The 141,186-nt window shown below is 38.3% G+C and overlaps 4 protein-coding genes and 1 pseudogene across 4 annotated transcripts in view; 4 read left to right on the top strand and 1 right to left on the bottom strand.

Annotated features, from left to right (window-relative positions):
- Nucleotides 1–7,203: 7,203 nt before the first annotated feature.
- LOC127631036 (catechol O-methyltransferase B-like) lies at nt 7,204–16,818 on the top strand (annotated as a pseudogene).
- Nucleotides 16,819–18,792: 1,974 nt separating this feature from the next.
- LOC127631034 (activator of basal transcription 1-like) lies at nt 18,793–24,173 on the bottom strand. The gene is made up of 4 exons (XM_052108981.1): nt 24,032–24,173; nt 23,438–23,692; nt 21,950–22,115; nt 18,793–19,510 (listed from the first exon to the last, which is right to left on the bottom strand). The coding sequence occupies exons 2-4, from the start codon at nt 23,688–23,690 to the stop codon at nt 19,138–19,140; spliced, it is 792 nt and encodes a 263-aa protein (XP_051964941.1). The 5' UTR covers nt 23,691–23,692; nt 24,032–24,173; the 3' UTR covers nt 18,793–19,137.
- Nucleotides 24,174–32,320: 8,147 nt separating this feature from the next.
- Nucleotides 32,321–105,457, top strand: LOC127631026 (metabotropic glutamate receptor 6-like). The gene is made up of 12 exons (XM_052108968.1): nt 32,321–32,443; nt 42,389–42,994; nt 66,110–66,326; nt 66,830–66,965; nt 77,125–77,279; nt 77,395–77,535; nt 78,243–78,443; nt 81,234–81,373; nt 84,716–85,339; nt 90,913–91,224; nt 97,388–97,643; nt 103,964–105,457. Exons 2-11 carry the CDS (start codon nt 42,428–42,430, stop codon nt 97,628–97,630), a joined length of 2,736 nt encoding a protein of 911 aa, XP_051964928.1. The 5' UTR covers nt 32,321–32,443; nt 42,389–42,427; the 3' UTR covers nt 97,631–97,643; nt 103,964–105,457.
- A 4,979-nt stretch (nt 105,458–110,436) lies between these two features.
- LOC127631193 (ubiquitin carboxyl-terminal hydrolase 11-like) lies at nt 110,437–128,987 on the top strand. The gene is given in 22 exon segments (XM_052109228.1): nt 110,437–110,611; nt 111,571–111,680; nt 111,859–111,989; nt 113,583–113,700; nt 114,770–114,915; nt 116,185–116,246; nt 116,736–116,835; nt 117,546–117,719; nt 118,276–118,434; nt 118,720–118,944; nt 119,757–119,840; nt 119,964–120,058; nt 120,218–120,424; nt 122,433–122,446; nt 122,449–122,553; nt 122,634–123,101; nt 123,757–123,827; nt 125,349–125,461; nt 126,390–126,539; nt 126,667–126,782; nt 126,882–126,970; nt 127,747–128,987. Coding segments are annotated over 22 exon segments (3,015 nt in total). The 5' UTR covers nt 110,437–110,498; the 3' UTR covers nt 127,912–128,987.
- Nucleotides 128,988–139,100: 10,113 nt separating this feature from the next.
- elk1 (ETS transcription factor ELK1) overlaps nt 139,101–141,186 on the top strand; it is a 21,215-nt gene continuing 19,129 nt past the window's right edge. The window contains exon 1 of the mRNA XM_052109075.1: nt 139,101–139,121. The gene's annotated coding sequence lies outside the window, so the exon portion shown is untranslated. The remainder of the gene's footprint in view (nt 139,122–141,186) is intronic.

Here is a 141,186-nt window from a genome sequence, read left to right as displayed (position 1 = left end):
GAAGAAGAAGTACGTAGTTTATGAAAATTACATATTTTACAGGAAAACGATACAAAAATGATTTTCAAGAATACGATTTTCGCCCTAATATCAAAAGTCTGACTAGAAAAAAAAATATTGATAAAAAAAATAATATATGACCGTGCCTTGTAACGTGCATGTAAAATGGCTAGAAATAGCATTTTAGTTTAGCATAAAGCTGACAATTTACACAAGGTTTATTTCTATTTCTTCTGCTCCAAACTTACTTACCTGTCTGCTCGTATGAATGTAACACATCATAAGAAAGTGTTTCACCGCTGTTCAAATGCACTTTGGATCGCACCATTTCTATGTATAAATGTTTTCCATCTGAAAGCACTAAATATTAAATTAAACAAATGAAAATAAAATGCAAAGTAATCTCTTCAGTAATCAAAATACTTTTTGAATGTAACTTTATTATAATTACCAATTATTTAAATTGTAACTGTGGAATACAGTTACTTTTATTTTGTATTTTAAATATGTAATCCCGTTACATGTATTACGTTACTCCCCAACCCTGTAAATTATATATAAGTACTGTATATACTGTCTATTATTATCTTTATATTTTAGTAAATTATATATGTATATACAGTCTAATATTTTCTATATATCTGATTATAAATTAAATATAATTTTTTAAAAATAAGATTTATTATAAACATTATTCATTATAAATGTACATATACTGTGTTTGTATATGTATATACAGTGTGTATATATATATATATATATATATATATATATATATATATATATATATATATATATATATATATATATTAGGGCTGTCGATTTAACACGTTAATTCAGTGCGATTCATTTTATTAAAAATAACGCGTTAAAAAGGTAACGCAATTAATCGCAATGCCCCCGGACCTTAATAAGGAAGATTCCTGAGAAATGCAAGCTTGTAGTACCACCTGTTTACTCCAGAGGGCAGTAAGTGAAACTTCAGTTGTATGGCAATGTGCAGTTTATACAATGAAGAAAACAACCATCCAGCAGCAGCACAACACAAACATGCTATACGTTCTTGCATTCAAAACACTTGATGTAGCGCAAATCCGAACTAAGAGATCTCAAGATGTGTTCTAAGTATTAAACTATATTTAACTTGACACAGTGACCTAAAACATTTGTTTATGACCTAAAACATTTGTTTATGACACAACACACCCGAGACTCTACACAAGTATGTCTAATGCAGGTGTACATTGATGTGTCCTTTAAAAAGTCCTCATAATATTTCTCAAACTGATTGATAAATTCACTTGTGTAATGGATTGCCGTGAATTATGTTGGCTTATGGTCAATAAAATGGTAGTAAACAATACATTGTATTCTAAAGCCGCTTTTGTATTGTCTTATCAATTATTAACTCTTCTGCCACAAGAATATAATGCATTTTAATTATCTGAATATTTTTAATTTTATATATATATATAATTTTCTAATATTTAAAGATAACTATGTATAATATTTATATCATTATATATTGATATATTATTATATGAGGGCTATCAGTATATATATGTATATATAATGCTTTCTAATCATATTAATTAGATCGACACTATGTATAATTAATTTTATATAAATATTGTATAATTTGATTAATTTGATATAAACATATATATATATGTATATGATATATCTATATATATATATATATATATATATGTGTGTGTACAGTGTTTGTGTGTGTGTGTGTGTGTGTGTGTGTATATATATATATATATATATATATATATATATATATATATATATATATATATATATATATATATATAAACAATTGAAATACTATATTCCAAATAATACATCCCGGGATGGGTTAGGAGAGCTGGGGGAAACCTAACCTGGAGTGGCCTTGAAGAGACTGTGTGTGTGTGTGTGTGTGTGTGTGTGTGTGTGTGTGTGTGTGTGTGTGTGTGTGTGTGTGTGTGTGTGTGTGTGTGTGTGTGTGCTTAATGCAGCACAGAGGAGCCCCAGTGAGAAGTGAGTCACCACTCTGGCATGCATCAGACTTTAGTCTTGGAAACTCACTGTATGGGGGTTGCATCAATGTGCCTTGGGTGCAAATGAACATTTATTTTGTTCATTTTACACTTTACACCATTTCACCACACCAGTGAAGAAACTGCATGCGGAGGATTAAAGTGGGACAGTTTCATATTCTGTGAATATCCAGACTTGATCTCAAAATAAATGCATGTATGAATGTGTCCACAATCACTGGACCATGTCACCATCCCAGCAACTATCCTTATTAAATGAAATTTACAAGTATGTTTACACACAATACACCATTAATTAACACTTGATATTTATATGACAACATGTTCTTTGTTACCAGTATCCATGCAGTTTGAAAAAGCCTCAATTATAGCAGAACTAAAGTGTTTTGACTCATAGACATGCTCAAGTGCCCTTAATTATATGTAACACTAGCCACTGGCAATGCTAGACACTTATGCTTGACCTTGTGTTGATTACAGTAATAGAGGAGTTTTGAAAATGCCTCATTAGTCCACCAGCAGCCACTGTTCAGCCCGGTCATGTGACTTCAGGACTATGATAACTCACACTTGATTATAGCCATGTATGATTATGCATTATTTAGAAACAATTACATTATTAAGATCTTATTCTGGTGAACAATAATATTGTTATATACAAAAGGAGTTAAGTGGATGATGTAAACTCACTGATGCATACTGTTATGTGCTGTATTTATTAGTACAGTCAAGTACATAACATGTCAAGAGCAACATCATTATGCAGAAATAGAGTTTCACAGAACAACAGAATGCTGGAGCTCAGGCATACCTGTGTAAGTGGATGCAGCATATGCGCATCTGTGTGTTAGTGTGTGGAAGAATTAGATTAAGAATGACATGTACTGAGGAGAATACATTTGTTACCTATAACCTCCATTTCTCTCTCTCTCTCTCTCTCTCTCTCTCTCTCTCTCTCTCTCTCTCTCTCTGAGCACAAGGTAGAGTTTATGTCTGTGAATAGGGAGTGGTGGTGGTGTAGTGGTCTAAACCACATAACTGTAAACTGGTAATCAGAAGGTTGCTGGTTTGATCCCCACAGCCACCACCATTGTGTCCTTGAGCAAGGCACTTAACTCCAGGTTGCTCTGGGGGGATTGTCCCTGTAATAAGTGCTATGTAATTCGCTTTGGATAAAAGCGTCTGCCAAATGCATAAATGTAAATGAATTTCAGTACTTTACTCACAAAAATATCACATGCATTTATAACATGATTTTAATGGGGTTTTGTAAAATTACTTTACATTATCAAGGTAAACATTACTTTCAACACATATCAAGGCACTCCAGGAGAACGGGTTAGAAAGAACAAACACAAGAAGAAGGGGAAAGAGGTAGTGTGTGTGTGTGTGTGTGTGTGTGTGAGAGAGAGAGAGAGAGAGAGAGAGAGAGAGGCCAGCAAGCACTCTATGTATAACGAAAGATTTTAAAAGGCAGAATGGCATTGGAATAGAAGGGCAAGGGAATCTCATCTCTATGTTTGTGTGTATAAAGGCAGCTGCTAAAGGAAGTGAGATACAGTTATGGAAATTATGTTTGGTACGATATTGCTTATTCTTTGTTTGCCTTATGTAATTCCAGGAAATGCATGCTGTGGATATGTTTAAATATCTGCATGTGTCTTGTGCATTACGTGAGAGTACTTACTGCCATACCATGTTATGTTTATGTCACTTTATGCATGAACCAGCTATGCATCACAGCAGCCAATATTGTTCTCAAAATGTATTCCTAAGAAAACTTATGATATAAACCAGATATGACACAATCTGCACACAGTGGCTGAGCATATGATGCCTTGGATTTAACAGCACATTGCATTAACACTTTAGAGTAGTGAAGTCTAGCAGAAGTCTATAATGATCAGTTCCAGAGTTAAATATTAATGTGGCCTAGTAATCACTATTCAGTCCTGCTCAAAGTTCTCAGGTCATTGGCAGGCCATGCGATCGATAGCACCTACTATATTAGCACGTTGAGAAGTTAAAAAACAGGTTGCTTGAAGGGGCAAAAAATTCTGTCACTTACTCACTTTCATGTTGTTCCAAACCTGCAAGACTTTCATTTATCCATTGAAAACCATAGGAAAAGTGTAGCAGAATATCCAGCTGCTCTTTTCCATATAATGAAAGTGGATGGGGACTAGGGCTGTTAATCTCAAAAAGAACAAGCACCATAAAAGTAGTTCATATAACTTATGAACTATGTCTTATGAGATGTCTTATCAAGAACCATATTTAGCGCGAGTTCGAATCCAGGGTGTGTTAAGTGACTCCCAAGCAGGTCTCCTAAGCAACCAAATTGGCCCGGTTGCAAGGCAGGATAGAGTCCATGGGGTAACCTCTTCGTGGTCGCTATAATGTGGTTCTCGCTCTCGGTGGGGTGTGTGGTGAGTTGCGCGTGGATGCCGCGGAGAATAGCGTGAAGCCTCTACATGCGCAATGTCTCAGTGGAAGCGCGCTCAACAAGCTACATGATAAGATGAGTGGATTGACGGTCTCAGACATGGAGGCAACTTTGAGGCGAGTCACTACGCCACTACAAGGACTTAGAGCACATTGGGAATTGGCCATTCCAAATTGGGGAGAAAATGAGAGGAAAAAAAAGAAAGAAAAAAGAACCACATTTAGCTATGTGGTTCTTTGGAGATAAAAAAAAAAGTTATTGATGTCACTTTATAAGATCTATAGATATGCATATTGGTTTGTGGCTTCTTTACAGCACCAGGATACAGAAGGTTTTCTGAAGAACTACACAAGATAATACAAAGTTTTTGTCGAACTCAAAAAGGTTTTCCTATGACATCAGGAAACAAAGTCCATTTAAGGCAAGTCAAGTCACAGATTCGTAACGCCTCTTGGCAGATATTTTCTAGTCATAAAAGTACAAATGCAATCTATTTGAATGGGAAAAGATTGCGTGATATGAGCGCGAAGCGATCCTCTGTGTTCCATAACTGCTTTTGTGTCCTTAAATAACTTATAAAGTGCAAGTAAGGGCAGCCAGTGGACTTTCTGGTGCCCTCCAAGGGTATGATGGTGCCGCCCTAGGGAGTTGGTGCCCTACGCAGACTGTGTAGTCTGCTTATAGGCAGTGGCTGTACTGGTCCTATTCATCTTCTCAATAAGGGAACTGATTTTTAACAATAACTTATAAACCTTTAAAGACAGACTTACTGTGAGCTCAGAGGTTGTTTATTGATGGTATATGCTTCCTTTAAAGACAACAGTTCACATTATTTTTTACTTATAATAAAAAAAAAATCATGTTTAATAGTGGAATTCCTGGTAAAGAACTACACTACCCATGATCCTGATGGGGGAAATCCACCAACCAGAGAATCACAATGAACAAACTGCAGCAAAGGAGCCCTGCAGCGACCGACCACTTTCAAACTCCTAATATATTTGTCTATCTCTGGATATATTGCAATATACTAAATGTATTGATTCTAAATGTGTAATCAACAACTTTTAAATAATTAAAAGTTGTTGATTTTCCATTCAATTACATGGAATTGTAGTTCATTCCCTCATTAAAGACGTTAAGTACACTCTATTGAGTGTTGCGATGCCTCTATCAAAAAAGGCAGTTGTTTTTTTTAACTGTAAGGTGGAATTACAGCTGCATATTTAGCATTGCGATTCTCCCATTCATGTGTATACGAGTGGACCGTCTCATCCCCTTATAATGTCTCTAATCATGCTGTAAAACCCATTTGGTTCTAACTGGAATCTTTTATTTAGTGCATTATTGTTGAAAAGACAAGCATTATTCGTTTTGGGGGTTGGTTCCTGGTAGCTTAAATAGTAAGACTTCCTTGGTCCACCAGTTTCAGCAGAAAGACCATGCTGGTATGCTTTGTGTACAGCACGGCTAGCTGGTCCACCAACTAGATCAGCACCAAACCAGAAAAAATCTGTCTGAACCAGCTAGGGAATTAATTGTGGTTAAAGATCGATCCTTTCAGTGTAGGTATTTTGAACTAAATGAAATGTGAACAGCTACTCAAAACATCAGGTAGTCATTGCTTTACCCAATGATGTCTTCAAGGACTTCAAGGAAAGCTGATGTTCATACTATAGTGGGTGGAATTTGGATTACTGTCAAAAGAGTGTAAGGGTTAACCATAAATATAAAGCCATAAAATGTTGGCTTTGAAAATGCACATAATACATCTCACTCATCATTTTGAAAGCCATTACACTTTGTGGAAGTGGTAAATCAGTCAGGGATTAAGCTGTGTTAATTCATTTCCTTCCCTCAAGCATAAGGCTAAATCTTGCACAGTTGAGGAGAGAGAGTTTTCTTTTCACGTTTTTTTAAGGCCACTGATTATGTCATCATTTACTTATGTTACTTATGTTGTTACAAACCGATCCGACTTTCTTTCTTCTGTGGAACAAAAGTATTTGTTAGGCAGAATGTAAGTCTCAGTCACCACATACTTCCATTGCATCTTTTTCTGTACAATGAAGTGAATAGTCAACGAGGCTAATATTTTGTCTAACCTCTGCTATTGAGTCCTAAGGGTTTGGGACAACAAGAGGGTAGAGTGAATGGTGACAGAAATTGCATTTTTGGATGAACTATCCTTTTAATTTATTATTAAATATGGTTATGTTAAATACAGGACATCCAAATGATGCTATCTCACAACATTACATCACAACTAGAGCAGTGCGTATTAACACAGGTGAGGGTGAATGTCATAAGCACACACAAGTTAATCAATAATTAAGGTCTAAAGGTTATATTGCTTTGCATTTAGGGAAAGTTTGTATTGAAATGAATGTACGTTTTTGGGTGAATCTTACACAACCTGTCAAGAACACGTCTGGGTTTCATCCCAAATCCAAAGAAAAAAGATAAAACAATGCTGTATTTTGCATGAAGAAAATTAAGTCTATTAGAGGGAAATATGATTTCGTTTTTAACAGACTTTTACTCCTGCTTTTAAAAAACCTATCCCAAGTAATGTGCATGGATGTCATACCCATTTTTTGCATCAACCTTGAAGTCCTAACATTTGTGAATTGAGGTGTTTTACATGTCACAATTTTATGCTGAGCTTAATCATTTATTCTGTTTGTGGGCCTTTCTCGCTCTCTCAGGATGCTTTTGCGTGTGTTGGCAGTGACTGTGGCTTCAGCAGCTGTCCTGTATATTCTGTATCACTGGCTCATTCCTGCAGCTGTGCAGAGCAATGGTTGGCTGGCACTCATCTGGCACATTGTCATCGTTGAGCGGTTCCTGAACACCCTGATGGGATCCTGACGACCTCAGGTGAACCTTGCCGACATGCACACTATTACCTCTTTTGTTGTGAATTGTAAGTCCAACAGGATATTTGTATAAACACTTTAACCCTGTATATTGACAAATTTTTGAAACAAGTTTAAAACAAAATCAACTGATGTGTTAAAATTCAACAGCATTCCTAAATAAATATTACTTATATTACTATATTATAATACTATATTACTATGTTATATTACTTTTTTATTTGACAAACACCGATGAGATTGTTTACATGCACACTAATATGCTGATAACTACAGCTGATAAATTCCATGTTCAATAGTAAAAATGCTAATTCTTGCAATCAGCAATATAGAATTACTAGTGAATAAGCTATTTGTTTTTATCATTAATTAGGTTTGCGCTGGTAAAAGCGTTAATTCTTGATATAAAAGTGACGTCATACCAGAAATACCCACTCTTGATAATTTATTACTAGTTAAAATTCCAAATACAAATAATCAGCAATGTACTACTAGTAAAAATAATTTTTATATAAGCTATTACATTGTTACAAGTGCAAATCTCCATTCCTTATATTAGGAATGATTTAAAGTTAGTAAAAATGCTAATTGTTGATATCTGTAAATGTACTTTTTACTTGTTGCTATTTTACTAGTTACAATAACAAAGCAATACAAAAAATGATCTAAAAAATTCACATTAATATTACAAAATGTGGTGGTATATTAAGATTGGTGGTATATAAAGCCCATGTGACTTTAAATTAGTGAAAAACAATGAGCTATTGTTTTTTAAAATGATAAAACAGCAGCCTGTATTTTGTTGTGTTATTGATGGAGAGTTAGACATCTTTATATCTTTTGAATCCAAGTATTGTTCTCCAGTTTTGCTTTGTTATGAAACACTGTTGATCAAAGCTGATTTCCATGAACACCCGTTAATCAGAACGCCACCAAAGATGATACCCAGAATGTCATAGCAGCCATTGACTACTTCTGCAGACACAAAGAGTGGGCCATGAACGTGGGTGACTAGAAAGGTTAAAACCTCCTTCTCTGTTCCCTTTCTAATTTTTTCACTTTTTGCCTAATATTTTTCCTTCCACTGTCTCTTTTTCTCTCCTACGCTCTTGAGTGAATGGCCTTTGGGCTGCTCACAGCCGGATGTTCTGAATGAGAAGTGATGGAGCTCTACTGTCTGCTGGGTCAATGCGCTCTCCGCATGGCTGCACACATGCACACTAGTTGCATATGCACATGTGCAACCAATTCATGCAACACAATCAACAGTCGCAATTAGGAGTGGTGATACATTATGGGGCTGAGGATGGATTTATTTTATTGATTGAATGCTTACACAAATTTTAACTGACTGAGTCTCAGTTCGTTCAATATTCATTTCCGTACTTGCATTTTTACCTTTCACATTAAGTTGTTCATCATAACTTCAATGTATATATAGTGGCCCCAAAAAGTATTTAGACACTTTAGGAGCACTTAACAATATCTAAATGTCATTGCAATAGATAACAAAATATTTAACCAAGTGGCATTTCTTTTAAACTCAACATGAAACGTACCTTCGGAACCTATTATTATTTCATATTTAGTCATGTTTCAGGGTTAAACCGGATATTTCAATTAGGAATTAATGGTAGGATGGGACACAAAAAGTAGCAGTCCCATAGCAGAATGGAATTTTTTCGAAGGGTTTGAATCGAAGGTTTGGAAAATATCTTCTTTTTTTATAATGTGCAAAGATGAATCTGGATGATAAGAGCAGAACCATGTAATCGAAGCGCAGTGTAGTTCTAGCGGGAAGACTAGCACCTGTACATCATCACACCATTAGCTAGGTAATTCCTAGCCAATCGCATGTAAGCCATTGCTTTATAAGTCTGCTCACAATCTATCACATTGAGTTTCAGTGTGCTAACACGGCAACCTCCACCACCCCACCACCACCAGTTGAGCCCTGTCCCGCACGGGGGTAGGCTCCTCGCCCCTGCCTTGAACTGCTTTACACATTGTTTTTGTGCCAATCTGATGTTCAAATGTTCCCTTTACAAAAAGCTTCACTTTGATGCTGCGCTTTTGCTAAGCTCTACGGGGAACAACTCTAGCTGTGAACCGAGCTGAAATAGTGTGTGTAACACGTCAATGAACATTGACTGGAATTTATAGCCTCGGTTGATGTAATCATTAGATGCACCTGTGGCCAGGCTATAAATGGATACGTCACCAGGTGTCGTCAGAAACTCTTTTTTTCAGAGCGATTCTGTTTCTGTGTGTTTCACAAACCCTGTCAAAACTTTCTTTCCTCTGTTAGAAGTTAGAATCAGTTGGGCAGTGGGCAGTGAACATTGTTCTTTTGTTCTCTTTTTCTTCTCTCTTCTGTTTAGAAAATATTATATATATATATATATATATATATATATATATATATATATATATATATATATATATATATATATATATATATATATATATATATATATATTTCTAAAAAAAAGAAAGAAAAAGAGAGAATGACTGAAAGTCATAAACGGTGCGTGTTCCCTCTTCTTGCTCTATAGCTGAAGAGGACACACATCAGTTTTTGCTCTGTTTGTTTGGGGGTAAGAGCACGCTGCTCTGGCGTTACAGCAGGGCGGGTCGCGAGCACTGCGATTTGCTTTAACAGGCAGAGTGCTTCGTGCTCGCCTCAGCTTGCTTCCGGAGTCAGCACTCACGAAAAAAAAATATATATATAAAGATCGTTCGTGGGGCTCTTGCATGGATTTGGCTGGGGTTGATCCCTTTCTCTCACTCTCTCCCCAAACCCAGCTGGTCCTTCACATGATCTCGGCGCGTTCGGCGCTTCTTCAGATCATGAGGAGGATCGCGATTCTCTTCCGCCTCGAGCTTTCCGTCCGCGATAAAAAAATCTACGGAGGAATTGCTCGATGTTGTTACTCAAGCGGTTGCCAGATTGGACTGGCCACGCGAAAAAGAGACACCAAACCCTCCAAATTAGGGCATAGATTTTATCTTCCAGTCTAAGGAAGGGAACGCCTCATGAGTCCCTTCCCTTCTTTTATAACCTCCATGAAGAGCTTTTTCGCTCATGGAGGAACCCCTAAAAAAAAAAACATTTTTAAAAATAAATAAATAAATAAAAATATATATATATATCTCTCGCCGGGCTCGTCATCGTCACTTAAGAAGCCCTCTCTCCCCTCAAAGCCTTGTAGGACAACCTCCACTTTAGTGGGAAGGGCTTATCAAGCAGCAGGTCAGGCTGGTGCTGCTCTGCACACCATGCTGTTTTACAGGCGTACCAGAATGACCTCCTGGACGACCTGAGTGTGGGTTCTGCGCTTGACGAGCAAGCCTCAGACTCGCCTCCGTCCTGTCTGAATGGAGGCTCAAAAGCAAAGCGTGGCGAGTCGTCCTCCTCCTCCCAGGGATTGGGGACAGTCTCGCCTCCCTCGCCAGCCCCCGAAGCAAGACCTCAGGGCTATCATTTCTAGTAAGAGAAAACCCTGATGGTCTTGCGCCTAGATTAGGGGGTAGCTCCCCTCGGGACGGGGCACGTGCTTCACTTCACCCCTCCCGGTACCCCCTCGAAGCCCCTCCATTCCCGCCACCTCTTGGTGTTTCGGGTTGCAGAGGCTTCCATCAAAATTGGGTGTTTTAAGCTGTTCCTGCATTTTATTCAGGGCCGTGAAACACCCGACAACCCTCAACAGGAAGTGTTCAAATATAATACGCATCTCAGAGATCCTGGCAGCGTGGAAACTTCTGCCGGATATATTCTTTTCTGTGGGTCTTATAAGGGCGTCAGGATTTAATTCACTCGCCGCTTTTCCGTGTTTCAACGGCGTGTTCTCACTACCGTAAGCGGATTTCTTTTTTGTAAAAACAAAAAAACTCAATCTCCTGGTTAAAGGGGCCATGGTATGTGTTCCCCTTCCAGAGAGACAGTTAGGTTATTACACTAAATACTTTCCGTTTCCCATGGAGGGTGAGGGGTGGCGTCTGGCTTAGATCTTAAAGCTTGAACTACCCGTGGGTGTTCAAGTCCAAGATGAGGCCTGTCAAGACGGTCGTGTCTCAAGCCCTACAACTCGTTTGGCTGGTCACCATCAATCTTATGACGCACTTCTATACTTCATTTAGAAGTTCTGCCCCAACATGGAAAGTTCCTGAGGTTCACTTCCGGGGGCGAAGTCTTCCAGGGTCAGGTTCTTTCACTCAGCCTAGCCCTTTTTACCCACACATTCACAATGCATGATGTAGTGCTGGCTCCTTGCGACTCCGGGGCATCTGCATTCTGAATTATGTAGGCGACTGGCTGATCCTAGCGCAGTTCCAGGAACTGGCAGTTCAGCACAGGGACATCGTCTTAGCTCATCTGTTTCTCTGGGGTTGAGGCTCAACGCCAAGAAAAGCGTCCTCTCTCCCACTCAGAACACTGTCTATCGGGCATCAGTATGGAGTTCAATCACAATCGCGGGCACAATTGTCTCCCGCTAGTATTGAGTCCATTCAGATCACCCTGAGCAAAGTCAGGCTAGGTCAAGGTTGCACTGTTATCAGTATCAACGATTTCCAGGTCTCAGGGCTGAACGCGTCCACGGTGATCCCTCTGGACCTTCTGCTCATGAGACCGTTTTTGTTGTGGCCAAAAGCCAGGGGATTTCTTCCAAGGGCCAAAACCCCTAGGCTAAATAGGGTTACGCGCCTCAGGCTCGTTCCCTTTCTATGTGGTTCAGACCCGGTTTTCTGCCTTGGGTCCCACTCTAGGTGCGTCTTGTTGTCGCAGGCTGCTAACGACAGGCGCCTCCCTGATGGGCGGGGTAGCGGCCTTAAGTGGTCAGATCCAGCTTAAGGGGATAGGAGGGTTGTCAGCTCGGTTGTCACAGTCACTGTCTCGGGTTGATGGCTGTATTTCTGGCCCTGAAATACCTCCTCCTGAGGCTGCCATGTCTTGGTGGAAAATACAGCGGTAGCCTCTTACATAAATCATCAAGGAGACCCACGTTCTCGTCAGCTGTATTTCTGACACGTTGGGTTCTCCTTAGGGCCCAGGGCAAGCTCCTGTCACTCAGGTCAGTTATATCCCTGGATGCCCGTATATGGGAGCAGATTTACGGTCCAGACAGAAAATACTAACGGGGGAGTTAAGAACTCCACCCTAGTAGTTGCCCAGAGTTCGCCAGCAAGGGTTTTTGCCTCTTACTGATAGCACTGCGCTGGCCGAACAGGGCTTGGTTCTCGGAGCTAATCTCTTCCCTCGACGGCTCGCCTTGGGCGATTCCGAAGAGGAATGATCTTCTATCTCAGGCACAGGGCAATATTTCATCCCTGCCCCAAATTGTGGAATCTTTCATGTTTGGCCACTAAGGGTACCAACTGAAGGACACAGGGCTCTCTCCTGAGGTTATCGAGACCTTTTTAAATGCCGGGCTTTTTCCACTTGGAACAAGTTTGGGTGAGATCTTAGGGCAGAAGAGGACCTCTTCGCCTCTATGAATAGCGCAATGTCTCCTCTACTTCTCCCTGAAATCACCCAGCCCCCTTGGGTCTGGGCGTTAAGACACATACATGACCCAGAATGCGTCTGTATGCATTTCTTTCCCGGTTTCTCTGCTCCGGGAGTCTTGGCGATGTTCACCAGCAAGGGTCTTGCCTCCTATTAATGGCTGAGCTGGCCGAACAGGATATGTTTCTCTGAGCTAATTCCTCTCCTCGACGGCTCGCCTTGGGCGAAACCGAACAGGGAGGACCTTCTCATCCTTGGCCCGAATTGTGAAACCTTTCATGTCTGGCCCCTAAGGGTACCAAATGAGGTTCACAGGGTTTTCTCTTGAGATTATCGAGACCATTTCAAGTGCTAGGGCTCCCTCCACTTGGAACTGATCTGGGTAGATTTTACAGGGCAGAAGAGGACCTCTTCAGCCTCTGTTGATAGCGCAATGTCTCCTCTACTTCTCCCCGAGTGGCCCAGTCCCCCCTCCCCTCGGGAGGGGCTGAGCGTAATAGCGCATATGCGCCTGCATGCGTTTCCTTCTACTAAAGTTCTTATTACAGAACCAGCTAACTGCCAGTTTGCTTCAGTTCTGGATTTTCTGTAGAAAGAACTGTCAGCGGGCACTTGCCTCGCCACTGCCAGGTTCTATGTGGCCACTGCGGTTTGCCACGGCTTGGTGGGTGGGGTGCCCTCAAAGTGGCATCCTCATTATTGCCCGGGCCTCACGAGTAGCGCAGTCAAGCTTCGCCAGTAGGTTTCAGGGCGCACTCTACCAGAGGGCTCTCCTCCTCTAAAACCTTGGCTAGAGGTCTCCCTCTGCAGCAAGTTTGTGATCGCGGCAGGTTGTCCTTTCCGCACACATTCATTGGACTTTTTAGTTTGGATGTTCTGCACTCCGGGCTCTTATGCCCTTGAGTCGACATCTCAAGCTCATGTCTGGACAAGTTTGTGATGCAGCAGGCTGGTCCTCTCCGCTCACATTCATCAGTTTTTATGACAAGTTTGTGTTGCGATAGGGTTCTCTTAGCACACATTCATCGAACTTTATGGGCTAGATGCTTTGCTACTCCGGACTCTTATGTCCTTGAGTCGACATCTCAGCCCATGCCTAAACTAAGTTTGTGATGCGGCAGGTTGTCCTCTCCGCACACATTCGTTGGACTTTTTTAGTTTGGATGTTCTGCACTCCGGGCTCTTATGCCCTTGAGTCGACATCTCAAGCTCATGTCTGGACAAGTTTGTGATGCGGCAGGCTGGTCCTCTCCGCTCACATTCATCAGTTTTTATGACAAGTTTGTGTTGCGATAGGGTTCTCTTCGCACACATTCATCGAACTTTATGGGTTAGATGCTTTGCTACTCCGGGCTCTTTTGCCCTTGAGTCGACATCTCAGCCCATGCCTAAACAAGTTTGTGATGCGTCAGGCTGGTCCTCTCCGCTCACATTCATCAGTTTTTATGACAAGTTTGCGTTGCGATAGGGTTATCTTCGCACACATTCATCGAACTTTATGGGTTAGATGCTTTGCTACTCCGGGCTCTTATGCCCTTGAGTAGACATCTCAGCTCATGCCTGAACAAGTTTGTGATGCGGCAGGCTGGTCCTCCCCGCTCACATTCATCAGTTTTTATGACAAGTTTGTGTTGCGATCGGGTTCTCTTCGCACACATTCATCAAACTTTATGGGTTAGATGCTTTGCTACTCCGGGCTCTTATGCCCTTGCGTCGACATCTCAGCTCATGCCTGAACAAGTTTGTGATGCGGCAGGCTGGTCCTCTCCGCACACAATCATCAAAATTGAATGGTTTAGATGTTTATGCTACTCCGGGCTCTTATGCCCTTGAGTCGACATCAAGCTCATGTCTGAGACCTCTCGCATTTTTGTGAGTACACTGCACAACCTTAGGGGTCCGGACAGCCCCAAGTGCGGCGGCGTGGGTATTGCGTTCCCCGTAGCGCTTAGCAAAAGCGCAGCATCTCGTTCCGCTTTTTTCAGGGAACAAGGGTTACACATGTAACCCGAGATGTTTCTTCTTGTTGCTGTTCATTAGGCTATTTTAATTATATTTACTTGTAATTATCATTGGCAAGGCATTTTGATGAATTAGCTGGTATCATAGAACTCATGCTAAAACAAATGAATAAAGTAATCCATATAAAACTAAACTCTCTGAACAGATTTTCCTTTTCTAGAATGAGTTCTCCCATTTGCCATGCCAATGATAATACATACAATACAAGTCATTAAAATATAATTCAAATAATGAAGCACATCAAGAAGAAACATTTGTACATCAGATTGAGAATCATATTTATATCAATAAACGGTGCCGGTTCAACACACAGCATTAATACACACAGCACGTGTGTGTATTAATATTTCAGTTTAATATTTAAGAGAGGAGAGACACAGTGGAATGATGCTGAGCCTTATGTAGAAGAAGCTGTCTGTCAGATTGTTAAACCAATCAGGACAGAGAAAACTAGTTAAGGAAAACCTCATTTGATTGGTTACTAACGTAGGTAGACCCTCCTTCCCCCTCGCACATGCAAAACTATTTTGGATTATTTCTGGTAAATATGCCACAAACACAAGTAATTTACACATTTGTAGTTGCTTATTTGACACATACAGACTGATTCTATGCTGTGAATCAGTTTATCTGTTCATGACACCCTTTAGTTGCTTGCATATCACTGATTGTAGCTTTGCAATGTTTTTGGCCAAGTTTAGGCACAAAAACAGTGGCAACGTTCTCTGGGCACGCAAAAAACATTTAGCTTGCAATTTGATTTACGCTTGCACAAATCTCATTCTGCGCATGCAAATCATTTAGGGGCTATTTTACCTTAATAAATATCAAGGTAAATATCATTTGCGAGGAGAATATTTGAACTGGCAATCATTTACAATCAAGTTGTGATTTTTCTAAATGATTTACAAAGTGTGAAAATATTATTAAATTAGTTGTATTTAGGATACATAAAATGTAAGCAATGAAAAGTTGTTGGCCATTTAATTTCCAAAAAGTAAAAAAAAAATTTTTATTTCCACAACAGAATTCTAATAAACACAGTGTGAAAATTGTTTTACCGAGACTTTGTTTTCTAAAAGTCTGCAGTGCTAAAATTCCCAAAAGTTAAAGAAACACCCACGTTCAAAATGAAGACAAAAGGTTTTAGATCACTCTCTGGTTGTCAAACAATAGTGAAACATGCCCATAGTTAATGCACTGAACTACACCTTTGCATGGTTACTCTACAACATGATCACCAGGACAGTGAATTTGAGAGGAGCTGACTTCATACATCCACTAAAAGCAGTTTGGGAGCAGTTGTTTAATATAAAAAAACAGCTCAGAAAATGTTGTTTGCAGATGCCACTTGGTTTGATATTTTGTTATCTAATGCGGTGACATACATACATCTTTATTTTGGAGCCTACTGTGACAATATTTCTCTCATTAGCAGCTTAATTTTACATGTGAAGACAGGCACTGATTAATATATGATGGCACTGAGCTGTTAATGAGGCAGAAAGGCCTGTAACGATGTTTCGACTACACCATTATCCACCTCATTGATTAGCTGCCTCGACTGTCCTCTGGTTCTATCCGGAATTGATCTGTATGACTCTCTGAAGGGCCAATATTGGATTCAGTTGTGAGTAAGTTTAATCCCAGAACAGCTCTGGAGCTCGGCTCAAACTGTGGCTATTCTACCGTTTTAATCCCTCAGCTGTAGTCCCCTGGATCTAAACTCATTACCATTTAATTCCACCCGGCCTACGCTGCCATTGTCCCCCCAGATTATCGCCCACGCTGGCCTTCAAGGCAAGTGACACAATCAAATTAAAAATAATTTCTGAATTCTTCAGTTAAACACAATTTAAAAAGAAAAAAGAAACTGAAATAATGTGTGCTGTTGTACATACCATCGATTAACAACCGTGCGGGCATAGCGTCTGGGTGGGGTGGGGTGGGGTGGGGGGTTGTTGGGGGGGATGAGAGAGAGAGTGAAGAGAGAGTGAGGAGAGAGAAAAAACGAGGGCTGCTCTGCTCCCAGGTATGCCGCCATATGGTCCTCAGCCAGCTAGACGGTCTCTTCCAGTGACGATGGGTGGTGGCACTGAACCTATTCTATGTTTTTGTCCCTGAAATGTAATAGTGACTGTCACTATAGGGTAACTTTGAGTATCCCTGTGCACACACCTCACCTTCACCATCAGCCGCATGCCCAAAGCCTCATCTTGAACCAAACATTGGTGGATAGCGGTTTGATTACAACTGGTTTCCACCAAAGCTTAATATGTACTTCCCGATACTCACAGGTATGCGGTTTGTTCCAGATCGATCGGGGGCTCCTGTGGGGTGTCGGCAACCCGGACAAATACTCCCAATTCAATCACTGAGAATTGGTCACGGAAGTGCCCCGGCTCCCTGTATCTCCAGTATTCCATATTCAAAGTTACCCTATAGTGACAGTCACTATTAAATTTCTGGTAAAGAATCATAGTATCAAAGGCTGCGGTTAATTCACGGCTACCCCAAAAGCGCCATTGCGCCTCCTGCTATTAATCGAGGTCCCCTTCGAAAGAATTAGCATGGAACTCGTCGGGCCATTAGAACGGATGGCATGCAGACATTGTTTTGATTCAGTTCTGGTGAATTATGCAATGTGATATCCTGAAGCAGTGCCCCTGTGCAACATCTCAGCACATAGTTTTGTGGATCTATTCTTCAGAATTTTTAAGGAAATCCTCACTAATGAAGGCACTAATTTTATGTCATGTACACTATGTGAACTGTAAAAATGATTGGGTATTAAATTGATTCGCACCAGTGTTTATCACCCACAAACAGATGGGTTGGTGGAACGATTTAATAAAACCCTGAAAAATATGATTTGTAAGTTCGTTCATGTGGACGCTAGAAATTGGGATAAGTGGCTCAAACCCGTTATTCGCATTCCGAGAGGTCCCCCAAGTCTCTATAGGGGTTTCTCCATTCAAGCTGTTGTATGGGTGTCAGATAAAACCATGATGTATAAAACCACAGTGATTGCAGCCTGCCCAAGACCTAAGGCCAAAAGGAGGTAAGACAGTTCCTGGGGCTGGCTGGCTACCATCATAGGTTTGTACCTAATTATTCAGCTGTCACCAGCTCGCTGACTGATCTTATTAAAAAGGCAGGACCATATCCGGTCCAGTGGACGGAGCAATGTCAACAAGCATTTATGCAGGTGAAAGCTGTACTTTGTGGTGGGAAACTTTTACATACACCTGACTTGTCGCCGGACTCTTTTTGTAGTAATTCGGGAAGAGTAATAAGAGGAGCCCATGACAGAGCCCAAGGAGAGAGAGAGAGAGAGATGCACAGGAGTGCGACGCATTTGAGTATTGATCCTGACTTTGAGTGTTATTGTGTGAATAAAGAGTTCAGAGATAGCTGAACCACACTTCCTCATTCAACTAGTGTGTCAAATTCTTTCAAGTTGTCAGTATGGGGTATTTTTTGTAGAATTTTGAGGAAAATAATGAATTTAAATTAATTTTGGAATAAAGCTGTAACATAACAAAATGTGAAAAAAGTACTGTGAATACTTTCCGGATGCACTGTATGTGCGGAACAGCCCACACTATGAAAGCCAATACTTCCGTTCCCTCCTGGAGTACACAAAGCAGAAGATGGCCTGGAAAAATCTGTCTTTTTAGGATAAGAAATGTCTTATTTAACAAGCAGATGTACATTAATTAACATGAATTTATCTTTATAGACTATATACTGTATATGTTCCTTACAACAGGGGAGGTCTGAGGACAAAGGGAGAATTTGCCACATAATCTCTTTAAATATTATTGTGTTTTCCTGAGCAAAACAATGTCACCAAGTCCCTCATATTGACGGGATTGTATTTAAATCAAACTCAGTAGTTTGGACATTTTGCTCTCAAAAACCTATTTTATTATTAATAATCCATGTGATTTGACATGGATTATTTCTCCCCAGAAATTCGTAATTTTTTTTCTTCCTTCAAATGATTAAAAGTGATTAAAGAATTAAACATTTTTGAAATAGGCACAGAGAGGAATACATAAAAGTAGCCCATATGTCTTCTGAAGCCAAATGATGGCTTTGTGTGAGGAACGGACCGAAATGCAAGTACAATCCTTTCATTGTACTACATAAAAATTAAATAACTCCAAGACATTTTCAAAACATTTCCTTTTGTGTTATTAACACAGAACTATCCCTTTAAATCTTCTCATCTCATCCGTTCTGGGCCCTGCCACTGTTGAAGATCTTAGCCAACAGGGAAACGTTCGATTGAGCTTTATCCTGGATGGCTTTGCTCTTCTCTTGAGCCTTCTGGAGACTCTTCTTGGATAATCCTTTACTCTTCAACCGTTTCATCTGGATCTCTTCTTCTGTAGGACGCTGTTTGAAGTCCCAGGTCTTCTCCTCCACAACCTCGCCCTTCTTCTCCCTCTTCTTCTTGAGTTTCGCCATGTTCTGGCTCTTCTCCACACTAGCCAGGTAGAAGTTCGTCTCCCTCTTTGCCTGGAAGATTTCTGTCCTCATACGCTGGTGATAGACGGTCTGCTCATAAGCCAATCGCTCGCTGAGATGACACCACTGGAACCTGTGCAGATACTTGATCGAACAGGAGAAAATAATAAAAGACTATTTAACTATTTAAATCATTTAAAACCTTCAATACGCATTAAAACAAAGTATTTTAAAAGGTTCCTTATATGGAAAGCAGTAACAATATTCAAAATACAAAGCCTAAAAAATGGGGTATGGTAATGACATCACAAATACAAGCTTATAAGCTGCTCATATTTACATATCAGTGCCTAGTCAGTAACTTGGCAGGGTATCCTTAGTAATTTTTTATGCAAAAAATTTAGCCAATCATGACAGAGGTCATTTTAGATATGGAAATCTTAAAAGAACAGTACCACAAAAACCAGAATGTTTAATTCTAAGGCTCAAAGAGAAGGTGGAAAATGGCAGGGGCGTGTCTAGGGGGAGGCTGGGGGAGGCAGTGCCTCCCCTAGGATAAGCTCTGCCTCCCCTGAGAATTTGAGAAATAATCTGTCCATCTGATCAGAGGCGGCGGCAGCCGATTTTGCCAGGGCTTCAGCCCCGAATGTTTTGAGTGTAGCCCCGAATGTATTTTGAATAGTTGACTGACAAATATGAAACCGGACAAAAGCCTATGTAAACCCCCGAAATCATAAGTTGCCTTATTTCATTGTGCTTTGGCTTTGCACATACAGCCTGTAAAAATAGACATAGGCATAATCTAGCCTATAGAATAAGTTCCTTATAAGTGCCTATGGGCGACTCCGTTTCTTCCTCTCTGTTGAATATGCAGCAGGTAGAGGAGGAGCTTGCACAGTCGTTGACATCAACTAACGTTACTTAGTGGCGAGTTAACAGCAATTAGCAGGAAAGACAGCCAAAATTAAGCAAATGAGGCTTTGGGGATTTTTCCGAAAGAAGTCAGTTGGTAAGAATTCACATTTGTTTTTGTCCTTAAAGTCTTAAGATCATCATCTAGCTGGCTTTCACCCACAGTAGGCTAAACCTCAAGAGTTGTAGCCTCTAACCGCCTTGCTTAAATTGATGCAGCTTGGTAGCTCCGAGTTAACGCAGTCGCCTCTCATGCTGGATACCGCGGTTCAAACCCCGTTCAAAGCGTACTTTTCTTGTTTATCAGGTGTTGTTTTCGCTAAGGATAACCAATAAGCATTAATATAAAATGTATGTGTGACTTGTTTTGTGATATTAGTTTGTAGGAAATATACACTTTGATTTGATTAAATGGTTTTGTAGAGTGTAGCAAAGATGAGCTCCAGACTGAGGAGCAGCAGCAGCAGCTGTGCCAGAATCAGGCATGGAAACTGATAACAATTAATAAGTCACTTTACTTTAGAGAAAGTTAAAAGTGAAACATTGTTTATCTCAATGATCCTAATGAAAGGATTTTGACAGATGAATTATTCTCATAGAGATGATGAGAATTATATACAGTTCGATGCCATAGTGTGTCAATGAACTTAGACTAAAGTAATTCATGTATTTCTTTAACTTTGGATCTTATACATCATTTTGACTATTTATGTCAAAAAATATAAATTATTTATATTCAATATTTTTTTTACCTCACTTTACTCACTATAATATAACTCTTTTATGATGAATTTATGTTAATGTACATGAAAATTCAAGAATCATGATAGATCTTAGGGCAATCCCATCTGCTCTTCCCAATACATTTTCTTTAATGGTATTGGTCCACAATTTGACATATGTAGCACTTGATGAACTAGTTGTTTGAAGCTGATTTGCAATAAGTTATGTGCTGTATCTGTTCTTTTGCATCACAGATGATTCAGGGAGGAGAGAGGATGTTGAGGATAGTACTAGAGTGGAAGATTTAGGAACTGTAGAAACAGGCCCAGCAAGAGCAGAACTCAAAGAATACCCTCTCACCAGCTTTGGACTACAGGGAAGTGGTTGCTAGTGTGAAAATAAAATTGTCTAGGCTAAGCCCTGGATGTCCTTCAATGCTGGAAACACCTCTGCATCTGATGATAAATTACAATTTAAAAGTGGATAGTTTTGTGCATAATTTTCCATCGCTAGCAGATGAGTGAGGTCTGACACAACAAAAATCCAGTTTAAGCCCTATAGCCTAATAGGGGCCCTGTGCCTATCTCTGGGTTCCTGGCTTAGAAATATGCACTAAAACAGATTGTGTGTAGTATAGCTTAATTTTGCGCCGATTTTTTCAATTGTTTATGTTGCCCCCCCAAACATGATATCCTGGTAACCCCTCTGGAAAATGGTGATGTAAAACTACATTACAGCTGTTTATGATGACTAACATTTAAAGTGGACTTGTAGGATATGGCCCCTTTAAAAATAGCAAAAAGCCACGGACACTATTTGCATGTTACTGCTAAACAGTACTACACCATTTAATACGTTCACTTACTCTTTATCTCCTTTGTTATCAACACAGCAGTGAGTATACAGAGCATGTCTAGTGTTATATAGCTTTACGGACCACAGGTCACTACTGAAACGGCTCCTCTTCCTGTTGGCCATGGGTGTGTTGTGCAGACTGGCCGCGACTCTCTTAGCGATCCGTTTGTCTCGGAACTCCACCCAACCCTCGGTGAAACTGGATGAATTACTTCCTGCCTTTTTTTTCTTCCTTATAACACAATGATCTAGAGACAAGCCAAAGAGACAATAAAAATATTCTTAAAAAACAAACAAAAACAACATGCACTTTGATGCAAATATTTGAATACCTTTGTGTTAGTACACGAGCAGTCAAAAGATTGGAAGCACGACTGAATTTATGCTTCTTATTGTCTTAAAAGCTTTTGATCTAAAGGTCTGTGGCCAAATGCTTGTAATTAATTTTGAAAGACATTGAAAAAGAAACGGTGCCCATGTATGAACTTCAATACAAAACTAAACATTCAATCGAGAAACTAAACATTTTAAAATGGAAAACCAGTCAACAAATGCCCACATTTGCATGTGAAACTTCAATGACCAGGATGCACATCATGAATTTGATTGAGAATGTCAAATTTCATTCAGTTAAAAGTAAAACATTTAAACCTAGTGCATCAGTTTGGATTTCACTCTCTCTCGCACTCCTGCGGTGTGTGTGCCATGCCCCTGTTTATTGCCTGATTATAAGATGTGTTTAGGGTAACCTGTTTACAAGTGGACAGGCGCCATTGGCATTTACAGACACATCACCATTTACACCTGATTTCATGACTGCTTACATCAATCATTACAGTGCATCAATGTATTCTGCATGATAATAAAAATCAAAAAGTACTGTTTAAGAACAAAAATCAGCTTAATTATACTTTCATGACATTTAGAACAGAACTATCCAATATTTTAATGGAGAACCTGTTTAAACTGAGCCGATGTGCTTAAAATCTGGCACCCTGAAGTCTGTACATGAGTGAATGCGCTTTTCAAATTTTCCAACAAGACGGTTATTTCTTTTTAAACCACACATAACCAGTAAAGTTTAAAAATCTGTGCATCTGTTTACATGAGTTGATCAATTATTTAATTTGATAATAAATACCTACATTTCGGTTTGTTGATTATACAAAGTGAATGTATGCCTTCAGTAGGCTTGGTATATGATGTATGAGTCACATAAACTACTTTAGACAGATTTGTGTGTTTTTTAAGCTTTAAAGTGAGTCATTATCAACTATTGTATGGAATTGAGCAATTGTGACATTCTTTAAAACATCCTCTTGTGTTGGGTTTGGAACGTCATGAGTGTGAGTATATAATGACAGAATTAAAATTTATTTGGTTAACTCTTTTTTTTTTTTTTTTTTTACTCACATATATACACATCTATGTTTTTCCAAATATTTTTTCTAAAAGACTGCAGTCTTCCTTCCAATCTCTCCGTACACACTCAGCATGTTCCTCACATGTTTTGGTCTCATTCTAGGAGGGATGTGTCCCAAATACACTATGCCTGGCACACACTTCTTACCTTTTGGTTTCTCAAGGCCATCTTCTTTATTAGTCTCCAGTTGTAGAGTTTCATCTCCATTTTCACTTTTCATTTCCTGGTCAGCATCTTTATCAAGCTCTGCTTCCTCATCCTCAACATCATCACCATCACTATCACATTCACCACCACCACTACCATCCTCCTCAGGTTTAGGGTAATTTAACTCTTCATCAGTGATTGTGGCTTGTGTGTCTTGGTCTGTTTTAACTTCAGTCTTTTCCAGCAGAGCCATAACTAGGTTTGACAACGATTACAGTTTGGAGGTGAGAAAGATAAAAAAAAAAAAAAATTATAATAATAATAAAAAAGGAGTCTTAAACAGTTGATGAAGGGTTTTTGAATAACTAAAGTGAGTCTATGGGACCTGTAATTTAACTGCGACAATCAGTCTTACTATGAACGTTTTTAAACTAACATAAATTATCCAACGCATGATTTATAAAAAAAAATAAAAATAATATTAATAATTATACAAATGTTTTAAACAGACACAATTAAGCGCACAATAACACTGCTCACCTACTGTTTCAAACAACAAAAGCACAATTATAGTTTTTCTCACTTTATTCTTACCGTGAAAAAGTTTTTATTATATTTACATATAAAATATAATCGTTATCCATAAAGATATGCGTCAATTCCTACGGGTTTCGATCAAATCCCCAAATCGACCCTTATCATAAACACGTTTAACGGACGTCATAATCAAGCGCCCATACAGAGTGGATTTTGTTAAAGAGATAGACCTTTTTTTTATGTTTATTATTATTATTTTTTCAACGAGTCCACTAATACAGTTTCTTTTAGGTAAAACATTTTCTTAAATCTATAAACAGAATACAACATTGCATCAATTACGTGTGTAATATAGACTATTCTTTAAAGTCGTCTGTTATTGGAAACTCATTTTAAACAATAGGGGGCGACAAAACACAAGGCAATGTTTGGAACCAGCGTCTGTGCCCACCACATCAAGACAGCAAATAAAGAACTGAAATTACATTGTACAGATACAAGCAAATTGGAGTCATTTAAATGTAGCTCAAACACCTTTAAGCACATTTTTTCCCATATCAGCTTCTCAACATATTTTAGTGAGACATTATTTAAATGGCATTTATAAATAGTTAAAATGTAGGTGTTTCATTCATGGTATTCTGTAATATTTCAACTTAATTCATTGTCTGAATACTCCACAATATTAGGCACGCATTAAAGCTCCAACAAATCAAATTTTCCCACTTCAGGCATCAAAGCACTTTTATTATTTTCTATTTTTGTCTAATTTGGACTTCTTTTGTTTTCAACCCCGTCACAGACTTAATGGACGTGGATTGAAAACGATTCTACACAGTAGTGGTTATACATTGTTTTGACAATAATTCCCTTTCATAAAATAAATACAAATAATGACTTTCATAGTCTGTTTTCATTAATGAGAAAAATTATAGACAGTGTGCACATTTAGTTAATTATCTTCTCTGTACAAATTCAGTGAAGTGCCTCAGGGACATGACAAAAAGCTTGGTGTAAGATAGAAGACATTTTTTGGTCATAAAGATTATTTTAATGAAATATTTTACTTTTAATTATTTATAATGGACATGTCAACACCTTGTAAAAGGCTTCCAACATTTCATTTTAGTGACCCACCACTTTAAAAAGTCTGGGGGAATTAAAAATGACAGAATTCCAGGAATGACCCAGGTATCACATTAACCTTTGCATTAAATGTATATTATTCCTGACAGGTAAACAATTAGTTCCATGCAAATGCAAAAACTCTTCAGTATATGAAGTTTTAAAGTAATGACTGTATGTTATTACGTTGATGTGTGATCTAAACTGAGATAGAGTGGGATGATATCATTTGATGTGATTTAGTTTGTTTCATTTTCCAAAAATTAGCCTACCCTCACATGAAAGTGAATGTGACTGGTGAATGGTTCCACAGAGGAAAGAAAGTCACATGGGTTTGGAACGACATGAGGGTAAGTAGGCCTTTATGAAAACAATATGTTAATTTTTGTCTGAACTATCCCTTTAAAAATGCTGTATGAACATACAGTGTATTGGTGGCAGGTAGACTTTTAGTAGAGTCTAAGTTATGAGACAAGGACAATGTAAAACAACAAAAAAGGAAAATAAAAAGTGAGAAATTACCCCAGTCTCCCTTAGTCATTTATCTTTCAGCCACAGCAAAATCATTAAAAATGTATAACAAAAAAGTCTAAAGGAACTCTTTGTTGGCAATTCCGCGATGAACCACGTAATTCCTATAAATAAAAGACCAATTAAAGACAATGGCATACAAAAATGTGTCTATAAGCATGCAAAGGGAGGAAATTCACCATTATCACCTCTTCCCCAGGACTGTGTTTCTCCCCGCAGGTCGCTCTGCTTCTGTATGCATGGCCATGTGCCCATCACATGTGCTGCATTATTGAAGAGGATAACTTGGATTTTACAGAGAGCTCTGCAGCAGTCCTGTTTCAGGCACATCTGTCTATTTAAATTTAACCCTGGGCACCAGGGCCACAGGCCCCAGGGATCCATCAGAAATGGCATCTTTCATATTGAATATCACTGTTATGTAAAGTCACAAAGTGGTGGAAAGGGCCATCTCCTTATACAAGTGACTTGTGTGCCCGGGAAGAGGGCAGTGTTGTTAGCAATTCATGAAATACAATGGAATTCAAAAGTGTGAGGCCACAACAGTGCGCTATTAACTAGCAAAAATGAGCTTGTTCAAAAATCCAGAAACGCAAGAAATCCATGTTTACATTAAATTTGAATTCATGGGATTATAGAGCTGTTCAGCCATGACGTGAGTTTGTAGGCGAACCTGGAAGGCTATTTTGCCAAGGGTTCCCTTTGGAAAATTCCTATGGGTTTTAATAATGGATTAATAAAAATGTTTTTTCAGTTTATGAATAAAATAAGGTCTGTTGTAAACATTATTTTAAGATATTAAAATGGAAACCTGTTGTAGTCCTAATATTAAGAACAAAATATGTTGTACTGTATATAGAAACCATCCAGAATGTTTTGGACACATCTGGGTAGAGTTTGTAGCCGCATTTTCATATCAAGCCATTGCATGTGGTTTCTGCAAAAGGCATATTATCACTATCACGCTTACATGACAATCTCTCCAGAAGTGGAACTTGGAATAGTTCACCCAAAAATGAAAATTCTCTCATCATTTACTCACCCTCATGCCATCCCAGATGTGTATGAATTTCTTTCCTCTGCTATAATAATAATAATTAATAATTCCTTACATTTATACAATGCTTTTCTAGGCACTCAAAGCACTTTACATAATATAGGGGGACTCTCCTCAACCACCACCAGTGTGCAGCATCCACCTGGATGATGCGACTGCAGCCATAGTGCGCTAGTACGCCCACCACACACCAGGTATTGGTGGAGAGGAGAAAGTAGAGTGATACAGCCAATTAATGGATGGGGATTATTAGGAGGCCATGACTGAGAAGGGCCTATGGGGGTAATTTGGCCAGGACACCGGGGTTACTCCCCTACTCTTTACAAGAAGTATCCTGGGATTTTGAATGACCACAGAGATTTTTAGAACACTATCTCAGCTCTGTAGGTCCATACAATGCAAGTCAACTTTTAGGTTCCAAAAAGCAAAAACCGGCAGCATAAATGTACTCCAGTCTTCAGAAGTGATATGATAGGTGTGGGTGAGAAACAGATCAATATTTAAGTCCTTTTTCCTATAAATTGTCCCTGCCCAGTAGGTGGCAATATGCACAAAGAATGTAAATTGTCCAAAAAAAAAATAATAATACTGAAAGTGAAAGTGAAAGTGGAGACTGATAGAAAACAGGACTTAAATATTTATCTGTTTCTCATCCACACCTATCATATCACTTCTGAAGACATGGATTTATCCACTGGAGTCGTATGGAGAACATTTATGTTACCTTTATGTGCTTTTTGGAGCTTTAAAGATCTGGTCATCATTCACTTGCATTGTATGGACCTACAGAGTTTAGATATTCTTCTAAAAATCTTCGTTTGTGTTCTGCAGAAGAAAGAAAGTAATACACATCTGGGATGACATGAGAGGATTTTTGGTTGAACTGTTCCTTTAAAAGACAGAGGTGACATAAAGGCTTACTATATAACCTAATGTGACATTTTAAAACAACTCTGAATTTGTATAATGACTCATCTTCATGGATAAAGTCCATTTGGGTAGTGGCCAGCTGCAACGCAAAAAACACTTGACAGATGTGAAATCCTTTGCGAGTATGTGTGCGTGTGTTTGTTTCATGTAGAGGGTGACGGACAACTAAAGACATGTTTTTGACAGTGCACTGTCCACTAAATTTATACGCACACCAAATGGCTTATGGTTCGATCTAGTGTGAATAGATTGTGACATACAACTGGAGAAACTAAGACGCTAATACAGCTGAACAAAGAAAACACCAGCCAACATTATTTGTAGCTCTCTCCCTTGCGCACTTGTTATACATCATAAATAAGCAAGTAAGTCTCTTATTTGTTGCTGTTGGATACATAGATAACTATAGGGATCATGAAAAATGTAACAAAGGCACTTTTCCCCTTTTTTAGTGGATGTATGAATTCAGTTCCCCTCAAGTTCATTACATTAATGACGACCAGTGTCCAAAGTGTCTTCATTTTGAACAGTATCTATTGTTTTGTCATCTCAAACCTAATATCTACAGTAAACCTAAACATACATAATGCAATGAGGGTGAGTAAATGAAGATGAACTATACTTTTAATGTACTAAAAACAAAAGAAAGCAAGGCAGAGCACATCAAATTTAGTGGAAAGGGATTGCAAGCTACGGTATTGCAAGCTACGGTATTGCAAGCTACGATTTTGTTACCTCAAACTTCAAAGAGCATGCATAACTGCAGTCAGAACCACAGAGAATAAAAACACTAAGCCATCTGTCTAGACCCCAGTGACAACAGCAGTTCATATGTCATACACACACACACTAAACAAAGCGCCAAGTGCATTTCACATGCCATTAGGTGCACTGACCTTCCAAACATGCACATACTCGAGCATAAAAAGGAGAAGATGCCAGTCAACACTAGCACAAATGCCCATCACTAAATTAAATCTTTGGTACCTGCAGGGGCTTCATGCATTCATGATTTATTTACACATTTTAAATATTGATCAGCTGGGGGGGGAGAATCAAATGTGAAATTGAACTGCAGGAGGTACTGTTCATTCTAAGATAAATGTGAAATGTGCCATGGCACAATTTTTCATCTCAGTGGGAGTCAAATTTTGCTTACTTAAAAAGACTGCTGATCGCAGGCCAGACATGCTCTGGATTTGTAATAGTCACGAGTAATGAGTATTAGTTGCTTCTTAATGGAGTGTAATTTCAGTTGTGTGTTGTAAATGTAAAAGTTATAACCCATCCAAATGGTTGGATATAACATACAGTAGCATGGTGACTACAGTAATAAAACCAACAAATGCAGATTGATTGCATGCAGTGGTGCAACAGCAATAGTAGCCCTGGTCATTCTTGTGCCATTCATCTCTATATAAACATTGCTCTGCATTTCATTCCTTGGACGTTTGGGTGATTCTTGATTTCAAAGCTAACATACATGAAAGCTGAAAAGCTACAAAACTCATATGTTAAAACCTGATTTCATGGGTATTTAAAATGCTTGATATTTTGTTATATAATACAATGACATTGATACAGCTTTATACATGGCTTACGTGTCCAAATGCTTTTTGGACCACTATGGCAGAAAACTGAATTTTGGGAAATAGACCTATATAGATCTTTAATGTCAATCAATGAGGGGATTACGCAATGTGAATTCATGATGCTTCCATTTCATTAGCGATAAAGAAAGAACAGCAGATGCTGTTGACATGATGACTTAACTTGTTGGATAAAACACAGAGCTGGCATGTCAAAGTCAAGAAATAAATCAAAATGTTTATTATTAATGGAGTAGATCACTCGAAAATGAAAATATCTGTCATTATCTACTCACCCTTATGTCATTCCATATGACTATCTTCTTAACGAACACAAAAGGAGACGTTTTGAAGAATGTTCATGTTTTTATTTTTTCATACAATGAAAGCAAATTGGGACCAGGGGCTGTCAAGCTCTGCGAAGGATGAAAAAGCACCACATAACATTATCAAATTTGTCCATTCATATGCCTCAAGTGGTATATTAAAAGATCTTCTGTAGCCATACGATTACTTTGTATGAGGAACAGACCGGAATTTAGGTTGTTATTTACTGAAAGTCTTGCTTGACAGCCATGCTCACTATTCACTTTCATTGTATGGAACAGAGCAGCTTGGACATAAATATACATTTATATATACTGTACAAATAAATACTTTGCTGTTCCACCGAAGAGAGAAAGTCAAAGAAGGTAAGGGTTTATGATGTTTCTCTAAAAATGGGTTTTGAAAGACACAAGGATGAGTAAATGATGACTATCCCTTTAATGGTTAACCAAATGCTCCAAATGGAAAAACCTGACTTCTGACAAATCATATTCACCAGAAAACTGTGATAGGCTGCTTTCGTGTTAAGCCAAGCTTGGAACATCCCACTTGAGTTGATGCAACTTTAATGGCTTAAGACTTTGCAAAGTTGCCCCTTTGCTTTAAATATAAAACCCTGGAATTACTTATGCATGGTCTCACAAACAAATGCTGGTCTCTCTTTTAACCCCTAAAATGGTTATATGTACTGTATATATGCATGTAATATGTGACCTGTGATACATTTTTTTCTTTGATCATGCAAACTAATTGTTTTCACATTTAGTTTGCTGTTTTTGTATTAAAGGGAGTTTGTATTACATTAACACCCCTAGTTTCCTTAAGTGGGTCAGAAATGATTATATGATTTTACATTTGATATCTATTTACACTGGTGGCCAAAAGTTTGGAATAATGTATAGAGATTTTGCTCTTAAGGAAAGAAATTGGTACTTTTATTCACCAAATAGGCATTCAGCTGATCACAATTTACAGTCAGGAAATTAATAACCTGAAAAATGATCTTTGGCTTTCTAGCTGTCAGTTTGTCCAGATACTCAGGTGACATTTCACCCCACACTTCCTGTAGCACTTGCCATAGATGTGTCTGTCTTGTCGGGCACTTCTCACGCACCTTACAGTCTAACTGATCCCACAAAAGCTCAATGGGGTTAAGATCCATAACACTCTTTTCCAATTATCTGTTGTCCAATATCTGTGTTTCTTGGCCCACTCTAACCTTTCCTTTTTGTTTTTCGGTTTCAAAAGTGCCTTTTTCTTTCCCTGAGTCTTCGCTTTACTGTTGTACATGAAACTGGTGTTGAGCGGGTAGAATTCAATGAAGCTGTCAGCGGAGGACATGTGAGGCATCTATTTCTCAAACTAGAGACTCTGATGTACTTATCCTCTTGTTTAGTTGTACATCTGGCCTTCCACATCTCTTTCTGTGCTTGTCAGAGCCAGTTGTCCTTTGTCTTTGAAGACTGTAGTGTACACCTTTGTATAAAATCTTCAGTTTTTTGGCGATTTCAAGCATTCCTTCAATTCATAGCCTTCATTCCTGAAAACAATGATTGACTGATGAGTTTTTTTGACCTAATATTGACCTTAAGACATGCCAGTCTGTTGCATACTGTGGCAACTCAAAAACAAACACAATGACATGTTAAGCTTCATTTAATGAACCAAATCGCTTTTCAACTGTGTTTGATATAATGACAAGTGATTTTCTAGTACCAAATTAGCTATTTAGCATGATTACTCTAGGATAATGTGTTGGAGTGATGGCTGCTGGAAATGTGGCCTGTCTAGAGTTTATCAAAAATGACTTTTTTTACATCGGTAATGTCCTGATTATACTTTGTGATCAGTTGAATGCCACTTTGGTGAATTAAAGTTCCAATTTCCTTCAGAAACACTATTACATAGATGTTATTTCTTAATGATTTTTAATGATAGCTGCAACATTTAGACCTCACATTAGTTTTAGGATGTCATATCCACGTGTCCCTGGCTGACAATGCAGTGCTTTTGATTAAAGTTAAACAATTAGACAATTGGGCACCAAAAAAAAAAACTGATGGATTTGACTTTGATATGATGTCACATCTGTGGCTAACAGAAGGTGCTGTTAAAGGTACTGAATTCTTGGATGCGAGATTTCATTGTGGTATGTGGGGAAGCAACTCCACAAGATGCCTGAGGAGGAAGAGAAAGGTTGGGAGGAACCAAACTCAGCTACTATACATGTATACCAAATATTGTATAGTTACATCATATTTGTAATGCTAGGTAATATATATATAAATGAGTAAATACTGTATCCTAATGGGTACATTTACAATCTGAATAACAAACCTAAAATATCTATTTAGGATTTGCTCAATTAATTTTTTTTTACAAATTCAACTGGCAATCCTTTATTTTTTCTGACTAGGATTTGACCTATAGAAACAATATTTTCTCTATATAAGAGAGAGAGAGAGAGAGAGAGAGAGAGAGAGAGAGAGAGAGAGAGAGAGAGAGAGAGAGGTGGGACGCTAGTTTTTCCGAGATTTGATTGAGATTAGAAGCGCCACAGTGCTTAGAAATATTGTATGTTCGATTTGAATCTCATTTCATGCTGAAACACAACGAGAGAGAGAGAGAGAGAAAGAAAGAAAGAGAGAGAAAGAAAGAGAGAGAGAGAGAGAGAGAAGAGAGAGAGAGAGAGAGAGAGAGAGAGAGAGAGAGAGAGATAGAGAGACTGACTGACTGACTGACTGACTGAATGCAGTGCAACATTGTAACAATCCAGTGTAACAATGAAAGAGTTCCGCGCGCTCTTTAAAAAGGTGATCTAAACGATTTCAACGAGGCTTTGAAAAGAAATCCTGGATGTTTCGACAGATCCCGCGTCTTTTAGAGAAAGTTCGACATTAGAATGAATAGGTAAGAGATTAGTCAATTGTGTTGTATTTTCTCACTTTCTCAGTCGGTGTTTGAATTATTTAATTATAATAATTATGCATATGTTTCCAACGCTCTGCACATCTGCCGTTTGCTTTCATAAGGCTGTATCATTCGAAAACACTTACATTAACTTTTATAAATATGTCGATTAAAAAAAGAAAGAAAAAAGTATCATGGGATTACATTTTTGGGGGGATATGTATTAAGGTACCACCATGGTATTGTCTTCTCTGAAGTGCATTGAAGAAGCATGGAATAACATGGTGGGACACAGAAAAATCGTAATAACATGGGTTTTGGACTCTACCATAATTGTAATACTATGGAATACTGTGAAGCACCATGCAAATACAATGATATATGAATGATAACCTTTAAGTAACATTTTATACATGTTAAAATACAATGTTATTACATACAACCATGCTTGTAAATGGTAATACCTTGATTTTTCCTTCTATGATGGTAATATTATGGCGTTCTTACTGTTATAAGTAAGCCTTTACCGTTTACCTTCACTGTACCATGGTACTTTTTGCAAGGGTCCTTAACAGATAATTTTTTGTGCATTCAGATATGAATGCATTTGAACATATATTTATCAAAGTGTCATGACATTTCTAACTATCAGAAAATACATTGACGGACATTCAGAATTATATGGTAATGAAAGTGATTATAAAGTGCTACTCTTTATTCAACATCCCCTTTCAAATGTATTTTTATGTGTTTAAGTACTGAATGTCTCAATAGACAGCAAATGAAACATTAATTCATGGAGTAATGCCTACATTGCAAATGTCTTTTATATCCTGTTATACGCACGCCTTCTTTTCAGAAAGCAATTATCATTATTTTTGTCCACATTTACTATTGGGTGATTCATCGTCACTCCTGCATGGCTTTCATGTACTGTATTTGGTGAATCTCGAAAATCTGAATTTAGATGGCAGTGATCACATGATGTGTATGAACATTCGAAAGCACATACAGGGGCCCTGAATTATCTTCACTGAGAATAATGCTTTGAATTTACATAATTTAATCATGTACATCAGTTCCACACGAATCAGTTAAGTTACATCAACACATTTTTTGTCCTCTTGGTTTAGTTCGTTCATTTATTGTCAGAAAACATAATTTGTTCACATAATGGAATAATGGTATTTTGAAATGGCCCTATTTAGTAACATACAACACATTGATTGTGTACCCATCCTCAACCTAAGGAAAAGGTTGGTAATCCAAAATAAATAACACTTAATTTAAAAATGTCAAAACTGTGCAAAGCATGCTGGGATCTACAAATCCCCTGCCCAGTTTCAGTTTTTGAACGAAGACGTATTCATGCAGTTCAAACACAAATGGATTAAGTAAACGTCCGTTTAAAACATGTAAGTAAATTGAATTCAAACAAATTAAGTAAATTTAACAAGCAGCTGTTGTTGAACATACGTGATTGGTTTACATTCACCCTACATGTTGTAATCTAGTAGTGTGCACCTTTTAGATAATTCCACTAATTGAAAGTGAAGAAAACAAGTTTAGAAGAAAAACACAATTTTGTTTGTGTAGATCACAAATAATATGGTTTAGTACATTGTACAACCAACCTCAATTTTTATTAGTGCTTCAAGCAAGTTTAATTTCATAATATGGATTATCAAATACATTGAATTAAATAATGCATCACGTTAATTGTACAAATACAGGATCCAGTTAAATAGCTCTTATAAGGCTTTGACATCCATTGCAATTTAGGTGACCTTTGTGCTCCTTTGTGCATTTGCCTTGAAGCTCTTACCATTTTATCTAAGATCCATGTCCTGTAGGATGAATTCCTAGTTTCTTAATCCATGCTGTGAGGAATGTTGAGTCTCCTTGAATTATCATTGCAATAGTGAAGCCCCTGACAGTTGTGTCATGCTTCCGCAGATGAGAGGTCAACGTTTAAAAAGGTTCAGTTTGTGTGAAGAATGTCATATGTCATCAGAAATGCTTGCAAATGTATTACATCTGCTCTCTATGCCCTCTCAGATAATGTCAAGAATTCATGGTGTGTTTAGTTTTTATTTGATAGTGAATATGCGTTGAGAGATGGCCCTAGATCAGCAAGAGTTCTTTGGAAACATCTTAGAGATGAGCTCCTGCAATACAGCAGTGGTTCAATGCACTTATGAAGTGTTTAGGAACTGTTATCTCTCTTAAAGCCCTAAAACTGTCAGCATTTCCATCAATTTATGATCTTCTATTATATTCAGGTTTGGACTATCGGCAGCAAAATTATTACCCACCCGTACGATTTTATTTTGATGTAGTGGCTGAACTGAAATTTGGCAGAAATAGTTCACACACAAAAAAATTCTGTCATCATTTATTTACTCTCATGTTGTTCTGAGCCTTTAGCACTCTCTTTCTTATGTAGAACATAAAATTTGTTTTTGTGTGATTTTTGGAAAATATCCTTACTTTGATAATATGAAAGTGAATGGGCACTGGGTCTAACATGCCCTAAAAAAGAACAAAAAGTACCATAATAATATCATGAACATGTTCCATACAACTCATGCGCTATGTTCCTACTTTATGTGAGAAACAGTCCAATATTTAAGTCATTTTCATTAATTCAGTAAAAGTCCTGAAATGGACTACAAAAGTTGCGTGGACTACAAAAATGGCGCAACACCCTTGGCTTTTAATGTCTCATGATGACCAAACATCACTGACATCAATGGTGCCATATTTGATTTGAATGGAGGGTATGGTTTTCAATATATAATGGCTTGAATTTCGGTCTCTTTATCATACAAAACTGTTGAATGACTTGGAATAAAGCACATGAGACATATGCTCTTCCAAAAGTAAGCCATTTGAGTTTGAACAACATGAGGGTGTGTAAATAATGACAGAATCTTTGTTTTTGGTTTACAGCATGTTTTTTCCACACATGTGGGATTTTCTTAATTTCCTCCAGCCCACTATATCCCGAATACACCCTAAAATCCAGGTAACAAGAAGATGGATGTGGTTTCAAAAGAGTCTCTGTGCTTGTTACAGCAGTTATGAACAGTCTTTTGCAAAGACGGTGGGTTTATAGCTGAACTACTGACCTCATTACAGAAGAGTAGTCCATCTTAATCCAGATATAGTTCCTTTATGTGACACCTTTTTCTGCTGGGTCACTTTGACTCCGGGTGCTCTGTCATTTCAGAACGAGTTCTCTTTAACTTCTCTCCAACAGCTCATAATGGATATCTGCTGCAAGATTTAGATCTAATACGAAGAATAAGAGGAAAAAAAAAATCCAATGATTTGTTGTATTATCCATTATTCCAGCCCTTTATTCTGAAGTGTGATCACATTATCTTCAATAAGTATGTCATCCAGGGAATGACCTCACCATTTATCATCAGTCCAGACACCCGAATGGGCATTAAATAGTTTCAGTTGATGAATTTTAAAAAGCATTAACAAGGCTTCCTGTTCACAGACTAGAAAATGAAATTGGGATTTTGGTCGAATGTGAAATGAAAATATCAGAAAGGTTTTTTGGGAGAGGGTGGATTAAAGAAAGGCCTATCCTAATAATTACTTTTCTGCTTTAATTCAAATTCTTAGGGCCATATAATGCTTTAGCTATTTCCATATATGTAGGGACAAAAGGGGAAATTCATTGAGACAGACAGAAATATAATCCATAATCCAGTGATATAGCCTGTAGATGCTTTTGACTGTTACCACTAGTCATATTAGCTGCCTCTGATGTGCAAATTATGATTTAGAAAGTGTTTCTTCTCCCTTTGAAATGCCTCATAAACATGCAGCGTTTATCATTCATTCATTCATTGGGGGTTTTTGGGGGGTAGAGAGTGGGCTTTCTAGTAGGTGGCTTTTTATTGCTTGTTTACTGGTTTATTTCTGTCTTCAAATGGGGTCACATTTGGGAGGTAACCTGTGGTAACCTTTCGACCTAACAATTCAAAATTTGCACCCTAGTGTAAATAGTATCTACCACACAGTGCACACACTTTTTGCACCCTATCTACATTTACATTTGGCAGACACTTTTATCCAAAGCAACTTACAGTGCAATTATTGCAGGGACAATCCCCCCAGAGCAACCTGGATTTAAGTGCCTTGCTCAAGGACACAATGGTGGTGGCCATGGGGTTAGAACCTGCGACCTTCTGATTAACAGCCCTGTGCTTTAGCCACTACGCCACCACCACTGGTGAAACCACAGGAATATACAACAAACTAGACAATAGATATCGCTGCAGTGGCGTGAGCAGGGCTGGACTGGTAATCTGGCATAGGCCTACCGGGCATTTTCCCGGTGGGCCGACGCACTTAGGGGCCAATCAGGGGCGGACTGGCCATCGGGAGAACTGAGCGGGCCGGTGGGTCGGCCATGAAACATGCCAAATAGGCCGAAATAAGTAATTTTTTTTAAGGTAAGGTTAGGGTTAGGTTTAGGAGTAGGGGTTAATGTAGTTTTTCAGTGGGACTCTAAATAAACACAATAAACACACTGCAGTGATACCCACATACTGTATGTTAGTATTTAAATATGGGTACAAAATAGTATCTGACACTGTTTGTACCAGGGTGCGATTATTAGCTACCATTATTTGCACCAGTGTTGGGGTGAAAATAATATCTACAACTATTTGCATTATATAACTCTTTGTTATTTATTTTTACCTGTATTTTGCTTCAAAATCATAGGTGAAAATTGTCATTTTGACGCCTCTGTACAAAATAATGGATTACACAGTAAATACTGTATTGATCCATGGCATTTCATTTTTTGGCTTTAAGCATCATTAATGTTTATCTTTCACCAGTAAAACAATTACCAAAAAATCATTTTGAGCTGGGGAACTCTGGTGGGAATGACCCCCTGTTGTTTTGCTTTTTACTGCAAATTTTTTGTTTATCTCAGAAAACACAAACAGTGATTGGTTTTATTATGAAGTCAAATTACTGAATGTGTTGTCTTTGTCTGATGCCCTATAACATCATCCATACGCAGCCCTTCACAAATTGTGATACTGATGAGTGGATGCCACCATGGATTATTAAGGCAGCCCATTATGTTTAACAGCTTCAAATGATGTTTTATCACCGTGAAAATTATATTTGCCAAAGAGAGTGCTGGGGAGAGCTTGTCTCCTCCGATTACTGTCCAATTCTCTTCGTCTGCTACTATACTGCCTGCTCGGAATCAAATTACATCACATGAAACCTCTTTCAAAATAATTAGTTTGCAATATTAAATATGTCTTTAATTTTCAATGGAAGCACTGGCTTGATGTGGCACTTTATAGGACTTGTGTATACACATACATACTCACGCACATACTCCCTCCAGCTCATATGAGAAAACATAGTTGATAACAGTAATGGAGACATATTTCTTCGCACTCGATTTTCAATCTGATTTGTGTTGGCTGAGTGAATTTAAAGGGAAGGCCTTTGGCAGGCAGGCCGAGAAACTGGCGAAAAGAGATAGTGATGTGAAAGGTTTAGATTAGGTTGTTCGAAGCAAATTCACTTTCAAGTTCCTATTGTAAATGCAATCAAGGCTGCACATAAGGAACTTTCAGACTTCAATGGACTGCAGCAGCTGTGTTCGATATCTAAAGTTGCAACCGAACACCTGTCACAGAGCAACACATTGCAACTGCTGCAAAAAGTAGTTAAGATGTTAATGTTCCAGCAATGTGTTTCAGAGTTTAAAATTATCATCCAAACTTAATACTTCTCTGAGAGGTTTTGAAAGCTGTCAGATGCAGCCCAAATTATTTATTCTATCTCTCTTGTACATAAACCATGGCTATGCTCAAAATGCTGCCTTACAGCTCACTGCATACTACACAGTACATACTGTAATGTAGCTGCTATTTTTATATAGTAAAACAGTATGCAGTGTGTAATAATAGATATTTGAATTAGTAGTATGCTATATTGTTTTTACATGACCTCACTGCACTACATGTTTAATTCAGTTAGACACTTCCAGTTATAAATAATAAGTCAAGAAGATGATTTAAAAATCTTGTTTGTAGAATTTAGGCACCTGGCAAGAAGGGTGCGAGATTACATTGTTGTATAATGGAGGAGATTTTGATTTGTCCAAGTGAGTCAAATATTTTGAATCCGTTCACCAAAGGATTAATTTACGTCTGATATATGAGCATGTTTTATATGACTTAATAAGAGTATTTCAAAACACAGATTCTTTCATTAACAAAACACTGCTAGTGTTGGTGTATTTAACATCTACCTAATATCCTAAAAAGATCAGATTTACAAACGTTCCAAGTCATAAACATCTCTGCTGAAAGTATGATTGACATCCGAGAGGAAACGTCTTATAGACATGTTGCAGATGAGCAAACAACCTAAAAAATATGTCTTCCTGATGTAAACACACACATCAAATAGACGTCTGGGGGATTTACGTGTGCTATTAGGGGATGTGCTGTCAGAAACGGCTCAACCGTCACACTGAATACAGTAAGACAATGTCTGTAGGCCATATGTTATGTATTGTGTGCTTATAGTGTGCATTACTTTAGTTATTTTATTTAATTAGTATTCCAAGGGTGTTAGCATGCATTTCTTTCTCAATGGATTTTGGGTTGTGGTGGAGAACGCTAGCTCGTAACTTAAAGAACTGAATAATTTACCTAAAATTTATATTCTTTTTTAAATATCTGTTATAAATATCATAATATCTCATTTGTACTCATAGCTACAAAAAAAATGTACAATGCTGTGCGGACACAACTGTGCGGAGTTGTGATGGTGTAGTGGTCTAAACCACATAACTGGTAATCAGAAGGTTGCTGGTTCAATCCCCACAGTCACCACCATTGTGTCCTTGAGCAAGGCACTTAACTCCAGGTTGCTCTGGGGCGGTTGTCCCTGTAATAAGGGCTCTGTAAGTTGCTTTGGATAAAAGTGTCTGCCAAATGCATAAATGTAAATGTAAATAATTGTTCCTTCAAATGAACGGTCTAAAAGAACTGATTAACAAAAATGAATTGGACTTTCCGATGCTTTATGACAGAGATTGGACATTTTAGGTGAGCGTGTTTGATTACCCTAGACAATGCACGTTTTGTTGCACTACACCGCTACTTGTAGAAAAAAGTAGCTTGTTATTTAAAAAGCAACTCTGTTATGAAAAAAAATTGTCTAGCGACAGAAAAATGTCATTTACCTTAGCAGCGTCGACAGAACACATTCTAGTGCCAAAGCTAGACACAGCCAGAGAAGTTTAGCAGAGATTTAAGTTACTGGAATGCCCAACGAATGGAGATATGAAAGTCCCATCTTACAGATAAAAGAGCCAATCATCTTTTAGATATAGATATTGCCCGTCAGTCAACGCGGTAACACGTATGAACTGAAGCAGCTTGAAAAACTGCTATTTTTTGGTGTGCATGATCTGAGCTAAAGACGAACAATTTATGTTACCATTGTTGTCAGATTTTACTGCTGATTTGAAATATGTTCTTTGATCGTAATCTTGGAGATTTCCGTCTTTCCCCATTTAAGTAGATAGGAGCCTTACTTCTATGCCGCTAGTTTGCATTGAAGTAGTTGCACTGTAGTGTTCCAGAGATGACCGCTAAGTGGACTGACTTGCCTTGCAGAATGCAGGTCCCTCAAGTTCTCAAAATGGAATGGTGTCTAAAAAATGGGGCACTCCTGCATGAGCAAATGTCAAAGACATCCATCTAGCACATATTTATGAAGAAAATCAATTGGAAAAATGGTGCAGAATCACATAAATATGCATTGGGAGTGCACTGCCCCTAACACTGCCCATGCAAACGTTCTCTCTTTGAATCTCTGAATAAATGTATTATCATACCACTGAATATATAATTATTATGTAAGCTATACATCAATGATATATTTTCTTGTTTTGGAGTTTTAGCTACTGGCCACAATTTTTTCTCTTGTCTTTCCATCTTTCTTGCGTACTCTCTCACGTTTTCTGAACAAATTCAGTCTGACCCTTGAACCCTTTTGAGGGGCACTCATTCCACAGCTGGTCTTACAATCACTACACATCAGAGCAGTTGGTTTTCATTCACTGGATCTTCAGCTTATGCAGCTCATAAAGCTCTCCATTCACTTCTATTGAAAGCAGGTCTGCTCCCAGTGGACACCCTGAGAGTGAAAACCTATCTTTAAAGGGGTTATGACAAGATTAATCAAATTTTCCTTGATCTTTTGACCTATAAGAGGTCATTGTACTATGAAAACATACTGTAAGTTTCAGAACTCAAAACTTCCACTTCACTGCAAAAAGAGCATTTGATGAAACCAAGCTGCCAAAACGACCCTGTTCTCAACTTCCTACACACTGTGATGTCACACTGTGGTAGACGTTTGCATCTAACCACCTCCACAACCACACAACAATGCCTACTTTACCGTATCACTTCAGAGCCCTGCCTAGTAGTGTTGAGCAGTGAGATGGCAAGAGGAGAGAGCAGGGCTGCATTTTCCAAAAGGATCGTAAGCCTAAGTAGATTGTAGAAACCATTGGCGCCAATAGTCACTACGATCAGCTTAAGCTTGTGATGCTTTTGGGAAACACATCCCAGGTCAGTCAAGAGCATAGGGCTGGTAATTACCAGCAGCACCAAAACCAAGCATATCTGACAGAGGGTTAGTATGAGGGTGGAAAATGATCATGTTTTACTAATATATGTGCAAAAGACTACTAAAATTATAAGAAAATAATTTAATCTCAAGGAACATATTCAAATAACACAAAATGCATGCCATGACCCCTTTAAAGCTGATTGTATTTGGTAGTGTTTATTTTGTGTTATCTACAATAGTTGAGGAGCAACAGAGATTCAAATGTATCTTTGTAGAATTATTTTAATAATTAATTAATGAGCAAGAAAACATAAATTAATCATTTCCTGACAGGTTTTGCAAATGATGCTTTACAGCTTAATTGAAACATATTGACAATCAAATAATTGGATTTTTATATTTTCTGAAGAAATGTGGTGCTTGCAAAACATTTAAAACATTTGAAAATAATGGCAGGCATTGCTATGTGGTTGCTAAGGTGTTTTTGGGCAGCTATATGATGCTCATATCCGATTTTGTCCTGATATATTAAGTTCAAAGTCTCATTAAAAGCTGAAATTCTTAAAAAACTAAATGCTTTTGGGGCCTGTGTATCTCAGCGAGTATCGACGCTGACTCCCACCCTTGGAGTCGCGAGTTCGAATCCAGGGTGTGCTGAGTGAATCCAGCCAGGTCTCGTAAGCAACCAAATTGGCAGTTGGGTTGAACCAAATAGGGAGGGTTGAGTCACATGGGGTAACCTCCTCATGGTTGCTATAATGTGTGGTTCTTGCTCTTGGTGAGGCACCTGGAGAGTTGTGCGTGGATGCCGCGGAGAATAGCGTGAGCCTCAACACGTGCTAAGTCTCCATGGTAACACGCTCAACAAGCCACGTGATAAGATGTGCGGATTGATGATCTCAGATGCGGAGGCAAGTTTGTCCATTAAATTAAAGTTACTTTGGTGTGACCAAGATATAGGTTGCCATTTAAGTGACCTCAAAAATTAAAATATAAAAAATAGAGAGGACCCCTTTAGATCCTCTAAACTAGGGGTGTCAAATTCAGTTCCTGGAGGGCCACAGCCCTGCAGAGTTTAGTCCCAGCCCTGTTCCAAAATGCCTCCTTGTAATCTTCAAGCACTCCTCAAGACCTTGATTAGCTGCTTCAGGTGTGTTTAATTAGGGTTGGAGCTAAACTATGCTGGACTGTGGCCCTCTAAACTGTTGGTGAAATTGTACAATAATAATCCTCTGATACAACTCATAATTGCAATAGCTAACTTCAGTACATATTTTTGTATATCTCTACCAGGTTCCTCAGATAGTGGATGAACACTTGAGTGTTTGAGTCATGGTCATTATGACATCACACCCTCCTCCATTGACATTTGACCATCAGGTCGGGATGATTTGGACTTTAGGCTGGAGTAGCTGCCACTCATCCACATGGCCACACCTTCTATGGATGCTGTGGGTGTGTCTAAGCCCATGTATCTTCGCTCACCAACACTCACACCCACATTCCATCAAACTTCCTGGGGACATCACCTTGGGGGGCCTTTTCCCAGTCCACGCCAGGGGCCATGCAGGGGTCCAGTGTGGGGAAATAAAAAAGGAGAAAGGAATCCACCGTTTGGAGGCCATGCTTTATGCCCTGGACCAGATTAACAGTGACCCAGAACTGCTACCAAACATAACACTAGGGGCCCGGATTCTTGACACATGTTCCAGGGACACTTACGCTCTGGAGCAGTCTCTGACTTTTGTCCAGGCTCTCATTCAGAAAGACACATCGGACATCCGTTGCTCTAATGGGGAACAACCAATCATACGCAAGCCTGAGCGTGTGGTGGGTGTGATCGGGGCGTCTGGCAGTTCCGTGTCCATCATGGTCGCCAATGTGCTGCGATTGTTTGAGGTAAGAACCCCTCTTGAATCCATGTTGTTGAGAGAATATATTTATGCACATACAGTGGCACCAAAAAGTATTTAGACACATAAATAAATTTCTGGGTTCAATACAAGTTAGGTTTAATTGATGGCATTGGTTAAAAAATGTTGATTGCAACTCGTTGCTCCTTTTCTATAAAAAAAAAGCAGAAGTCTAGGTTACAGTGAGGCGTTTACAATGGAAGAGAATGGGGCCAATTTTTGGAGGGTTTAAAGGCAGAAATGTGAAGCTCATAATTCTTTTAATTCTTCTGTTAAAACTCATGGATCTAAGTGGTGAATTGGTTTAAATTGTTGTTTTTGAAGGATTACAGAATTTACAGCGTTATGTCACCATGGCAACGAAGTTGTAAAATTGCATATAACTTTACACAGAAAAGGTTAGTAAGTGATTTTATCACACTAAAGTCATGTTAACTCGCATATTGTTTACATCTTGTGGCTATACTTTTGAGAGTTTATGTATTTTAACATTTATAGATTGGCCTCCATTCACTTTCATTGTACATGCTGTAACATCGATTTATGCTTTTTTCAAAGAAACGAGGGACAAGTCGATATTTATTAACATTAATACCACAAAATGATGCCGACTGAGCTTAACTTGTATTGAACCCAGAATATTCCTTTAAGCCACACTGAAAACATTTGTGACTATCATTGCATTGAAAAAATTATATATTACACCAAGTGGCATTTATCTTAAAGAAACAGTTTGGGTTCAATATAAGTTAAGCTCAATCGACAGCATTTGTGATATAATGTTGATTTTAAGTAATTAATTTAATGCAGAAATCTGGGTTACATTGAGGCACTTACAGTGGAAGTAAATAGGAGCAATACATAAATGTTAAAATGCTCACTGTTTCAACAGAATAGCCACAAGACGCGTAAACAAAATTTGTGTGTGATAAAATCGCTAACGAAACTTTTTTTGTGTATAGTTTGCGTCAAGGGCATAGATTTGGCTTGAAAATGGGGGGGGGGGGGCTGGGGGTTGCAACGCCCAGGTATCATGGTATAATTATTGGGGGGTTGAGCTTGCTTGTCCCATCCCCCCATCCCCAGGAAACTACACTCCTGGTTTGTGAATCCAATTTTACAACTTCATTGCTATGAAGACATAAATCCTGTAATTCCACAAAAACGTCAAAATTAATGAGAAATTAAACAAGTTTGCATCTCAAATACTAAACAAATTTTTACAGAATAATTCATCTAATTGCGTTTATAAAAAGATAAGCTTCACATTTCTGCTAACCCTACAAACATTGGCCACGTTGTCTTAATGTTAAAAAAGAAAAGAAAAGGAGGGACGAGTTAAAATAATGTTTTTGTGGTAATCACTATAAACCCTTGTGTGTTCGTTTTGTGCTAAAACATTTTGTGTTCCCAGTAAAAAATGACCGGCCCGCTAAAATGTATATAAATCGCTCATGTTGCATTTATTAACAGATAATGCATTAGATCTTTTTATCAACTAGGTTTTTTGTAATAATTTTGATTGAAGGATTAATTGAACTGAGCTTATACCGGACCAGTGTGGGGCACTACCTGCTGAAATAATAATAATAATAATTAAGTAATAACTTAATAATCTCTTGCTTGATCTGAACAAAATAGGTGTAATTTTAAAGCTTAGAATCTGGACTTTCCAATGCATACACTGTACCTGTAAAAAAAAAAAAAAAAGGAAACAAAAGTTGTCCGGGTTAAAATAACCAGAACACAACATAAGTGTTTAGCTACACACGCAAGCCAATACATTTCACAAAAAGAGGTTTGTTAAGTTTGAAATGATAAAACAAAATACAGACTGTTCAAAATGAAGATTTTGCACACTTTCTTGTTGTCAACTATTAATGGAACATGTACATACTACATGTGATGAACTACACCAGTTGTGATTTAGCTAGGATTCCTTCTGCAAGAGCTCACATTGACCATATTGTTTTTTCCCTGATTGTACACCCTTAACTGTGCATCTGCCCCACCACACCAGCCAATCGGTTTCGATATGGACACTTGACAGCATCCTGATGCTTGCGGTCCAGGACCCCAAGCCGATTGACAAAGAAGATTTGGAGAGAGCAACATACCATGCACCCCACCATTGACTTTCTGTGATCCTATAGGCCTTTGAATATTAGCCCTATTTTGTCATAAATCCAGCAAGCATTTAAGATTAATTTTATTCCCTACAGCTCTCGGTTTCATTCTGTGAAGTATTTTACCAAATGTTCAATCTTCAAATGATGATGCTGTGGTAGTTTGTGTAGATTTTTGTTATTTCCGTTAATATCAAAGGCTAGGTTTGACTGATGATTGTGTGGAATTATAATGGGAAGTCTTTGAGAACTTGAAACTGGACTACAGGAACACTGGGTACGTGGCACAAAGCTCTACATGTTGTGGTGACAAAGGTTTTATCTGCATTTCAAAATGTCAATCTCCTCTGATGCGTTCGATAGTGAGGGGAAAACTATCATTGCAATATCCTATTCATGCTGAGAGTCATGCTGAACAGCGATCACTTTTAGTGATCCTCATCCAAACACCCAGAGCTACAAAACCCTCTGCTGTTTATATTTATTTAAAGGGATAGTTCACCCAATTTTTTTTTAATTAATTTTCATTTATCATTTACTTACCCTCATGTTGTTCTAAACAGTATGACTTTCTTCCATGGAAAAAAAAGAAGATACATTTTAAAGAATATCCGGTAACACTTTACAATAAAGTGCCATTTGATAACATTAGTTAACAACATTAGTTAACATGAGCTAACAATGAGCAATATTTTTACAGCATTTAATAATGTTTGTTAATGTTAATTATAACATTTACTAATACATATTTAAAATCTAAAGTTGTATTTGTTAACATTAGTTATACAAAATGAATTCACATTAACTAACAATGAACAACTGTAATTTTATTAGCTAACAGTATTATTAAATGCTGTAACTGGGGGCCTAGGTAGCTCTGAGAGTGTTGACGCTGACTACCACCCCTGGAGTCATGAGTTTGTATCCAGGGCGTGCTGAGTGACTCCAGCCAGGTTTCCTAAGCAACCAAATTGGCCCGGTTGCTAGGGAGGGTAGAGTCACATGGTAACCTCCTCATGGTCACAATTAGTGGTTCTCGCTCTCAAAGGGGCGTGCACAGCGAGTCACGTGATAAGATGCACGGATTGACTTTCTCAGAAGTGGAGGCAACTGAGGCTTGTTGAGGTGAGTAACCGCGCCGCCAAGAGGAATGGGAATATGGCATTCCAAATTGGGAGAAAAGGGGATTCAAAAAATAAATAATTAAATGCTGTAATAAATACATTGATCATTGTTAGTTAATGATACCTAATGCATTTAATAATGTTAACAAATGGCAATTTATTGTAAAGTGTTACAGAATATCCTAGCCGCTCTTTTTCATTGATGTTTTTCTTTTCTATTTGATGCACAACTTTTGTCCATTTTAAAGCTTTAGTAAAAGATCAAAAGATCATACGTGAATAGTGACTTACATTTTGGTTTGTAAAAAACTGTAAAAATTGTCCATCATTTTCATGGAAAAAGACAGTCAGTTATGTACTTTGGGGTGTTCTGTGTTATATTTGATGTAATTTAGTTCATGTTTATTGGATATTCTTCAAAAATGAACCTCTCATGGAACAGAGACAGGTTTGGAACAACTTGAGGGTGAATAAGATGGCAGAATTAAACATTTTCCATTCCATTGGGGGGGGGGTTAATACAAGTTAAGCTCAATATCATCATATTGATTACCACTGAAAATACTGTAATTTCGATTTGTCCTTTTTTTAATTTAAAATAAGGCCAGAAATGGTGTTTTCTGTAAGGTTGAAGTAAATGGCGCCAGTCCATAAACATGTTTCAAGACAAACATTATACAATTTAACATGATTTTAGTGTGGCATCGGACAAGGGAAATTCATCTCTGTGATAAATGATGTGATTTGCTCCCCAGTGTAAGCGCTTTGAAAGGGCTTGGATCTTGTTTCTATATGTCCTCCAGTTCCACAAGACTCAAATCCCTTCCTACATGGTTCTTATATTTGGAGTGAAATGGGAAGAAGCCATGTTGTTCTGAGTGCATGTAGAGGGCTTTTTTCTCTTTTGTAAGGTGAAATTGGAAATTGATTTAATTTTATGAGAGCCGACCGAGTGACAGACTAATCAAGATTTTTTTATTTTGTATTATTCTGCCTTAATGGAACAAGACAACAGGGTAGGATGGGTGGTAGATGCCGTCTATTGCTTCAGTATACTCTGCTTAAGATGTTATGATAGGTCTGCTTTGGCAAAACAAAAATGATCAAGACAGACCATAGCAAAAATAATCCCAAAAGATGTACTTTTCAACATCAATGAGTTTAAACTTCATAGACTACCTTCTTAGAATGTTCCGGTGAGAAGAAGTCACAAGTAATCTTGTATATGCCTCACATGAGTTTCAGAAGAGATCTCAACAATGCCTGAAACTGTGCAACTGTGCATTGCCAAGCTACCAAAGTCTGTTATAAAATATTTTTATTTTTAACATGAACTCAAACAATTTCCATCAGATTATTGTAAGACAAACATTATACACTTTAACATGATTTTAGGTTGATTCACTTACAGGTTTAAAGACGTTGCATCCTCATGGCAAAAATGTTTTATATTGGAAATAACTTTACACTGATAAGATTAAGAAGTGATTTTATCACACTAAAATCATGTTAACACATATAATGTTTACATCTTGTGGCTATACTTTTGAAATAATGTGTATTTTAGTGTTTACAGATTGGCCTCATTCACTTCCTTTATAAGCGCCTTACTGTAAACACAAATTATTATTATTTTTTAAATAAACAAGGGACGAGTCTATAATCATGAATCATATGACCTCAGAATGCATTATTCCTTGCATATCTGTTCAATTATACATGCTAAACTTTGATTTAACATTTTATGTAAATGAATCTTCCATTTGCATCAGTGAATTTGTTGCTCAGACTGTCCAATTTGACTGAACATTGGCGAGCGCGATTGTTGTTGGATCAAGCTCAATTTGGACTAAGATTAGAGGGTAAATTCAGGCATTCAAATTTCTATGTTTGCAGAAGCATAGAGCAACCATGAGGAGAACTGAAAAACTTGGCATGGAATGGGTTCGATTTGGCATTTTTGGCAACCAGTACCATTTCTGTTCTCATATGTTACCAGAATTGTACTTCCAACCCAATCAAAAAATATGTGCACAAAGGGAACGGTTTAAAGGGATAGTTCACTAAAATATAAAAATGTTGTCATCAGTTACTCATCCTCATGTTGTTTCAACTCATTTCTCTTTCTTCTGTGAATCACAAAAGGATTCAAGTGATTTTAAGATTCAAAATGGAAGCAAAAGCACCATAAAAGTATCATAGAGGTATCCTACAATTCAAGTGCTATATTCCAAGTCTTCTGAAGTCAAGAATTAGACTGATTTGGTTCTTGAGTTCAATTCTCTGACTCAGTTATCCAAACGCAGCATTTTTAGAATTAAGACACTAGAAGTGAACAAGGACTTACATTTCAGACAAAAGGTTACAGAAGACTTGGAGTATTCTGTACCATACAAGTTGTACGGACTATGTTTAACATTCTTTTAAGGTACTTTTGCTTGCTTTTTGAAGCTTTCAAGCTCTAGTGCCGATTCATTGTATTTTCTTTGAAAAGAGTGACCATTATAGTCATTAAACTTTAAACAAATTTTAGACATTAAACAAATGATGGAAGAATTTCCTTTAAACAAGCATAAACGATTAATCTTTATTCATTCTGATACAGCTCCAACTTTCTTCTGAGTGGCCGTATCTGGAGGCTCTGTCATGTAGCGCAGTATTTTAGCCACTCTCCATTTGAGAAAACATAACTTGCTGGCATCGGACAAGGAAAATTCATCTCTGTGATAAATGATGTGATTTGCTCCCCAGTGTAAGCGCTTTGAAAGGGCTTGGATCTTGTTTCTATATGTCCTCCAGTTCCACAAGACTCAAATCCCTTCCTACATGGTTCTTATATTTGGAGTTAATTGAGAAGCGGCCTTATTGTTCTGAGAACATGTAGAGGGATTTTTTTCTCTTTTGTTAGGTGAAATGGGAAATTGATTTTATGAGAGCCGACCGAGTGACAGACTAATCAAGATTTATTTATTTTTTATTCTGCCTTAATGGAACAAGACAACAGGGTAGGATGGGTGGTAGATGCCGTCTATTGCTTCAGTATACTCTGCTTAAGATGTTATGATAGGTCTGCTTTGGCAAAACAAAAATGGTCAAGACAGACCATAGCAAAAAAAATCCCAAAAGATGTACTTTTCGACGTCAATGAGTTTAAACTTCTTAGATTACCATCTTAGATTGTTCTGGTCAGAAGAAGTCACCAGTAATCTCGTATATGCCTCACATGAGTTTCAGAAGAGATCTCAACAATGCCTGAAACTGTGCTTTGCCAAGCTGCCAAAGTCTGTTATAAAATATCTTTAGTTTTAACATGAACTCAAACAATTTTCTTCAGATTATTGCAAGACTCATTAAACTGCCTGGCCAGTTGCATAGTTGCATACTTTAATAATTCGTTGGATTGCCTTTAGCTCTGATTACGGCGCATTGGTCATTACATTGTTTCAACATACATATATTTATTTCCTTTCAGAGTTGCTTTAAATTTTGGCCTAGATCTTGTATTGATGTCGGGAGATCATCCACTCCGTATAGTCTTCTCCAACACATCCCAAAGACTTTCAATGGGGTTAAAGTCAGGACTCTGTGGTGGCCAATTCATGTGTGAAAATGATTCCTCATGCTCCCTGAACCCCTCTTTCACAATTTGAGCCTGATTAATCTTGGCATTATCATCCAGGAATATGCCCGTGGCATCAAGGAAGAAAAAATCCATTGATGGGATAACCTGGTCATTCAGTACATTCAGGTAGTCAGCAGACTTCATTTTGTTGCCGCATAGCGTTGCTGAGCCTAGACCTGACAAACTGAAGCAACCCCAGATTATAACACTGCCTCAAGAGTCAAACAGCAATTTTTTTTGGGCCAGGCATTGAATCTGAGATATGCTATTCACATTCATTTTAGTACTCTATACTCGTACTGTATATCAACAGCTGACAAGATTAAGTTGATATATTTTAATGGAACTTAACTGAGAAATTCAAGTCTCTAGAAATATTAAATTACACTCTTAAAGACCTTAAAATTTAATTGTGATTGATCTAGGAAAAAAAAAGAGGCGAAAACATGGCTTTACTGTTTATAAATCCTGCATATCCAGTTCACAGTTGTCATGGAAATACTGTAATCTCATTAACAGGGCCATTGCTAAGCCCTTCAGTTGATTTGTATGCATGTTTAAGTGCTTTACTCCTACTAGGCTTGCATTAACATGTTATGACAAAATATCAAAGGCATCTTTGTATATTCTCAAAATTCACTGTAGGTGCATGAGACCAGTGAACGTGAGAATCAAAAATTCCCTCCTGCAGATCAAACCAGGAAAATCACACTTATAAATTTACCTTGATATATAATTTTTTACATAACCCTGTGTCAATACCATGTAAGATGAATATGGTATTTACAAATTGAAGTTAGAAGTTTACATACACTTAGGTTGAAGTAATTAAAAAAAATGTTAACCAGTTTACAGATTTAATATTAGCAAACTAGTTTTGGCAAGTCTTTAGGACATCTGCTTTGTGAGTGACATGAGTAATTTTTCCAACAATTGATTTCAGGCAGATTTTCACTTTTAATTGACTATCACAATTCCAGTGGGTCAGAAGTTTACATACACTGTTAACTGTGCCTTTAAGCTTGGAAAATGCAACAAAATTATGTCAAGCCTTCAGACAATAAGCCAAGCTTCTGATAGGAGGTGTACTGAATTGAAGGTGCACCTGTGGATGTATTTTAAAGCCTACCTTCATACTCAGTTCCTCTTTGTTTAACATCATGGGAAAATCAAACGAAATCAGACAAGGCCTCAGCAAAAAAAAACTTGTGGGCATCCACAAGTCTGGTTCATTCTCGGGAACAATTTCCAAATGCCTGAAGGTACCACGTTCATCTGTGCAAGCAATAGTATGCAAGTATAAACATCATGGGACCATGCAGTCATCATACCACTCAGGAAGGAGACGCATTCGGCCTCCTAGAGATGAATGTAGTTTGGTGCAAAAAGTGAAAATCAATCCCAGAACAACAGCAAAGTACCTTGTGAAGATGCTGGAGGAACAGGTAGACAAGTATCTATATCCACAGTAAAACGAGTTCTGTATCGACATAACCTGAAAGGCTGCTCACCAAGGAAGAAGTCAATGCTCCAAAACCACCATAAAAAAGCCAGACTACAGTTTTTAAATGCATGTGGGGACAAAGATCTTACTTTTTGGAGAAATGTCCACTGGTCTGATGAAACAAAAAGGGACTTTTTGGCCATAACAACCACATGTTTGAAGGAAAAAGGGTGAGTCTTGCATGGTGAAGAACACCTTCCCAGCCATGAAGCATGGGGTGGCAGCATCATATTGCGGGGGTACTTTGAAATGTTTTCTCAGATTAAATGTCAGGAATTTTGAAAAATTGAGTTTAAATGTATTTGGCTTAGGTGTATGTAAACTTCTGACTTCATCAGTATATGCAGTAGTTCCATTGTATACATTGGGGTCCAAAAGTCTGAGACCACAAGTGAAAATCGTCTAGGTTACGTATGTAACCTCCGTTCCCCGATGGAGGGAACGAGACGTTGTGTCAGAGAAGCGACACTAGGGGTCTCTCTTGAGCGCCGATATCCACCTCTGATCTATGAAAAAAGGCCAATGAGAGTTGGCAACCAGTATTTGCATGTCCCGCCCCCGGACATAAGGGTATTTAAGCGGCGCAAATACGGGAGTTCATTCAGGATTTTTCTGAGGAGCCGGAAATGGTCCGGCCACAACAGGGGCTCGGCTCAGCGACGTGGCAGGGGAGACACAACGTCTTGTTCCCTCCATCGGGGAACGGAGGTTACATACGTAACCTAGACGTTCCCCTTCTGTCGCTCTCTCCACGTTGTGTCAGAGAAGCGACACTAGGGGTCCACTTAAAAGAGCCATGCGCTGAGCCGTGATGCGTGATCTGCTGATACAGGAGCGAGCAGGTATTCCTACGTGCAGAACGACCAACTGTATCAGGCTGCACGTACCCTTCCCCAATGCCCCATTTATGCCATCAGGATTCCTTATCGTTACCCTGGAGGGGGGAACAAGGTGATGGCCGCCAACATGGGAACGGGCCAGCCTGGCTGGGCCTCTTTTCTCTCTATGTTTCTCGCATAGAGCAACTACTGGTGGGGGCCCTTACACGCATTGAAGGAAGGGGGTCTTAGCCCTTAGTAGGGCGGAGAAGACCCTGCGGAGGCCACACCTACCCGGGAGGGGAGGCAAATTTTGAGTGGCAAATACATCGCATGGCCTATACTTAGGTCTTATGCGGAACAGTAGTGTGGTGGTAGATCATACAGCACGGCACCTGAGGCAGCTGTAACTGCCTAAGGAAAACACGGAGTCAACTCTCGTGAGGGGACAGAACCGTGGTTTTACACACAGGGGGAGTCCGAACAGGAGGCCTTACCTGTGGGGCACCTATACCAGTACAGGGTAGCTAGTGGTACCCGCAGTGGTTTGGGTCGGCGAGTTCCTCCGCAGAACTGCGACCCACGAGGGCTAGGAGTCAACCAGTGTCCCAAACCTGGGATCTCCTTGGAAAGAAGGCGCACTGTTTCCCCTGGTTAGGGGGAAGGGCACTGGGTGCAAGCGATTCACCCGGTCAGATCGTGGACGTGCCACCGAGTTCTACGGGCTCGGTACCTGAGAGAACACGGGACGATACTGACTCAACTCGGAGATTGTAGAATCTCGCAAAAGTGTTAGGTGCCCGCTGCTCTACAAATGTCTGCTAGGGCAGTGCCCCTAGCCAGTGCCCACGAGGATGCAACACTCCTGGTGGAGTGGGCTCGGACCCGCAAAGGGGGGGCACGGCCTGGGTGTGATAAGCCAGGGAAATGGCGTCGACAACCCAGTGGGCGAGTCTCTGCTTGGAGACAGCATTTCCTTTCTGCTGTCCCCCAAAGCAGACGAAGAGCTGCTCAGAGCGTCTGGTGCTCTGTGTGCGGTCCAGGTAAATACGTAAGGCACGTACTGGACACAGCAGTGAAAGGGCTGGGTCTGCCTCCTCCGGGGCAGCTTGCAGGTTCACCACCTGATCCCTGAAGGGTGTGGTAGGAACCTTGGGCACGTAGCCCGGTCGCGGTCTTAAGATCACGAAAGTGTCTGCCGGACCGAACTCCAGGCAAGCGTCGCTAACAGAGAACGCATGCAGGTCCCCGACCCTCTTGATGGAAGCGAGCGCGATCAGCAGGGCGGTCTTGAGAGAGAGGGCCCTGAGTCCAACTGAGTCAAGCGGCTCGAAGGGGGGTCTCCAGAGTCCCATAAGGATGACCGAGAGATCCCAGGAGGGAAACAGGTTAGGCCGGGAGGGAGTCATCCTCCGGGCACCTTTTAGGAACCTGACGATTAAGTGCGTGCTTACCAAGAGACTTGCCGTCTACCGTGTCGTGGTGGGCGCGATAGCGGCAACATACACCTTGAGGGTGGAGGGGACAGCCTTCTCTCCAGCCTCTCCTGAAGAAACACGAGCACTGACCTAACTGCACACTTCTGCGGGTCTTCGGCTCGGGAAGAACACCAGTCCGTGAACAGACGCCACTTCAGGGCGTAAAGATGCCTGGTCGAAGGGGCTCTGGCTTGGTTAATAGTGTCTATGATGGCCGAAGGTAGGCCGGCTAGATCCTCCGCGTCCGTCCAGGGACCAGGCGTGGAGATTCCAGAGGTCTGGATCGCGGATGCCAGAGCGTGCCCGTCCCTGAGAAAGAAGGTCCTTCCTCAGGGAATTCAGCCAGGGAGGGGCTGTCATGAGGAGCGTGAGATCCGAAAACCACGGCCGGTTGGGCCAGTAGGGGGCCACCAGAGTGACTTGCTCCTTGTCCTCCCTGACCTTGCATAGCACCTGTGCAAGAAGGCTCACTGGGGAAAAGCGTGCTTGCGCAGCCCAGCGGGCCAGCTGTGTGCCAGAGCATCTGTCCCAAGGGGAGCCTCTGTGAGGGCATACCAGAGCGGACAGTGGGAGGTTTCCTGGGAGGCAAACAGGTCTACCTGGGCCTTGCCGAACCTGTCCCAAATTAGCTGGACCGATTGGGGGTGGAGCCTCCACTCTCCGCCGGGCAAGGTTTGTCTTGACAGCGCGTCCGCTATCACATTGAGGTTGCCGGGGATGTGAGTGGCGCGCAGTGACTCCAGTCGCTGCTGACTCCAAAGGAGGAGACGACGGGCGAGCTGTGACATGTGGAGGGAGCGTACTCCGCCTTGGCGGTTTATGTAGGCCACCACCGTCGTGCTGTCTGTACTGACTAGGACATGCTTGCCACGAATCAACGGAAGAAATTTCTTCAGGGCAAGAAAAACGACCAGCAGCTCTAGGCAGTTGATGTGCTAGCGCAGCGGGCCTCGGTTCCACCGGCCTGCGGCTGCGCGCCCATTGCACACGGCGCCCCAACCCAACTTGGAGGCGTCGGTTGTAACCAGAACGCGACGGGACACCTGCTGCAAGGGTACTCCTAGAAAGCAGAGGTCTGTCCAGGGTTTGAAGGTTTGGAGGCAGGCAGTGGTAACTTCCATGCCGTGCGTGCCGTGGCACCATGCTCGTCTCGGGACTCGAGTCTGGAGCCAATGCTGAAGTGGTCTCATATGCATCAACCCCAGTGGCGCGGCCGCCGCGGAGGATGCCATATGCCCCAGGAGCTGTTGGAAACATTTCAGAGGGACCACGGTGCCTGGTTCGAAAGAAGCGAGGCATTCTAGCACTGACTGAGCACGCTCGTTGGAGAGACGTGCTGTCATTGAGACTGAGTCTAACTCCAAACCGAGAAAAGAGATGCTCTGGACCGGGCTGAGCTTGCTCTTTTCCCAGTTGACCTGAAACCCTAAACGGCCGAGGTGCTCGAGCACCTGGTCTCTGTGTGCGCGTAGTAATTCCTGCGAGGAGGCCAGAATGAGCCAATCGTCGAGGTAATTGAGTATGCGTATGCCCGCTCCTCATAGCGGGGCAAGAGCCTCCTCTGCGACCTTCGTAAAGACGCGAGGGGACAGAGACAGGCCGAAGGGGAGGACCTTGTACTGATACGCCTGGCCGTCGAACGCGAACCGTAGAAAGGGTCGATGTCGAGGGCGAATTGAGACGTGGAAGTACGCGTCCTTCAGGTCTACCGCTGTGAACAATCTAGATGCCGGACACCAGACAGAATTTGTTTCTGGGTAAGCATTTTGAACGGGAGTTTGGACAAGGTCTGATTGAAAACTCGCAGGTCCAAGATCGGTCGTGTGCCGCCGCCTTTCTTGGGTACAACGAAGTAAGGGCTGTAGAAACCCTTCTTCGTTTAGGTCGGAGGGACAGGCTCTATCGCGTCCTTGATTAGAAGGGAGGTGATTTCCTCGTGCAGGGAGTGGGCATGTTCGCCGTGCACTGCGGAGGAACGAACGCCCACGAAGGGGGGCGGAGACCTGGCAAACTGAATTGCGTAACCGAGTCGGATGGTCCGCCATGCCTCTAAGCTCCGTGCTAGGGGCACCAAGGGGACGAGTATTTTGGACGTACCCGGCGGGGCTTCGCAGCGGTGCGGAACAGGTAACGTGGCGTCGGGAGGCGCTGTGGCGTCCCGAGGCTTGGTGCTGAGAATAAACTCAAAGCACTTACCTTGTTCCGCGCACCCGGCAGGGGGCGGGTTCGTGACTGAGGAGGAGGTCTGATGCTGGCGTCCTCTGGACTCGTCTGAACCGGCCGGCCGGGGAACAGTCGTGGGGCTGAGGGCGGAAGCACCGCATCCTGGGCACCGAGTCTGTTGAGGCCTGAAAGCAAGGTGCCGTGAGAACGGCATTTGCGGGCCATGTGACCCAGAGGTAAAGGAAATAGCTCTTTTATTGAGAATTTGGGTACCGCAGCCCCCGTCAGGGGGTGCGGTAAATGAAAAAACAAAAGATTCTCCTCCCGGCCCTCCACCGGGGGACGGAGCGGTCTTACCATCTCCGGAGCTAACTTCTCGTCCTCTGGGTCCGCTGTCTCAGGGACGCCTGGGAGCCTTCCGTGTCCTCGACGGGGTTCGTGAGGCAGGGGGCGTACGCTTCCTGCGGTTTGCTCGACGCCAAGGCTGAGAGCTGGGCCCAGGTTGGGGCGGAGCAGAAGGTCTTATGGCCGCGGGAGGACGCCCTCGGCGAGCAGGTGGGGCCTGGGCCGTGGCGGCAAGCTTGTGGCGCGGCATGATGTGCGAAATGGCCTCCGTCTGCTTCTTCACCAGGGAGAACTGCTGGGCAAAGTCCTCAACGGTGTCGCCGAAGAGGCCGAACTGGAAGACAGGGGCGTTGAGGAAGCGAGTCTTGTCGGCTTCACGCATCTCAACCAAGTCCAGCCATTGCTGATATTCCTGGACCACCAGGGTGGCCATCGCCTGGCCGAGAGCCTGCGCTGTGACCTTCGTCGCTCTCAGGGCGAGGTCGGTCGCTGAGCGCAGTTCCTGCAGCGTGTCGGGATCAGGGCCACCCCCGTGCATGTTGAGAAGTGCCTTGGCTTGATGGACCTGCAGGAGAGCCATGGCATGCAGGGCGGAAGCGGCGCATCCACCTGGGGGATCTCCGTGTACCCGTGGCGCGCTCCGCCGTTGAGGGTGGCGAGGGCGGATGAGCAGGTGGCAGTGCGACGAGTGGAGAGGGGTGCTTTCCACGAAGACGTCAGCTCATCATGCACCTCCGGGAAGAAAGGAACCGGGGGGGGGGGGGCGAGGCTGTGAGCGGCACCCCACGCCCAAGAACCAATCGTCCAGCCGTGATGGCTGCGGGTAGGATGGAGGATTCCAATCCAGGCCCACGCTGTTGGCTGCCCGGGAAAGCATATCGGACATCTGTGCGTCGGCCTCCTCCTGGGCGTGCAAGCCCGAAGGCGGCAGCCCAGAGGAGCCCTCAGCATCAGAGCCCACACCCTCCGATGTCGCGGCGAACTCATCTGCTTCCATCACAAGAGGGTAGGCAGACTGGCTGTGAGGCGAGTCGCCGCCACCTCGAGCGGGGACGAGAGTCAACGAGCGTGCCGGGCGCGGGTGGTCCGAGGGGGCGTACCCGGCGGAGCTGCACCCGCTGCCATCCCCGAATCGCCTCCATCGCCAGCCGCATCGTCCTCAATCCCGTGGGAAGGAGGAGCGACGCGGGGGACGGCTGGAGTTGCTTGCTTACGGTTGTAAGCAAGCCGCGACCGCAACGTTGTCATGGTCATGTTCTCGCAATGAGAACATGAACCATCCACAAACGCAGCCTCGGTGTGATCGCTGCCCAGACACACGAGACAACGCCTGTGGCCGTCGGAAGTGGAGAGTACTCTACCGCATCCAGAAACAACACAGGGGCGGAAAGGCATCTTTAAAAAGACGCGTCCTTAAAAGGACGTTCAACGCCGCTGTGTTTTTGCTCTTTTAGAGGAAATTACTCTTTTAAATAAAATCACTCTTTAATGAATGAAAGACTCGTGAGAGATCTTTCTTATCTGCAACTGTCGATGCGCTCAGGGGCAGGAAGTGCACAGCCGTGCAAACAGGAGAAAGCCGCTGTTGTGCGCCGTAGAATCCAACAGCATGCAGCAGAGGATAGCAGGAACTCGGTGTGTAATACGCAGCAGTCTGCAAACACGACCATCGGCTCCGAAGAAATTTTCTGAATGAACTCCCGTATTTGCGCCGCTTAAATACCCGTATGTCCGGGGGCGGGACATGCAAATACTGGCTGCCAACTCTCATTGGCCTTTTCATAGATCAGAGGTGGATATCGGCGCTTCTCTGACACAATGTGGAGAGAGCGACAGAAGGGGAACTTCTACTTTGCAGTTTTTTTAATTGAATACACAATTATTTGTTTAATATTATATTATTGGGTAACACTTTACAATAAGGTTCCATTCATTAACATTAGATAATGCATTAGGTATTATTATATAATGAACAAATTGTTTTTACAGTATTAAATAAGCTTTATTAGTTAATAAAAATACAATTGTTCATTGTTATTGCATAGCGCATTAACTTATGTTAACAAGTACAACTTTTGATTTTGAAAATGTATTAGGATATGTTGAAATTAACATTAACTAAGATTAGCAAATGCTTAAAAAGTATTGTTCATTGTTAGTTCATGTTAACTAGTGGTGGTGGCGTAGTGGGCTAAAGCACATAATTGGTAATCCAAAGGTTGCTGGTTCAATTCCTACAGCCACCACCATTGTGTCCTTGAGCAAGGCACTTAACTCCAGGTTGCTCCGGGGGGATTGTCCCTGTCATAAGGGCACTGTAAGTCGCTTTGGATTTGGACTAATGTTAACAAATGGAACCTTATTGTAAAGTGTTACCTATTATTTTTATATTATATTATATTGTTTGCTTCATTGAAAACAATGAAATTTGACCTTTTATAAGAGGGATTTAACTTGTTTATTGTAACAAATTTGCTTGCTTGATACTTGGTCTCTGACTTTTGACTCCTCTGTACAGGTATATCAAAGTACCATGGTATTACCATCAGATTTCATCAGTGTACAATGATGCAATTAGGAGTTCAGACTGCAGAATTAAATAATATCACCTAATAGTTCAATATTTAATCATGGTGACATAAAAACATTAAGTTGACATCCATAAATTGAATATATAAATTATACTAAACAAACTAATAAAACCAGCAAACACAATATTTTATAGAAATAACTACATTGAAAATATTTTTTATAGCTAAAAGTTTCCCAAATTGAAATGAAACTATTTAAAGAAAAACAAATATATTTTCATTTAAACCATTTATACATTTATATCAGATGATAAGAATTACCTATATTTCTATATTTAATATGGTGACATTAAAGAATTAGAGTGACAACATTAATTTGAACACATATATTTCCCAATGCTAAATATTAATGAATCACTTATTTTAACCGTTCACTTACATTAACTATACAATAGAACAATTCACTTAAATTATTTGGATTTCCTTTAGCTCTAAATGAAAGGTGAGAGGTGCATTCACAATAAATATGACAAATGTAGATTTGTGACACTACAGACAGTGCTATTCATTGGAAAATGTTTCTTGTTAATGGAAATGCTAGTCCATTGTGATAATAGCTGACCTTCTGTCACGCTACTTTTAGTTTGGATATATCCCTACCTGTACTTATTCATTATTATTACGATTTCCACATTTTCTAATAATAGTAAAGTCATCAAAACTATGAAATAACACACGGAATGAGGGCAACTACGTAGGGACCTTAATACCAACAGGCTGCATGAACTGTATTAAAAATCAGCACTTTAGCAGTTCAGAAGTTACATAATCTCTGTGGCTACCCTGGCTGGATGGTACTCGGCAGCAAAGGGCATGATTTTTTAATGCTATGACTTAGTGCTTTGGTTCATGAAACAGCTGCAGGTACTCAATTTTTAACATCTACTCTTTATGTGGAATAAAACTTGGTAGAGATCCTCTCTGACTCCTAGTTTTATGAGGCATACCGAGATGATTATAGAACAGCACTGTTTGATTGCATCTCAGCAAATGGATCAGATGGCATAAAGAATGATAGAACAGTAAAAGTCCTTGTAGCTCATACAGTATGTGGGACAGATATTCATGTTCTTTTTATAGATAACCAAAATGGTTTTTTTTAATTATTATGTAATGGCTAATTAGCTGAGGAGAGCGAGGAAATGTTACTGAGGGGACCAGTGGTACAAAAATCCAAACCTCATTATTATTAGAAGTTTTTTACTGGACTCCCTGGAAAAACCTTGAAGCATACTGTAGTTTGTTTAAAATCCAACACAAATTATTTAAAGTCAGCATTTTAAAAAATCTCACTGAAATGTAAAGGAAAACTTATGTGTTTGTGCTTTTGCAAAGATTCGAGAGATTTTGGATGTGAAGATGGCTTAGGCCAGAAATGTACTCTACGCAAGTACACAAACTCCAATTGTGTGGTTCCATTGTACGTAATTAAAGGAATAATTGACCCAAAAATGAAGAGACTGATCTCACTGTGTATTCGGTAACAGTTGGCTGATGTTTCTTCAGCTGAAATTGATCTGTGCTTACTGAAATTCAAACCACTGCCTCCAGTGCCTGAAAGTGGAAGTGTTGTTGAACGTATTGGGCAAGTGTGAGCTCCGGTTTCCTGGAAATACCCACAGACAGGCACCAAAAGTGAGTTGATTTTTAGTGAGACACAATTCAGTCAACCATAATGCATATTTTATTAACCCTACACCCTAACCCAAACTCTAACTCTAAACCTAATCATCAGTGGAGAAAAATTTAATTTTAGAGTGAAAATACAACCTCCAAATCGCACTCAACATTATTTTATTTGAATGCAATTACTTCCTAATTCACACTTGTGTTGATGTAAAAACACACTTGTCCGTAGTTCGGCTGAAATGGATTGATTTCAGCATACATGAACTTTGAGAAGTGCTCACAGTGCTTCGATTTTCCCACAATGTGTGATCACGTTGAAACGAAAATATGTCTACTTAATAACAACTTAAATTTCAGTTTGTTCCTGACACAAAGCTACCATATGATTCCATAAGACATGGAATATGGTGCACAAGCTGTATGGACTACTGTTATAGTGCTTTTTGTCCTTTTTGGAGCTTGAAAGATTGTCTAGCATTAATGTGGTGGTCAAATAGCCCAAATATCTTACTGCAGCTGCTATTTTCAGTAAACGTAGAAAGATTACATGATCACAGATTTTTAGAACTATGACGTGAAAGCCAGGTAGACTGCCTGTAAATAGGGTCCTGTAATGCCTATGGCATAGCATGTGTGCTTAAGAAAGTGCCGCTCTTGGCGAATTACAGCGGAACGCCCAAATTAATCATCTGTATACTTCTAAAAAATACACTCGCTTTCAGCCCCACTGAAATGTGGACATTTCACTTGGAAACTGAGAGCTTACACGTGACCATGCGTTCATCAATACTTCCAGCTTCAGCCACTGGGGGCAGTGGTTTAAATTTCGAGAGCACTGACTGATTTCAGCAGCAGAATTTTTGTGTCGCTGAATTTACATTATGAGTAAATTGTTACACCACTCTTTGTCTCTCTCCACTGGCTGCCGGTTGATGCACGTATTAAATTCAAGGCTCTGATGCTGGCATACAAAACAGTCACTGGGTCTGCTCCAGCATACATAAAATCCTTTCTGCAGAACTACACGGCCATCAGAAGCCTTGATCGGCTAAGGAACGTCGCCTTGTCGTAACAACACAAAGAGGCACCAAAACACTTTCTCAGACTTTCAGTTTCATCATATCACGTTGGTGGAATGACCTTCCCAACTCCATCCTGACTCACTCTCTGTCTTCAAAAAATGACTTAAAACGCATCTTTACCATGAGCACTTAACCAGTCACTAAAAAAAATCATTCTTGTTGCACTTGAATCTGTTTTGAATACTATTCTGATGCTAGTGAAACTTTGTAGTTTGGCACTTTTCGTACCACTGTCTCCTTAAGATGATTCACTTTTGTTTTCCTCTTTTGTAAATCGCCTTGGATAAAAGCATCTGGCTAATGAATAAATGTAAATGTAATAAATGCAAATGATTGGTATGAGCAATAGTTATAGTGATGCATGCATTAGCAAGCACAGCTAAAATGTGTATACAGGGGACAAACAAACATAATTAAAACAATGTCCAAATTGCCATGAGGTGACTTTTGAAATCTGCATGGATTTCCAAGGTGCATAATCATACTTTGAGACATCTTCATATGTTAGAGTGTTATGTAGCCTTCAATAGCAATAACTTCAATGCAATTCAAAGCAATTAAGAGTTTAAATGATAAATATCTTATTTAGTGTGTTCATAAGCTTTTGGTCCAAGAATAATATGTAGGGAAAATGCAGTTTTTGGTTGATTAATTTTTTATTTACCAACTGTTTTTCTGGGGAGCAGCAGTCTTTGCTGAAAGCTTCTAATTAATTGCTCTGTACTAATTAATCAAGAAAACTGTAGCTGTAGGCTTTAACTAATGATTCATAATATGCCTTTGGCAAGGAGTATGTCTGGGAGTGAGTTGACTCTAAAAGTTGATTCATTTGAACTGTACTCAGGTCATTTAAGGAAAACCAATTGTGATATCAGCATGAATTGATTGGCTTCTGGAGAAAAGGAGATCGAATCCCCAGGGGAGCATTTTACTCTACGAAGGTTGCTCTTTTTTTCTTTAGCTCCGTAGACTTATTGGAGTTCTCAATTATGTTGAATTGAAGTATCGACTTTGTCTCAGATGTTTCCACTACAATGTCTGAGGATCATTTACATACAGTAAGAGTATAGAGATATACAATTTATTTGGATAGCTTAGCTCAGATCATTTGTTTTGGAAGATTCTGATGAGAAATGTTTGATTTCATATTTAGATTTCTCACTTTTGATTGCAGACTTGGCAAATCAGAGCCCGGTTGAGGTTTGATCTCTTCTGAATATATAATCAAACGAGACATACCGTAATAGTATAGTGCTATAATATTTATGTGGGAAGCATAACTCGGATAATCTGGCTATGAAATAATATTTATTTATATATTTCGTTTTTTTTTTAATAATAAATCTCCACCTTTGACCATCGGGATCAGTCGGTGGTGATATGCACAAAGAATGCAAATTGTCAAAAACAAAAAGAAAAATGTGAAAGTGAAAGTGGAGATTGATAGTAAAAAAAGGACTTAAATATTGATCTGTTTCTCACCCACACCTGTCATATCGCTTCTGAAGACATGGAGTCTTATTGATTACTTTTATGCTGCCTTAATATGCTTTTTGAAGCTTCAAATTTCTGGCTAACATTAACTTTGGTTGTGAGGACCTACAGAGCTAAGTCATACACATCTGGGATGGTATGAGGGTGAGTAAAAGATGAGAGAATTTTCATTTTTGGGTGAACATTTCCTTCAAAAATCTTAAAAATTAATTTGTGTCAAGGAGAAACAATAGAGACAGTAACATTTTCCACAGTTCCACTACTAATTCTGAGTAGCAGTTCTGTTAAAGCTACCATGGGCCTTTTTGTCACTTTTTATTTGTAGACTTGGTAGAGGTATGACAGAAAGTAATGGGGAGATGGGGCAGGGGGGACAGAAATGGGAAATGCTGCGAGCCATATTCAAGCTCAAATTGCATTGTTAAAGCATGTGTGTGCTCTAGTCCGTGGCTGTAACTTGAATCTGACTGTCAAACATTGGTCAATATTTACTCATGTTGTTCTAAACCAATATTTTGTTGGAACACATAAGAAGAAATTAAATGATTAAATAAATAGTGACCACATCTGTCAAGGTCCAAACAAAGCACCATAAAATTTATCTATATGACTTGTGTGCTATATTTTGAGTCTACTGAAGCCATATATGGATCCCATATAGCTGTTTTTACACTATCATGATGGTAATATGATGGTATTGTTAAAAGTAACATGGAGTACCATGTAAATACCAATGGTATTACAATATGGGAGCCAATATTCAGAATTTACAATATACAGAAAATACAGAAGATAATACAATATAAATATATTATTGCATTAAAATGTGTTTATGGACATGGTACCATGCTAATACCATATTTGTGCATACTGTACGATACCGTAATAATAATACTGTTATTGGACACAATACAATGATAATATCATATATTTGGACATTGTACAATAGCAATAATGTTTTGTGTGTGTGTTGTTTTTTTTTTTGTATATAGTACCTTGATATAATTTTTTTTATATGGTACCATGGTAATACTGTGTTTTTGGACAAGGTACAGTGTTACTATCATATATTTGGAGATTGTTCATTATTAATGCTGTGTTTTTGTTTTTAAAGGTGCATTTGAAATCCATTTTTTGGACATTTTCCAAAATTCCATGTTTTTTGGAAACATGGTACAATGGTGAAATATTTTTGGACATGGTACAATTGTAATGCTGTCTTTGTTTGGACATGGTACCATGCTAATACCATGTTTTTTGAGATTGTACCATATGTGTTTTTGAACATGGAGCCTTGATAACACCATTTTGCAGACATGGGATCATATAAATACCATGTTTTTTTAGATTTTACCATAGTAATACTTTGTCGACATTGTTTTTTTCGACATGGTACAATGGTAAAGTCATATATTTGCAATAGTAATACTGTGACATTTTACCTTGATAATATCATTGTAAAGGGAACAATGGAAAGGAGGCGGCGAGAACCGGCTTGAAAATATAAATTATATTTTAATGTAAAACGGAAACCAAACAACACAAACACACACATAGGACGGACAGCTGCCCGTAAACATTCTCTCTCTGTCACACCACCATCCACAGTCAGCCTTTATCCCTCTCGGAGGACAGGGTGTGTAAAATCACAACCCGTCCTCCGCCCTCCCACAATCATATTTTGGGCATGGTACCATGCTAATACCATGTTTTGGAGATTTTACCATTGTGCTACTGTTTTATATGGAACCTTGAATCCTTTGTATGGACTTGGTACCATGTAAATACCATGCTTTTGGAGATTGTACCATAGCGATACTGTGTTTTTAGGACATGGTACCATGGAAATACTTTTTTTATACATGGTACCATGTAATAACATGGTTTTATACACTACTATGATAGCATGGTATATACATGGAGTACCATGTAAATACCATGGTTACATGAATATGGTAATCATTCAGTACAATGTTGTTTTGAACAACTGTACTAACTGTACTATAGTCCCACCACAGTACTTTTTTGCCTCAACCGATTGAACTCATCAGTTCATTAGGGAAGTGCTCCATGACCTGAATTGGGTGTGTCATATTTTTGAGTCACCTGAAATGTGCAGGATTGGGAAACCCTGGGTTTAAGTCTCCTTTTTGAAGGCAGACTGTAACACAGAATCAATTGCCGCTCCATATCCCTCCGATCTCTGGATCAGTCCTTCTGTGCTTAACTTAATTTGACTAAAACCCCTCTAATCCTCACAGATGATCGGTAAAATGGTTTGCGCATTCATCTACCTGTTGTAAGAACGGCCTATGGCTCACCCACGTGCCGAGACCTTGGTTACCTTCTGTGCATTAGCTAATGAGACACAATCGCTGCTCTACTTTTGCTGCTAAAAAAAGCCAGTCACTCAAGGTTTATCAGTCACTGGGTGAACCATTTTTGAGGCCAAGCAACCAATCTGCATTTGACAAGATACATGATGTAATAGCAGAGATAATTCACTACCATATCATAGTTTATTCTCCCATCAAAGCTTAAGTTATCTACAAAAGTAACACATACTATGCTAAAAAACACTCTAGCATGATTGTTTACACATAAACCATAGATAAGCATGACGTAACATTAGAGCAATACACTGTAGTGGTAACATGCTGTTGCTACAGTACTTCAAGGTGTTATTTCTACTTGATCTGACCCTTAAAGCAAATATAATTACTTTTTCTGGTGTAACTTAATGTAGTTACATTGATTTAGTTATAATATTTTTGATGTCAATCAAATCAGTTCATTTAGATGTACCCAAAGGAGCCAATTTTTTACCTTTTTACTGTGTTGGAAAGGAAGTCCTTGATGCACACTGTAAACATTTGATTTACCAATCGTAACTTTTTTTTAGCTTGATTTGAGCTGCAGAAGCACATATTATAATATCATTTTTGACATATTTTATTGGTGATTGACATATTTAAATGTCTGCTTTTGCTCAAGTGTATAGGAGCTGTATGGCTTGCATGACTGGAAATAGTTGTCCAGGGGTGTTACCAACATGGCCGGCATGTCGACTGACTTATTTTAAAAAGGATTTTGTCTCAATCCCCTCTCTTTTCTTTTCCTTTCAGATCCCCCAAATCAGTTATGCCTCCACAGCGCCTGAGTTAAGCGACAACAACCGATACGACTTCTTTTCACGGGTGGTACCACCGGATTCCTACCAGGCTCAAGCTATGGTGGACATTGTCAAGGCACTGGGCTGGAACTATGTGTCCACTTTAGCATCAGAGGGGAATTATGGGGAAAGTGGAGTTGATGCCTTCGTTCAGATCTCTCGAGAGGCAGGTACAGTCACCGTACAGTCAGCAAAACTTTGGATTCTAATGTTCTGAGGCCACGTTCCCACCAATACATTTTCGATTGAACACGTATTGATTTCGATTCCCATCCACACTGGAACAGCGTTTTCCTCCACTGAAAACAGAGACTATTCGCAAATGCTCTCTAGTATCACTTACTTTGGAAAATGAAGACATTAGAAAACGAGAAACAGAGTTTTCAACCAACAATGTATTAGTGTTGACGTGGCCTGAGAATTTTTGGATGTAAAGCAGTCTATCATCACACTGCGCTGCATACAGTACGACAATTAGAGTATATATCTCCAAATTGGATGTTCCATTAAAATGCTATATTTCAAAAAGTTCCAAAGGGAAATATGACTGAGACAGCTGCATGCATTTATACCCATCTTGTGACAAAACTTCATGGTGATCATTAATATAAATAGAAAGTGAGTCACATTCGGGGAGAGAAAAATTTCTGTCTGTCTGTTGTCTCTGACAAAGGAGGTCTGTGCATCGCCCAGTCCTTGAAGATCCCACGAGAGCCCAAACCAGGAGAGTTTGACAAGATCATTAAGAGATTAATGGAGACGCCCAATGCTCGAGGGGTCATCATCTTCGCCCATGAGGATGACATCAAGTAAGTGAATGATATAGCTTAATGTATGCTTGATAATGAAGTTCTTATAGGAATATTCTGGTTTAAATACAATTTATAGGAGTAGTGCATTCAAAAATAAATATTCTGTCATCCTTTTTCTCACCCTCATGTCTTTCCATGGATTTTTAAAAACAACTTTTTAGAGACAAATTCGTATTAAAAAGAAATATTTTAGTGCAGAGCATAACTATAAAAATGTATATTCACTACATAGAAATTTAAATGACTCCTCCATGACTTATTGAGGTTTAACTCATTTTCACTACTTTTTGCTATTTGGCTGTTTTTCCATGTCTTGCCCTGTTCTGGAAATCCCAATTTTAATATTCCCAGATATTTCCAGGTTTCCCATGAATGTAGGGACCCTGATACAGTGACCACTGGCTTTTTTCCATTGTATAGCAAATAACTTTGTCAACATTTTTAAAGGTAAAGTTCACCCAAAACTGACAAGTTTCTCATCATTTACTCACCCTCATGCCATCACAGATGTTTATGACTTGCTTTCTTATGCAGAACACAAATGAACATTTTTAGAAGAATATCTCAGCACTGTAGGTCCTTACAATGCAAGTGAATTGTGGCCAGAACTTTGAGGCTCCAAAATGCACATAAAGGCAGCATAAAAGTAATCCATAACACTCCATTGGCTAAATTCATGTCTTCTGAAGCGATATGATAGGTGTGGGATATAAATCTCTACCTTCAACCAACCCCAACCAGTAGGCTACAATATGCACAAACAATGCCAATCGCCAATCGGGTTTGGAAATTTCACTTTTATTTTCGTTTTAAAAAAATTATTTGCCCTCCTAAATTTATATCCTCAAACAGTCACAAAGCACTTCAAAAGGACAACCACTGTCAGTTTTAACCGGTAGATAAACTTGTGTGTCATCAACGTAGCAATGGTTTTTCAACACTGAAAAATAGCACCTAGGGGGAGCATGTATAGTGAAAAAAGAAGAGGGCCCAAAATGGACCCCTGAGGCACACCGCATGATAAGGTAGCTGACGAAGAAGAATACTTCCCAATGCTCACTGAGAAAAGTCTGTCTTTGAGGTAGGAGGACAACCACTGCAGGGAGACACCCCCCAATGCCCACCACATTTAACATTAGCCTTAGAAACAAGATCAGTTAGCTAAGTGAAAGTGAAAGTGGATATTTATAGTAAAAAGGGCATACATATTGATCTGTTTCTCACCCACACCTATCAAATCCCTTCAGAAGACATGGATATAACCACTGGAGTCTAATGAATTACTTTTATGCTGCCTTTATGTGCTTTTTGTAGATTCAAAGTTTTGGTCATCATTCACTCGTATTCTCATGCTGGGATGGCATGAGGGTGAGTACATTTTTGGGTTAAATATCCAGTTAAGCTCTGTTGACAGAATCTGTTAAATAATGGCATGGTTTTGTTGTAAAATAATTTCCCCATCTTCTTTACAAATGGCAAGGGATGAGTCAATGTTCTGTGGTAGACAGTAGGCCACAGATGTGTTGACAGAACTCAGAAGCTCTATTTTGAAAATTCCCATAAGATCAAAAACATCACTGAAGCATTTTTATGAGCAGTGTTTAATGCTTTTAACAGTTTTCAATTTAAATTCTGGATTTTGAGGTTTTATCATGTAACAGATCCACAATGGATGTACAGTGAGGAAAATAAGTATTTGAACACCCTGCTATTTTGCAAGTTCTCCCACTTAGAAATCATGGAGGGGTCTGAAATTGTCATCAGTAGGTGCATGTCCACTGTGAGAGACATAATCTAAAAAAAAAATCCAGAAATCACAATGTATGATTTTTTAACTATTTATTTGTATGATACAGCTGCAAATAAGTATTTGAACACCTGAGAAAATCAATGTTAATATTTGGTACAGTAGCCTTTGTTTGCAATTACAGAGGTCAAACGTTTCCTGTAGTTTTTCACCAGGTTTGCACACACTGCAGGAGGGATTTTGGCCCATTCCTCCACACAGATCTTCTCTAGATCAGTCAGGTTTCTGGGCTGTCAGCTGAGAAACACGGAGTTTGAGCTCCCTCCAAAGATTCTCTATTGGGTTTAGGTCTGGAGACTGGCTAGGCCACGCCAGAACCTTGATATGCTTCTTACAGAGCCACTCCTTGGTTATCCTGGCTGTGTGCTTAGGGTCATTGTCATGTTGGAAGACCCAGCCTTGACCCATCTTCAATGCTCTAACTGAGGGAAGGAGGTTGTTCCCCAAAATCTCGCAATACATGGCCCCGGTCATCCTCTCCTTAATACAGTGCAGTCAGCCCTGTCCCATGTGCAGAAAAAACACCCCCAAAGCATGATGCTACCACCCCCATGCTTCACAGTAGGGATGGTGTTCTTGGGATGGTACTCATCATTCTTCTTCCTCCAAACACGGTTAGTGGAATTATGACCAAAAAGTTCTATTTTGGTCTCATCTGACCACATGACTTTCTCCCATGACTCCTCTGGATCATCCAAATGGTCATTGGCAAACTTAAGACGGGCCTTACATGTGCTGGTTTAAGCAGGGGAACCTTCCGTGCCATGCATGATTTAAAACCATGACGTCTTAGTGTATTACCAACAGTAACCTTGGAAACGGTGGTCCCAGCTCTTTTCAGGTCATTGACCAGCTCCTCCCGTGTAGTTCTGGGCTGATTTCTCACCTTTCTTAGGATCATTGAGACCCCACGAGGTGAGATCTTGCATGGAGCCCCAGTCCGAGGGAGATTGACAGTCATGTTTAGCTTCTTCCATTTTCTAATGATTGCTCCAACAGTGGACCTTTTTTCACCAAGCTGCTTGGCAATTTCCCGTAGCCCTTTCCAGCCTTGTGGAGGTGTACAATTTTGTCTCTAGTGTCTTTGGACAGCTCTTTGGTCTTGGCCATGTTAGTAGTTGGATTCTTACTGAATGTATGGGGTGGACAGGTGTCTTTATGCAGCTAACGACCTCAAACAGGTGCATCTAATTTAGGATAATAAATGGAGTGGAGGTGGACATTTTAAAGGCAGACTAACAGGTCTTTGAGGGTCAGAATTCTAGCTGATAGACAGGTGTTCAAATACTTATTTGCAGCTGTATCATACAAATAAATAGTTAAAAAATCATACATTGTGATTTCTGGATTTTTTTTTTTAGATTATGTCTCTCACAGTGGACATGCACCTATGATGACAATTTCAGACCCCTCCATGATTTCCAAGTGGGAGAACTTGCAAAATAGCAGGGTGTTCAAATACTTATTTTCCTCACTGTATATCAGTGACTTTTGTCCTTTTTGTTTTTTTCTTAATATTAATAAATATGTCTTGAACACTCTGTTACAGATTTTATAATGTTTCACTGGCAACGATGTGGATAATTTGATATTATTGAGCAAACTTTATTAGTGGTGTTTCCTAAGGCAAGCATCACTAATACTATTGCTCATACTATCTGACATTTGAACAAATCCCTATCCCTAAGTATTAAACTTTGTCGCATATCTCGTTGTTGCTATGGACACCATTAGCTGGGATTCCTTCACATTTTGCAATATTGCATAAAGAATCCTGGATGGAATCACATAATGTCCAAATTGTGCATAAAAACCTTGAGATGGATACATTTTTTATTTGTTAAGTAAACATGTGCATAAACTACAATGGAAACATTGTATAAGTTCTGCATAAATAAAAAAGAAAATCATATAACTTTGCCTCAATAAGTCATGTGACTATATAATTCACTCATAACTGGACCAATATCATTTCAAAGCATCTCAGTTGTTGCTCTGGTCACTCTGAAATGCTGGAGCCAAAGCCTGTCATCACAATGATTGGCTGCTATTACCTCCCAGAACTGTCTGAGCGTTTTGTCAGTAATGTATTACTTTCTATAAAAGACCCACAGTGGCTTCCCCAGTGGCTACAACTTCCATGTGCACCAATTTCCCCAGAAGTGATTTTTTTTCCCTTTTTCTTAAACATAAAGTATGGAAATTGTTTCACACTATTTTCGCAATTTTATGAAAACCCAGCTATTGATACCTCAAATCCTGCAGCTTGTTAAAGAGAGGGTTGCTATTACTTTTTTAACGATGAGATGATTTTGCAAGTTCCATTGACCTACATTGTAGAAGGGACCCAAGCCATATCTAAGGACCAGAACATCATAGAGATTTGGAGATGGGCTCTTTTGTCTTGGGCCAGCAAGAACACCTTAGTAATCACCTAGCAACCCTCTAGCAACCTCCCGACACACACCAGCACCTTGGCAGCAACTCATCTAGTTGTTCATATTTAATGGAGATTTATTTAACAGAATAGATCAAACACAGAATACAAAACCACAAAATGCGAATGGAGAACAGCCTCAGTGCATCTGGGTGTGTTGTAAACCTGGTCAGAATGAGAGTAATTAGAGGAAACAGCCTTTGATGTACTGATAAGACAATATGGGATCCTTTGCTTTTGATATGCAACGCAACACACACATGCTCATGTCTGCATATGAATGGAATTGGCTGCTGACCATCAAATCAGAAAGGGAATCATGGCTTTACTATTTAAATAAAGGTTCCAATAGAAACAAATCAAAGGTTTACATTCTGATATCATAGGACGGGGTTTCCACCAAAGGTTTGGAAGAAATATAAATATAGAACTTAAATTTTTGGAAACATTTCTAAGTATTAATTGATGATCTCTTAAGTAATATACTGTAATATACAGTAGTATTGTATAATATATACACTGGTGGCCAAAGGTTTGGAATAATGTACAGATATTTTGCTCTTATGGAAAGAAATTGGTACTTTTAATCACCAAAGTGGCATTCAACTGATCACAATGTATATTCAGGACATTAATAACGTGAAATATTACTATTACAATTTCAAAAAAGAATGTTCAGAACTTCTTAAACTACTTCAAAGAGTTCTCGTCAAAAAATCCTCCATGTGCAGCAATGACGGCTTTGCAGATCCTTGGCATTCTAGCTGCCAGTTTGTCCAGATACTCAGGTGACATTTCACCCCACACTTCCTGTAGCACTTGCCATAGATGTGGCTGTCTTGTCGGGCACTTCTCACGCACCTTACAGTCTAGCTGATCCCACAAAAGCTCAATGGGGTTAAGATCCATAACACTCTTTTCCAATTATCTGTTTTCCAATGTCTGTGTTTCTTTGCCCACTCTAACATTTCTATTTGTTTTTCTGTTTCAAAAGTGGCTTTTCCTTTTTCTCTTCTTCCCATAAGTCCTGCACCCCTGAGTCTTCTCTTTACTGTTGTACATGAAACTGGTGTTGAGCGGGTAGAATTCAATGAAGCTGTCAGCAGAGGACATGTGAGGCGTCTATTTCTCAAACTAGAGACTCTGATGTACTTATCCTCTTGTTTAGTTGTACATCTGGTCTTCCACATCTCTTTCTGTCCTTGTTAGTGCCAGTTGTCCTTTGTCTTTGAAGACTGTAGTGTACACCTTTATATGAAATCTTCATTTTTTTGGCAATTTCAAGCATGGTATAGCCTTCATTCAATTATTGACTGACGAGTTTCTAGAGAAAGCTGTTTCTTTTTTTACCATTTTCTTTACCTAATATTGACCTTAAGACATGCCAGTCTGTTGCATACTGTGGCAACTCAAAAACAAACACAATGACATGTTAAGCTTCATTTAATGAACCAAATCTCTTTTCAACTGTGTTTGATATAATGGCAAGTGATTTTCTAGTACCAAATTAGCAATTTATCATGATTACTGAAGAATAAAGTGTGATGGCTGCTGGAAATGTGGTCTGTCTAGATTTGATCAAAAATGACTTTTTTCAAATAGTGTGTGTGCAGTTTTTTACATCAGTAATGTCCTGACTATACTTTGTGATCAGTTGAATGTAACTTTGGTTAATTAAAGTACCAATCTCCTTCCGAAACAGCTAAATCTGTACATTATTCCAAGCTTTTGGCCTCCAGTGTACATAATGCAATATAATATAGTAATGATAGTTAATGTTCATAATGAAAGTAAAGTGTTATAGAGAAAATCCAGATTGTTTATATTTGAGAAATTAAAAGGAGGGCCTTTTTATTCTGTACATTATTTATGTATTTGTGTTGTAAGGTGTTGCAAAGAACCATTGAAGAGCATTTAACTCTGTTATCTCTGTATCTATTAACTTTATTATATGCTCTGTTTTTCTACTGACTCTTCTATTTGCCTGCCGGTCACATTGGATACCAAGAAAAAAATCCTCTTTTCTGCTGAAGAAGAATTATATATATTTAAATGTCTGAAATGAAGGTTCAACATCTGAAGAGGTTTTCTAGAAATGATCCATCATTGCTTTTTCCATCAAGTGCTAAAACTGCCTGAAAAATATCAGTGTGGAGCGAAGGTGTTAAAGTGTGAAATCTACCAAAAATAATCTCTTTAAACTTTTTATCATAGTCACAATTATTTTACAGGTATATCTTTGAGCATAGATTAACTTTTCATATATGGTAATAGTAGATGGGTAAATTACATTAAATCATTTTAGAAAGGTGGCATATACTTAATCTAAAACTATTTTAAACAACATTTTGTTAATTCCTTTATAGTTATTATGCATGCAGCTTTTATGACCTCATGAATATTTGTACTTTTAAAAAAGTATTTTTCACACAGCAGAAATACACAAAAAAATAAACTCTTAAAACACTATAGGTCAATAAGGTGATTAAAATGGTCAAATACATACAGGACCTAAATTCTACATTCTACAACGAGTCCATGAACACATTATTTGTCAGCTACCAGATACAGAATTTAATACATTCTATGGTGCTTTCATAATTTTATTTGACATTATTAACATTTGACCTCATTTATTAAAAAGTAACAAAAAATACCAAAGCATAGAGACTATTCTTGTTATCTTCGTCTACACTCACGAGTGTCAGTTTGCCACTTTGTGTTTAGGTGTGGTATTTCCTACTCCATATGGCTCATGCTGACAAGCTTTTTGACAGGCTCCTGAGGAAGGGAACGTCTGTGCAGATGAAGATTCCCGCTCATTAATTCACTCTTGTAAACAAGAGCTGTCGCCTGCACCGCGTGAATTGTCAGTCATGTCTTCAGTGGCTCAAATCAAACGCATAAATGAAAAGCTTAATTCATAATAACTTTGTTTCATGTCACTGTAACTAAGAAACTATGATGTATTTTTTTTAGCAAAACTTTGACTTTGCAGTTGTTCACACTGCAGGAAAAATCTATTTTTTTCTCAAATCTGTAATTTTTTAGACTGACTGTTCAAACTGCAGGTTATAAGTGAACAGATCAGATTTTTTCTGTCATTTTTGCTAGCACATACACATTAGTTGTCATAGTAACGATGATGGTTAACAATTGATTTTGAATTGAATTCAACTGTCCGGATTTAACTGGGACGTCCCATATTCTGGCCAAATTTACGACGTCATACTGCCTATTGGCCTGTTTTTTAGCAGGCAGCGTATTGAAGGCTTTGTTTCCTGTATAGATCTGTGACTGTGAGGGATGGACTTACCATCTCTTCAATGGCAAAAACAGTAAAAAACACCACAACTCAAGTTGTCTGGAGTTCTTTGTGTACTGTATGTTCTTGGACAGATATTTTATCAATGGAATGTGGAACAATCCAAAAACACTTTAAACTGCAGTACAGCCGATTGAAGAGACTGTAAGTCTATCCTTCACAGCCTTGTTGTCATTCCCATTAAAAATCAAAGATGGTGCAAGCGTGGATAAGGACTATTAAAGCATAAACGTGTCGGACAGTGAGACTTTTGGAAAGGACATGCGTACTGTATTGAAGCACTCAAAATGTTCAAGCCTATTTATAATTGCGTGAGACATTCAATACCTTTTTGGGTTGTGGTGGCTCTCAGCTGGTGTGGGGAACCACACTGTAGTGCATCACTTTGGGTTGGTAAGCCAATGTCTGTATTACTTTAAAAGAGATATTTGCACTGCTTTGGCTGCCCTGTGACATATACATGACATATGGGTACGTTCCATTCAGAAGTGATCATCCCTATGCACTGTTCCCCTCACAGACTTTACTTTACATTGTGACAGATTCGGAGGGCAGAATGGTGTAATAAAAGGTGTTAAAGGGTAGTTATTCTGTTCGGATTAACATTTTTATTGGTTTCTCCTCAACCATGCCACATAACAAAGCAAAATATTAATGTACAGAGTCAACCATTATCCCTCATAAAATCCAATATTTCCTTTTCCCCCTCCCAATCCCCAACCCCACCCCGACTCCCTGTGGCCAAAGTCCAAGGACACATGCAGATAAAATAAATAAACAAATAATAATAATAATATTTATTTTTTATTAATATTAATAATAATTAATAATTATTAATTAATAATTAATTTGAGTGCTCAATACGTCACACATAAAACTCTGAACCCTCAACCAAAATTCTTGGATCTTAACACACCACCAAATAACATGGGTTGTGTCTCCACCTTCTGATTGGCATCGCCAGCAGGTGGGTGTGTCTTTAAGACCAAGCCTTTACAATCTAGAGGGGCTCCAATAGAATCAATGTAAAATCTTAAATTGCATTAAGAGGGTGCTAAGCACCCTTGCATCTCTAGATGCAGACTTAACATTTTTTTTAATCATATCCTACATTCCCTCCTCCAATACCAAGTTTAAATCTTTCTCCCATAATCTCTTGAGAAAAGTTGAAGCTCTGTCCCCCAGGCTCTGAATTAGCAGGGAGTAATACACTGATGCCTCATGACCTTTTCCAAAAGCAGTAATCACCACTGCCACTTGGGGGGGTTGTTTGTATGCTACTCCCAAAAATAGTACAGAGCAGGTGATGCAGCTGTAGATACCTAAACAGTTGAGACCTGGGAATACCAAAATGTTGAACCATATTTTCAAAGGATCTCTATACTCTGCCAGCAGCTTGCAACATCCCTTCAAGATCTATAAAAAAGCCCTGATCATCAACGTTAGCTGATAAATTAGGTGCATAAATATTAGGTGATAGATTAGGTGCATAAATATTAGCCAAAATAAGACTTTGTCCCTGAATTTCAGCTAAAACAATAATCACTCGTCCTAATATATTTTTATTCTGTTTGAGACATTTGAATTGTAGATGTTTACTTATCAGCGTAATGACTTCCCTGCTATTACTCGAGCCACTATAAAAAAAAATGCCCAACCCAAATCTTCCCAAATTGTTCAGCTTCCTGTGGAGAAAGGTGATATAGTGTTTCTTTTGAAGAAACACTATATCATATTTCTTATGCTTAAGAAGAGAAATAACCTTCCTTCTTTTTATGGGGTGTCCTAACCCATTCACATTCCACGTGGAGAGAGACCATCCACTCATATTAATATTTGACATTTTGACATATAAGAAAAAACATATAAAGTCAAAAACAAGATTATAAAGACCGCATTCCAACATTAGTGCAACCATCAAAACCCAAACATCCTCCAAAATAAACAGAAAAAAGAAAAAGGTGCGCACGACAGCGCCAACTGCCGTCCATCCCTCCGAACTCAAACAGTCCATGCACGCCTACGAGAACCTTCGCGACAGCCTCAGATTGCTCAAGTCCGGTGTTTCTGTAAAAAGACAGAATTAAACAGCAAATGATCATCTATAAAACAAACTCCAGCCAATTGGTGGAATAAACACAAAGAAAACTGTCCTGAAGGTGTGACACTTTACCAAATAACTCCAGCCGTTAGGCAGAACAGCACAAAAAGAGCGCACAGATTCTTCAAACAGTCAAGCAAATGTTCAGTGAGCCGGTCCACTTGGATGCAACGTGAGTACAACAAGATGACTTACTCACTCCATTGACTTTATGAAGGACATCGCTTGCTGTGGGCATGTGAATGTTTTACGGCCATCCTTAGCATCTATTTTCAATTTGGCCAGGAATATCAGTGAATGCTAGACTAATGCTAACATTCTATCTAACATCGCCTTTAACGTTCCATGGTAAAAAGAAAGTCCTCCAGGTTTGGAACAGCATGAAGATGAGTAAATGATGACATGATTTTAATTTTATGTGTGAACTATGCTTTTAACATGACTTTGCTTCAGTGTCCAAGCCTAATTCTGCTGTTCCTTGTCCAGACAGGTTCTGGAGGCTGCAAGGAAGTCCAATCTGACTGGTCACTTCAAGTTTGTTGGATCAGACAGCTGGGGTGCCAAAAGCTCTCCAATCTTGGACCAGGAGGATTTGGCTGAGGGTGCTGTCACCATCCTACCTAAAAGAGCATCTATTGAAGGTTTGCAATACACAGAGTGCAATTGCACTGTGCAAGAGTTTCATGTGCAAATCACACTTAAGATTCCACTCTTGAGTCCTGTAATCCTGTTAGTATCGCTCTACTTTTCGATCAGGGTTTGACCAGTACTTCACCACTCGATCCTTGGAGAACAACCGCAGAAATATCTGGTTCGCTGAATTCTGGGAGGACGACTTTAGGTGTAAACTGACACGTCCAGGTATCAAGATTGATCCGGAAAAAAAGAAATGCACAGGTGAGAGTTCCTGATAGCTTGGAGAGACGTTTGTGGGTAAAAAAGGGATGATTCACCCGAAAATGAAAATTCTGTCTTCATTTACTCAATCTACATTATATGCTGTTACGTTTTCTGTGGCAGCCTACACAAAAGAGTTTTCTTTAAATAATCTTCATGTAGCTCTTTCAATACAACGACAGTTCATATATATGTCAAGCTCCAAAAATAGTCTATGCTAAATTCCAAATATTTTGGCGCCAAGCTCTGAAATGTCAATCCGAGTTTAGATTTAAAAATAGCATGGTGAGGTGTCATATGAGGTTTGATGTCATTTTCACCAAAGGCAATTGTTTCTTATGTGTGTCGTTACCAAATGTGAAACATCACTTTAAATATGCAGAATAGAGATTGGCATTTAAGAGCTGCAGCCGAGGGCAATCTTTTAAATTGTGTCCTGTCTTAGAATATAGCTCATATGGTCAAATGGACTATTTTAATAATAATGTCATGGTGTTTTTTGTCCTTTTTGGAGCTTGACAGACATAATCATAATGTTGTTGTATGGAACATTGTTGAGTGAAAAGTCTCCTTTTGTGTTTGACGGAAAATGATAACAGCATACTGGTTTGGAACGACATTAGTGTGAGTAAATAATGACATAAGTTTCATTTTTGGGTGAAATATCTCTTTGTCTTAATTTTACCCATTTTCTCTCTCTCTCTTAGGAGAAGAACGGATCAGTCGCGATTCCTATTACGAACAGGAGGGAAAGGTTCAGTTTGTAATTGACGCAGTGTACTCCATGGCTCACGCTTTGCACAACATGCATCAGGATCTGTGCCCAGGAGCCGCAGGTGTGTGTGATAAGATGGACACAGTGGAGGGACGCTTGTTGCTTAGCTACATCCGCTCCGTCAACTTCAATGGTGAGTCAACTTCACACCAGATCAGCATCACCAAAACACAAGACATGACTGGCATCCGTAGTGGCATCAGGATGGATGGCAGCCGTTTGAATTCAAAGGAGTGAACCAAACCCCATACAGACTGATTTTGTTAATATTTTGCATGAACAAAATAACAAATTCAGTATTTATTTACTCACTCTTGCATCATTTCAAACCTGTACAATGGTGTAGAACGTGAAGCATTTACATGCTTCCATTGATCATGGTATAAATATTGGGTGGGTCATCCCACCCCCCTGAAATCTACTCCCCTGAACCTGTATGACTTTCTTTTTTCAAAATAGCACCTTAAAGTACCTTAAAATCCTTGACTTGTCTTGACTTGTTTTGACTTCACAAGAGGGTCTTGAGAACTAATAAACACATGGATCAAGAGGGCCACATGACAAAACAGCGAAATCACATGACAAAGACAGGAACAGGAAAGAGGGAACTTAAGCTGCGTTCACAATGCCAGCGACACGTAGCTACAAAGCGACCACATCTCATTCATTTTCAATGAGAGCTGGCGACTTCTGGCAACACGAGCAACAGCGACCATTGGCAACCGGATGTGGGCGTGTCCAGCGATGCGACAAACTTTATGCAAATGAAGAGCGACTTTCGGGAGCGACAGCCAATATGAGAGAAGATGGTAGAGCTCAAGTGATTCTAATATTTTAATAATAATATTAATTGTAAAGAAACAGTGCTGTTTAGACTCTCCTTACACACCACTAGCGACCTAACTACCAGCCACTGGCGACATGCAGCGACAAAGTAGCTGACAGTGTGAAAACAGCTTATGGCAAGACATGGGCTGAGTTCAGAATGACATACTGCCCATACTACTCTTTACTACTTCTGCCATACAGTATGTGTCTATGGCAGAAAGAGCATGAGTTGTATGGTAGTATGCAATTTCGAACTCAGTCATAGAGACTAAACTACAAAATAAAAGACATGATATAAAACATGATCAACAACACACAAACAGGCTACACAATTCGAAATTTTAGTTGTTATTAATTAAAAATCTTCCCCTCCTCCATATAGGGGTGTGCCTGAAACAGAATACCTAACTAGGAAATGCACAAAAATGGCTTTTAATCGATTAATGAATAATCTCGAATACAGAAAAAATATGTGTAACTAAGTAAACTAAGTGTAGAGAGACATTTTCATTGGCTTTAGTGGAGACGAACTGTGGTCAATAACACCATGAACGTCTATTAAAAAAGTAAATAGAGTCAATTTTTATTTCACGCTGACGATAAATGCAGCATTTCCTCATGACTCTACAGTACAGGTGTGGTTGTGTTGGAGATTGTCTTTCTGCATTATCCACTCATGCAAAACTCTGGAAAGTAAATCCATCTTTGCTCTGATGTTCTGAAGCTTTCCATGAAGTAATTCCCATTAAAAGACACCCCCCCCCCACACACACACACACACACACACTTCTTCCAGTGTGACTGTCATTTTGAAAAAATTTTGTTGAGAGCTTGCCTGGAGGGAATCGGCTGAACAAGCAATATGCATTATTGCATAGAGGAAAAAAAAATCTCATGAAAATAAACCTTATTTTCACCCCAGAATTTCAAATGAAGCTGTCTTCAACTTTCGCTGAAGCTGAAAGTGGAGATTTAGCAGGAAAATAAGACTTAAATATTGTTCTTCTTCTCACCCACACCTATTATATCGCTTCTGAAGATATAGATTTAAACACTGGAGTCTTATAGATTAGATCTATGTTTACTTCATTTGATTTTTGGAGCTGCAAAGGTCTGATCTCCATTCACTTGCATTGTATGGACCTGCAGAGCTGAGATTTTTTATTTTTTTTTATCTTTGTTTGTGTTCTGCAGAAGAAAGAAAGTCATACACATCTGGGATGGCATAAGGGTGAGTAAATAACGAGACAATTTAAATGTTTGGGTGAACTATCCCTTTAAGGATAACACTCGGAAAGCTGCACCATGCTGCTTTTGCATGACATTAATTATGTAGTGGACTCTTTAAGGTATAACTATGACTAGGTATTATAATAGATTATAAATGCAGTTACAATTTATTTATGAGAAGTTATAACATATTATAAGGTGTATTATGAGACATTATAAATGCAGTGGAAGGCATTTAAAATGCCTTTACAATGCATTATAACTCTGGGTTCATAGAAAGTGTAATCGACATTTTAATAGCTGAATCTTTATCTGTAGTGCATTGGGAGATTACCTTTAAAATCAAGCCATGGACTAAAACCAGATTGCACCGCATGTAATATTAAGCAGCATGAATGGAGAGTCTAAACGACAGATGGTTCTAGAGCGAAGTGAAGATGTTCAGGAGTCTCGGTGGAGAAGGGCTGACAGGAAGAGGGGGTGATCAGGGTTTTAAGCACCATACGATATGATATCTCTGACTGTGGTCTTGCTCCTAGCAATGTCAAGATGCCATATTCTTTAACAATTGTTCTGTTTTTTGGCTGTGGTTTCTTACATTCTCCAATTATTAACTGTCCCCTTTTCACTGAAGTGTGTTACACTATATGGCTAAAAGTAAGCGGACACCCAAACACTACAGCCATATGTGCTTGTTCAATATTTAATTTCAAAATCAATGGTATTAATATCTCCGTATATCCGCCTTCTGCTCCACCTTCTTCAATCAGTCGCAAATGCAGAAAAAAAAAGAGCCACATTTTTGGTGAAATATTGACATTGTGCTCTTTTGTCATATGAATGCAGATTATTTTGTGATTATCAGGTAGCGCTGGCACTGCAGTTCTGTTTAATGAAAATGGTGATGCTCCTGGACGCTATGACATCTTTCAGTACCAGATGACCAACACCACCAGTCCAGGATACAGAGTCATCGGCCAATGGACCAATAACCTACGGCTCAACGTAAAGTGACATTAATCATACATTAGCACAGGGTGTTTGATTATATTTAAACCCTAACATTTAAAGGTTAGATCAGAGTTGGTCAGGCTAATAAATAATGGTACTCTGTTTACACAATTGGGTTTTCAAACCTGGAAATATACAATGTTTGAGGATTTTGAAACATTTTAAAGGAAAAAAGTTTTAACATACAATGAATAGGAAATATTTCAGATTCTGCACTCTTTGTAGGTCACTTATCAAATATAGTAAATAAAGTAAATTATCGACACTGACCATGTTAACTCCTTTATTCTGAAGGTCAAATTTCCTTGCTTTCATTGAAACACAAGATTCTCTTTTCTCACACAAACATTTGCAGGTCATGCTGGATAACACATTCATGCCAGCTTGAGTGAACGCTGTCATTAAAGAAAAATTGAGGATATACCAAATGTATGTACATTTTTTAAATCCAACTGTTAACCAGGGGTGTAAAGTAACTGAGTAAAAATACTTAAGTATTATATTGTGGGATTTGTACTTTACTCAAGTGCAATTTCAACTTAATATTTGTACTTTTACTTTATTACATTTCCAAAGAATAAATAGTACTTTTACTCTAATGTAATGAGTACTTGAAAAGTACTCATTACATTTTTGCTGATAATTTTCTTTCTTCTTACTGGACTGAAGCCGCCTTTTTCACTGCATCCGACAAATGACAGATTGACAAATGGCGCCTGTGTTGAAATATTTGTGCGACTTCACCATATGTGACTGTCCGAATGAATGTGATGTATTCATTCAAAACTATGAGCAAGAAGTGAGAAACACTGATGGTTTTTGTACTAAACTTTATTCTAAACACAATTATGAAGACAAAATGATCACGATCAAGTGTTGCATATATATATGTATATATATATATAAACAAAAGGCTTTTGAAATGAAATGTGTACATGTCATATGTATGTACTAAATCATATCTATGAATTTCTACTCCATATTTGCTGAATTATTGCTGTTGTTGTTGTTGTTGTTTGGCAACTATTAATTATAATAATATCTATAAAACCGACATTGATGATGATAATGATAATAAAAAAAATGGAATCTGTGTAAATATTCATTATGAATTTTATTGAATTCATCCATCTGCTCAACAGCAAAGTTTGGTAGCAAACCTTAGAAAACAATTAACAAAACCAACAACATTACTAACTTTCTTCAAAGATTCAGTTGAATTTTTGGGATCTTTTTATGTCTCAAAGGGCAGGGTGCTCTGATGTCACAATTTGTGAGTGCCTTATCCCATGCTACACACATTGTGTGACTTTGGCAACGTTTTTGTAAAATAAAATGATGTGGTTCATTACACGTCTCAGGGCAGTTCTGAGGTGAAATATCCACTGTGTGGCACTAAAAGCGAGTGAAATGTTCTTCTAAACAGATGAGGTTTTTAAGGTTAATGCTCTATGGAGATTGAAGCCTACCTCCCTACCCTAAACCTTAAACCTAAACCTAACCGATTGGGTCAGAAAAAGCAAATGCGACATGAAAAACGCTATTTCTGAAGCAACATGTCATTTTGTGGTACTTCTATTACACTTTTGGCCGACGTGTGGACTTGCGTGCTCTTCAGGATTCTCTGTATGGTATAGGTATGGAATATGCAACACTTTTTCACTTGAGCTTGCGTGCAATTTGATCACACTTAAACAAGCTTGTAAATGTAGTTGGTTATGTAATGCAAACGTTAAAATGAGTCATGCGCTATAGTAAAAGTATTTATATGTCAAAAGATTGCATTGTGTGAGGAACAGAGAGAAAAGTATGTGTTTATAAACTGATAATCTGCCGTTTTACTCGTGATTTGAGTGAAAGTGGATGAAAGTCATTCTTGTTTTAGCGCCTCTATTGTTCGCTCCACCAGGAAATTGCTGGGTAGCATACAACAGGCCACATAAATATCATTTAGCAAAAATTTAGTTATTGTAACATGATTCTAGGTCCAGGTTGCGAATGCCACTGGGGAGAAATATGACAGTTGTCAGTGAGAGTAAAAAGGCGATTTAACAAACCAATTGAATTTAAAGAGCACCTATTATGTTTTTTAAACGTGCCTATTTTTGTTTTAAAGGTCTCATACAATAGATTTACATGCATCCAAAGGTCAAAAAAACACTTTAATTTGCTCATAATTTTAATTACAGAATTACCTTTTTTTCCCAGTGTCAAAAACAACTCATTCAGTTATCCGTTCTAAAGCATTCATTCTAAACTCCTCCTTACAGAGAGCTTACTCTGCTCTGATTGGTCAGATGTCCCCAGTCTGTTGTGATTGGTCTACCACTTAGTGTAGTGTTTGAAGGCGGGTCAAAGCTGTTTGTGAGCAGCCAATGAAGACCAGAGGTGGGTTTTTGTTACCAAATTACATAGGTTAGTACAGGAAGTAAGTCTGGAATTACTAACGACTTGTTTCAGGTGTTCAGAATCGGTTCTTTCTTTTGGGAGTCAATAACTCCATTTGTGGTGCACATTGATTTTTGAAACTTTGCAGACTTTTTACATTCACAAAATGCAATTTAACACACTACATGAAAGGTAATGTTTGAAAAACTATAATAGGTGCTCTCTAACATCCTAACTCACACAATCTCATCTCTTGATTTCATTCTAGCTAGGAAACAAAGTTACTAAATTTTGTTATACTTAAGTACATATTTATGTGAATACTTTTTTACTTTAAATCAAGTATGTTATTGGCTAGATACTTAGACTTTTAATTGAGTAAAAGTTTTACTCCGTGTCCATACTTTCACTTAAGTATAATGTCTGAGTACTTTTTACACCCCTGCTGTTAACTCAAATTGTTATGCTGATAGTAATAATCATCATCATAATAGTACTACTACAAATAATAATAATGATAATAAAATATCAGTTGTGAACTTAGATGCGTCTAGGTTGTTACTAGCTGGTTTCAAGGGCATAGCCTGGAAATTACTTTTGGGTGGGCCTCAATAAAAATGTTTTTTGTTTTTTTTTTGCTAAAATGCTTTTAAATTTTTTTCTTTTTTTTTTTACCAAATTTTCCTTAACAACAGAAAAGCGGTGCATTCAAACAGTTCTTTCATAATTTCAGAAATCAGAATATATGCATTTTTTTAAACTATTTTATAAATATACAGTATATTTGAAGTCAAAGAATAATCTCTAATATTCTGGGTGGGCCTTGGTCTAATTTGGGGTGGGCCACCCTGGCAATGCCACTGACTGATATAAGAGTTTTGGCAGTATAGTAGTTGGACAGCCATATTTTGGAGCCATTCTTTATAAATATTTTTTCTTTTTTTTCAGGTGGAAGAGATGCAGTGGACCGGTGGCTCCCGCCTGATTCCGGACTCCGTGTGCAGTTTTCCATGCCGCTCGGGCGAAAGGAAGAAGATGGTGAAGGGTGTTCCGTGCTGCTGGCATTGTGAACTCTGTGACGGGTATCAATTTCAAGCCGACGAGTTCAACTGCGAGATGTGCCCTTTCGACATGCGCCCGACCCCTAACCGTACGGCCTGCCGGCCCACACCCATTATCAAACTGGAGTGGCATTCGCCCTGGGCCATTATCCCTCTGTTCCTGGCCATTCTGGGCATCATGGCCACCCTGTCCATCATCATCACCTTCATCCGCTTCAACGACACTCCCATCGTGAGAGCCGCTGGACGTGAGCTCAGCTACGTGCTCCTGACCGGAATCTTCCTTATCTACCTCATTACCTTCCTCATGATCGCCGAGCCGGGAATGGTGGTGTGTGCATTTCGCAGGCTGTTGCTCGGTCTGGGCATGTGCATTACGTACTCCGCCATGCTCACCAAGACCAATCGCATTTACCGCATCTTCGAGCAAGGCAAGAAGTCTGTCACACCACCAAAATTTATCAGCCCCACTTCGCAGCTTGCGATTACCTTCATAATGATCTCAGTACAGGTTAGTTTGGTGGAGGTGTAGCTCTTTATTGAAGGCTTAAAGCCATTTATTTATAATTGTATTGTTATCTTTCCTGCAGTCAAAAAATCTGAAGTTAATTTGTTACATAATTATTAAACAGTTCGGAGACTGCAAATCAGAAATCAGAAAAGCTTCAACTGATTGCGATTATAACTAATAACTTTAGTGGGCAATTGTCATGAAACTGAGTTTGAACAATGGCAGTGAGGATTTCTATATTAATATTATTTTGAAATTCTGTTCTGAAACTTGAACACGGTTGATATTCAAGTGCTCCACTGTGTACATAAAGATGACAAGCTTATTTCATAATAAGAATATTTAAGAATGTTCTGGTTAATTTCTCATTACTGCACATCCAGATTACAGAGGACCATTTTCAATGATTTTCATAATATTGTGTGTTTATATAAATTATATGCGTGAGAGAAATGAGTAGAGATCGTCTTTTCTGAGTTGTTTTTTTAACATAAACTGTAAATAATTCACTTACCTTTTATTAATGATACTTGAACCAATACCTGAAGAATTGCATTTACATTTATGCATTTGGCAGACGCTTTTATCCAAAGTGACTTACAGAGCCCTTATTACAGGGACAATCCCCCCGGAGCAACCTGGAATTAAGTGCCTTGCTCAAGGACACAATGGTGGTGGCTGTGGGGGTCGAACCAGCAACCTTCTGATTACCAGATTACCAGTTATGTGCTTTAGACCACTACACCACCACCACTCCGAATTAAGACAAGATAATACAAGAAAATAACTTGTGTTAAATATCTTGTAAAATCTAAAATGTTTTTCCTTAGTTCAACCATTAGACATATAGTTATTAAAATATATTCAGGCTAAGCTGAAAAATAAAAATACAAATTTGGTTGGTATGTTATGGAGATGTAAGATAAATTGTTTATTTTAAAAAATGTAGTGAGTAATGATTAATTTGTTTTAGAGCGTACTAAATGTTCACATATCAAGTTCAAATCAGTTTTCATAATTTTTTTTAATTACTCGGCTTTTCAGATATTTGGCCATGGTTTTTTGTGTTTGCTGTAATGAGAATTTTTTAGACTTCCTTTTTCATGTTCCAAAAGAAAAGTACAATTTTGTGGTAATTAGGGCTGGGTAAAAATATAGATTTTCCAACTAATCGCAATCTTCATTTGAACGATCTCGATATCGATTCTTAAATCCCAAGATGGATCTTTTACTCCATGCGCAACCCTTTACCTCAATGAGAGGAAATCACTCGCCTTTGCAACCAAATTTCACACTATGCGACTAAAAATGTCTCCACTGGCCGGCAAATATCCCAATTTCACTCACCGGTGATTGTGTAGCTGCGAGATGCTTTCACTGCGTGTTGAGAGTAAAAGTTTGGTCCATGTGTCCAAAGACAAGATCCACGCAATACAGATGTCATTGAAAATGCCTCTTTTAATACCCTTTCTGATCTTTACTGTCAGTTATTGATCAAAAGCATAGCACTGATGAGGTAAAGCCATTCAAGCCTCTCTCGTTTATGTACAGACGCGCTTTAAAGAACTGCTGGTTTTCTTAAAGAGGCAGTACTGATTTTTGCACATGTTCAACAAATCAATGTAAATGCTTTTATATGGTACAAATTATGCATGAAAAACATAAACATGTAACAAATTATAATACATGCATTATATTATCATATTTATTGATGGAATACATGGAAATAGGATTTTAACTAAATTAAAAAATATATATATTTATTTTTGTAATGTTCCTAATTAAAATGTCCCTAGTATAATTAACTGCATTATCTGAATATAATTGAGAGCTTGTGATTTGAAATCTAATTGAATCAGATAACCTGTATCAATACCCAGCCCGAGTGGTAATGCTGGTTAACCAATTAAGTCTTTGCTGGTTAAGCTAGTCAAAAAGTGTGGTTACCAGCTATGCTTTTTTTTTAGCAGGGCTGTCTTCTAACATAGGTTCTTAAGCAATATTGGACCTGTGGCTATGGTAACTAAAGCTACTATAACGTGGATGAGTTTTGAGGTTTTGTCAAAAGCGGTTTTCCAGGCAGGCAGATTCTCCTGTGTTTGTTCACTGTGTAGAAGCTGATAAGCTTCCTGCAAACCTCATCATGTTGATTGCTGGGATTCACCCCGCTTGTGCCAGCAAACGCTAATGTGCAAAAGCAACCGTTTCAGCATCAGTCATGGCTATAAATGTTTGAGCATTTTACGGGTGACAAGAAAGCCCCATTCCTGCATTATAAATTGCATCCGCTGATAAACACCTTTCCGGCGATATAAAATGCTGATTTGAACTTTTACAAAATAATATTTTAAAAGCCTTTGTAGTTTGAGCAAAGCCCCAGAATTATGTGTATGACTCACTGGAAATGGAGTGTGGGGGAGACTAGATTAGCAGGACGTTAGCGTGAGAATGATTGACAGCAGGACATTTTTCAGCACCTCCTCCGGCGTGTGTTTGGCAGAAGTGTCACCGATGCTGTGTGGAGAGCGGAACTCCACCGAGCATTCTGACAGCAACATCTGTCTCCGCGGTAACACGCCGGCCGCCCGGCTGCTGTTCCGTTCTCCTCCCAGCTGCAGAAGTTTCTTTGAAAGTTGTGAGCGTTATTTGAAGAGCACCTTCGATCAAGTTGAGTCACTTTCTAGTGTGAATGTTCTTGTTGTGAACAGGTGCAAAGAACGTTTTCGCATTCACGACTCTGCCCAGCTGCCCTCATTCACTGACCCTCTGCACTAACACGATGAATGACTTTGCAGCATTATAAAGCAATGAGAGAATTGTATAGTTTCTTTTGTGTCTAGAAGAAAGCCCTTTAAAACCCATCATTAAGAGCAATCAAGTTGAAAGTTGGCCCATTTTAAATATTATTATGTATTAATCTTATTTAAAGTCTCTCCTGCAGACATTAAGTGCAGTCGTGGCTGGAGAAGACTGCCTAAAATACAGGCTTTCTTACACTTTATTTATATCAGTACTTCTCAACTGGTTTTGATTCACGGCCCAGTTTTTACATTGAACATCAAATGGCGACCTATCATTCCAGATGGTTTACTGTACAAAAATATCAGGCTGATCTCATAAACATTAAATCTCAACCTAACCGAAATGTCATAAAAAGCAAATGTGAGATGAATTATGCAATTGCTTACTCGCAAACATGAAAATGTATCACCTCACAAGTCATGCAATATAGTAAAAGTGTTTTGATGTCATAAGTAAGGATGTGTAGGAGTAATTGATTAACCGAGTACTCGTTCAGGTTTAATTATTCAACTAGTAAAAACACTACTCATATATTGCAATTAGATTCCTAGATTTTCATTGTTGATGTTGTCATTACTAGAAAAAATCAAGTTGTCTTAATTAAACATTACTTGAAATGTAAAGTTTTGGGCTCAGAATATATTTAAGTTCCTTTAACTTGTATTTATTTATTTTTTTAAATACATAGACTTAAGATTTTATGTTTTTATATCAATTAAGTACAAAATTGAGGCTATGGGGAATACCCACACTGCCTTGCTTGAATGATTTAATTATGTTTCCTTGGTCATAGGGAACATATGGGGACATTCAAAAAAGTTGTTACTTATACCTCTTTTGTGGTATTATTTATGTTGTTTTGTGTGATGTCACCATTTGAGTGATCTGTGTCCCCTTTAGTCAACTTGAACCCCGTTAACACTGTTTCAGTATGTATTTTCATATATGCATTTTTGTGTGAGAAATTAGTTGATAGACCTAAAATCAGTTATAATCTTCATTATTTATGTTTTTCAATACACTGTTTGAAAAAGTGATGAAAAAAGTTATCATCATCAAATGTTTTCCTACAACATCTAGTTACCTTAACTTAAAAAGTTAAAGGAATCATTCACCCAAAAATGAAAATTCTCTAATAATTTACTCACCCTCATGCCATCCCAGATGTGTTTGAATTTCTTTCATTTGCTGAACTCAAATTAAGATTTTTAGGAGTATTTTTCAGCTGTTTTGGTCCATACAATGCAAGTGAATGGGTGCCAAGGTTTTGACTCTCCAAAAAGCACATAAAGACATCATAAAAGTAATCCATACGACTCCTGTGTTTAACGCATGTCTTCAGAAGTGATATTATAGATGTGGGTGAGAAACAAATCCATATTTAAGTCCTTTTTGGCTTGAAATTCTTCTCCCTGCTCAGTCAATCTCCACTTTAACTTTCACTTTGACATTCTTGTGATCTTTTTTCTCACCCACATCTATCATATAACTTCTGAAGATATGGATTAAAACAATGGAGTCGTATGGATTACTTTTATGATGTCTTTATGTGCTTTTTGGAGCGTCAACATTTTGGCACCCATTAACTTGCATTGTATGGACCTACAGAGCTGAGATATTCTTCTAAAAATCTTTAATTTTGTTCTGCTGAAGAAATAAAGTCATACACATCTGGAATGGCATGAGGGTGAGTAAATAATTAGATAAATTTCACTTTTTGGAGAACTATTCCTTTAAGTTAATTCCATTTGAACACTAAATTAAGTGAATTTAGCTGCACAAGTTTTGAAGATGCCATTACTCAATTCAATTAAGGGAAAGAGTTTACTTAATCAATTGAGTTGAGCCAACTTATTAGGGTTTTCAGTGTGCACAGCATTTGATATTAACAACAACAATAGAACGGTCCAGATGGTTTACTGTACAAAAATACAATTAATTTTTTTTAAATGTATTACTATTACGTTTAACTAGATACACTTAACAATATACAATAAAAATCTAATATGACATAAGCTAAATAGCACAATATAGGACAGTTTTGGTTTCTAAATATTTGATTTTCGATGTGGTCCTGCTCTCGGCAGCCAATAATTCACAGCACAAACCACATTATAGTTGGCACAAACCATGTCTAATTTGTAAAACCTCATTACCAAGTCAGGCTGATCAGTTTTGATGCATTTAGTATAGTTTCAGGCTCAGGACATTCTAAACATTAGCTTGGCCATGTTGGAATACCTGCTTAAACCAGCTGAGACTAGCAAATCACCTCACCCTGTTTTTGTTTTTTTCAGTAGGGATGAACTCATTTTTTATTTAATGAGGTCTGGGTCTTATTTTCTTTTTCCTTGTCTAATTTTGTTCATGGTCTTTGAGGAAGAGGGCATGTCATGCAACCGTTCCATGTTGGCACCTTCCAAATTTGGCTACAGCTTCTACTAAGTGACATGAATTTGCACCAAAATACTGTTGAATCTGATTGGACGACAAAAGATTTTCTTCTCCCTTTAAAAAGTTGCTATGCTTCTTTATTTTGCTCTATTAATTATACACTATTATATAGTTACTTATGTTTTATTATTTGCATAATTAATTTTACCCTGCAGTCAACAACTATGTCAGAACAGACCTGCAACCCATTTTTTGGTCACGATCCACCAGTTAACCACTCCTCAACATCAATCTCTTGACAAATGTGTCTGTTCTTCTGTCTGAGTCTCTGCGTTCATCATAAGCTTTTATTTCCTCCCATTTCTCTTTCTCTGCAGTTGGTGGGTGTGTTTGTCTGGTTTGGCTTTATGCCCCCACACACCATCGTGGACTATGAAGAATTGCGACCGCCCAATCCAGAGCTTGCACGTGGAATCCTGAAGTGTGACATGTCTGATTTGTCACTCATCTGTTGTCTGAGCTACAGTATTGTGCTGATGGTCACATGCACAGTCTACGCTGTCAAGAGCCGCGGCGTACCCGAGACCTTCAATGAAGCAAAACCAATCGGCTTCACCATGTATACCACTTGCATCGTCTGGCTGGCATTTGTGCCTATTTTCTTTGGCACAGCACAGTCCACAGAGAAGGTTATGTATATTCTATAACTACTGTACACACTATATATATATATATATATATATATAATCGATTGACAGCCCTAATATATATATATTAGGGCTGTCAATCGATTTAAAATATTTAATCGAATTAAACGCATATACAAATATTTGCTGAGAAACCCCCTCATATAACAATAATTCATGTAGATAATGATGAAATATTTACACATAGTTATCTTTAAATATTATATATTATTGAAAATAAGCCAATCATTGGCAGTTCACAGCAATCCATTTCACAAGTGAATTTGTCGATCAGTTTGAGATTTATTATGAGGGCTTGTTTAAGGACCCTCAATTTACACCTGCGTCAGACATGTTGTGTAGAATCTCAGGTGTGTTGTGTCATAAACAAATGTTTTAGGTCACTGTGTCAAGTTAAATATAGCTTAATACTTAGAACACATATTGAGATCTCTTAGTTCGCATTTGTGCTCCTTCAAGTGTTTTGAACGCAAGAACGTAAAGCATGTTTGTGCTGTCTGCTGAAGGGTTGTTTTGTTCACTGTATAAACTGCGTGTTGCCCATACCGCTGAAGTTTCATTTACTGCCCTCTGGAGTAAACAGGTGGTACTACAAGCTTGCATTTCTCAGTCAGTAATTTTCCTTATTGCGGTCCGGGGGCATCGCGTTTAATTGCGTTAATTTTTTGTTTTTGTTTTTAATAAAAATAATCACACTGAATTAATGCGTTAAATCGACAGCCCTATTATATATACAGTACTAACATTTTTATTTTCTATTCACACAACGTGATGAAGTTGGATATGTTCCTGGATAGCATTCATTGTTGGAACAGTAGGAATTAAGGGAAATGATTGGTTAAAGGAATATTCCAACCTGGTCTCATAGTGAAAAGTGACTCTAAATAAATTTTTGCTAAATATGTTATGTGTCTCCAGGTACAATTCCCAGCAGTTTCCAGATGAAATCAACACAAGATGCATTACAACAACTGATTGATTTATTCACTTTCACTCAAATCATGACTTTAATGGCTGATTATGTCTATATAAATACTTATTTTTTGCTATGTTATGATATCGACCCACTTTTACTCTAACACATCCTTTGAAAAATGTTACATTTTAATGCTTGTATTACAAACCCACCTACATATATACACCAATATGCTTAGCGTGTGCGGTAGCTCATCTAGGACATTGGACTTAAAGTAGGAGGGCTGTGGATCAATTCCAGCCATGAACTTAAGCTGACACGTGACATGACAGAGTTATAGAAGTGTTACGAAATTATGTGATTGGATCAGAAAATGTGATTTTTCAATTTGCTTCTGCATTTTACAACACTAATGGTTAGGTTGATTTGGTAAGGATGTCTTTTTTAAAGGTCTCATTTATATTTTAAAACACTAATGGTTAGGTTCAGGTAAAGGTTTTATGTTAGGGAGGTATGTTTTAAAAATATTGATTAACTTTTTTGATTAACTCAAATCTTTATTTCAAACTTGTCCCTCTTTTTCTTTAAAAACAAGCAAAAATCTCAGTTAGAGTGAGAAATTTACAATGGAATCGAATGGGGCCAATCTGTAAATGCTAAATACTCTCGGTTTCAAAAGTATAGCCACAAGACGTAAACAGTATGCATGCAAACATGATTTTAAAATGATAAAATCACCTTTTCTATGTAATATCTAATTTTAGAACTTTGTTGCCATGACAATGTAACACTGTAAACCGTAAAACCCTATATGACCATAAAAACACAGATTTTATAGATTAAATAGCACACAAGTTTTAACAGAAGATTTAATGTAAGTGCTTTTATTAAATTATAAGCTTCAAATTTCTGCTTTTGAACCCTCCAAAAATTGGCCCCATTCACTTCCATTATAAATGCCTCACTGTAACCTTGATTTTTGCTTTTTTTTATATAGAAAAGGAGGGACAAGTCAAAATATTTTTTGTGTTAATCAACATTATGCCACAAAGGCTGTCGACTGAGTTTAACTTCCATTGAACTTGGAACATTCCTTAAAAATTATTTTACACCCACTAACCCAACTCATTTATTTATGAACTTTTTAACCAAAAATGACAATTCTGTCATCGTCAACTCATATTTTGCTCCAAACCTGAATGACTTTCTTTCTTTTGTGGAACACAAAAGATGTTAGGCAGAATGTTAGTCTCAGTCACCATTCACTTTCATTGCAATTGTTACATACAATGTAAGTGAATGGTGACTGAGGATGTCAGTCCCTAACATTGTGCCTAACAACTTGTGTGTGTGTGTGTGTGTGTGTGTGTGTGTGTGTGTGTGTGTGTGTGTGCGCGCGTGTGTGTGTGTGTGTGTGTGTGTGTTAAAAGAGACATTTGTTCATCCCAAGTTTTTCCTACAATTACAGCATAATGTCATGTATTTTGCATTCTCCGCTGGCATGACTAGAGGTTTCTGTATTACTTTTCCTGTATAAAAAACTGCAACGCATGCCACATTCGCTGACAGTGAGAATATGACTTGGACATTTGGTCTGGGAAAACCTTTCATGCTTTTTATGTATATGCAATATCATAGAGAGCCATATTACAAAATAACATTTCAAATGTTGCCTTTCCCGTCTTAAAAGCACAACATATAGAAATACAACACCACCTTCTCTGTGAAACAGCTCCTGATATTTACAGCACAAAATGTTCTCACAGTTCTGCTGCAATCCCTCAACAAAAGAGTTGAGCTTAGTCGACATTTAAGTCCTTAAGTAGAAAATTATTTGAAATGAAGTCATTTCAATGTGAAGGCATTGAAGTTAGCAACAGCCTGCCAGCTTTACGATAGCAAGTCCAAATTGTATTGCTCACTGTTTCTCTTTTGAAGAGGTCTTGGATATGACAGGATGATATGAGAAGGAAAAAGACAACATTTCACTTCTCCCCTTTATCTCCCAACGACACACTATGACACAGAGACAAAGACTCTTTCGCCCACCAAATAGTTTCCGGGGGTTTGACTGTGGGAGGGAGGCTGATAACAGGAATGTTTGGACGCCTGAAAGACAATGTCTACCCATCTTAATAAAGCCAGAAGCCTTGTCAGCGGGAATTAGCGAATTAGAGCATTAGCTACTGCTGCATAGATTAAACGAACCAGGTTGCTTCACACTTGGAGAGCAGTTGATTTCATGCCGCTAATAGTATATGTGCCATTTCCTGGTGGGCACACTTTTGTGCGCAGATGTGCCTTTATTTACTTTTGGAGTCTATATATATAAATATATATATATATATTTAATATAAAATATTAAGTGCATTTTGACAGTGATTACTGAGTCTTTTGATGCATGGTATTCCTTCCAAAAGCAAATTTTATGACTCAAAGATTGCTCTTTCATAGCTCAGGAGACTCTAGATGTTCTCAGATATGTTTCCAGTATGAGCATTAGCTTAGATGTTTTTCCTAAAATGCACCTGGACACAATTGAGACAATTGTTGACATACCGTAAGAGTATAAAGCTGTGAAATTCATGTGAGTAGTGTAGCTCAGATGATCTGGTCTTACAAAGAATTTGATGAGAATTTTGATTGCAGACTTTGGTATCTTTGCAAATCATAGCACAGGTTGAGAAATGGTTGAGCTCTGAAGCTCTAGACGAGACATGTGAGAATGCTGAGGTCTTTTTCTCAGGAGAAACAAATGGGAAGCAGGGGACTGTCTAAGAAAAATATCTGAGCTATTGAAGACCCAATGAAATAGTTTTGATCAGGTGGGACATATAAAAGTGCTCATCCCATTTTTTTTAATAGCTAATAGACTTGAATTTGCATGACAACCATGAACCACGAGAGGGCAATCTCATTCTAGAGAGCGTTTTATTGGACACAATGAGTGAGTGTATGATGAGTCATCAATAATGGCAGTTTTCCTGGAAGGGATTGGCTGTAAATTGAATACAGTATTCGTATCTGCTAAAAGTGAACTTTTAGGAGTAAATTAGAATAGGGGTTTTAAAGTATTTTGATACATGATGATCCCCTTGCGAGGGACCCTTTGTGAGAAAAATGGTAATCGTGAAATTATAAAGACACGTTTGCAAAATTATATAAGTGGCTTTTATATAGTCATTGTACTAAATTAAATTATTAAAATAGTATCTGAAAAACATAAACTTTTTACTAAGTTAGGCTAGATAAACCCAAAGAGAAACATTTTCACAATTAATTAGAAGATTATTTGTTTAGCGCTTTTCACAGTTAATATTATTGCAAAGCAGCTTTACAGAGAATACTGAAATACAACCCTGTATTTTTACAAATAAGTTATTTTTTTCTTAATTCACTCAAAAAATAACTATTTGGCTGAACTTGATTCAGTTGTAGACAGAAGTTCCACATGTTTGAAATTAGTTATCGTAACTTGAAATTACTACGTAATCTCAACTCAAATACTTCATGAACAGGGAACCTAATTGAATTGGGTAAACCCAACTAAATCAGACTCAAATTAATCTTTAATTTCTTTATATACTAGCAAGCAGTGCCGGACCTAGGGTTTTGGGGGCCCTAAACAAAAATAGTGTATGGGGCCCTACAGGTTAATTTAGAAAAAATATACGAAATGAAACATACTAAGTTTCAATGATACGGTTGTGTGTTTTGTTGATTAGAGTAATTGATGGGCAAAAAATACAATAAATGGGGGTGGTGGGTGGGGCCCTGAACCAATCACGGGGCCCTAAACAAATGTTTAGGTTGTTTATTGGGTCGGGCTGGCCCTGCTAGCAAGTGAGGGTCTGTGTTAACATGCTAAATACATGCTGGTGGGAAGCACTACACAGTGCAGCATAGTAACTATGCTATAATTAGCAAGGCAATTGCTAAATACAGAGAGCAATAAATATCATGCACCTTATGTTATTGTCCTCATCCAAAGCTCAAGCTCCACTCATCAACATAATTGTAACATAAACATGATGCACCAGCAAGAATCCCCATTTATATTCTCTCATTATATTCAAAAACACATAAAATGGGGGGCATGGATAGCTCAGCAAGTAAAGACGCTGACTACCACACCTGGAGTTGCAAGTTTGAATCCTAGCTAAATGTGTCTCCAGTCAGGCTTCCTAAGCAACCAATTGGCCCGGTTGCTAGGGAGGGTAGAGTCACGTTGGCGTAACCTCCTCGTGGTCGCTATAATGTGGTTCACGCTCTCGGTGGGGCGCGTGGTGAGTTGTGCACCATGGAGAATAGCGTAAAGCCTCCACACGCGCTAGGTCTCCGCGGTAACACGCTCAACAAGCCACGTGATAAGATGCGCGGATTGACGGTCTCAGATGCGGAGGGAACTGAGATTCATCCTCCGCCATCTGGATTGAGGCAAGTCACTATGCCACCACGAGGACCTAGAGCACAGTGGAAAATAAAAAAACTAAACAAAAAAGCCCATACAATAACACTAGGAACTAGCAATATATGACACCAAACAAAAAATATTCATGTTGCCCCAACATAAATGAATTAAAGTAAACATTTTTCATTGATACATCTACTTGATTACATGTATTGTTGAGGAATATTAACAAGGGAAGATTCAGTAAACATGGTGATAGTGAAAGTAAATTTGCAGGTTTGTTTTTATTTCTTATGGTCGCCTCTACACTAGCATATAAATGGCCTCAAAGCTAAAAGACTTGAACTAAAAACTTCAGAATGCCAGCTTTGATTTCATGGGGTCTTTAAAGATATTGCATAAGTGATCTTTCTTTCTTGAGCCTAGTTTATTCAATGGAAGAAAACAAACTTTTTTCTCCTGAATGAACTAAAGTACCCAAGGCAAACAAAGCTGGCATTTCTATGCATGATGTTGTTTTAAAATAGATTAGCTAAGGAAAATAAATAAAAAAGAATGTCACATTCAATCCACCCATTATTAATGCTTTCGACAAGCCGAGTTCTCCGATGTCATGAATTTCAGGGATGTAGGCAAACAGCAGAAATATCACCAAACAAACTCTCTACCAGAAACTGTGTATTTATTTCCTATTTTTAATGCGACTAACTCAAAAACAAAAAGTAACCTGTTTGCCAAGTAAGTATAAATCTCAGTGTTTAGATGATCCTGTGGTCTCTCTTTCTCTCTAACTCTTGATGTATCATGTCTATGTCTAGATGTTCATACAGACGACTACCCTGACTGTTTCCATGAGTCTGAGTGCGTCTGTGTCTCTGGGGATGCTCTACATGCCGAAATTCTACGTCATCATCTTCCACCCAGAGCAGAACGTACAGAAACGCAAGCGCAGCTTCAAGGCTGTGGTGCAAGCTGCCACCATGTCCTCACGCCTATCGCAGAAATCCATCAATGAGAAGCAGAATGGAGAAACTAAGATTGAGCCAGACAGGACACAGTAGCAGGTCCTAGCAGGTAACACCCACTTACATACCCAAACCCTTGAAAAACCCTGCTGGACAAACCAGTTCACATGAGATTACGGTGATCAAACTAGTCAACCAGTTAGCTCAGAGCTGTTTTTTTTTAATGTGGTTAATCAGCTCAGCTAGGATCTCACCAGTTTAGCCATGGCAGCCTATCAGCCCTAACCAAGTTGAACAAGATTGTCCAGCAAGCTCACATTGGTCCCATCACCTAATCACAACCACAACGCCCTGGCAACCACCCTTAGCTCCCTAGCATCATGGCGACACGTTTTGCATGGGCAAGCATCACTCACATTTTCTTCAGAAAAGGTAAACAATTTAGTTTTACAGCACTTTTTATAGAATATAAGTACAACCATGAACTAGAATTCAGAGAAAATCCTAACTTGCACTAGTGATCTCTAATGGTTTATGGCAAGCTGGTGTCAAATGACTTATAACAGGAATCTGCCGAGAAATAATGTGCAGTTATATATTTTGTTGTAATAATCTGTCCTCAGAGCTTCAAAGATGTGATTGTTAGGCAATTCAGTGCTTTAAAATCAAGATTTTAGGTGCCCTGAATCCTTTTAAGTGAATTGTATTCACAATGTGAGAGTGCCCCCTCACATTTTTATACCCATAGCACCTCTCTCTCTCTTTCTCTTTCTTTCTTTCTTTCTTTCTTTCTTTCTTTCTTTCTTTCTCTCTTTCTCTCTCTCTCTCTCTTTCTTTCTTTCTTTCTTTCTTTCTCTCTCTCTCTCTTTCTCTCTCTCTCTCTCTCTCTTTCTTTCTTTCTTTCTCTCTCTCTCTCTCTCTCCTTGCTTTCTATCTCACTCTTTTAAATAACAGTGAAATGCTTTTGGGGTTATTTTGCTCTTGTTCTCTATCTCTGCAGCAAACATTTGCTTCTTCATCACACAGAGTTTGAAGCTGCACATCTCTTTACATCCATATTACTGCACTTTTAGAAGCAAAAATCACTAAGCCTGCACAACATTCCTGAATTGATGCTTGTTGATATGGATGTCCTCTGTGTGCCAATGTTATATGGATGCTGAAGCAAAGAAACTGAGCAAATGAATTACTAAAGTTGTGTCCTTAGAAGAACATTGATGAAAGCTGATGCTGCAGTTAATTAATTTATGATGTTTTTGCATTTTTAATAAAACGATTGCACTTAACAATTTTAATAATACAAATTCTATTCTCTGCTGCAAATGTTAGGAGTATATTAATTGTAATATGAATAAACAGATAAATAGATATTTTAGATTATGGTGTATAATGTAATATTTTGATTATTAGATTACTCAACATGTATGCAGCTTCACATACTGCTGATTTCATATCTTCATTTTCAAACTGGATGGTTTAAATATTCATTGTTAGCTCATAATGTATTACAGTTTTTCTGAATTGCTAAAACACTTAAACTCCATTCTCCTAAAGGCCTAAACCCATTTGTCGAATCAATCACTCTTTTTGCAAAACTCTAAACATATTCTCACTCACTACAACACATTTTGCTGTGATGCACTTGTGCTGCAAAACGATAAACACGGGCAGCAAAAGTGATGCTGTGGCATTTGATTTAGCAGTTGCACACCATGTTTGAGTGTACAGTAATGTATTTCAATTAGAGTGTTCTTTGTTCTTTGGGGTTTTGCAGTTGGACTGCTGTATTTTAACAGTATGCAAGTGCTGAATATACAGACATTCAGTACTGTATTACCTGCAGTACTTACAGTATACAATATATCCACTGTATACTGTAAATTGTGATTACTATACTTTATTTGACAGTAATTGCAAAATGTGCTTACTATATACAATAAAAAAAACAAATCTATAACTACATGCCCTGGATGCTGTGTTCTCCATTTTCTGATGTAGTGTCTAATGAACGCTCTGTAGTGTTTATAATTTGACTGGGTGTGTGTATAATCCGAAAGCATTATTTGATTTTGAGCACAGATGAAATGGTTTTGAGGCGATTGTTTGATTTTCCTAGAAGAGTCAGGGGTTTTGTGAATCTAGATTGAAGATTTGGTTTTGTGTTTAAAGTTGTGATCAAATGGGTTTCAAGAAATGTGTCTAAGCAATTGTGAAAAACTGTAACTAATGTTAACAAGTTGCTCCAAATGGCATGCTAGCGCCTTGCATGGCAGCTCTGCCATCATTGGTGTGTGTGTGTGTGTGTGTGTGTGTGTGTGTGTGTGTGTGTGTGTGAGCGTGTATTTATCACTTTGTGGGGACCAAATGTCCCCATAAGGATAGTAAAACCCGAAATTTTTGACCTTGTGGGGACATTTTGTCGGTCCCCATGAGGAAAACAGCTTATAAATCATACTAAATTATGTTTTTTGAAAATGTAAAAATGCAGAATGTTTCCGGTGAGGGTTAGGTTTAGGGGTAGGGTTAGGTTTAGGGGATAGAATATAAAGTTTGTACAGTATAAAAACCATTATGTCTATGGAAAGTCCCCATAAAACATGGAAACACAACATGTGTGTGTGTGTGTGTGTGTGTGTGTGTGTGTGTGTGTGTGTGTGTGTGTGTGTGGGACACAGTGTAAAACGCTTTGGTAACCGCTAAGTTTAAAAAAGGCACTATATAAGTGCAGACCATTTACCAACAATTTGATCCTTATTGTACAGTGTTACCTATAAATGCTATTAAAGTATTGTTCATTGTTAGTTCATGTTAACTATTGCGCAAACTAACAACTGTTGCGTTACACAACCTAACTGTAAAGTGTTACCGCAGAACATAGTTTGTATGCATATAATATTCATATGTATACTGTACATATATATATATAGTGCTGAAGTACACAGTTTTGTCATTGAAGAAACAAATGCTAATGAAGATCATCAACTTGACAGTTGATTGACAGTTATAAGCAATGACCTGATTTGTTAGTTGTGTTGATCCCTGAAGAGGAGAGTTACCGCAGTCTTACACTTGCCCTATCGCTCCTCTGGCCTTAAATGGGGAAATATACCCCCGGCTACTACACAAAACACATTGTGATGTCAGTATGACAAATCAATGCAGATAATGAGGCATCTACTAGAACTACTGACCTCAAATGAATGGCAATGTACAGTCTATTGAGGCTGCTTATGTTTTTGTGATTATTGACTTACATTAAAGAAGGGACCAGAGCCATATCTAGGGACCAGAATAACATAGAGACTAAGGGGTGAACTCTGGGTCAGTGAGCAAGCACCTAGCAACACCCTAGCAACTGGATAACAAAGAATAGATAGATAGACAGACAGACAGACAGATACGGCGATGTGAAAAAGTATGTGCCCTATCTGGATTTCTTCTGTTTTTGTGTATATCTCATACTAAACTGTTTAAAAACATTCTAACAAAATCTAGCATAAAACAAAGGCAATCAGAGTGAACACAAAATACAGTTTTTAAATGATAATGCTATTCATTGAATCACAAAAGCTATCCAATACCAACTGGGCCTGTGTGAAAAAGTATTTGGCCCCTTAGATACTAAATTCCCAAATCGATGAAAATGCATTCATGGTGGGGTTCAGCTGGACTAGACACTCTCTCTTCCAGAAAACCCTAAAGGGGAACGTCTGGTCAACAGTTTGTGAATTGAAGCTCAAGCGCAGCTGGATTATGGCAGCAAGACAATGATCCAAAGCATAGGAGTAAGTCCACCTTTGTCCATCAAAATGTAAGTTTTGGAGTGGCCTAGTCAAAGTCCTGACTTGAACCCGATTGAGATGCTGTGGCAGGACCTTCAATGGGCAGTTCATGCTCGAAAACCCTCCAATGTGGCTGAACTAAAGCAGTTCTGCAGAGTTGGCCAAATCTCCACCAAGGCGTTGTGAAAGACTGATCTTCAGTTATCGAGCACGTTTGGTTGCAGTTGTTGCTGCTAAAGGTGGCACAACCAGCTATTAAGTTTAAGGGGCAGTACGTTTTTCACATGAGTGCTATAGGTGTTGGATAACTTTTTGCTTCAATAACATTTTATATATATATATATATATATATATATATATATATATATATATATATATATATATATATATATATATGTATTTAGTATTTTGTGTTTACTCAGGTTGCCTTTGTTTTATGTTATCTCATTTGAAGATCTAAAAAAGTTATCAGGATGGGGCAAATACTTTTTCACAGCACTATAGATAGATAGACAGACTGACAGATGGGCGGACAGACAGACAGTTAGAAAGTGTCGACAGACAGTACTAAGTTTGATAAATGTAGTTGAAACTGTAGGAGTAGTTACAATTCATAATTTTGATCTTGGTTTAGGGATTTTGGAAAAAGCCTAAACCATGTAGATAGAATAACATTATGCTGACCATGTTAAGTCAACATAATGACCTCTTCAAACAGGTTTCCAGAATATTTCCCCCCTGCCATTGGATGGGCAAATAGATAGCCCCACCCCAAACTCACACCATTGGTTGAGCCACGGTTACCGTGTCAGTCTGTTTGGATCATAAAATGTTTTGAAAGCACCACAATGTTTACACTTCTTACTCCCTTAAAGATATGAATGAAATAAGTGTCCTGAGATATCTTACCGGTCTCTGTGACAGCTGTAGACTTTGTAAACAGCAAACAAAAATGTGTCCGCGGATCATGTACAATGACACTCAAACATTTTGCTCGTTCTCATAGTGTTGTATTTGAAGCGGATCATTGAGGCCGTGATTCATAATGTTTGTCAGTTGAGGGCGCTATTGTGCCACTGTTGAATTTGACAGCCACAGGAACAAACAATGCTGCTTTTGCTCAGTTTTGATCTCAAAGTTATCTTTTAATGGGGGTCATATGTAACATATTTAGATGGTCCCTTACCACATCCTCCACAGTTTTAGCTGTTATAATGCTTTTAGAGTTATTCATAAATGTGTTTCTAAAAAATGTATAACCTTTCTTTTATGATCTTCCTGACCTATGCCATATATATATATATATATTTTGTTTATTTGTTTATTTATCTTATTTATGTATACATGTGTGCTGGTTTATATATTTATTTTTTCTTTTCTTTGCTTTATTTTATTTATTATTTCCTTCACCTGTATTTCGTGTCTTTATAACTCTATAAAGTCATTGTATTCATACATTGTTCGATCTGTGTAATTTTGTACATCTTATTGAATATTTATATTGAACCTTCTGTTTTTCAATCAAATAAAACCTCACAGTTTTAGCACAATGTGTGGACTTTTCAGACGGCCCCTTACCCATCGCAGGCTAAATGTCCAACTCATATCAATGTCAAATTAACGATCTGAAACGATTTCACCGTGACGCCATCTGACCAGCTTAAATACAGGACAAATCCCATCCCATATTGATTTGATACAGGACTCATCATTTCATATTTAAATACGGGACAATCCCTTATTTATGGAATGGGTGGCTACTTTATTCACACTATCAAAAACGCCTTTTATAAATCCCAGCTTTTGCTAAGAAATGGATCTACAAAAGGAATGTATTTGTCTTTACTAGAAAATGCTGCAGTCATGAGATGCATGACTAAAACATCCATGACTCACTTCTGTTATAAAAGGAAAACACCCACATCTACCACAACTGACTCCAAGATGCATTTTTGTTTTGTCAAAGGAGTGTTCAACAGCATGATATAAACAGCACTGATCTGTTCAGAGCAGACACACTGGATGTGATGGCATATCATGCTTTCTCTCCCAATCTGTCATTTGTGGGTGTTGCTCACAAGAGAAAGTTGTTAGAAGAGATAAACAATGTGTCAGCACACCAAACTTTTCACATCCAGAGGCCATATCCCTTTCACACTGTCATACAACATTTTAGTTGTTGTTTGACCTTTTGTTCCCACACTCGAACATAAAAGTGCAAAAAAAAACTTTCTTTCCACATTAAAAGCTACAGACTTGAAACCACTGCCCCCAGTGGCTGAAGCTGGAAGTGTTGTTGAGGTGAAATGTCCACAGGGTGGCACTCAAAAACAGCTGTTTTTTTGTTGTAAATTATGAAATGCAGTCAACAGCAATGGATGTTTAATTTACCCTACTCCCTTAGCAAAACCCCTACTCTAAACCCAACCGTCAGTGGAGGAACATTTTTATTTTATTTTAAGCATTTAAATCAATGCTTACCATTGTTTATGTGAACGTGAATACTTCCTGGTTCCCACAGGTTCATGTCTCAAAAGGGAAAACACACACACACACACACACACTTATAAAGTGCCAACCTAATTTATTTTTTTTGCTGAGTGCTGCTGAGTTTCTCATATTTACAGATCTGTCTGTGTACTTACAGGTGACCCTTGGAGCAGCTGTGTAGAACTCAAATCACAGAAGAACTGCATCAAAGGGAGAGTTTTGCTGTGTTGTTTTTTGCTTGTTCCAGGTGAGGACGATAATAACGCCAATTTTACTGACTGTAAAACATAAACTGCAAACACTGCAAACATAAAATACTTTATCGAGCATCTTTGTTGAACACTTGATATGCTTCATACTGTAGATATAGAATGTGTCCAAAAAAACTTTCTCGACCAAATTATTTTTTGCTGATAGCACAACACAATCTCCCTTTTTCTCTCCATTTTGTACCTCAAAAAGGATAAAGGTTTGTTGCATTTCTGAGGTTGATTCATTAAGGTAGCATGAGATGTTTACAATGGTGCAATTTTGGACTTGCGAGCACAGACAGAGTAAAACCAAAATAAAGACCACAAGTTTTGATAGAAATACAGATTTTGACTGGCGTTAAAGGAACATTTGCACACCTTAAAAAAAGGCTACAGCAAATTCACTTTTCGTCAGATTAGCTCAAGTTGTGTCATGATACTCAAATTAGTTTTTTATCATAAGCTCAGATAATAAATTAGACACTATTTTAAGCCAGTCCTGTATTTTAGCTTTGTGCAACTAATATTTATTTAACTACTTTTAACTAGAATTGTTTAACTAGCTTGTTCAACTAGCTCTTTGTTCAGAGGAAACATTTATTTAATGTTGATCATTTTTAAATGATTGATCTCCATGGCCAAAGTGATGTTGGTGCTTTTATAAAGAAACCTGTAGGGAAGGTGTGACTCAGAACATCAATATTCAGTATCCAGAATGCACCAGATTAAAGAATAATGTACAGTTAACCTGACTTTACATTGTAAATATAATAATGAGAAGAAGTGGAAATTGTATGTGTAAAAAGTATTATTTTGTGTGTTCTAAGGCAAGTATTCTGTGTTTGACTGACAGTTTGCATGGGAAACTCCTATGATGAAAGTCTTATTATGTTACAATGTTATGTTATGACATGACTGCTGTGTTTGCCCATGAAATCACTTTAAAGAAATGTCTGTTTACATCTTTTTATAAAAAAAAAATGTAATCAGTGTTTAGGATATCCATGTATTCTGCTGAGTTCATACTCTACATTGCGTAGGTAAACGCATCTACAGCATCAGTATTGTCTCTATGAAGATGGACTGTTTGTTGAATGGTACAATCACTAATAGACAATGCAAAACAAATGTAATGCAAATCAGTTGTTATTTATTCAAAGAAAAGAAATGGATGCTGGTCAGAAGGCTTTGCCACAAGACTTCCTTAAATGGAAACGGAGGAGCACAATTGTATGCTGATTGTGTGACTCATTGTTTTCTGAATCTTGCAGATTACATTTTATTAGTTCAGTGTTTCTGATCACAAATTTCATTCAATAAAAATCTACAGCAAATAGTAAAAAACGATATGAGAAATTATTTATGGCAAATAGATATGGTCAGTGTGTGTTTTTCACGTATGCCAGAGAACAAAATAAATGTTTTAATAATGTTGTCTACTGTTTTCTTATGATCTTACAGACATTTTATTTTATAATCTATTATGTAGGCCTGTATTCAAACAGTATGTATCATATACATATATTATGCAGTATATATGCTGTATGTGTATATATATATATATATGGCCATTCTCTGTTGATCTCTCTCATCAACAAGGCATTTCCAGTCACGGAACTGACGCTCACTGGATGTTTATTGTTTTTGGCACCATTCAGAGTAAATTCTAGAGACTGTTGTGTGTGAAAATCCCAGAAGATCAGCAGTTACAGAAATACTCAAATCAGCCCATCTGGCACTAACAATCATCCCACAGTTAACTGAAGCTCCTGACCTATATCTGCATGATTTTATGCACTGCTGCCACACGATTGGCTGATTAGAGAATTGCATGAATAAGTAGGTGTACAGGTGTTCACAATAAATTACAATTTTCAATCAAATTAATTACATGAAGTGCCAATTCATTAATGTGCATAATCACGTTGCCTGTATAGCTGGAGCTAACTACCACCCACTGCCACATCAAAGTGGTACATCAAGCTTGCATTGCTGAAATGTTAGGAATATTCCTTCCATGGATTTTTGTTATGTTATTTTTCATGTATGTGCACCACAACAGTCAAAACATCATAACCAAATTGCACTCTATAGAATAGATTTTATTAATGAAAAAAAAAAGCAAATGTTGCCTGACTTAAAGATACAAAAAAGTCAGATAGTACTCTCTCTTAAGATTAGATCAAGATTCACTTATAATGTATGCTAAAAACAAGAGTCCATGTTCTCATGTATTTTGCATGCACAGATATTTTTGTCTAAATTGTATTGTCGCATGCAATGCACAAATCACTTTACTTCGGCATAAATATTCATGTGTATTAAAGAGAATCATTCTGCTCTATTTACATTAGAACCCAAATGATGTGTGACAGTATAGAGAGAAAAAGATACAATTTTACAATAAGGTTCCATTCGTTAACATTAGTCAATGCATTAGGTATCCTGATCAAACAACTAACTATTTTCAGCATTACTTAATCTTTGTTAATGTTAATTAGCAAAAATGCAATTGTTCATTGTTAGTTCATAGTGCATTAACTGATGGTAACAAATACAACTTTTGATTTTAAAAATGTATTAGTAGATGTTGAAAATGACATGGACTAATATTCACAAATGCTGTAAATGTTTTGTTCATTGTTAGTTCATGTTAACTGATGTTGTTAAATAATGTTAACAAATGGTACTTTATTGTAAAGTTTTACCTAGAAATAAGCATATTATGGTGCTGCAAGTACATTAGATTTTATAAGTCTGTTTTTTATGGACAACATATGATCTCTCTGTTTATGATCATAATATATAATCTTCTACTCCATGTTAGCACCATTGGGGAACCATAATTTCCTGCACATTTTATTCAGTCTAAGTTATAAAGTAAACGCAGATGACAGACGTGTGCGCTAGAGGTGAAGAAATGACAATGTTTAATTGCAGGTTGCGATTATAATGTGCATGGTGGGTAACTGTAAGATGTCTCGGATTCGGAATGACACGATAAATGCTGTTAGACACAGATACACGCTTGAAGGAACACACTTTATATATTTAAGTACAGATGACAGATAAGCATCTATGTGCGTGTTTGACACGCTGTTTGTTCAGAGGCGTGCAGTCTCGTGGAACACGCAGATGTAAAGGGTTCTCACTCTCTTTGTTTCTGTCTTTCTGTCATTTTCTTTTTTTTTTTTTGCAAGAACAGTATCATCCATGAGTGCTGCAAATGACCTCAGACCATCTCGGCTCAGGAGGTGCATTGAGTTCAGTTCACTTTATTTCCACAGAGCAGTTCTTTGAGAGTGCAACTCTGCAGGGTCACTTTATATATAGCCTAAACATCTGTGATTAAATCATAAAATAATACTAAAATACGTTCACCTCGAACCATAATTTATATTTCAGTGATTATTCTCGTCATTGGTTACGTTTACATTTATTATTGTTTTTAGATCTTTTCCGCCCTATCATCATAAACGTATATATATAAGTTTTTACGTTTTTTAATAAATGAATGTACTGGCGACCTGTCCAGGGTGTCCCCTGCCTTTCGCCCAATGTTAGCTGGGATAGGCTCCAGCCCCCCACGACCCTGTACACAGGATAAGCGGTTGACGATGGATGGATGGATGGAATAAATGAATGTCATTTTCAATGCAAAATTACTAAAGTAATAATATTCACTGATCCCTTAGCCGGGGGGATTGATGATGTAATTTGATATTGTGATAAAGTTAAACTGGTGCCTGGGATGAAAGGTAATAAAACACCAACATTAAACCCGCAACAACACACAATAAGTGAAGGATTTGCCCGGACCGGTGGTCCTTGATGGAGAGAATGAATGGATGAAGTAGGTTCGTTGCCAAAGAGATGTTGCCCTTCACACTATGGTAAAGCCATCTTTCAAAAAGTTGAACAACACACATTTGAATTGCAATTTTTCAGTTTCATTTGAATAAAAGTTTGAAATCAAGCTGCCGTGCGTTAGGCTATTGCTTAACGAAAATTACAGCATAGTACCTCTTAGCGTCCAACCAGCGGTACTGCTGGTGTTAGTCAGTTTGAACGTGAACACTGCACCGGTGTGAAAATGGTAAATGGTCTGCACTTATATAGCACCTTTTAAACTTAACAGTATTCAAAGCGCTTTACACTGTGCCTCATTCACCCATTCACACACACATTCATACACCAATGCAAGGTGCTAGCCTGCCATTGGGAGCAACTTGGGGTTCAGTGTCTTGCCCAAGGACACTTCAGCAGGAGTCATGTGGGCCGGGAATCAAACCACCAACCCTGTGATTAGTGGCTGACCCGCTCTACCACCTGAGCCACAGCCGCCCACAAATGATGATAGTGTGGCAAGTTTGCAGTGTGAACATTAAAATGTTGAACTTTTGAAGACATTGACTTCTGTAATTTCATCAAACAGGATGAAATGTTTTAGTGTGGTGCAAGCTAATTCCACAAATCATCACATAATCAAACATCATTAGTCTTTAAAAAATTGTGAGTTCCCTGTTATTAAGATATTCATGATAGGGGACATGAAAAATGTACAGCATTATAGTAATGACTCATTACATACAAGTCTAGTTTACACATCATGTGTCTGAATCTACAAGACCTTCAGCATCAGAATGTAATAATAATAAAAACATTTTTAATGCAAACTAGAACAGTACAGGTTCCCATTGAAAAACATAAATAAGATGTAATATTTGTTATTAGATTTAATAGTGATCAATTGTTGTCGATCAAATGTTGATTTGGGTTATTTTAAACAGTTGACTATGAGTGGCTGTGCATTATTGGCCAACACTGCTACCCTGTGGTGCAAAGATTGTCACACAGTCAAAATATTTGGATGCATATTCTCATATTAAATAATACAAAATTGAGAACCTTGTATTTGCAGTCCAAGCTATGCAGGTGAATGGATATATTGCAGTTTAACATGTTTGCTTCTAATTACTGGCCATATTCAAACAAATGAATCCAGTATTGGTATATTATAGTCTAATTAAAGGGAAAGTGAATAGAAAATAGAAAAATTCTGAAATCGTTTACTCATGTGGTTTCAAACCCTCATGACATTATTTCTTCCATAGGTCTTTAAAAGGAAATGCTAGAGTGTCAGTCACCATTCACTTTCATTGGAGAAAAATAGATGAAAAGTGTTACCCTTATGAAAAATCATTTTAGCGTGCATGAGTAGCGTGCTACTTGCAGTTACATTCTCCCTTCCCTTTCGGGCCACAAGGGGGCACCCTATAATGTCTAATTTAACCACAACAGCTGCCAATATCTTACTAGCAGCTTTTAATATATAATATATATTTTTAAATAAATAAACGATCTTGCTTTGTGGGGCCCTCTGGAGGGTCGGTGGCCCTAATCAGCCGCTTATATCATGTATTGCTAGAAACGGCCCTGATGACCAAGGCTGTAAAGATAATCTTTACACACTACTACTGTATATATTTAATTCAAACCCCAACCTTTGCTTTACAATACAACTGGCACTTTACAACTGAAAAAAAAAATATATATATATTTATATTATTTATATATTAAAATATTATTTATTATTATTATTTATTACAGAAATTAATTAATTAAGGAGAAGTACTACAAAGAAAACAAGTACATATTATTGTGAAAATTTCAAGATAATTATACCATTGACCATTTACTTATATTTTTTAATGTGTTATATTTATTTAATATATATTTTGATATACAGTGTTGGGTAAATTACTCTAAAAAGTTATTAATTAGTAACTACTAATTACATCTTCTACAGTGTAATTAGATTACTGTACTAATTACTCTGGCTGAAAAGTAATTGCATTACTTAATATGAATTACTTTCTAAATCACTTATCAACCTCGACCAGATGAAAAATACAAGGATGAACATTGAAACTGTTCTTTTAATTATGTTAAATAAATAATATACAATCAAATAAATTATTCACGAACTGGCCAAAGAATTTAAGGGGGCAGCGTTAAATTAGAAAACATATATTTTAACATTTGACATTAAATTTCGATTTTAAATTCACTATTGTTTTATATAGAATTGTTCTAGAGTCTAGTATTTAACGCAATTACATAAAAAGTAACTGTTAAATTACTGAAAAATTAAGTTACATTACTTTTTTATGAAAAACTAATTTAATTACAGTAATTAACTGCTTAGTAATGGATTACACCTAACACATTTTATATAATATATTTATATGTTTATATGTATTTCTATGTAGCTAAGTGATTCACCAATCTATCGCTAGCTTTAAGCCGCGCCCCCATAATGCTGTCTCGCAGGGCGGAAATTGTCATCCCAACCGCTTCCTACTTCCTGCTTCAAAACATTCCGGTGTTTGTATGTGGCGGTGGGCTTTAACGGCGCTTTTCCAAGCTGTGTAAGATATTATGGCTGCTAACAGCAGCACCGGTTCTGCCACCGAGCTTCCAGGACTGGAGACCCAGCGGCGGGAGATCGACAACCTCAACCAGAACCAGCAACTCCGGGCCGGGGACAGCTGGTGAGAGAAACTTCAGACCAAAATAATAAACAAGCAATAGTAAACAGTAGCAAAGACTCGAGCGCTCATGAGTGACGTTCCTGATAAAACAATATAAAGCCGATAAATTGGTTTGTGTTTGTGGGTTTGCGGTTTTTTAGCAGCCAGGCCACTGTGAAATTGAGCAAAAATGATTTAGAGATCAAATATAGAGACGAACAGGTGGGGCTTAATATGCCTCTGGCCTAATAGAAGTGTTTGCCTGCTTAATTAATGCTCTTTAAGTCAGTTTAAGCAGCATTACGTTTTGACAGGTTGTTTGTCCAGTCACATTCCAATATCCCCAACGATACCTGCTCTCATTAAGTCTTTTAAGTCTATTTTCATTGAACAGATGTTGTTCACATGACTTGATTTTATGGTGTTTTAAGATTGCATACATCTCTCAGAAGTTTCGCTTTCACCATTGAAAGGTGTGTCATTCTGTGATTGACGAGTTACTTCCGGTTTGTGCTCTGTCCTTGGATAGGAAAGGCAGAGCTGGTTCAAGTTCCTTACCTTCTTTGAAGGCAGGTGACAGACGTTTGGTGTCTTAATGCATGTCTGTCCCAGACATCCTGCACAGTTTACACAAAACAGATTTGTGCTGAAGCTCATTATCTTTAAAGAAAACAAAGATTGCCTAACCAATAAACTTTGATATCTGTCAAGACGGTTGATAAAACTATGCAGGGCTGAATACGATGTAATGATAGACCAATAACGATTTATCAGCCGATATTTTAATGTTTTTAATTTCTAACTCTCATTCCACCCAGTATCATTTCCGGAAACATACTGTCTGCCTTGTCTGGAGTTTTGGCATCTCATTTGCTGTCATGTTATGTATCAGAATTTTATTGGTCTTGGTGTGACAGGTGGTATGTATTTACATTATATTACATTGACAACTAGTGACAGGTTGATTAACTTCATTGCAGGTATTTGTTGGACAAGAGATGGTTTGATCAATGGAAAGAGTATGTGGACACTGGGGACCAAAATTCCTCCTCTTATCCTGGGAAGATTGACAACACAGAGCTCTTTGAAGGTAAGCTTAGTTATAATGTGATTCAATGGACAAGATTGTTTCAAGTTGCCCCATAAAAACATTAATGTCAGTATAACAAGACTTTTCACTGAGTGCATGATGGACTTAGCGAATCCTAATAATTTTAAACTCTGTGGCTGCAGAAGCTGTTTTGAGGGATTTTTTGTGTATTCTGCAGATCTGGATTCCTACCATCTGAAAGAGAGGTTGGTGGAAAATGAGGACTTTGTCCTGGTCCCAGCAGAAGCCTGGCACAAACTCTTGACATGGTATGACATGATGGACGACCAGCCTCCATTGGAAAGAAAGGTATCGATAACCAGACGGTTGATAGATTTGTACATTTTGGGCCGTATTTACGAGAGCTAAGTGCAGTGCTATGCGATACATCAGTGGGTATGCCATTAAGTAAGGGATAATGTACAGTCAACCGGTTGTTATCGCAATAACAATAAACCTCGACTGGGGGATCAGGACCCGGCATGAAGTGGAGGAGTCTGGTATCACCCAGAAGTGATTTATTGTGCGATAACAACCGGCTGTCCATGTATTTATTTATTTATTTATAAATAAATAAATACATGGACATCAAATGTTGATTTGCGTGGAAATGAAGAAATAAATCGCTCAACAGCTGGAATCAACCTCCAGTTTGTGTCAGAGTTCTGTTGGTGTTTATTTTGTAAAAATGACCATCTGACTCCCCAATATTCAGCCTATTACAAGACTACCTGCCAAATAAATAAATGCAGATGCAATTTACAGAGCAATTTCTGACTGCTGGATTGCGCCATTGACCAAATAGAATTGAGTATTCCAGAGAGCAGTGTAATAAGTTTAGGTTGTTTCGTGCAAGCGTGCACTAAGTCAAGGCGCAAGTGGGTTTGGTGCAAGTGGGTTCGGCGAAATTGCACATGCAAAGCGCTACTGGGCTAGGTGAGGTGCAATTTTTTCTGGTTATTTCACCACCTGTGTCCTATTATATAGTCCATTCCCTGTCAAGCAACAGTGATATAAACAAAGGCAGTTTATTCATAAGAATTTGCTGGTGTAAATGGACTGTTTGCAATGAATTAAAAGAATAGAAATGTGGACTTGTGTTTTTTAACTGCATCCTTGTTGAATATCAGGCATATCTCTATGACAGTGGCACACTCCTTTTATATGCATGGAAAATGTGGCTCCATTAAAATATAGAGAATGTAATTATTATTAATCCAATTGATCTAATATAAATCATGACTAGAATTAACAGTGACATGCAATGATAGTGCAAAAAGCACTTTGCACCACTTCATTAACATACAGTACACCCATAGATGGTGCATACACTCCCACCAACCCTTGCGCTGGCACGAAAATTGTGCTTTGAATTAGCGCTTTCAGAAATCTTAAATACGGTGTTGCTCAAAGCCATAAACATGCCTAGCACAGTCACGAAAATAGTTCCCACAGTACTCATATTGAATAATATTCAGTCGTTGAGCTCTAAAATCCAGTGTTTTAACTTTACATTTTTATGAAAGCTAATAGAAAGCATTATTTTTTATGTCTTGGGTATTAATACAATTTATTTAATAAGTAATGTGAATTTCCAGATTACTCACTGTAAATGTTCAGTGTGGCAGCCATAACACCATAAAACAGTAAGATGATATAAATATTAAATAGTCAGAAAAGTCTGCTTAAGACTGCTTCTTTGTTCTGGACTAAGTCATTGCACTATTTTATTATTTACTATATAGAATATAATTTAAAAATACTAGCAGTCTATTTTAACTGTCATTCAAACTTTTTGTGCCATGTATGCCTCTGTGTCACTTCCAAAGTGTACAGGTGACCGAAGTAACGTGTTGTCAGAGTTTAGATAATTGAGAATTATTTATTTTTTCTCTTTTCCAGGTGGTTGACCTTCCCAGCACTGTTAAAGTCGAGGTCTACCCTGTGGAGGTTTACCTCTGTCTCTCTAGCAACCTGGAGAATACTGTACCGGCACGATTCAGTCGGGCAGACAAGATACGTGAGTGTTGGCTTGTATTTAGTGGCCCAAAGCTGTTGGACACTTAAGCCAGGCTTTTAAATGTCTTTTTAAACTACAGACCCTGTTTCCACCAGGTATTAAGATGCATTTTTGTTTGTCCGATCACATGTGGTCTGCACTAAATACAGGTCTAAATGGAGCCTAAAAACTTCACAAAAACCACATCCGAATGTGGTCAAAAATGCATGTGACCGTATTGCATTTGTAAACACTAATCTGTCCTGTATGCGTCCCAGCAGAAGTGAAGCACCACTCCTCACCTGTCAATTTACCACTGCGCTAACACAAGAATTAAAACTTTGCCAGTTACGAGCGATTTAAAGGAAATAACCGTTGATCTAAAACTTTAAAAAAGTGGAACCATACACAAGAATGAGAACTTTACGGATCTTCTTCATTGTGTCTGATATCAACATGCAGGGACTTATGGGAAGCACAATCATCTACAGCTCAGGTTAATACAACGAATCAACTAAGATAACGGACAATTCTGCTCGAAATTTTGCAGTTGTGCTTGGATTAAATTTCAGCTGCATCTTGGAGAAATAGTGCACTGTTATTTTGCTCTTTCTTTGTCTTTTCAGTCTTTGTTGCGGTTTATTATCATGCAGTAACACACTGACAGAGTGATTGATGTATGTCGTCCTGAAACGTAGTCCCTCCCCTCCAAATCCAAACACAAGTGGCCACAGGAGATGCATATAAGCATTCAGGTGTAAACAGTGATGTCTCACGTGGCCACATGTGTTCGAATCACCCTATACACATTTTAATATCAGGTGTCAACAGGGTCAGTGTTAATGCATTAAGTGTCCAAATATTATTATTATATTTTTGAAAATGATCTTTTATACCAGTTGACCGTAGCTTTCAAACCTTTATAAATTTCTGCTCACAGCCACTGAAACCTATAAACAATGATTTATGCCTAAAAAATGTTTTATGTAGCTTTGGCCCTTCAGGAAGAAAGACTGGTGTATCTGAGCAGCAGATGTCTGTTTGTACAGTAGCTGTGTAAATAACTAATGTTTGTGTCTGTGTTTGACAGATGCCATACATCAGATGGTACGGCAGCAGTTTGAAGTGTCAGATACAGCTGAAACACGAATGTGGATGAGGAGTACAGATACAAGCTCGGAGAGGCTACGCAATCTTAACATGACTGTACTGGATGCCTGCCTCTGCTCTGGCATGGTAAAACACACCACACAATGCAGTGAGGAGAGTTCCCCCACCCCCCGCCAACTAATAGGTCTTAACTACATACTAAACAAAACAATACTATTTCTTTTTGATTCAGCTATGAATGAAAGTTTGCGCTCTGATGTATTAGGCACATCATATGTTAGAATGAGTCAAACCAATTATTCAGGAATTTGTGAGTCTGTTTGGCTGATTCCATAAAAGAGTTGGCTTATAAGAGTCATTTGTTCATGACTTGAGATGCATCGCAATCAGCTCCCTTGCTCTCTGTGTCATGAATCAGTATATTGCGAACAAACTCTGCACTGGCATAGGTGTTTACAAGCTCACGCATTAAAAACTCAGCTGGCATCAATCAACAATATTGCTGTATAAATGACACTGTAGTGCATTTTCATTGTAGGTATTCAAACGTACAGTTTTATTATGAAAGATCAATGACATAAACAAAGAAATACAATTATAAAGGCGTGTATTAGTTAGAGAGCATATGTGTCAGTGTACTGGAACAATTTTGCAATTGAGACAGCCCTAGAAATGGCCGACTGTGCCCTGACTACTTAACAAGAGAGGTGAGACACTCTTGGACTAAATAAACCTTATATATAGTGATATTCAAAGCACTTTACACTGCGTCTCATTCACCCATTCACACACACACATTCACACACCAATGACGGCAGAGCTGCCTTGCAAGGCACTAGCCTGCCATTGGGAATAACTTGGGGTTCAGTGTCTTGCCCAAGTACCCTTCGGCATGTGGATTCATATGTGCCGAGAATCGAACCACCAACCCTGCGATTAGTGGCCGACCCACTACCACCTGAGCCACAGCCGCCCCAAATTCTGATTTATTTTGCCGTGCAATGTAGATTCAGCATAGTTGCAGCAAACATTGCCACACACCTCATTCATATTCATGGGTCAAATCTGGTCAATTTCATGTTGTGTAATCATTTAGTGACGTTTACATTAGTAGGCACTGCCAGAAACTTGCCCATCGGGTTAGTAACATGGACAAAGTTTGTTACTGCTACAACAACTTACAATAAAACTTAAAAGCACACCCATTGAACACTTGAGGGGTGTGGGTGTGGTGTGTGTGTGTGTGTGTGTGTGTGTGTGTGTGTGTGTGTGTGTGTGTGTGTGTGTGTGTGTGTGTGTGTGTGTGTGTGTGTGTGTGTGTGTGTGTGTGTGTGTGTGTGTGTGTGTGTGTGTGTGTGATTGGCTGTGTTCTAACATGCTCTGCTCACTCTGCAGACAGTGATCATGGAGATCAGGAATGTAGATGGGACGTGGCCCACATCCAGGCCTCAGATCATGTGAGTGTGGAGACAACTGCTTCCCTCTCATGCGCTAGCGCAAGTTTCCTTTTCTGTTTTTGTTTAGGGCAAGTGGAAAGTCATGTGTCTAAAGCACAAACCACTCAAAAACGTCCATATACAGTATATGTCATCAGTTCCAGCCCTGTATTTATATTTTGGCAACTTGTTGTGTAATACATCATATAGTGTAATTTATTAATTATTGAGATTGATTGATGGGTAAATTAAGTGCATTGTTACATAAACATTGCATGAATTCTTATCCAAATGTTCACACTGAAGTCACGTTTACTTATCTGATTGTATGAAAGTGGCCCTGATCGAAACCGAGATTGTCAGATTCAGTTGGATTTTTACTGTTCACACAGTAATCCAATAGCAGATCTGTTTAACATGATTAACACACATTTAAATGCAGATTTATATGTTATGGTTTTATTAAATATCTGGACGTGTGGGAATTAGTGTGGGCTTCTGTGTCTCTAGGCGGAACTCTGCTGACGATCAGGACTCATATCGTGGGCCTCCAGGAGTGTGTGGGCTTACAAACCTTGGCAACACCTGCTTCATGAATTCAGCATTACAGGTCAGAGGTCACAAGCAAAGATATTTAGTTGTTTCTTCTGTAGAACACAAAAAAATATTTGTAGAAGAGTATTTTAGCTCTGTTGGTCCATACAATGCAAATGGATGGGGGTCAGAATGTTGACGCTCCAAAAAGCACATAAAAGCAGCATAAAAGTAATCCATACGACTCTTCTGAAAAGATTTTATACAATACATTTTTATTTATAGATTTAGTGTGGAAGAGAAACTAATCAATATTTAAGTCCTTTTTTTACTATAAACCTCCAACTTTGACCAGCCCCGACCAGGAGGTGGCGATATGTGCAAATAATGCAAATCACCAAAAAAACAAAAGAAGAAGAATGTGCAAGTTGAGATTTATACTTATTTTTATTTTTTTTAAATGGATCTGTTTCTCACCCACACCTGTCATATCACTTCTGAAGACATGAATTTAACAACTGGAGTTGTATGGATTACTTTTATGCTGCTTTTATATGCTTTTTGGAGCTTCAAATTTCTGGCCACCATTTGCATTGTATTGGCCAACAGAGCGAAAGATATTCTTTTAACAGTCTTCATTTGTGTTCAGCGGAATAAAGTCATACACATCTGGGATGGCATCAGGGTGACTAAATAATAAGAGAATTTAAATTTTTGGATGAACTATCCCTTTAACTTGTTCTTAATTTTTTGGATCCATAACCCTTATAATTTTTTACATTTCAGTGTCTGAGTAACATACCACCACTGACTGAGTACTTCCTAAAGAACTTGTATCTGGAGGAGCTGAACTTCTCCAACCCTTTAGGCATGAAGGGTGAAATTGCAGAAGCGTATGCAGATGTCATCAAACAGATGTGGTCAGGGAGGCACTATTCTGTGGTTCCCCGGGTCTTTAAGGTAATGTAAATCGTGGTGATCCATTTTTATTTTTGTGGAAATACATGTTGATGCCAGTAGAGCTGTTTGGTTTAAGTTTTTGAAATGGTTTAAGTTTACATTTATCACAACCCTTAAAAGGGTAGTTTACCCAAAAATAAACATTGTCATCATTTTCAAACCCATTTGACTTCCTTTCCACCATGAAACACAAAAAGAGATGTTAGGCAGAATAACAGCCTGCCTCAGCCACCAGTCCATTTCATTGTATGTAACAAAGATGCCATGAAAGTGAATGGTGGCTGATGTCAACATTCTGCCTGACATATCCTTTTGTGTTCCTTGGAAGAAAGTCATATGGGATTGGAGGGTGAGTAAATAATGACAACTTTCATTTTTGTGTGAACTCTCCCTTTAATTTAGCATAATGAAAGATATGAAGATTATTGTTGATGCTGGCACCATGGTGGTTAGCTCACGCATCTGTAGTGCTCATGTGACTTTTTTTAAAATTTTTATATTTTAACTTGTTCCTTCTGAACAATGACCAACATTTCTTGTGTCTGTCTGTATGTAGACTAAGGTCGGACACTTTGCGTCACAGTTTCTGGGCTACCAACAACATGACTCTCAGGAGCTGCTGTCCTTCTTGCTGGATGGTCTTCATGAAGACCTCAACCGAGTCAAGAAGAAGGAGTATATTGAACTCAAGGATGCAGACGGCAGGCCTGACCAGGTGTTCACACCACTGCAGATATATTTTCATACCTTCTGTACATTCTCAAATGTTCACTACAAATGCAATGTGGTCACATGTGTTTCTGACTACCTCTAAATGTGGTTTGAGTGAATGGATCACAAAACATTTTGAACCCAATTTAAAACTGTATTTAGCGCTGTCCACTTGTGATCAAATCACCCGAAGCAGATGTTAATAACGGTTTTCATTTTTCAACCTGCTGTTTTTATGTTTTAATGTTTTATTACACCATAGTAATTCCAAATCATTTTGTTTTTATAGGATGTGGCTGAGGAAGCGTGGCATAACCATCTGCGGCGGAATGATTCTGTCATCGTTGACACATTCCATGGGTTGTTTAAGTCGACGCTGGTGTGCCCAGAATGTAACAAGGTCTCTGTGACCTTTGACCCCTTCTGCTACTTGAGCGTGCCCTTACCTGTCAGTAAAGATAGAGTCATGGAGGTTTTCTACGTCTCCCTCGACCCCACGGCCAAACCAACCCAGGTGTGTTTTATGCCATATACACTGAATAACTGCAAATATACTATAATGTACAGTTATTTCTGGCAGAAAATGCAGTATAAAAGCAGATTTCAACAGAAATACTAATTAGAGAGTAAGCCCATGCCAAAGAGTTTAGCAGATGTAAATTATGTGCTTCATGACTGTAAACAGGAAGACTGCGTGTAGTGATGTCATCAGAACCGGTTTTGCTAAGGGCCAAGTAATCTGACATTTGTGAAAATCACTAGCAGATATTCTCAAGCCTTAGGCCCAAAAGATACTCTACGCAAAGAAATGAAAACCAACGCTTCTAACTACACAAGCTCGATTTCAATGTGCCCAAACACAATTCAAAGTATTCATTGCATTCTCCGAGGTGCAACAAGGGGCATTATAGAAGCCATTGATCTGACCACACTGATCTCACAGTGAAATCAGAAATGGCATGTTGACTTTTCTTTAGCTGAAATTGGCTCACTGATATGCAAAAACACTGTATGGTGTATGGGCACATGTGAGCTCCATTTTTCGGTTGAATTTTCCATGTAGGGGCTCCAAAAGCGAGTTGTTTTCAGCTGTACAAGCTGTAATACAGAGAAGAGGAATGCATAGTTTATAAACTGTACCCCCCAAACTTAAACCTGTTAACATGTTTAAAGCTAGTTTCTTGAATAATAACACAATGCAGACGTTTGAATGTAAGGCAATAAAGTGACAAGTGATAAATCCTCTCTCTTCTTTAAGACAGTCTTACTGTATATTTAGTTTTTCTTGTTAACTGATTTAATGTGTTTGTCTCACCTCCCCTGCAGTATCGGTTGGTTGTCCCTAAAGCTGGCCGAGTGTTTGACTTGTGCTCTGCACTTTCTCAGGCAACAGACGTCCCACCCAGCCAGGTTAAAATAGGATTTCTTCAATTCTAAAAACACTTTGACAATTCTCTTATGAATATAATCTTTGGTTTGGTTTGTGGTGCTTTGATTTATTCATTGAGCTAACAATTGATCTGCTCTGTACAGATGGTTGTGGCTGATGTGTTCAATCACCGATTCTATAAGATTTATCAAGCTGACGAGTTCTTAAGCTGTATACTGGACCGGGATGACATATTTGTGTAAGAGAGACCTAATCTGAGTAAACGGAACTAAACTGAGTCTTAATTGTAAAGACACACCAAAACAAGCACATGCACACTCCTATTGTACATAAATATTGCATTGTTGGCTCTTCTAACTTTACCTGTAAATTAGCACTTTACACTGTGTTAATGCAGGTATCAGCTTAGCAGCAGCTCTGTGGACCAGGATAGTGAGGAGGTGGTTCTGGCCATCTACATGCGCGAGCGCTCTCACTACAGAGATTACGGCTCGGGCAGTAACAGTTACGGCACCTCTCTGTTCGGTCACCCGCTGCTGATGTCTGTACCACGTGCTCAATGCACACAAGAAGAGCTTTACCAGCTCTTACTGACAAGACTGGCGTAAGTCTAACTGATCTGTTATGTGACATGCTACAGGCTGATCTTGACCAAATTTAAGGATCAGTTTAGTTTACACTGTGTTATAGGCCAGTCTACCTGACAGTGTGGTCCAGTGTTTTAAAGATTTGGGCTAGTAACCAAAAGGTTGTGGGTACGACGCCAGTAAGTGTTGATCCATCTACTCAATACCGAGCCCTTGAGGAGATAAATGTACTGGGTTCAATACAGGGTAACCTCCATGGACAGCATTAATTGAAATATAACTTTTACATTTATACACTTGAGGCTGATTTATAGTTCTGCATTTAATCTACGACGTAGGCTCCATGTTTTGGCCAACACGTTGGTTTGCATTTACAGTATAGTTCTGCGTTGATGTGTCTGCGTCATTCAGTGAGTACACAGCCTAAAAAGTACTTAATACATACAGCATACAAAAGCAGTGTACACAATGTAATTCATAGATTTTGAAGTATTAATGGAAGTATCTTAGCATTAATAATTAATAAGAGTTTAAATAATATGAACATGTTGAATTTTAGGCACATATTATATTGTTTATGTTGCCTCCATTGCAGGGAGAATAAAAGGAAATAACTGTATGCTTGTTCATGAGTCGCTTAATAAAATCATCAAATTAATGAAAGGAATATTGTGGGTTCAATACCAGTTTAGCTCAATTGACAGCATTTGTGGCATAATGTTAATTACAACAAAAATAAAGTTCAACTCGTCCCTCAAAATCGAGGTTACAGTGAGGCACTTAAAATGGAAGTGAATGTGGCCAATTTTTGTAGGGTTTAAAGCAGAAATGTGAAGCTTCTAATTTTATAAAAGCACTTGCATTAATTCTTCTGTTAAACTCATGCATTACTTGAGCTGTAAAGTTGTTTATTTTCACAGTCGTTTTAGGGTTTGTCGACATTAGATTGTCATTGCTATGAAGTTGTAAAATTGTCTATAACTTTATCACACTAAAATCATGTTTACATGTAGATTGTTTATGTCTTGTGGCTATACTTTTGAAACCGTGAGTATTTTAATATTTAAAAATGTGCCCCACTTCAATTTCATTGTAAGTGCCTCACTTTAACTGCGATTTTTGCTTTTTCACCTTGAAAAGAAAAAGAAAGAAAAGGAGGGGCAAGTAAAAAGATTTTTTTTTGGTCATTAATATTATGCCACAAATAACTACTCGCCTCTATAACACAAAACGGGTGTCATTTTAAAGACATACAATGCATATAGGCAATATTACCAACTTTTACAAGGTGATTTTACCAGTATTCAGTTTCCTAAGATGAAATATGATTATTTCCTGCAGACTGTACTGTCAAACAAATGGTCAAAACATTGTGCAGATCGGAAAGTTTGCGAGTAGATTATTTCACTCGCATATCAAATTCATATCAAGAAAAAGCCCTGAGAAGAAAAAAAAACTTTAAAGAAAAAAAATGTAAAGCATAAAACAGAGCCTATATTGTAGCGTTTCGCTTGTAACTTAATGAAACAGAACATAAAAACAGCAGATAATCTTGATTAAGACTTGCTTTAATGGTGCTTTAAAATGCAACGCTACCACAGATATCCTTGTTATCATCCTGGGGGACAGTCTCTGGTTACAAAGTTGAACAATCACAGCTCTGCGTCGATGTGACTCTCAGTAAAAAAAAACGGTGCACTGTAGGTGCGACACAGGAGTATAAAACGGCCTTTATAATGGATGTCTATGGGGCAATGCAAAATAAATATTGTTTCAAAAGTATAGCCACAACACTTAAACATTATATGTGTTAACATGAGACAAGTTTGATAAAATTGTTTACTAGCCTTGTCTGTGCAAAAGATATATCCACTCTCTCAACTCATGTCATGACTATGTGAAGCTGGAATATTCCTTTAATGTCCATAGAGCTTAGTTAGTATCGAACCAGTAATGTTGCTTTGAATAAAACCATCTGCTAAATGACCACTAGCTTACTTATATGGGGTTATTTTCACTGCACAGGCGATATGTCCGTCCCCAGACCCCTCAGAAGAAGTAGAGGAAGAAGAAGAGGGTGAGGATGGAGGAGAGGAAGAAGAAGAGGAAGAGTTGTACAAAGCTCAGACCAATGGAGTTAGTGATGGTATGTCTTCATTTCCTTTATCACAGTCAAAATAACCCAAACACCTTTTTGTACAATCATAATGTTTCATTTTCATACAGATGAGGGTGAGGAAGACTCTGAGGAGGTGGGCCCATCCAAGAAAGAGGAAGAGCAGTCAAGGGAGAGCAGTCAAGCTGATGGACCGAACAATGGTCAGCCAGAAGCCAGCCTGAGCAGCAAGGGAGAGGAGAGAGCTGAGGAGTCGTTGTTAAACAGTGAACCTGACCGGGACAGCAGTACAGAGGAGGGCCAATCGGCATGCAGCAGCACCGACATCAACTTCCAAGATGCCAATGATGGGAATCAAAGTGCTGGTACAGAGACCTCAGGAAAAGAGGAAGAGTATGAAGATGAGGAGGAAGATGGAGAAGAGGCTGCAACTTGTGCGCAGGCAAATAAAAGGCTTCCCGGAAGACGGCACTTCGGACAGAGGCGGAAAAAAGCCCTTTTTACGATTCAGGCGGTGAATTCTAATGGCACCACAGAGCGAGGGATGGGCGAGGCAGGCGGCAGCTTTTCTTTCAGCTGTGAGTACACGCCAGGGTCAGAAATTAGCCAGGGCTTAGTGTCAAAATCCTGCAGAAAGTGACAACAAAAAACAATTTATGGTGTGGCAAAAAAAATTCAATTCCCCAATAGTGATTTTTATTTTTTCTATTTCATAGTAAATTGATTTTGTACATATATATTAAGCAATAAGTAAAAGTTTTCAAAAGTTTCATTTCATTGTATATGTATACATCTCATTTGCTTTAATGAAGTTGCATTTACATAAATCACATATGCATCGGCCACCCTGCTCTCTTTTTATCAGTATCCACATTGGCTATTGAAAAAACAAATCAATCAACCATTGAGACGACAAATATGAACTTCTGTCTGGTAAAAAGCATTGCCCCTTAGTGAAAACATTTCTGATGCTGTTACACGCTAATGTGAAATCCCACTTATGACCAACCTCTAAACTTTTGCATTAGGAGATGCTTTTGTACTCCAGGTCGTATGTATGCACAAGTGAGGGTCATAATAAAGCAATACTGGGTGTCTTTTACCTTCTCTTGCAGCTCAATTCACATCTATTCAGATCTGAGCAATGGCTGTCATTTTGTCTTTCAACTCAGAGTGTATTTGAGTGTAAATGTTCCAGCTCCTAATGGTGTGTGACTCACTGTTTGTGTTCAGCTCAGACATACATTGCCATTGACTGGGACCCTGACATGAAGAAGAAATACTACAATGAGAATGAGGCTGAGGTAAGATCATTAATAAGATCTTTGATCCTTAAGAAACACTTTGCGTCTGTTGTTCAGCTAAGAAATGCGTGTATTCTTTCAAAAAAGGCTCTTATTTCATAAGAGGTTTATTGTGTGTTCAATTGAAGTATAGCTCTAATGCTGTGACTTGCCTAGACTGCATCAGTGTAGTGAATGGAACTCTTTGATCTGATTTAGATGCATTATATATGTCCCACCCCAAAGGTGTATGAACATTTTTTTTTATTAATTCGTATTTAAAGCTTTTTTAATTTAATCTTTTAATATTATTTCTTAATTTTATATTTCCTTCCTTACATTTAATGGTACTGGCACTCTCTACCAAATAAGTTAACAAATCATTCATCCATTATGCAGGTGTTCAGCTGCGCAATTGTACGTGGCCTTCGTTGGCGTATTTTTATCGTCATTATGCACATACGTTCTCAATGTCAAGACCGCAGGCAGGCCAATGTCGTATGTGGTTTGGGTTGTCCTGCTGGAAAATCCAGTGAAAAAGAATGTGTCTGGATGGCAGTATATGTTGCTCCAAATTTTATACATATCTTTCTGCATTAATGGTACCCTCACAGATATGCAAGTTACCCATGCCATGGGCACTGCCACACCTCCATACCATGACAAACACTGGCTTTTGGGACCTGGTGTTGATAACAGATTGGATGGTGCTTTTCCTCTTTGGCCCAGAAAACATGAGTTGTTTTATCCAAAAACTATTTAAATGTGGACTCGTAGTTTCATTGTACTACTTTCCATCTCAGATGAGGCCGAGTTCAGAGAAGTCAGTGGCGCTGTTGGACAGTGATGTATGGCTTCTCCTTTGCATAGTAAAGCCTTAACTTGCATCTGTTCATTTCTAAGCCCATGTCATGATATCCATTATAGACGCACTCTGGTTTTCAAGACCATGACGTCTGAGAGATCAGAGAACAAGCGCACTCAGAAGTGATTTTCCAGCAGGACAACGCCAAACCACGTACTGCCCGGATTACAGAGAGTGTGGGTGCTAGATTGGCCTGCCTGTATTTCTGACCTGTCTCCAATTGAGTATGTGTGGCGAATTATGAAGCGCAAAACGAAGGCCCTGTACAACAACGAAGGCCCTGTACAGCAACGAAGGCCCTGTACAACTGCGCAGCTGAACACCTGCAAAATGGATGAATGGGACAAAATTCTGCTTGCTAAATTTGGCAAAATTGTGTTTTCAGTGCCCAAATGCTTGTGTTATTAAAAGAAATGATGTTACAAAGTGGTTAATCCCTCCTTTTTGTTTTTCACACTGTCCCAACTTTTTTGGAATTGGGGTTGTACATTATAACTGTTTGATGCTTGGTTTCATTTTAAGCATGTACCACCTTGTAGATTAAAGCTTTTGTGTGAATGCTTTTTTAAGTGACAGGCAAGGCAAAACAGTATAGATTATTATTTGGGTACTATCAGTTATCGGACACAGCAAAAAATATTCATTCGATATCTGAGTGTCTTTTTTCATTTATGCAGAAATATATAAAGCATCAAAGCATGGATGTCCCTTACCAGCAGATGACAGTACAGCTTCAGGAATGTATAGCACTCTTTACCACAGTAGAGACACTGGAAGAAGAAAACCCCTGGTAACTTTCACAGATTCATGTCTTTCATTTCCTAATTGAATTTGATGAAGGTAAACATCTTATGGTGCTTTTTAAAAGCTGAACAATGTGAGGATGTGCTTCACTGTGATGTACCACGGTCAAGAGGTAACGTGAGGCACAGTAGCAACAGCAATATCATGAAAGACACTAATCTTCAATAAATACATTTATTTAATTACTGTATAATCACAATAAACAATTCTTCCACACAACAATCCAACATTCCTAGCGTAAACGTAGCGAAATGAATGCGTTTTCAGTTGAAAACGTTTTTGTGGAAGTGGTCAAACTGAAGGCTGTTCATGGTTGCCAAGCAACTTGCTGCATTGTGGTGCGTTCACATGTCGGAATTAACATAATTATGATGTTTCGACTTGTAAAAAGTGTTCCTGTCCTCAAAGAAATTGTAATTTCAAGTTTAAACTCTGACTTGAGTTGTGGCGTAATGTAAATATGGCAACGTCCTCAACATTTAAATCGAGTAAGAACACATGTTTCTGTATGATATGCCATTTTATTATGCCATCGTTTCCTGGATGTTTTCTTTGTTCTTGAGCATTTTGCAAGAGCATAAAGATAAATTAATGTAGAGACTGTTCTCAACAACAAAGCCGTTTTGGTGTTATGAGTGTTGTCATAGAAATGTAGAACTTCCGAGGTCCCGGGATGTAAACCGCTCCAAGTAGAAACTCTGAACTGCCATCTCGTTATTACAGTTATTCCAACAACATGAACGCAGCATCAATGTAGACAAAAACTGAAGTGTGGTTACAGGTGTGTACCCTGGCTATTTTACAGTGCTCATCACATTTTATAGCCGTAATCTGTTGTATAATTTCTAGTAAAGCATTCAATAAACTGTTTTGCAAATGCAGCTTAAGCAAGTTTTTGTTAATGCTGTCTGTAGGTATTGTCCAACGTGTAAAAAGCATCAGTTTGCCACTAAGAAATTGGATCTGTGGTCTTTGCCGGAGGTTCTTATCATTCATTTAAAGCGCTTCTCCTACACCAAGTACTCTCGAGAGAAACTGGAGACAATTGTGGATTTTCCTCTGCGGTAAGAACTATTGAACCCCCACAATACTCAGATTAGTGGTTGGATGTCTATGGCTAATTCGATTACATTTGTTGCTGCAATGTGGTCACAACTTTTGTAAAAAGTAGCTCTCATTGTGTGTTTACAGGAATTTGGACTTCTCAGGTTTTCTCCTAAAGAAGATGGTGAACAGTGCTGAACCTCCCTGCAGATACGACCTAATCTCTGTGTCAAACCACTACGGGGGACTCCGAGATGGACATTGTATGAATCAGTCTACTAATATATATGTATATTTGTTCTCACTGTTTTAAGCATAATACACTGTTATCATTTCTGCCTTTCTCTCCTTAAACAAAACAGATACTAGTTATGCCCGGAACAAGGACAATAGCCAGTGGTATTACTTTGATGACAGCAAGGTGACCTTTGCAAGGGAGGAACAAATTGTGGTAAGATCAATGCGTATTTATGTGGTTTGATTGGTTAAAGGGTTGGTTCTTCCAAAAATTTAAATCCTCTCATGATTTACTTAACTTTAAGCCATCCCAGATGTGGATGACTTTCCTTCTCCAGCAGAACTGAAGTGAAGATTTTTATAAGAACATTTCAGCTCTTTTTGTCCATACAATGCATGTAAAGGGGTGCTGGCTGTTTGATGGTCCAAAAGTCATATTTAGGCAGCATAAACGTAATCCACATGATTCCAGTCGATCAATTAATATCTTCTGAAGCAAATCAATAGGTTTGTGTTTAAAAAATAAATCGATAATTAAAACATTATTAACTTCCTGCCAGCAGTCGTCGCATCAGTGACATAAGCGCTATGGCGCATTCACGAGAGAAGTTGGAAGAGCGCACTTTTCATACCACAGTTGAATGAACGTTCATTTCAAACCGAAATACAACGCTGGGCGGAAGCAATGATTTAAAAGTTAAAAACGTTTGAATTGGGGGGGCCGGGGTAGCTCAGCAAGTAAAGACGCTGACTACCACACCTGGAGTCGCAAGTTCGAATCCAGGGCGTGCTGAGTGATTCCAGTGCTTCCTTAGCAACCAATTGACCTACATTAAAGGCTTTATTTTCTGTTATAGCTTAATTTCCTGTATAGCTGCTTTGAAACGACTTCTGTTGTGAAAGCGCTAAACAAATAAAAATTATTTGACTTGACTCTTGACATAGTGCAGGTCATTGAAACTGATATAAGACCAGAATTTTTTGTTGTAGACGAATGCCGCCTACCTCCTGTTCTACCAGCGCCAAGATAAAATCCGCCAGCCCACTGTCCCTCCACCCGTACCCTCATCCACCCAGCCAGAAAACCACATCACATCGCAGACCCACGTTGGAGTGGAAGGAGCCGCTTCCTGTGTCAGCATGGAGACTGACTGATTTTCATCTGTCATTCTGTCTGCTTTTTCTTTTTCTCGCTACACTTCCATCTTTCCATCTCTTATAATTTCCTCCTTCACAATCTATTGATCATCCTTTTCCTCTCTGATTCATGAGGGATTTTTTTATTCGTTTAGTCTTACTCAACAGAAACTTGAACCTCTGCCTCTGCTCTGACTCCTACAGGAAGTGGGTGGCAGAGGCTACTCACTCAGGCTGGTGCAAGAGCATCATGGGGTGGGAATGCAGATTTTTTTCTTTTTTTTTCTTAACGACAAACTCAAGGAAAGAGGTCAGGCTGGTGGCCAGTGTAGAGATTGCACACTGATTTGTCTGCTTTGCTCCAGCAATGATGAGAATCTGGTGAATGAGGTTGCGCTGTAGCAGATTTTGTGGTCAGCCATATTGTCGTTTGCACTGCAGTTCATCATCACATGCTAACATCAATGCATTTTTTTCTATCTTAAGGTTGCTTTTCTGAGCTAGCTAAGCTGCTATCTACAGTGATGTTTGATCTACATGCACAACACTGGGCCAGGTTCCACTGCTTGACTGTTTATGTTTTTATGTTGATGCTAGCATCAGGAACCGTCAGAACTTCTGGGGTTTTTCAATCACTTCTGGTTGTTCCATTAGAAATGTTTGTTTTCCATCAAAAGTTATGTTTTGTTTCATCAGAAAATGTGGTTCATCCATCAGAACTTCTGGTATTCCCTTCAGATCCTTTGGTTGTTTCATCAGAACTTTTAGTTTTTCCACCATAACGTTTGGTTGTTCCATCAGAACTTCTTTTTGCTCAGAACATTTTGTTGTTCCATCAGACACTTTGGTTGTTCCATTAGAACTTCTGTTTTTTCCTCAGAACTTTTGGTTGTTCCATCAGAAATGTAGTTTTTCCATCAGAAACATTTGGTTGTTACATCAGAACTTTTGTTTTTTCCTCAGAACTTTTGGTTATTTCATCAGAAATGTAGTTTTTCCATCAGAACCTTTGGTTGTTCCATCAGAACCTTTGGTTGTTCCATCAGAACCTTTGGTTGTTCCATCAGAACTTTTGGTTGTTCCATCAGAACTTTTGGTTATTTCATCAGAAATGTAGTTTTTCCATCAGAACCATTGGTTGTTCCATCAGAACCATTGGTTGTTCCATCAGAACCTTTGGTTGTTCTATCAGAACTTCTCTTTGCTCAGAAATGTTTGTTGTTCCATCAGAAACTTTTGGTTGTTTCATCAGAAACTTTGGTTGTTCCATCAGGACCGTTGACATTCAGTGTGGAAGTTTGTAGCAGGGATGGAGGATCTCTGTCTGAAATCTCTGACATCATTGTAAGAAATCCAGCTATTGCAATATCATTTTTGCATTCTTGTAAAAAGTGGGAAATAAGATGGAGGGGGGAAAAAAAGCTTTGTATCCACTCACTCGTGAATTATTTATTTTTATAGTGCCAGATGATAATATTGAGTGAGAGAGCTGTAATTCTAATTCTCAAGAGCGAGGTCAAAAGATCTTTCATTTTTATTTTTCATTATTGTGATTGTTTTTATTCTGCTGTCGTAATGGCCCTCTGTTGCAGGACAAAAACGGAGGCAAGCTTTCCAGAAAGAACTTGCATTTTTTTTGTAAACAAAAGGAAAATACACAGCAGGATTTAAATATCACATTAAGTTGGACTAATTGTGTGCAATTTATAATGAGAATATTTCAGCAAAGTGCTTTCTGGATAGAGCTCTTTATTGTGTTGATTTTTAAGGCGACTCTGTACAGTATTTTTGTATTGTAATAAATGATGTATTATATTTGATTATCTGGATCAGACGCTGGGGATGGGAGAGCTTTCATTTTATTTTGTTAATAATTATAAAATGAATATATAATTGTATACACATCTTTTGATATGAATAAATTATGACTATAAAGTTAAGAATTTTAAACTGGATACATTTTGGCTTCCATTACATTGTTTTACCTCTAAATAAAGGGACGTGTAGGGGCAGTTGCTAATGCATAAGTTTGGTTTGTACTGGTTGCATATTAATGTTTCTCAGCTGTTCACAGTATTCTAATTAATTTGGACTTCCCAGTATAAATAAATATATATTTCATATTAGAATAATAGTTATTACATAAATACAAATTGTATCGCATTACGTGAGAGAAGAGAGGAAGACACAGAGAAAAAGGAAATTATATTGTGCATATTTTAATGAATTTTATGACAACTAAGCTTATGCTCTCCCCAAAATTCTTATTTACTATAATATTTTTTGTTGTACTGCTATTAATGTAGGCTGATTTTAATTTATCAGCCTACATTAATGTAGTAAAATATTGCTGGAATTTTACTGTAATACGGTGGAAAATTACTATACGGATTAAATGCGATTTTACAGTAATGAGAAGGTTTGGGGTTTGAGTGTCACATTTTTATGAAAATAATACAGCAATGAATAAAATGGTCCATTTTATGCAAAATATAATTTCTTTCTTTTGAATTTGGGGTGAAATGGGTTTTTTGACAGGTTTTGTGAGATTCACCCACACACTTGCTGTGAAACGCTTTACACTGTACAAAGAGACCATTTATTTATTTTTATAAAATACTTCCTCAGATGAAACCTCACAATGAACAGCAGATTCATTTCACATCTGTAGTCTTCCATTTGTACAAGGCTTACAGAATGTATCAATCCACAGTTATTAAATACTTTTATAGAGATCCTTTCAGTTTTACAGCAAATAAATGCCTATACAGAGCGTTTAAAATATCAAATTAAAATATGTCTTAGAGATACTACGTGAAATGTACATAATCAAATTGAATGTAACCTCCAATGGCTTAATTTTCCAATAAATGTCATCAGGTGATGGTTCGCTGTATATGAACAACTGCAAATATCACAGCAATTAATTCTGCTTGATCACAAAATTGTGATCAAAAACGTTTTTAAAGCAATATTTTATAGCCCATTTCACTGCCATTGTATATCCCACCAGGAGTCAAATCACAAAATATTTACGATTTTGCAGAGTGGGGACACTTTATGTATAGAAATTAAACATTGTAAATAAGTGATCAAATAAAAGATTATTTGAATAGAGTGTGTGTAATATTTTATTATATTAACTAATATTATAGCTCCATGTGAACAACATGAGAATGTGTGTTCAGCCATAATGATCATTTCAAATGAGTTCCCCTTTGAAATGTTGAGTCCATTTAAGTGTTAACGTTTTATTTAGCTCTGCTTGATTCACAAACATTAGAAAAAACATCTTCCGGCTCCATCATTTCCTCTCAGTTGATTCAATCAGAGAAACAAGCTCAAGTTAATTTCCTTCTCACATTGGGGTTCCATATAATGTTTATTAAATTATTACATTTTTCATTTACATCTCCAGATCTGATACAGAGATCAAAAATAGTATCTGTTTGCTACATTCAATTTGATGTTATAATATCTGCAGCTGACAGAATGCTTTGTTAAAGAACTGGGGGTAGTCACAAACCACAAAAGGAAAAAAAAAATAATAATACATCCGTTTCACAACCATATAACAACCTTTATAATCAAACTCACTAACAAAACCGTGTTACTTTAAGAACTGGCCAGAAAGCACTATATGTTCAAGGCATCACATCAAACATAAATAGATTAAAAGACAAAACATATATGAAAAAATCTGCATGTTAACTTTGGTACAGAAACAATTATACATTTAGATCTCTTCTACAATGCTTATATTAGATTCAATGTTTATATGCATTCCTTCATTTCAAACATATTGTGCAAATATGTGTTCAAATACTTCAAGACAATTACATAGTATTAAGACATTCCAAACAAACGAAACACTGTACAGGATCATTGAAATCAACTGTTTTGAAGTGCCAACCAGAGAATCGTGTTAAGAATCACAGCTTCTTGTGAAATGTGTTATTAACAGAGCACTGGCTGATACGAGTTTGCAATCATTTAGCAATTAGAGCAACATCAGAACATGGTTGATTTGAGTTCTTGGCTGAAGAATCCTCTAAATTTCAGGTCCTGACACATCAGTTCATCTTCAATGTTCTCCAGGACCCATTTGTGCTCCACAATCTCCAGGGCTTCCCACTTGCTCTGAAATATCCATCAACTCAAGTGTTGCCCGATTTACCATTAGTGGGCAGTGGTGGCTTAGTGGTTGAGGCTCAGGGTTACTGACCAGAAGGTCAGGGGTTCAAGCCCCAGCACCACCAAGATGCCACTGTTGGGCCCTTGAGCATGGCCCTTAACTCCAGGTTGCTCCGGGGGGATTGTCCCTGTAATAAGTGCACTGTAAGTCGCTTTGGATAAAAGCGTCTGCCAAATGCATAAATGTAAATGTAAAATGTACCATTCATTTACATTTAGCAGATACTTTTACTGTATGCAAAGCGACTCTCAAATGAGGAACATAAGCTTTTTTGTCATACATAAATGACAATTTGCCATATCATCATTAGTTATGAATAATCTTATGAATAATCCATTGAGCTCACGTTAAAAAATGAAAATAATCAAGTTCCTTTTAATTGAAAAGTCATTGGATTATCAAAGTAGGTGTTTTAATAACTGGTAATCAGATGGTTGCTGGTTCGATCCCCACAGCCACCACCATTGTGTCCTTGAGCAAGGCACTTAACTCCAGGTTGCTCCAGGGGGGATTGTCCCTGTAATAAGTGCACTGTAAGTCACTTTGGATAAATGTACATGTTTCGGAGCCCAAAAACATTGAGGAAATACCATGAAGCTGAACTCACCCTAGAAGTGCAACATATAAATATATAGAGATTAAAAAATTAATTATCAATATGAGCAATGTTCCAAAAACAAATTCTGATAAAAAATAACTAAATAGAAAAATCAGGTACAATGAGCCATGTCAATACTGTACCATGAGGCGTCCAGAGAGAGCAGTTCAATTCCTCTCTGTAACATGGGTTTGAATCTGAGTGTCAGCGGAAACGGGAAACATGCACCATAATTTCTAACACTTACAAGTTTATGGATGTAATCTAATCACTTATACTAATGATTATGTGATGGCCACAAAACACAAACCCCTCTTTCCCTCCATTAGTTTACCAAAATGTTGAGTCCTGCTCAGTATTCTCTTTATATCTGAATATTGTCATCTGTGGTGGTCAGATTAGGAGACTCATCACAAGAAGCAGCACTTGTACAGTAGTGTACAGGTAAAAAAGAAAACTTCCACTAGCTTTTTGAATGCTCTTTAACTCTAGCCCACGGTGGGCACGACCAGCTGCCCTTACTTGTGACAAAACCAGAAAAGGCCCAGTTGATCCATCCTCCAATCAGAATCATTGGCAGCACATTGGTCAGATTGCCCTTCATCATGTCCTTTAACATGCTGGTGTCTGAGAGTGAAAAAGGGAAAAGTTGGCTTTTCAATACAGACAGAGTGATGGAAGACTGACATTATGATGAAGCCATGTAATAGGGGATTGCTTCGATGTCTATGACTTACTCTACATATTTAAAGGAATATTTAATCCCAAAAGTAAAATTCACTCATCATTTACTCACCCTCATGCCATGCCAGATATGTATGACTTTCTTCTGCAGAACACAAATTTAGATTTTTAGAAAAATATCTCAGATCTGTAGGTCCAAACAATGTAAGTCAACAGGGTTCCAAATTTGAAGCTTCAATAAGCACATAAAGTCAGCCTTAAAGTAATAGACTCCAGTGGTTTAATCCAGGACTTCTGAAGTGATCCAATCGGGAATGGGTGAGAACAGACCAAAACTTTTTAACTGTAAATCTTGCCATTTCTAGACACGATCATTATTTCAAGCTCGATCAAACTTCCTATTGCTTGACGCATGCGCAGTGTGCTAGATGGCGCTAAAGGAAGTCTAATCAAGCATGAAATCATGATCGCCAAGGAGACTGATGATGTCAAAATTTATGTTGAAAAAGGAGTTACTTTGTGGTCTGTTGTCATCCTCAATCAATTGGATTGCTTTAAAAGACATGGATTAAACCACTGCAGTCATATGGATTCCTTTTATGCTGCTTTTATGTGCTCTTTGGAGCTTCAAACTTTTGGTCACACTTCACTTGCTTTGTGAGGAACTACATAGCTGATATATTCTTTTAAATATCTTCATTTATGTTCTGCAGTAGAAAGAAAGTCATACACATCTGGGATCAGTAAGAGTAATTAAAATAGTAAGCCACAACAACCTTGTTGAAGAAGTAATCATATTACTAATTACATTACTTTAAAGTTATATTTAAGTATAAACCAATTTTCTGCTCAACAAATTAAATATAATGCCTATATTTCATCCTTGTTCATTGTTACGCACAAGTCATCAACTCAGCACCTCACATTTCTCCTTTTCAATGACTCATATCGGGGCCATAATTCATGTATTCTACGTAAATAATATTTTCAAAATATGCTTAACCCTATAATGTGCTTAAAAGTGATTAAATTAATTGACAGTCAGTAACTGTAATCAGATTACAAGAATTTTACATATAATGCATTGCACTACTTTTTTTGACAAAAAGTAAATAGATTACAGTAACACATTACTTTGTAAACGAATTACACCCAAAACTTTACAATAACCCACAGGCGAATACTGGAGTCCAACAACAGCTCTGGACCTGCCATACCCGCAAAACAACTGTCTGAAGTCAAACAAAGTTAGATCACTTAAGAAAACCCACCACTGCCACTTTTGAAGCTAATTATAATGCTTTAAATGATATTGGCGTCTGTCTCGGTGAAAAGTCAAACTGTGCTTAAATGAATGCACTTTCTGCCACTGTAAAAGCACATTGCTGCATCGGCATGCGCCATCTGCGCAGCTGTTGTTTGACCTTTGAACCTATTAGACATTTACATTTACATTTATGCATTTGGCAGACGCTTTTATCCAAAGCGACTTACAGTGCACTTATTACAGGGACAATCCCCCCCGGAGCAACCTGGAGTTAAGGGCCATGCTCAAGGGCCCAACAGTGGCATCTTGGTGGTGCTGGAGCTTGAACCCCTGAAGCACAGTGTATTCTTTTTGCACATGACTTAATGTTTGTTTTAAACAATGTTAAAATTATGGCAATTAGGTTAGGATGAACCTTGCATTTTAACAGGTTATACTGTTGTTTTGAAAATTAGCTAAATAAATTGCACCTCTGTGCCATTTTGTGATAATTTTAACTATGCCACTGTTTGTGCATGCAATACACTAACACTATTTTATTACTTAAACCCCTTTAATATCATGCAGTTTATACAAATGCAGATATTTCTACAAAGAAAGATGAACATGTGCAAGGCCTCTTTTCATATCTAGAACAGAAGGAATATGCTGTTTTAGGTACCTGCAGGTTTGGGGAGTAACGAAATACATGTAACGGGATTACGTATTTATAATACAAAATATAAGTAACTGTATTCCAGTACAGTTACAATTTTAATGCATTGGTATTTAGAATACAGTTACATTCAAAAAGTATTTTGATTACTGAAGAGATTAATTTGCTTTTTATTGTCATTTGTTTAATTTAATATTTAGTCATTTCAGATGGAAAACATTTATATATATAAGTGATGCGATCCAAAGTGCATTTGAACAGCGGTGAAACACTTTCTTATGATGTGTTACATTCATATGAGCAGACAGAGAAGTTTGAAGTAAGTTTGGAGCAGAACAAATAGAAATAAACCTTGTGTAAATTATCAGCTTTATGCTAAGCTAAAATGCTATTTCTAGCCATTTTACATGCACATTTTACCAGGCATTATCATATTTTTTTTTATCAAGAAAATTCACATTGGATCTTAATTTCTTTGATATTAGGGCAAAAATCATATTCTTGATAATAATTTTTGTATTGTTTTCCTGAAAAAATATCTAAAAGTCCTTAAAACAAGATCAATTTGATCTTGTTTTAGAAACAACACTGCATCAGATATTTAGGTTTTTCAGAGAATCTATTTTTAACATGTGTATTTTGTCTTACTGTACTGGCAGAGATTTTATAGTCAAAACAATAAAACAAAATATAAAAAAAAAATCTACCAGTGCTGAAGAAGTAATCCAAAGTATTTAGAATATGTTACTGACCTTGAGTAATCTAATGGAATACATTACAAATTACATTTTACAGCATGTATTCTGAAATCTGTAGTGACATGAATACATTGACATGAATACATTTCAAATGTAACCCTCCCAACCTGTCTGTAAATAATAAATAAATAAATAAATAATAAATGTATCAATTGTCACACATTATACATACATTTCTGCATATACATGGTGAAATTATTTATTTTTCACATATCCCAGCTAAGCTGGGGTCAGGGTGCAGGGTCAGCCATGATACAGCACCCCTGGAGCAGATAGGTTCAAGGGCCTTGCTCAAGGGTCCAACTGTGGTGTCTTGGTGGTGTTGGGGCTTGAACCCCTGACTTTCTGATCAGTTGCCCAGAGCCTTAACCGCTGAGCCACCACTGCCAGAATTATGTTAAATTCAGATCAGGAAATTGTATTATTTTAAAGAGAGGAATTTCATGTGTGATTTTATATTTATTATCTTAGGCCTTTATAATCATGCATATTAATTGGTAATGACACAACATTCATAGTTATATATTGCTATTATTTTTTGGTCTATTTTAAGATTAAATTACAAAGCCATTATTTGTTTATCTAATTTTACAATCCTAATTCCAAAAAAGTTGGGACAGTATGGAAAATGCTAATAAAAACAAAAAGGAGTGATTTGTAAATTATATTCAGCCTGTGCTATATTGAAAGCACTAAAACTACAACATATTTGATGGTTCACCCTTATGAACTTAATTTTATTTTATTTAAAAATACACATTTCAAATCAGTTGATTGCGACATGCTTCAATAAAGTCAGGACAGTCAGTGTTTACCACTGTGTAACATCACCATTTCTTCTATTAACTCTTAAGCATTTGATCACTGAAGACACGTTTGCCAGGTTTAACAAGCAGAATTTTCTCCAATTCATCTATTATGCAGGTGTAATTGCCGTAATTTGCTCTTAATAATGCGCCTGACATTCTCAAGTGGAGACAGGTCAGGACTGCAGATAGGCCAGTCTAGGACCCGCACTCTCTAATCCAGGCAGTATGTGGTTTGGGGTTGGCCTGCTGGAAAACCACTTCTAAATGCATATAATCTCCGATCCCATGTGTCTTGTGTCTATAATGGATATCATGACTTGGTCTCAGGAATACTTCGATAAACCTTTGTCAGTCAACACCATTTGCCACTGCAGCCACAGATTCAAGGAGAAGCCATTGAATCATCGCTGTACAGAAGCGCTCTCTATACCTTGTTATATAGAGAATGTGATTCTCTATATCACAAGGTAAAACGTCAAATAATGTGTTGTTGTAGTGCTTTCAATATTGCACAGTTTGAATAGAATTAAAAAATAAAAATTATTAGCATTTTCCGTACTGTCCCAACTTTTTTGGAATTGGGGTTGTAAAAAAATATGTGAACATTTTAGAACAGAATATATTTTTGCATATTTAACTGTAATTAAAAATGTAGCTTATATTATGTTGTTATATCTACAAATAAAAAGCACAAACTTTAGAATAACTTTTCCTCATGGTCAGTTCTTTATCCTATCTGTATGACATTTGTAAAATGCTTTCAAAAAAAGGTTTTATTTGCGGGGTGCTGTCTTTGGGATTAAAGTGACAATTGACTGATTGTTCATTGAACTTCAGTTTTAGCTCTTCTAATTGATGAATACTGCGGTTGATTTTACGTTTCTGCAGCATCCATGTGACGGCTACCCTGTCGTACAAGTAATGGTTGCCATGGAAACTGGATGTTGAATTGTGGCAGCAGTGTTAGACTTGCTTCCTGAAATAGATTATTTTTCTTTGTAAAGACTCAATGCCGCATTTGGGCACAATAACACGCAACACAATCATTGTGATGTGAAGTTGTCAGCGCTGGATCTCAAATTACAGATTGAGGATTTATGGCTCAAAGAATTCAGAATTTAGAGGAAAATGTATTGTGCATTACTTTCCCAAAAGGAGGAGATTTTCTAAAGTGCTTTTATGTTTCAAATATTAAGGCATTTAAGATGACCTATGTGTGCTTGATATTATTTTGTATATATATATATATATATATATATATATATATATATATATATATATATATTTTTTTTTTTTTTCTTTGGCAGTTTCTATGTGTAATGCCACAAACGTGCATGAAAAGCAACATTTTAGGAAACGCTCCTACACCAACAACCTGTGGATTGTACATGTGAAAGAATTTACACAAATTGATTGAGGCCTATGTGTATAGCTCTGTTTCACAGAAGAAGAAAAAACAATGCACACATACACAAATCTCAAAAGTTTATCTTTTCATTCATTTTGCTCAACCGACCAACGTCATGCCTGTGCGGTGACGTCACTGCCGCACAAGGACTCGCAGACCAAAGAGAGGTGGGAAGAAAAAAAAAAGTGTAACAGATGTAGTCAAAACGCTTGTGGAAACAGGAAGCAAAGGGGGTGGAGCAAAGCAGGGTTTGTTATTGTCAAAAACTTTTTAAGAAAGGGGCCTTTCTGCCGTGATTTTGAATTGCATTCTTTACACTGCAGCAGCCGCACTCGCGGATGATTAGAGCGCGAGGACTTTCTGTCCGCTGCCTGGACGCCACTGAACGAGGGAAGCTCGCGCTGAAGTGGACGGACCAACGGCTACCAGATCAAGGGTCTCGATTTATTTGCTCTCCCTGGCCGCTCAACACACAGGAATGAACCATAACTTAGTCTTATGATTTACTTTAAAGCCAGGGCGTGATATTCCACCTTTTAAACGCGACCTCTGTCTATATTACCGGAGTGTTTTGACGTTTTAACAAGTCCTCACTCCGTTTGACAGGAACGTTGGACAGTCGCGAGCGAATGCACGCGCAGACTGAGCTACCGCACGAGCTAGCGACTTAGCCGCTAATGTCAACTAACATGGAAGGAGAAGTGCATGTGTTACACAACATCCAAACGCTATCATATCATCGACTTTTGACACCCCGAAGCAAAATTATGGATGTGATTTAATCGCCAAAGTATAAAATATCCTTTAACACCTTTTGTTTTGTGGAGAGATGGAGTCCAACTCGCTGATCAGTGGTAAGTTTATTCCTGCTGAAGCTTGGCAATGGAGTGATTGTATTAGTAATTAGTGACTGCAGGATAGATTTGTGCTTGTTGGAAAAGTGTTAATACATTCACAGCTTGGTTTTCATTGTGTACTATTCGTTTGTAAATGGATGATGTTTAATAAGCAAGAACATTTTGTTCAAACCCATACGATTGCCCTCAAGTAGTGGTAACAATTTAAATGAGTGGGATTCACACCTAGGTCTGCTTATTTAGGGCGGGTTGACATGACTTCTACCTGTTGGAAACCCGATGCATCTAAACTGTTTGTATTGCAATCCAAATGTTTGACAGCGTGTCTCTCCTCATGTTTTTGCTGCAGAATCAGCTATTTCAGCAAAACTGTGCGATATGCTAAGTTTAATAGATTTTGCATTTGTTTCACATGAAATGTTTTTATTTTAAATGTCTTTTGTTGAAAAATAAATAAATAAACAAATCTGTCATATTTTACTCACCCTTGTATCGTTCCAAACCTTGGATAGGATTCTTTCAAAAGACTTCTCATTTGATGTATGAGCCATATGGACTACTTTTAATTACTTTTTTTTTTTTTTTTTTTTAAAGGGATAGTACAGTCCCCCAAAAATAAAATTATCTCGTCATTTACTCACCCTCATGCCATCCCAGATTTGCATGACTTTCTCTCCTCTGCAGAACACTGATGAAGATTTTTAGAAGAATCAGCTCTGTTGGTCCATCCAGTGCAAGTGAACGGTGGCCAGAGCTCTGAAGGTCCAAGAAGCACAAAGGCAGCATAAAAGTAATCCATACAATGCCAGTGAATACATACAGTATCTCACAAAAGTGATTACACCCCTCACATTTTTGTAAATATTTGATTATACCTTTTCATGTGACAACACTGCAGAAATGACACTTTGCTACAATGTAAAGTAGTGAGCGTACAGCTTGTACAACAGTGTAAATTTGCTGTCCCCTCAAAATAACTCAACACACAGCCATTAATGTCTAAACCGCTGGCAACAAAAGTGAGTACACCCCTAAGTGAAAATGTCCAAATTGGGCCCAATTATTCATTTTCCCTCCCTGGTGTCATGTGACTCGTGTGGTGCGAATGGGGAGCAGGTGTGTTAAATTTGGTGTCATCACACTCAGAACAGGCCTCGCCATGGTCGACCAAAGAAGTTGAGTGAACTGGCTCCGCATCATATCCAGAGGTTGTCTTTGGGAAATAGACATATGAGTGCTGCCAGCATTGGTTGAAGGGGGGGGGGGGGCAGCCTGTCAGTGCTAAGACCATACGCCGCACACTGCATCAAATTGGTCTGCATGGCTGTCGTCCCAGAAGGAAGCCTCTTCTAAAGATGATGCACAAGAAAGCCCGCAAACAGTTTGCTGAATACAAGCAGACTAAGGACATTGATTACTGGAACCATGTCCTGTGGTCTGATGAGACCAAGATAAACTTATTTGATTCAGATGGTGTCAAGCGTGTGTGGCGGAAACCAGGTGAGGAGTACAAAGACAAGTGTGTCTTGCCTACACTCAAGCATGGTGGTGGGAGTGTCATGGTCTGGGGCTGCATGAGTGCTGCCAGCACTGGGGAGCTACAGTTCATTGAGGGAACCATGAATGCCAACATGAAAGTGGAGATTTATAGTTAAAAATTACTTAAATATTGATGTGTTTCTCACCCCACCTATCATATTGCTTCAGAAGACAGGGATTGAACCACTGGAGTCGAATGGATGATTTTATGCTGCCTTTATGTCCTTTTTGAACGTTCTGAGCTCTGGCCACCATTCACTTGCATTGGATGGACACACAGAGCTGAGATAATCTACTAAAAAACTTTTTTACATTCTGCAAAAGAAAGACATTCATACACATCTGGGGTGACATGTGTATGAATGTCATCTGGGGTGACATGAGTGTGACTAAATGATGAGAGAATTTTTATTTATGGGTGAACTATCTCTTTAAGCTTTAAAGTGAGTCAATATCAGCTGCCGTTGTGTTGAAAAGATGGGCCGGGATATCATGTTTTTTTATTTTGTGTTCTGCACAATAA

The sequence above is a fragment of the Xyrauchen texanus genome, chromosome 37, assembly GCF_025860055.1.
Source record: "Xyrauchen texanus isolate HMW12.3.18 chromosome 37, RBS_HiC_50CHRs, whole genome shotgun sequence".
NCBI classification, from domain to species: Eukaryota; Metazoa; Chordata; class Actinopteri; order Cypriniformes; family Catostomidae; genus Xyrauchen; species Xyrauchen texanus.
This window is presented reverse-complemented; position numbering and strand designations above follow the sequence as displayed.

Excerpts from the sequence above, each read along its gene's own strand:
- LOC127631026 (XM_052108968.1), top strand. The coding sequence starts at position 42,428 with ATGGTCATTATGACATCACACCCTCCTCCATTGACATTTGACCATCAG. Across the intron at positions 66,966-77,124 it reads GCCCATGAGGATGACATCAA|ACAGGTTCTGGAGGCTGCAA; the intron begins GTAAGTGAATGA and ends TTCCTTGTCCAG. Across the intron at positions 91,225-97,387 it reads CAGCACAGTCCACAGAGAAG|ATGTTCATACAGACGACTAC; the intron begins GTTATGTATATT and ends GTCTATGTCTAG.
- LOC127631034 (XM_052108981.1), bottom strand. The coding sequence starts at position 23,690 with ATGGCTCTGCTGGAAAAGACTGAAGTTAAAACAGACCAAGACACACAA. Across the intron at positions 22,116-23,437 it reads TGGCCTTGAGAAACCAAAAG|ATCATTGTGTTATAAGGAAG; the intron begins GTAAGAAGTGTG and ends GCTTGTCTCTAG. Across the intron at positions 19,511-21,949 it reads CGTTTCAGTAGTGACCTGTG|GTTCCAGTGGTGTCATCTCA; the intron begins GTCCGTAAAGCT and ends GTATCTGCACAG.